The 138885-nt window shown below is 40.7% G+C and overlaps 17 protein-coding genes, 3 long non-coding RNA genes, 1 other non-coding gene and 1 pseudogene across 24 annotated transcripts in view; 16 read left to right on the plus strand and 6 right to left on the minus strand.

Moving 5' to 3' along the window:
- Window positions 1-4814: 4814 nt before the first annotated feature.
- On the plus strand, window positions 4815-25549 carry emilin1a (elastin microfibril interfacer 1a). Its single transcript, XM_076037854.1, has 12 exons — window positions 4815-5206; window positions 15637-15753; window positions 17938-18134; window positions 18367-18466; window positions 18858-18966; window positions 19054-19218; window positions 19799-21076; window positions 22198-22612; window positions 22933-23058; window positions 23221-23238; window positions 23339-23473; window positions 23965-25549. Exons 1-12 carry the CDS (start codon window positions 5091-5093, stop codon window positions 24282-24284), a joined length of 3096 nt encoding a protein of 1031 aa, XP_075893969.1. The 5' UTR covers window positions 4815-5090; the 3' UTR covers window positions 24285-25549.
- Window positions 25550-25699: 150 nt separating this feature from the next.
- Window positions 25700-35404, plus strand: ankef1a (ankyrin repeat and EF-hand domain containing 1a). 4 transcript variants are annotated; one of them, XM_076037855.1, is made up of 10 exons: window positions 25700-26907; window positions 27579-27788; window positions 28006-28167; window positions 29709-29908; window positions 30189-30338; window positions 30466-30589; window positions 30849-31665; window positions 33671-33897; window positions 34010-34772; window positions 34925-35404. In XM_076037855.1, the coding sequence occupies exons 2-9, from the start codon at window positions 27599-27601 to the stop codon at window positions 34204-34206; spliced, it is 2067 nt and encodes a 688-aa protein (XP_075893970.1). In that variant the 5' UTR covers window positions 25700-26907; window positions 27579-27598; the 3' UTR covers window positions 34207-34772; window positions 34925-35404. The 4 variants fall into 4 exon arrangements, with proteins under 4 accessions (XP_075893970.1, XP_075893971.1, XP_075893973.1 ...); XM_076037856.1 differs by having other exon boundaries at window positions 28006-28095; XM_076037858.1 differs by lacking the exon at window positions 25700-26907 and having other exon boundaries at window positions 27730-27788; window positions 29762-29908.
- Window positions 33608-36666, minus strand: LOC142896269 (uncharacterized). Its single transcript, XR_012928321.1, has 2 exons — window positions 36578-36666; window positions 33608-33879 (listed from the first exon to the last, which is right to left on the minus strand). It is a non-coding gene; the product is annotated as an uncharacterized LOC142896269 (long non-coding RNA).
- trnal-cag (transfer RNA leucine (anticodon CAG)) lies at window positions 35968-36050 on the minus strand. Its single transcript has one exon. It is a non-coding gene; the product is annotated as a tRNA-Leu (tRNA).
- On the plus strand, window positions 36603-38825 carry LOC142896268 (protein FAM177A1). The gene is made up of 5 exons (XM_076037860.1): window positions 36603-36756; window positions 36998-37153; window positions 37238-37292; window positions 37409-37503; window positions 37636-38825. Exons 1-5 carry the CDS (start codon window positions 36736-36738, stop codon window positions 37846-37848), a joined length of 540 nt encoding a protein of 179 aa, XP_075893975.1. The 5' UTR covers window positions 36603-36735; the 3' UTR covers window positions 37849-38825.
- Window positions 38826-39123: 298 nt separating this feature from the next.
- LOC142896267 (meprin A subunit alpha-like) lies at window positions 39124-43049 on the plus strand. The gene is made up of 14 exons (XM_076037859.1): window positions 39124-39262; window positions 39357-39381; window positions 39471-39515; window positions 39660-39700; window positions 39820-39895; window positions 39989-40106; window positions 40470-40645; window positions 40764-40985; window positions 41123-41269; window positions 41368-41583; window positions 41930-42394; window positions 42479-42649; window positions 42726-42806; window positions 42899-43049. The coding sequence occupies exons 1-13, from the start codon at window positions 39209-39211 to the stop codon at window positions 42773-42775; spliced, it is 1806 nt and encodes a 601-aa protein (XP_075893974.1). The 5' UTR covers window positions 39124-39208; the 3' UTR covers window positions 42776-42806; window positions 42899-43049.
- A 1801-nt stretch (window positions 43050-44850) lies between these two features.
- mep1a.2 (meprin A, alpha (PABA peptide hydrolase), tandem duplicate 2) lies at window positions 44851-49821 on the plus strand. The gene is made up of 14 exons (XM_076037723.1): window positions 44851-44979; window positions 45064-45091; window positions 45177-45230; window positions 45324-45361; window positions 45488-45563; window positions 45654-45771; window positions 45929-46104; window positions 46612-46833; window positions 47146-47292; window positions 47617-47832; window positions 47928-48374; window positions 49032-49205; window positions 49336-49467; window positions 49678-49821. Exons 1-13 carry the CDS (start codon window positions 44941-44943, stop codon window positions 49455-49457), a joined length of 1857 nt encoding a protein of 618 aa, XP_075893838.1. The 5' UTR covers window positions 44851-44940; the 3' UTR covers window positions 49458-49467; window positions 49678-49821.
- A 7-nt stretch (window positions 49822-49828) lies between these two features.
- On the minus strand, window positions 49829-60712 carry adgrf3b (adhesion G protein-coupled receptor F3b). Its single transcript, XM_076037722.1, has 17 exons — window positions 60349-60712; window positions 58463-58523; window positions 58273-58285; window positions 57939-58091; window positions 57499-57651; window positions 57317-57378; window positions 57171-57229; window positions 56520-56644; window positions 55946-56176; window positions 54410-54646; window positions 54133-54273; window positions 53834-54033; window positions 53249-53434; window positions 51697-53007; window positions 51427-51468; window positions 50357-50386; window positions 49829-50279 (listed from the first exon to the last, which is right to left on the minus strand). Exons 1-17 carry the CDS (start codon window positions 60414-60416, stop codon window positions 50211-50213), a joined length of 3141 nt encoding a protein of 1046 aa, XP_075893837.1. The 5' UTR covers window positions 60417-60712; the 3' UTR covers window positions 49829-50210.
- Window positions 60713-62962: 2250 nt separating this feature from the next.
- On the minus strand, window positions 62963-72481 carry LOC142896160 (adhesion G protein-coupled receptor F5-like). Its single transcript, XM_076037680.1, has 19 exons — window positions 71891-72481; window positions 71706-71757; window positions 71427-71552; window positions 71140-71301; window positions 70295-70441; window positions 70017-70187; window positions 69338-69837; window positions 69167-69228; window positions 68483-68604; window positions 68160-68384; window positions 67238-67444; window positions 66975-67100; window positions 66690-66871; window positions 66006-66182; window positions 64539-65909; window positions 64399-64440; window positions 64193-64243; window positions 64029-64092; window positions 62963-63915 (listed from the first exon to the last, which is right to left on the minus strand). The coding sequence occupies exons 1-19, from the start codon at window positions 71990-71992 to the stop codon at window positions 63857-63859; spliced, it is 3948 nt and encodes a 1315-aa protein (XP_075893795.1). The 5' UTR covers window positions 71993-72481; the 3' UTR covers window positions 62963-63856.
- A 6571-nt stretch (window positions 72482-79052) lies between these two features.
- On the plus strand, window positions 79053-80024 carry LOC142896215 (trace amine-associated receptor 1-like). The gene has a single exon (XM_076037756.1). The coding sequence runs from the start codon at window positions 79053-79055 to the stop codon at window positions 80022-80024; it is 972 nt and encodes a 323-aa protein (XP_075893871.1).
- A 2328-nt stretch (window positions 80025-82352) lies between these two features.
- LOC142896247 (trace amine-associated receptor 1-like) lies at window positions 82353-83336 on the plus strand. The gene has a single exon (XM_076037822.1). It carries the CDS (start codon window positions 82353-82355, stop codon window positions 83334-83336), a length of 984 nt encoding a protein of 327 aa, XP_075893937.1.
- Window positions 83337-84168: 832 nt separating this feature from the next.
- Window positions 84169-85149, plus strand: LOC142896214 (trace amine-associated receptor 1-like). The gene has a single exon (XM_076037755.1). The coding sequence runs from the start codon at window positions 84169-84171 to the stop codon at window positions 85147-85149; it is 981 nt and encodes a 326-aa protein (XP_075893870.1).
- A 2689-nt stretch (window positions 85150-87838) lies between these two features.
- Window positions 87839-89366, plus strand: LOC142896213 (uncharacterized). Its single transcript, XR_012928311.1, has 3 exons — window positions 87839-88195; window positions 88304-88456; window positions 89158-89366. It is a non-coding gene; the product is annotated as an uncharacterized LOC142896213 (long non-coding RNA).
- Window positions 89367-90917: 1551 nt separating this feature from the next.
- On the plus strand, window positions 90918-91898 carry LOC142896242 (trace amine-associated receptor 1-like). Its single transcript, XM_076037795.1, has one exon. It carries the CDS (start codon window positions 90918-90920, stop codon window positions 91896-91898), a length of 981 nt encoding a protein of 326 aa, XP_075893910.1.
- Window positions 91899-92814: 916 nt separating this feature from the next.
- Window positions 92815-93795, plus strand: LOC142896207 (trace amine-associated receptor 1-like). Its single transcript, XM_076037745.1, has one exon. The coding sequence runs from the start codon at window positions 92815-92817 to the stop codon at window positions 93793-93795; it is 981 nt and encodes a 326-aa protein (XP_075893860.1).
- Window positions 93796-95760: 1965 nt separating this feature from the next.
- On the plus strand, window positions 95761-98513 carry LOC142896031 (trace amine-associated receptor 1-like). The gene is made up of 3 exons (XM_076037470.1): window positions 95761-95901; window positions 96325-96331; window positions 97681-98513. The coding sequence occupies exons 1-3, from the start codon at window positions 95761-95763 to the stop codon at window positions 98511-98513; spliced, it is 981 nt and encodes a 326-aa protein (XP_075893585.1).
- An 854-nt stretch (window positions 98514-99367) lies between these two features.
- LOC142896162 (trace amine-associated receptor 1-like) lies at window positions 99368-100371 on the plus strand. The gene has a single exon (XM_076037682.1). It carries the CDS (start codon window positions 99388-99390, stop codon window positions 100369-100371), a length of 984 nt encoding a protein of 327 aa, XP_075893797.1. The 5' UTR covers window positions 99368-99387.
- A 911-nt stretch (window positions 100372-101282) lies between these two features.
- On the plus strand, window positions 101283-102262 carry LOC142896032 (trace amine-associated receptor 1-like; annotated as a pseudogene).
- Window positions 102263-107729: 5467 nt separating this feature from the next.
- Window positions 107730-108712, plus strand: LOC142896216 (trace amine-associated receptor 1-like). The gene has a single exon (XM_076037757.1). The coding sequence runs from the start codon at window positions 107730-107732 to the stop codon at window positions 108705-108707; it is 978 nt and encodes a 325-aa protein (XP_075893872.1). The 3' UTR covers window positions 108708-108712.
- A 2090-nt stretch (window positions 108713-110802) lies between these two features.
- LOC142896033 (trace amine-associated receptor 4-like) lies at window positions 110803-111759 on the plus strand. Its single transcript, XM_076037472.1, has one exon. The coding sequence runs from the start codon at window positions 110803-110805 to the stop codon at window positions 111757-111759; it is 957 nt and encodes a 318-aa protein (XP_075893587.1).
- A 3403-nt stretch (window positions 111760-115162) lies between these two features.
- Window positions 115163-138885, minus strand: part of LOC142896034 (uncharacterized) — a 26202-nt gene continuing 2479 nt past the window's right edge. Inside the window, exons 6-44 of the mRNA XM_076037473.1 lie at window positions 138853-138885; window positions 137965-138117; window positions 137311-137478; window positions 134224-134373; window positions 133553-133723; window positions 133441-133470; window positions 132838-132900; window positions 132691-132744; window positions 131701-131850; window positions 131039-131209; window positions 130927-130956; window positions 130324-130386; window positions 130165-130230; window positions 129166-129315; window positions 128501-128671; window positions 128389-128418; window positions 128080-128142; window positions 127933-127986; window positions 127385-127441; window positions 127128-127190; window positions 126884-126955; window positions 126280-126336; window positions 125625-125687; window positions 125169-125225; window positions 121363-121482; window positions 121056-121186; window positions 120763-120951; window positions 120615-120673; window positions 120386-120525; window positions 120081-120290; window positions 119750-119959; window positions 119508-119657; window positions 119242-119420; window positions 117636-117800; window positions 116105-117466; window positions 115968-116009; window positions 115605-115664; window positions 115427-115493; window positions 115163-115338 (exon numbers count right to left, since the gene is read on the minus strand). The exon at window positions 138853-138885 is cut by the window's right edge and continues 132 nt beyond it. Coding sequence (XP_075893588.1) covers window positions 115268-115338; window positions 115427-115493; window positions 115605-115664; window positions 115968-116009; window positions 116105-117466; window positions 117636-117800; window positions 119242-119420; window positions 119508-119657; window positions 119750-119959; window positions 120081-120290; window positions 120386-120525; window positions 120615-120673; window positions 120763-120951; window positions 121056-121186; window positions 121363-121482; window positions 125169-125225; window positions 125625-125687; window positions 126280-126336; window positions 126884-126955; window positions 127128-127190; window positions 127385-127441; window positions 127933-127986; window positions 128080-128142; window positions 128389-128418; window positions 128501-128671; window positions 129166-129315; window positions 130165-130230; window positions 130324-130386; window positions 130927-130956; window positions 131039-131209; window positions 131701-131850; window positions 132691-132744; window positions 132838-132900; window positions 133441-133470; window positions 133553-133723; window positions 134224-134373; window positions 137311-137478; window positions 137965-138117; window positions 138853-138885 — 5294 coding nt within the window. The 3' untranslated portion in view covers window positions 115163-115267. The remainder of the gene's footprint in view (window positions 115339-115426; window positions 115494-115604; window positions 115665-115967; window positions 116010-116104; window positions 117467-117635; window positions 117801-119241; window positions 119421-119507; window positions 119658-119749; window positions 119960-120080; window positions 120291-120385; window positions 120526-120614; window positions 120674-120762; window positions 120952-121055; window positions 121187-121362; window positions 121483-125168; window positions 125226-125624; window positions 125688-126279; window positions 126337-126883; window positions 126956-127127; window positions 127191-127384; window positions 127442-127932; window positions 127987-128079; window positions 128143-128388; window positions 128419-128500; window positions 128672-129165; window positions 129316-130164; window positions 130231-130323; window positions 130387-130926; window positions 130957-131038; window positions 131210-131700; window positions 131851-132690; window positions 132745-132837; window positions 132901-133440; window positions 133471-133552; window positions 133724-134223; window positions 134374-137310; window positions 137479-137964; window positions 138118-138852) is intronic.
- On the minus strand, window positions 134918-135952 carry LOC142896128 (uncharacterized). Its single transcript, XR_012928303.1, has 5 exons — window positions 135886-135952; window positions 135739-135792; window positions 135534-135596; window positions 135191-135247; window positions 134918-134996 (listed from the first exon to the last, which is right to left on the minus strand). It is a non-coding gene; the product is annotated as an uncharacterized LOC142896128 (long non-coding RNA).

Genomic DNA, 138885 nt, shown 5'->3' on the forward strand with positions numbered 1-138885 from the left:
GCTCTAATTTCCAATAGGCGATATCATTCATACAACTGCTCGGAGGAATAATGTGCTCGTCACGTGTTGCCTTGTCAACCTGTTGTTTGTTTGGTTGCGCGGCTTAATCCTGCTGCCTATTTAGCATGGAAGAAGAAAATAGTCGTCCCTCCCTCCCCGCAGGAATGCTAATCTTCCAGAGGACTTTGGTCAAGAGGCTAGTAGCCTTGCCGGCATACTTAGCCAAGTCAGTGGGGTCGATCTGTGAATGTCCATCCGTCGCAAACAATCTGATGGATAAATGAAATAACTGTAACTTGGCCTGGATTATTTATGATATTTGCAAAAGCTTAATATACTGCCCTTAAATATATTGTTAAAAGTGTACACAGTACAATGAAAGTAATTTGGTTTTCCTACCCAGATTTTAGTTATATAGCAGAATACACATAGAGCAATGGCCTTGCTCCCACTTAGCTGCCATCTTGTGTCCGCGATATTTCTAAGGAAGCTTGGAAGGGACAATCCAGCCCGCCTGACAGCGCGTTGTATTAAGGGTCCCCAAAAAAAACAAGGAAGCAGAACGTGGATGAGGGGTCCAGGTTTGTGTGCGCAGGCCATCGTAGTTTATTGGCAAACTTGGGAGAGGGAGGGTGAGTGAATGAGCGCTGAAATCTATATTGTGACCACTAGGTGGAACACTTTCACACAGTGTACCTTTAAATAAAAGGCACAGCAAAGGGGAGCCAGACATTGCAACCACATAACTTGATAACATCACTGGAAGAGCTGCAGTCCAAAGGCCAGACTGTGTGGACGACAAGCAGAAACAGGGTCGCTGGCAGGAGCAGGAGCATCTGTACAAGACCACGATGTTGACAGCGCATAAACTGAAATGAACAGCCTGTCACACAGTCAGAGCGTTATATAGCTCCCACTGGACGTGGGCACGGGGGCTTTCTTCACGTGAGCATCAACACAGTCTTTGGGACCAAAACACGGTCAGGATGTGCTGATCCTTAAAACACACAATGTAAGAAAACCGAGACAAACTGTGCAATGCTTGAAAAAAGGAGAAAATGAGCAAATGTATTATCGCTTTTTTAAGTTTTCTCTAGTCTGCCACACACTGCAGCATATTTTAGCCAAACAGAAGAAGAACTATGCATGTTGTTGAGGATAAAACTGTCAAATCTCGTAGCTGCAGAACTTCAAGTGCCCAACTGTTCCCTTTTTATAGTTTCTTTTCTCGCTTAATCTGTAATTTTTGTGTGCAAAATTGAAAGTTGTTCAATTCATCCGTTCCAATACTTGCCATTTGCACCAAAAGCGTCTATGTCAATTGAAGCAAGTCAGTAAGTGGAACAATTTGTTTGAAATACAAGTGTGCCTTTTCACTGATCTGCTATCAGAGATGGATTCAGACGGCATCAGATGAACATGTACATGGCTTTCACAAAACCATCTTGTTTATTCGATGGTGCTCTAGATTTGTTTGTCAATTTTGTTTCACTGACTTCACAGAGCTACCTTTTCGATATTTGCTTTCCCGCACGGTAATTGCACTGTGTGGACTTCTGTTTTTCTTTCGAGAGACTTAATGACTGATTACCAATTTGATGGTAATAAAGTTTGCAAAATCTCACTTATCGCTAACAGTTGTTTTGAGTGAACAAGGGGGTAATTGAGAAGTGGGCTTATTTGCTCTGGCTCAACAGCACAGGTTTTGGTTTTGGAGAATAGCAAGCATGTGCAGTATGCGGTAGACTATTTTTGTTCATTTTTTTTTTAATGATGGATGATTGTGGGAAATGCTTCAGATTAATTTGGGCATGCTTTGGCAGCAGAGAAAGAAGCGCTGAAGAAAGGAATTCAGCTGCTTTGCGACGGGATGCAACCTGAGGAATGTTTGTAACCGTTTGGAAAGATTCATCAGCAACAAAATGTGCAGTGAAAATGAGAGATAATGTTTTAGTAAGATAAACCTTCTGCCTCTTCACTCCCTCAACCCGCTCATTCAAAACAGCCCTATTGTCGTTCCTCTCGCTCTCGAATCTGGTTTGTGTCACTGACCACGTGGTTGTTGAGGTCCCTCATTTACGTCTTGTCTTATCTCTGCTTCCGGCGGCCTGGGCCAACTTCTCACAGCAGAAACAGTTTATGTGAAAGGTGCAGTAGCCAAGTTGCAGACTGTGGCTGCAGTTAATGAGCTGTAAGCCTTTTGGACAAAGCGCAGGAGGCCTCTCATCACCAAACAGAAGTCGCCACTTCCAAGTCTGCTTGGGTCTGGCTAGTATTTCCATGTGTTGTTTGACAAAAATCCTCTGAGTCAGACATCCGTGCTGGAAAAACTACTTTACATGAGCTCCACTGAATCATGAGTCATTGTGCCCGGATGCCAGATACTTTGATCTGTTCCAGTTACACATGACCAACTAATGTGCATCGATTAAGGTGACTTATGTAACCCTCATTAATCAAATATACAACAATTTGACTTCTGAACCCTTGTACTATCTCGTGGAGTTTTTTTTTTTTGTGAATTCATATCTCAATAAATCAGATTAATGAATGCTTGTATTGGACCCGAACATAAAACCGGAACTGTTGTGTTTTCTCTTGAAGGACTTTTTGGATGAAGGATCTTCTACTCTCTAGGACAAATAAACAGCAATTGACAGAACATTCCTGTGTCAAACCTAGCACTAATGGCGTCATTCCATTCACACTCCCTTCATTCAGAAGCGCTGCATTGTTTTGCAAAGTACTGTATATGCTTTTTATAATTATCCTATTTGTTATCCTTCAAGTCTTTTGACAACAGAGCTAAAGTGTTAAACTTTAATTATACATTTATGCAAACAAGTTAAATATTTTACAGACGTTCTTTGTGACAGTGCTGCAGATTCGGTGTTGATTTACATGTTTTTTTTTTATGTTAATCACACATAATCTGTACATGGTAAATTTATGCACCTGCAGTGAGTCCTCATCAAGCCAGGCTCTCAGTACTGGGAGTCGCTGAGTCTGTGGCCGAACAGCTGTGAGAGTTGATCTCATTAGTGGGCTGATGGGAGGATTGCTGACCTGGGCATTCCACAGTGGCGACAGGAGGAGACGATGGCTTTCATTCAGGAAAAAAATAGACAAACTATGGAGGAAGAGGGGCAACAAGGAAGACAATCGGGCTCTTATAAAAAGTTAGCCGTGAGCAAAAAAGAAGACTCCTAAACCAATGCAACTGAATAACTCCCATAAAAAGTCACTTATATTTGTTGAGTTTTTAAACGTGTCACAATATACCCCACCACCGTTCCGAAGAAAAATTAAAGGAGTGGATCTAAGAGTCGCTTTTGGCTTCTGTATATTGGAGAGCAGGGTTACTGAGATTGTCAAAGTCTATTTTTAACTTTTTTTTTTTTTTTTTTTGGCATTCTTGCTAAACTCGGCTGGAGATAATGACAGGAAAAGGGTGGAAGGGAAAATGAGGAACTAAGCAAATCATGGCCGGGAGTCAAACTATCTCCTGGCGATGGGTGTGCAACAGCGTAAACCAAGCCCCAAGATCAGTCTCGCTATCTCTCGACGATAAGGAGTCGTCGCTGCTACGTGTTGAGTGTGTTTCCCTCTGACATCTTACAGCATTTTATTCTCCCCTTCTGCCACTACTGAGAACACTCTGTTTTTAACACTCTCTTTTGGTTTGGGATAGTTCTTTTTTTTTTCCCTCTCTCTTCCAAACCATAATTACAAAATCAGTTTTTTGACATTGCTGTGGTGTTGACTGAAATTATTTAGTCGGCCACATGAGCATCCAAGCTGCAGAAAGTTCATGTCTTCAAAACCTTTAGTGTGAGTAAAAGGGGGTTATAAACATGAATATATATTACAGGAGGGATAAAGCAATTTATTTCATGTCTATTTTGCTTAGTCTAGATTTTGGCTGCAATGTATTCTTCTATTTCATACATTTAAGTTTGCCAACGTGTGGAGTTAAACAAACAGAGAGGAAAATACACGCACAGTATTTACTCTGGCCCGATTCCCCAAAAGTATCTTTGGCTTTAATAAAAACAGACGTGAGTTATGTTTCCATCATCAGCAGGGCAATGAACACAAATGTTAATAGAAGAAGAAACTTGAACAAAAAGACAAATGATGACAGGATAGTTTAAAAATAATGCACACGACCCTGCATTTACATGTGCATGCCTGTGTCTGTTATATGCTTATGATTAGTGTTTCTTTTTGTCTCTGTGATTTTTCCATGTATAATGTATTTTAAATGCTCCTCTCTTGAATGACCTTTTAATTCGGCTATAATGTTTTATTTCTATCACTTTTCTATTGAAATTGAACGTTTGTGAACGCAACATCAAACAGTGCAGAAGAATGAAACGTACCATTGCATAGCAAAGATGCTAATCATAAACAAACTTTGAGCAGGTCTTGTTAACTTTGTGTAAGTAAGTAAATAAGAAAAATAAGTTGGACGTGTTTCTGGACGGTAGCGGGCTTGCGTTCATTTGGGATTTTATTTTTTTTTATTTTTATTTTTTTTATCACGGGCCGCTATTTATTAGAGACTGAGCCCCAGCGATAAGACCCGCTCAGAGCATTTCTTATTGTTTCAGTGTGAAATCTGGTTGCCAGGTCTGGAGCAGAGGCGAACAGCGCCGGCGGGGGAACAGTTTCAAATCGCTTTGAGTTTTTTTTTTTTTCCTCCCCCTTTTCCCTTCTCTCTCTTTTTGAGAGAAACAGAAGTGGAGGGAGGAGGAGGAGGAGGAGGAGAAGGAGGCAGGGCAGGAGCAAAAACACCCCGAGAGGCGCAGAACTGCTCCTGGATCTCTGACAGGAAACTTCTCCCTCCCTCCCTCCCTCCCTGCTTCTCTCCTCCGCTGCTGCTCCGTCGCTCAGTTCACCTCCTGAAATGCAGCCGACGGGACTCCTCTCTGCCCGCCACCCTGGCATGGAGCTCCGCCGTGTGTTCCCGACACTGCTCCTTTAACTAACTACAGTAGCGCTCGGAATTTTATTATTATTTTTTCTTCCCACGCGGGGTGGACTGAAGGAACTAAATGACTTTTATTTGCTCCCAATAAACGCCGGCGATGAGGATGGAGACAGTGCTGTACCTGGTGGTGGTCGTGTTGGCCCGGGTTAGTTGGGGTCTGGGCTACTCGGAGTCCAGCGTTCAGGCGGGCCAGAGAGCGGCCAGCAGACACAGGTAGGAACCCAAAGTTTCACTTTTGTATTCATTTATTCATTTTACGTGTCACGTCACCGAGGGGGACTGCAAGCGAAGTCGCCTGTTACTTGAGACAATTGAGCAATTGATTCATTCACAGGTACACGTTTTTGGGTACGTTGGTTCAACTCAAACATGAATACTAGCCTATAATTTATCATTCGAACAGCTAATCTTAATTCAGCTAGCAAAACTGTAAATTCTGGGTTGAAACAATCCATTAATGAAAAACAAACGTCAGTGTAGGTTTCAACAACAACAACAACAACAACAACAACAACAACAACAACAACTATTTTGGAGTTTCCAGCACATGATAAAATTACATTCAGATGTCTGTGGTTTTGTGTGTTGGTTATTATCATGAAACCCTCACTCACATTCAAGATGGTGAAGTGCCAGCCAGCCTTATGTTTGCTGGCAGTTATGTGCCCACTTTTTATGCCGTTCTCAGAAAGTTTTATGTGTCGACTCGTGACACAAAATATTTGCCATACCTCTGGAAACACTGGTATAGATGTCTGTGTGTGTTTTAAACGTACTTGTTGTGTTGTTATGTATATCTGTTTTTTTTGTACTTATTTATTTTTTTCTATATGGACCTGAGTCTGGAATAAAGTTTAACGATCACATGGCAATATCTTCTCCAAGATAACGTCTCACGCGGGCTTCCTCCATGGGGGCTCCTCGCTGAGGGTGTGACTGGGTGGGTAAGAGCCTGGTAGTGATGCATTAGAGAGGCCCAGAGCTGGAGACTTTAGTGGGATTATTGATATTTACTTTTTTGGGCCCCAAGTGAAACGCTTTGGTGGGTCCAGGCGCGCAAAACACCTCCACCTCCATCTCACCTTCCCCCACCATCCCCTGTGTTTGACCTCATCCTCATCATCTGAGCAGAAACTGTTCTCCTTACTGCATGTTGCTGTCAAGTAAAGGTTGACCAACAACTGTAGGGCAAGTCACCCGCTGAAAATTTGGCTTGATTTATGATTTTTATATTGGCAAAAGCTTAATATACAGCCCATAAATACATGGCTAAAAGCACAGTACAACAAAAGCAATTTCATTTTCCTACCCTTTGATATATCCAAATATACATCGAGCAATCAGGGTCTTGTTCCCAGTTAGCTACCATCTTACACTGCCATTTTATTTTTTTAAGGAAGCCAGCCTGACAGAGCCCTAAATACCAAACGCAGTCAGGCGGGCGTCCTTCAAAATTTTACACACTGGACCTTTAAATCAAGAGTTGCCGTCAGAGCTCCCGCTCATTTGCACCGCCACTGAGCCAGAACGTGTACAGTTTCATTGCGCCACTGACTGCATCACCCAAGTGTGTGATTAGCATCTAATGCGTATCCTTGCCCCGGGGGGGGCCCCCAATGTGTGGACAACTACTTCACATCCACGGACGTTTGCTTTTTCGTAAGGACCCTGTTTGTGTTCCTCGCGTATGAACGAAGCAGGAAGTTGGGTTCAAATGATTGACTGACAGTGCGTTTGTTGTGAACGCCACACGCAAAAAAAAGGAGCCATTACCTAATGACAGCCACAACACATGTGGTCTCTGTCGTCCCGCATGTGGTTGCACTTAGCGTGAGCGTGCACGTGTGTGTTTATGCAAGGCAGGCCAGCCTTGCTGGAATCGAGCCGCAGCAGTTATGAGATTTTATCAGGTTTCTCTTCACGTCGAGAGCCAAGTGTGCTGCCACCGCCACCGGAGCGGCTTCCTAGTCACAACCTGCGGCTGGCTGGCCTCCCGAGAGCGTATAAGGGCTCTGAAATTTCAGGCTGGGGGGGGGGGGGGGGGGGGAGTGAGTGATAAGAAGTCGATGGAGGAAGAGATAAAACAGCTGATCAAAAGTGGGCTAGTCAATGGTGAGGAAAAAAACGGTGATAAGCTGAAAAGAGAACAAACATGTGAGGAAGCCGGCCAGACGGTCAAAGAAAATGCTACTTTATCTTTCCCTAAGAAAGAGGGAAAAAAAAGAATGTAGTAGGAGTGTGCACAGAACCAGTGGAGTATGAAAGAGTCGACACACACACACGTTCAAAACCGCACACTTTGGCGACGCGTCAGAGAAAAGAATGCACCGGTCCGCGGCCGTGCAGCTTTGCCCCCTCTCCTCTGACATCTGTTTGAACTCAATTGATCTGTTGTGACAGATGTGTGAAGTATTCCACATGTAGCGAAGGCTGCTGAATGAACGGAGAACATCCAGGGGCCTTATTGTGTCCCAGGAGGAGTTCTCTCCTGCCAGAGGATCAGAGCTGTTCCCATCTGCCACGGGAACGAGGGTTAGACGGGCCAAGGGCCAAGATCCACTCTTTGCGTCGTCCATAGATAGTCCTTGTTCATGTTACCTGTGATCATGTGACCTTTCGTGCGACTTATCCCGTTGACGGAGCGGGACGGCCAACGATCGGTCATACTGAGTCGATGACATTGGTGAAGCACCTTCTGAATCGACTCCAGTTTCGGTTAGAGATTACAAATGTAATGCTGGAAATTCAACCATCAAGAGTCATGAGGATTTATTTTCCAAATGATTGAAAGTCCATGAAATAAAAACACATCAGGTGGCCATTTAAGCCGCGCTAATTAGATTTTCTTCAATGAAAACCACGTTAAATTGCTGAGGCCAAAGGTGGAGCGGCACTCTGAAGAGAACTCTGTGACTTCTCATTCAATTCTTTGCCCCAGCTTCACCAATTCCCTTAATTACCCCCTCGCCTGTTTGCTAAGGGTGTCAAGCAATAAGAGCCAGAGACACTGAAAGGGAAAATACTTTCCTTAATTAACCTTCTTATAATAATTGTTCTGGAGCGAGCTGTTTGACCCCCCGTGGATCCATTGTCACCAAACAAAGCTTTGCCTCAAATCTGATGTTGTGGTAACACGCGATTCAGGCTCCAGTGCATGGAGAGACCTTCACTTGCGATACTTCAGATGATTTATTAGCCCCAGTCATCTTGGTTGACAATCCCACATTTGAACTTGGATTCCCACCTGATGTGTTTGAGTATTGACAGAGGTAAACACATACCCCATGTCCCCCAAAATTCACTACAGACTGCCCCACTGCTCACCACCAGGAAATGAAAGCTTGACAACCACCGTGCTCTGTTGACTGATCCTTGGAAAATATTCCAATCTCTCTCATCAGTGGGATTTTCTGCTTTTCTGCAAGTTCGGTCAGCAAACAAACCTCAGCACATGCAAATGTACTTTCCAACTGCACATTCTCTCCTGATCCAAATAGCTCCCGGCACGCATTTGTTTTCTATTCCATCAAAAAATACTCTATCGCTTTGAATTCTTTTCCGACATTTATCTCACTCTGCGACATGTGCAATAGGAGCGTAAACATCCTTTCAAAGGACAGCTAATGAAGTGTAAGCTGGCTATTCTGGGCGAACGCTATGGTGAGACTTTGAGGGGACGAGTGCCTCAAATGCACTTGTCACCATACATGGTTATATCTCAAAGGAGTACCAAAAAAACGCCATTGAGCTCGGACTCCGGCTTCAATGCTAGAGCAAATGACAGTATCGGTGACATTCCCCGTTTATCTTCATGACCGCGGGGCTAAACAATCAGAGAGGAGTTTACACAGCCACTCTGCCCCCCCCCCCCCCCCCCAATGTTGGAAGGCGTTCAGAGGAGGTGGAAAAAACGGAACGCGCACGTGCGCGAGTTAAAGGACGTTTTTAAGGCAGGACGGAAGAATGCGCGGCCCCTTTTTGTGTGTTTGCCCGTCAACTCGCGAGCGCTTCGCGCACGAGTGAGCGCACGTCAGTGTGTATGTTGTCGCCTGTCACAGTCTGTGTATGTTCAGGGGGTATACCTTTACAAGGACATTGTAGGGGTGCTTGACCTTTGGGGGTCGCAGTTCAAACGGCGAGAGCCCTCCCCCCCCCCTTTTTTTCCACCCCGTCATTCACGTCGCTGTCGGGGCCTTTTCCTTGAAACTAAATAAAAGGGCCCTCGACAATGGGAGCCGCCAAAGTGGTCCCTTTGTTTGTGCGTTAAACCTCAGCTCCACTTTTCTCCCATTCACTCCCTCTTTCTTCCACTTATGTCACTTTTTGTCACCAAGTGGTCCAGTCCCGGTCCACCCCACAAAATTCCTCCTGACCGCCCCGCCCTCCAGGACTTACGCACAGAGTCTTTGACTTAACTTGAGCCCGCTGTGTTGAGATGTCTGATTCCTTCCTGCTCGGCCGTTAAGTGTTTGTCAGCTATTGTGTGCATAGGTGAAATTTACTGGCATATAAAGTGCCTCTCGGACAGGTGCAAGAATTCCACTCGTGCTGAGTTATGGCCCAGTAAATAAAATAAGTCATGCCTATTAGTTTCACTGTCTGATGCCGAGGCAATGAAGACGTTTGTATGCGTGTGTCAGTCGACAGACTATAGTCATGTTGATGAACATGCATCTGAGGGCATAAAGGTTTTTTTTTTTTGTCTTTTCCGGTCAAATGATTCACTTACAACAGAGATTTATATGCTGAAATAAAATTTGAAACTGTTTTGCTCAGATGTCTCTGCATAACTACAGAAGACGAGGGTGCGTGGACCTATACGCATCTCTGTACATATCTAAGTTATAGTCTTTCCTTCAATCCCTATTCATCGTCTATGGTGTAACAGGAAATGTTGTTTTCAACTATATATTGGCAGTCTGACAGAAGGGTGGACTCAGAAGCTTACTACCTACAACCACTTTTGTTTGTTTGTTTGCTGTCTTGCTCATTAACGTAGTTTGTACTGCAAGTTGCGAGTCTGTTTTGTCATAACCCTGACATTTTGTTCAAACCAAGTAACCAGCTTATAATTGCCTTATTTGTTATTTCCTGTCTGCTCCATTTGCTTACATTTACACTATAAATAGACAGTTCTGAATGATGTGCAACATTTTGTAACCCACCCTGCACTCTCCACTAGAATGTCCAATGAAGTTCTGCAGGATTCAAGTGAGTTTAAATACATTTAGGTTTTGAAAGTACGAGTTTGCATTCCAAAAAGTATTTTCCATTGAAGTAGAATATTTACCCGCGACTGCCTCATAGTTGTGGAACGTTGACTGTTTACCTGTGAAGAAATTACAGAAGTCAAGAGTTTGGCTAAAAAGAACAAAGAGGTGTGTAAAATGCATTCCTGTGTTAAAAATACAGTTGAGTTTTTTGTTAGCCCAGTTTCTTTCTCACAAGGACTGTATTGGATTACTGTTTGTAAGGCTTAACTTCATGCTGATTAGAGGTGGGGACAGAGGTGAGAAGGTTCAAAAATATTGGGGAGGGAGGTGTGGCAAATATAGTATTATAGTCTTTTGCAAAGTACGCACACACACACACACACGCACACACACAAAGTACAAAGTACAAAAGTAGCACACACGTTTTCTTCACAAATATAAGACTGCTTTTTGTGTTTGATTTGACGAGGGCTCTCATTATGGAAAGATGAAAAAAAGAGCCCATAGGGAGGGAGCTTTGTGCCGTTGGTGTGCACGTTGGGAACCTGCAAAGATGGAGGAGGGTGTTGGGCATTTGTAAATGCATGTATATGCGCGTTCATATTTATGTGTATATAATATATGTATATATATATATACATACACACACATATACACACACATATACACACACACACACACATCTGGGTATGCTCAGCAGTGATGGGTAGGTTATTTGTGTAAGACAGGCTGCCTGTTCTCCATCCAGTGAGGACAAGGCGCTAACGTTGCCAAGTTGCTTTATCTGCCACGAGATACGTGAGAGTCAGTAAATCAGGTTGTGCTGAATACCAGGTGTGACATGGCACACAAACAGAACATACACAGTGCCCTGATCTGGCCCTTAGACTGCGTTCAGACTGCAAGGCGAAAACTGATTCAAATCAGATTCCTTCTCAAATCCTCCTCCTGTTTTTTAGCAAGCGTCCAAATGGGATCTGGCTGTGTTCAGACTGGGCCACATTGTTGACCGATCTGACAGGTGGCTGTAGCAACGATGTCGGAGTGGAGGCTGTTCAGACTACAAAAGAGCCATCCGGTTTCAATCTGGATGGGCTAAAAATCGGATTTTGGCTGGCAATCTCAACGCACCCTTAGTTTTGGTGAGTCTGCCCCCTGCTCCGTGGCAATATGTCCAGACGGAGATATTGGATCTTCTGCTCCTCAATTTTTACGGCTGCATCTCTTTGTAGAAGGCAATTTTCTCCTCATGTCTGTGAATCACTGGGTCGGGTGGATAGTTTGAGAAGCCACGTAAGCTAACGTAGCAAGAATTGGACTTCACCGTCATGACTTTGTGTGAATTTTGTGTTTTTGTCCTATGGTTCACTAGACTGCAGTTGTTGCTGCAGTTGTACTACCAACTTACCACAATATATGGTTGTTACGAGAAGTTTTAGTTCCCTGCTTAGTTAATTTGCACATAAGAAAATAAGCAATACAAACAATAATAATGAAACATTTCAAAATAAAAAAAACAAATAATGACAGCAAGAAAGAAAAATGTGCATTCGTCGTCAGTAAAACCCACCGGGGCTTGAAAAATGATTTTTAAATACATGGTAACTCTGTTTTGCAGCATAAGCATGGACTAAGCTCTGACGTCTCTGATGGAAGAGTTCAGCTGAGAACACTCCAACCTCTAATAGAAACATTCAATTCAGATCAACAAACCACAACATACCACAGCAAAGTGTAACAAGAGTCGATGCACGAGGACCACAGAGAATCTGCAGGGGGGGGGCAACAGTTTGACGCATGCTTCATCTACGCCAAAGGTCCATCACATTATGCTTGTTTTTTTGGGTTTTTTTTGACGTTATATAATGTAAATGAAAATGTCTTGGCAACTCTTTCACGTTTTTCCACCCTGAAACAGTGGGGAGAGTTGATGACGCTGATGATGAACTCAAAAAATACCAAAATAATCCCCCAAAACCAAACCCATACAAATCAAATAGGTTTCTTCAATGTCAGTGATGTTCGAAATTGACTTTATGTATATATATTTATCCATGCATTGTCCTATCACCGCTCTTCCTTCCGTCAGTGCTGCGACACAGACCCCGGACGGGTTGCCAGTTTTTTTTTGCCAGGGCCATTATAAAGACAGACGAACCGCTGCTCAGGCTCACATTCAAGCTTACAGACCATTTCGAGTTGTGTCATGGTGGGTGGTTCTTTAAGTCGTTTTTGGCCTGTGAAAAAAAAGGAAGGAACTTAAACTCACAAAAAAAAAAGAACAGTCAGTGTTTTGTGCGGTACGCCGGTCAGTAAAACTCTGCAAACTAAACTGTGAACCTTGATTCTTGTAACTTGACTTTTTTGATTACACAGTAAAGTTGGTTGACTGTAATTGGTTGATTTTTCTTTTTTTTTTTTTGTTGTTTTGGTATCACTAGTACAGTGGGAGCGGGAAGAGAAGGGCCGTTAGGAGGAGCTGGCCTCGCAAGGGCGCAGGGGAGGTTTGATAAACTCCTTCAGTCAGATAAGTTCTGAAGTGAAGGGGAGGATCACAGACTTGGGAAAAGGGTGTGGTCGTGGAGGGAGAAGTGAGGAGTTGGTAAACACGGGGAGGGGCAGTGGAGGAAAAGGGAAACACAGTTGAAAGGGAAATAAACTGAATGAGGCAGACGCAGAGGATTTAAAGGTGGAGGTCCGACGCCAACAGTTAAAGTGATATTTCACTTTCAAACCATTTTTTTTTTTTTTGCCTATTTTTCGAGTCTCCTTTGACTCATGTGAACACCTCAATGCTTCAAATTGCTTCCTTTAGTACATATTAAGTGCCCCCAATCCTCATAGACACCCACCCGTCCAACTTCACACATTAGACTCACTTTTTTTTTTTTTGGAACACGTCCGTCCATGGCTCGATAAATAAACACCTTCTGATGCCTGAGGGGCCCGACGTTTTTCGAGGAAGTTTTTTCATTGTCAGCTTATTTACTATGCAAACAAAGAACTACTTCCTATAGCGCTAGTCAGTGCCGTGGAATGGTTTCCGGTTTCAACAGAGGCTCAAGTCAGAGCTAAAGCCTCCATTTGCTAACGTATTTGGTTTCGCTAGCTAGCGCTGAAGAGGTGCAGTCACACATGACTGCCTGGGACTACTTGCTGTATAAAATATATTTAAAAAAACTATTGAATTGTTTTACATAACTACTACTATACAATAAAACTTATTGGATGACTACGATGTATTAAAGTCTCTTATTAAAAAAATTAAGCATTCGAAGGACTTTATCAAGTGATGGATGGACGTATTTTTTAAAGGGAGTCTCACTTTAAATTTGAAGTTGAATGGTTTTCTATGGGATGGAGCAAAGGAAGCTGCTGAATGACTTGGCAGGATAATGGGGCTCCTTGTCCAATTCCAACTTTTATCTTTAAACCTTTAATTTCTTTTACCCCAGATGAGTCCTGGAAAGACACTAATTGTCTGTAATGACCGCAGGGGAATTCTGGGTATTACAAGATGATGATTGAATGCAACTGAAGGAAGCCTTCAGTCTTGTGCTTATGATAAGATATCACAGGGTCAAAGGTCAAAGGATCAGAGCCGCAGCCAGTAGAGGAACACAGCGTGGCGAATTTCTTATTTTTTTTGTCTTATTCTCTTTATTTTAGGGCTCCATGGGACACTTTAGATCCTACAATAGAATATATTTATAGCTGTGTGTTTATAGTTGTATATCACATCATTATTCATCTAGAGTGGTGTTGTCCAACTCAAATACACCAGTGGGCCAAAATTTAAAACTTGGACCAAATTGCGTCCAATGTTGATATTTGTTGAAAAAGTCCTCCTCCAGATATAGAAGTGAACTTTTCAAAAGGATCCAAACAAGTCGACTGCTGTCAACAGAGGAGAGGGTATTTATGGGTTCTGTCCTGATTGATGTGGCAAAATACAAGCATTCTGGGATATGTAGTATTGGCTGGATGTGCTGGATAATACTGACACTATTATCAGCTCTAGCGTCATTGGGTATAGCCTTGTGGACCAAATATGATTATACTGTGGGCCAAATTTGGCCTGCGGGACCATAGTTTGACACCTATGATCTACGAGTATTTGGTTCTGTACTTACAATAGTAATAGTAAGTTAAATAGCTCGGAATAAGTGAGTAAGCAAATGAAAGAAAAATGAATTTTGAGCGGCAATATTTCTTTTTCGAGAAAAATCTGCTTAATCCAGTAACCTTGTGAGAACATCACCACATAGTAAGAAGTTCTGGTCGTTGTCATAGTAAAGATATAGACCTTTATGTCTGCATCAGTAGCAAAGTACAGCCACTTAGCTTAACATTTGGTTTTGTTTTTTTTACAAAGACATTCAATTTTATTTTATTTTTTATCTTGAAAGCATAATTAGTTCCAGTTCAACGCAGGACAAACCTTCACATAGTGATTTATGGCGACAATTTGCCCCGTATTTAAGGTTTTCAAAGCAGCAAGACTACGGTGGACAGGGAAGTCAGGAAAGTGCTGTGAAATTACAGTGAAACATCCTGCAGTATGTGGCTGCAGTGACGCGAGACGCTGTTTCCATCAGGAGTTGAAAAGGGAAAAAGAAAATTGGTATGGGGCTTGAAAAATACCTAATGGGGGTTGAATGTTCCAGTGAGATGTGCCAAGTGTTCAGAGGCGCAGCTCCAAATCTTTCTCTCTGTGTGGCAGCTGTGCAAAAAGAAGTGAAAATGTATAAGTATTTAAGTATTTATCGTACGTAAAAATTAAAAAAAACAAAAAATAAAAAAGTTCTAGATGGGGCACCAGAACAACTCAGACTATTTTGTATTGAGAATTGCATCTGACTGGGGGATGAATAAAGTTTCCTCAATCTGAACGTAATTGGTGCATTGTGGGATGTGTTGCAATCCCACTTAGACTATAAAGGCCAAAGCACTTTTTTGTTCCCACTCAATGATTTAGTAAACACGACGCATTTTAAGTGCTAAATCTTGGGCAATACCGATATCCAATACCCTCCTTATGACCAATATTCAGTGTCTGGCCTGTGGTCAGTTCAACAAGTGCCTGGTTTCTCCTCCCAGTCGTGCAGGAAAAACGCAGCAAGGTCGTGTGTTCTTTCTCTGAGTTGGGTGTGGACCCTTGGAAACGTTCAACAGCTGCCATTGTTGCAATCGAGCTCTTATCCCGGCCACATCGGACATTTCTGTATAGCGTGGCACAGGACAATAATAATCGCTCAATGCCCCCCCCTGCTTTACTGCTTTAAACCAAGGAAAGGAATATTTATCCCGGATGCGGTGGCGCTTCCGTGTTTGTGCCTACGCCTGAATATGCGCGCCGCCCGTTTTTTGGTTATTTATTTCCAACTTCTCACGAGCTGTTTTTTTTTTTTGTGTTTGGCGTCCCAACAGGAACTGGTGCGCTTACGTGGTGACGCGCACCGTCAGCTGCGTGATGGAGGACGGGGTGGAGACGTACATCAAGCCCGACTACCAGCGCTGCACCTGGGGCCAGTGTCCTCGAGTGGCGTGAGTATTGCCTTGCCCATTCGTTTTTTTTTTCTTCATTTGGGGAAGGGTCACCGAAGGGTGATCTGCATCCGGTGCCACTCCCACGGTTTCTTTCCCCTCACTTCAGCAGACTTCCAAGTCATCATTCCATCCATGTTCTCCCCCCCCCCCCTTTTTTTTTTCCCCCTGCCGCTGATTCCGCAGAACTCCTCTCTTTTTCTGTACCCGGGGGAGAGTCGCTGCCGGATAGTGTTTGGTTATGTCTAGACGTGCATGTTGCCAGAACATCACCGAAGACGTAATTATAGCCGAGTGTTCCGATTAATCCCCGCAAGTGACGTACCGAGAAACTCACAAAGAGCTTCTGTAAAGCCTGGATTTAAGCCTTAAACCGGGTTTGGAAAATATCAAATACATGTAGCAAGTGTATCAAAGATTATTTATCGATTTTTTTTTTTTTTTTTTTTTTGTAAATGTGGGTTTACCGCTTGTGAGAAAACAGCAATCACGCTGCCCTAATGCTTTCCCTCATCTGAAGCCGTCGGGCTGCCTGATCCCTGTGGCTGCCGAGATCTCTGGCTTAAGCCCAGGCTATGCTAAGAATGAAGCTCACAGTGGTTCCAGGTACCACAGTCTGGTCTTCTGCCCTGTAAAAACAATATCTTCTTCTTAGTCTGTCTTCTTTCCCCCCCTCCCTTTCATGTCTCCCCTTCTTGCTTTTGTCTAACGAGAGCGGCTCCTCCTCCTCCTGTCATCTCTCCAAGCCCCTGTTTTTTTTTGTTTTTTCCGCTGAGAGTACGTCGGATCCCTTTTTCTCACGCTCTCGTCGCAGGGAGCTTTTCTGTGGCACTAAAATGTTTTACCATACGTACAGTGTTGTGTGTGGATTTGGCAAAAAAAAAAGAGGGAGAGAGAGAGAGAGAGAGGGAGAGGAACATGCTGAACTTTCACAGTCAGGCCTCGTTAATGCGCTTGTGACGCTGCCATGAGTTTTTATGAGAGACTTCCGGCCAATTCTGCCCAGTTCATGTTGCCGTTACTGTAACGTCTTTGTAGTTGTAGAACCGAACAACACATTAATAATGCAAGAACAAAAGGACTTTTCAAACAAAACGTTTTCTTTTCGTTCAAAGGACACGGTCTACGTGAAGGAGTTCGCTGTTATTGGCGGCTTAATTGAGTTGTTTTAATGTGGAAAATGGGACTAGAACAATGTTGACTTTTACAAAGCCGTTTTTTCCATCACCACCAAACCAACGCCTGCCTGCCTGCCTGCCTGCCTGCAGCTATTTAAAGACCCACATCGACTTTGAACACATTATTATCAACCTTGTACTGCAGCGGCGTTTAAAGGAGTTTACTGTGATGTCTTGAAACTGCAGTACGAGGGCCGCAACATGTGTGATCCTTGTTAAATTACCACTGAGCCATTATGCTAGTGGGTGGTTACACTGGCTGAGGCCTAAATGCCTTAACACTGGCTGCCATCGCGCTAAATCCAATGCTGTGACCAAAAGAAATAACACATTTAATCATCTTGGTTTAGTTTAGTTGTCAACTCACAATACTGTGTTTTAACACAGTTGTCTGATACCGATGTACCACAGCTAGTCACTGGAATATACGATACACTATTGTAGTTAATTATGTGACCTGCATGATTGGCACACCACCCTTGATTTTTGTCAAAGCCATGTATTTTGTATGAAGGCAGCCTAAAAAGAATGAGAGAAAGGGTGTTTCACAAATGGCTTTTCCAAAGCCGGTCACAAGTAAAGCAAAGATATTTATGCCTATGGAGAGAAAGCCCCAGCGGTGTCTTCTGGAAGACTTAAATTAGACAATGCCACCACATTTTGATGAATCTGCTGTTACTGTTGTTCATGTTGGAGCGGCCCGGTTGCTAAAGAAAACACTTCCTGTATTTGTTAACTGTCTTCTTCTGTGGCTTCGTAGGGGCAACTTGCCACACTTGCTTCCTGGTTTTCTCTGCTAAAATGGAGCTGATCTAATGCAATGTAGTTAATATGCTTTTTATTAGCAAGAATGACAGAGTTGAAATCTGAGCAATCCACCCACCCACAGCGTAAGGTTGAAACAAGTCAAATATTGCAACAAGTCCATTGTGTGTTTGTCTTTTAATCTGCTTGACAGGGGTCATATTAGCTGACTTTTTAAAAAAAAAATGTTTTTTATCTGCAGCTACCGAACATACAGGAGGCCGCGGTATAAGGTAGCCTACAAGATGGTGACGGAGATGGAATGGAAATGTTGCCATGGCTACTCGGGCGAGGACTGCCACGACGGGCCAAAAGTAACCCCGAACACCCGAGTCAATGAAGGGCGACCGCGGGTCACCCAGACTGGCTTCAACACAGGCGGTGGACAGAGAGGAGAAGGTAAGGACGGCAAGAAGACTCCAAATATCCATTTCAGGAAATGTTGCCAAACAGATCTGAAATATTCCCATGGGACTACGGTCACTTTTAAATGTTACTTTCTAACAGTATTTCTGCTGTTAACACTGGAAGAGAAATCCTGTTGGGAAGAGTTGTGCTTTTTTTCTTGGTTTTTAATGAGTAACCAGCACTTATAAATTTTATTTTTCCCATATTTCCGCACTTTGCACAGGTGATTCTGAGAGGATCAGGCAGCTGGAAGACACGATTCGTGGTCTGACCAAAGAACTCCACAACGTGCAGACCACAATGCACAGCATAAACCAGAGACTGTGCGTGAATGTTGTCTCTAGCCTGTAATGTGTGTTATCTGGAGTGCATTCATCTAGGTTCCAAAATCCTGTTTACGTTGGGGATTTGAGATTTACTTTTGTGTTATAAACAGTACTACTGCTAATACCAATACTGGACGGCTGGCTGTGTATATTATTTCATGCATAGTGTTGGCATAGTGGGTCAGTTTATTGAGAGAGGGTGTTTATTAACAGAGGTATGAATATGAGAATACAAACAAGTGACTGCCAGTAAAAACAAATGCTACTGAAATACACAGAATCAGTCATTTGACTTTTCCCTGCACACGAAGAATCAGCTCAATGCAGATGGACTTTATGAATGGGGAAAAATGGGAATGCAATGGGTTTTTGCTGTTTTCCGTTGCAGGCCTGGTCTAAATGGAGCCGTTGTTCCCGCTGACGCGGCTCAGCCGCTCATGAAGGAAACCATCAGCAGCATCCAGAACAAAATCGACCATCTTTACAACAGGACACAGGTGAGCGGCCTGCACCCTTTATGTGAAATGACATCCGCTGCAGCCACGCCTTTTTACATCTTGTATATGGGTATTTGCACGCTCAAGGTCCACGACCAGACCCTGCTCAACATAAACAACCACCTAGTGAACGGAGGAGGAAACGAACTGGACGGAGGGCCACGGGGAGGAGGGAATCAGATGACCACTCTCAAAGAGGAGATACTCACTGAGCTGGAGAGAAGGGTGTCCCTGTCCTGCTCAGCCTGCCAGGTGAGGAACACACTGGCAGATGTGCCACACCAGAAAGAAACGCCACTTGTTCCTTTTGTCGAAGCCACTGTTCGGTATTGCTTTGTGTTGTCCATGACACACAATTACAGGCAAAGTTTTTACCTTGCTCTTTGTTTTACCAAAGCCAGTCTTTCAGAAGGGCGAAAGACCCATTGTTTTTTAAATGTTCACCGAAATGGTCCAAAAATCCAATTTCTTTAAAATCGTCTCGAAAAAAAATCTGCAAATGATAGTGGTCTGAACATTGAGTATGAGACAACCAAGACTGTGATGATCAAATCTATTGCTTGATTATTTGATTTGGAAATCAAGGCCTCAAATTGTTTTACCGCCAATCACTCTATGTTCCTTTCTCGGATCGCGGGCTCAGCCCCACCAACCCTGCTTGCAGGTTTAATTATTAAGGTACGAACCAAGGCCTCAAGTCACGCTTCTGTTTGCCATATAGCAAACATTGCAACCACGGGAGAAAAAGGTTCTACAAACACTTGAATGTACTTCAGCCACTGCATGATTTAAAAAAAAACCAAGAACTTAAATTAGACTCTTTCCATCCAAGGTTGGCGTGGAGGACCTGAGGCGTCAGCAGCAGGAGGACCGAGAGCGAATCCAAGCCTTGGAAAAGTTGGTCAGCTCCTTGGACCAACACCTCAGGCAGAGTCTCGACATCTCTCGCAGCGAAACGCAACGCTCCCAGGCTTGCTGCAACACCGTGACCGAGCTGGAGAGGAGGTTGTCCGACCTCGAGGTCCGCGTCACCTCCACAAGCAACAAGTGCGACGCCGTCAAAGGGCGCCTGGATAAGGAGCTCGCGGGGGCGGGAGGAGGAAGGGGACGAGTCACAGAGGACAGGCTGAATGGCCGACTGAGAGAGGTGGAGAAGAGGTTCAATAACACTGTGAGGAAGACAGAGCAGAGGTGCACCAACATCGGGAGCAACATGAAGGACACCGTTCAGAGAGACGTGACACAGCTGCGCAACATGGTCTTCAATCGGCTGGACGACCACGGGTACAAGATTGGCAAGATCGAGCTGGATTTGGCTGTTCTCGGAGACACGGTCAGGGACCACACCCGCCGCCTGAATCAGGCGGAGAACGTCACGGCCGTCCTCGACAGGAGGCTGACCTCCATCTCGCGCCTTTGCAACGAGACCTGCGGACGTCACGGGGGAGATCAGAATACCGAGGACACGGTGAAAACCATCCAGTGGAGAGTCGTGGCCAACCGTGACGAGATCCAGAAGTTCAACACCAGGTTGAAAGACTTGTCCGTGTCCGGCGACTCGCTGACGGACAGGGTGATCAACTTGACGGACGACGTCAGGAAGATCGTGGAATTGACCGGGAGGGACGGCGAGAACTTCAACCGGATCGTCACGGAGGTGGAAACCTTGGGCCGGGACCTGGACGACTGCTCCGTGTGCAGCAGCGTCCAGGACGACCTGCGCGCGCTCGCAAACTCCACCACCACCGGCTTTGGCGTGTGCCAGACAGAGCTGCGAGATCTGAGGAGGAAAGTTGAGTCGGGAGAATCCGCGTGCTCTCAGGTGTGCTCCGACCTCCAGGAGGAGGTTGGACGGCTCAAGGAGGAAGTGGCGGAGTGCACCGGGCAGTGCAGGAACAACCTCGACGACGTAAAAAAACGCCTGGACGGCCACAGCGTCCACAGCGGACGGCTAGGAGGTGATCTAAGGTCTGTCCAGGGGGAGATGGCCAAAGTCATGTTCGCATTTAATTCTATCAACAACACGTTGAAAGGCCTGGGAAGGACGGTGCAGACGCATGGGAATGCATTGACTGACCTAACCACGAGCAAGGACAACATTCTCTCTGAGGTAAAATGATTTAGGCAATGATAAATCAAATTAATGTGACTTGTTGGCTGTATCCTTCATTAAAGGTTAAGTATGTGATATTTGGAGATTTCAACAAGAAAACAGCAACAGTGGTCACATTTCACTCACCCTCCCTCTCCCGAGTTTGCCAGTGAGCTACGGTGGCTTGCGTCCACCTTCATCTCGTTGTTTTAGGATGCAAGCGCTCAACCTAATTATAACATAATTATAAAATACACTGTCTCTGTTTGTGCCTTAGAAATATGGCGGCGCAAGATGGCAGCTAACTGGGAGCAAGACCCTTGCTCTATGTCTATTCTTAAACATATAAATAAGCACCGTCCTATGTGTAGAAACCCAAATTAGTTTCATTGGACTGCAAGTATACGCTGTATACACAACAGTGTTTGCGAGTAATCTATTACTCAGTAATCCACTACTGTAATTAAACTACTTTTTTCAGTAACAGAGTAATGTAATGAGATTACGCTGGCAAAAATGGTAATTATATCAGAATTGCTTTATCAAGTAACAATTCCATTAAACAAGACGCTCTCAACTGTTACTTTGTCTTTTTTAAACTAAAGCAATTGATTATTTACTTAATTACTTATGAAACAAAGTAGTTAAAGAAGTAATTAGATTACTTATTTAAGGAGTAATCATTAATCAGTAGTTGGATTACTTTCATGGAGTAATCCCAACAACACTGATACACAATGTATTTTTGGGCAGTATATTGAGTTTTTTTTTGGTCAATTGCAATGCACATCATATAAATTCCTACAGATTTTCTGTACCATCTTCGAGGATTTTGAGGCAGTGGTGATAAGTAGTACATCTTTTCAATGGAGTTCCCCTATAAGTCAAACAATCTTCTTGGGCAACAGTGTTTTTGTTCAATATTATTCCAGGTAGAAAAATATTTGAACATATCACAAACATACGATTCTTCATGTCTTACATGACTCCAATAATATGCTTTCATTTTTGTGTATATAGGATATCATAGGAAAATAAATTAGAGCAGAGATGACAGGAAGTCTATTTATACTGGAACTTTGTGCAAAGAAACTCTACCAAAATACAGACGTTAACACATATCAACGTTCTTTCACAAGGTGGACAATTTGCACAAGGAGCTGACCGACCATCTCGATGACTCGAAGAGTCATTTTGGAAATGTTGCCAATGAGATCCAGATCATCAGGAGCAACTACATGACAGAAGTTGGGGAGTGCCGTCGGTCCAGCGATGGCCTGGACCAACGCCTGTCCAAGCTGGAGGGAGTATGTGGACGGTTTGACTCCTTCTCAGACAGCCTGGAAAGGATTAGAGAGGGCCTGAACCGCCATGTGTCTGGGCTGTGGAGCTGCGTTAATGGACTTAATGTCACAGTAAGGACTCATGGAGATCAAATCGACACTATCCAGAATTTTCATCTGGAGAACGTCCACTCCGGCATGCGGAGGCTCAACTCTTCAGTGACAGAGTTGGCTAAAGAATTTTACAGCTTCATACAGCAGGACTTTATGGGTAAGTCATGGAGGAGAAGTTGTCAAGTGCTTTGCTTTTGGACAAGAAATATCATTCACTTAGGTAGGCGAGGTCGGTGGAAGGAAAAAAAAAATAGAGCACTGTAAGTATCCAGACTGCCATCAGAGAAGCAGTCCACTTGAAGGGCTTGTAAAAGCCTGCAAAGTCTGAGAGAGGAGTTCTGGTAAACACGGGGGTTAAAGACACATCTCCAGTCCCACCAAGTCAAAGGTCAAGACTGAAGGAAGCCATTTGTGCAGAAAGGCGCAGACGAATGTTTAAAATGATTTTCAGGGGCTCTCTATATCTGTCTTATCCAGGGCCACCTGGTCTACCAGGACCCCGTGGTGAGAAGGGTGAGCCTGGACCTCAGGGGCGCGCAGGACCCCTAGGTAGGGTGGGACTTCCAGGCAGAGAAGGAAAGCAGGGACCAGCTGGACCTCCAGGTAAAGACAACCACCTCTTTGACGAATGTGTTTTGCTTTGTAGCAGATTTACAATTGGTAGTGCAGATTTTTTACTGCCCGTATACGTTCGCAAGGTCAGGAAATAAACTTTAATGTCACTGATGATTAACTCACGTTTTTTTTTATCTTTTGTGTCCCCAGGTCTCAGAGGTGAACAGGGTACGTGCAGTCCTCTGCCCTCCATTGTAGTTACAAGCCCCTCTTCTTCTTTGATCTCTCCTCGGTGCTAAACCCCATCCTCTGTCTTCCCACATATCAGGCCCCGCAGGAGCCGACGCTCACGTGCCACGGCTGTCCTTCTCTGCTGCACTGACATGGCCCATGAGAAAGACCGGAACCATCCTCTTCAATGAAGTCTTTGTCAATGAAAATAACGTGTATAATCCACAGACAGGTGAGATCTTAGACATTGGTTGAGCTTTAGTGGGAAAATTAACTGTTTTATGAGAGTTTGAAGGCTCAGTGGCCTCAAATCTTGAACGAAAAAGGATAAAATTTACGCCACTGTCGCTTCATGCTTGCTCTGGGGGATCAGCTGGTTTCTGTTTGACTGTGTGAAGGACTTTGATGCTTATGGATGTGATTTACTGTGTTAAAAAAAAGTTGACTGAAAGGTGGAGAGAAGACATGTTTAAGTATATTTGCTAAACTTGTATTGAAATGATGTGCTTTGCTGTTATCCTTGGCCCCTGATCACTCTTTAACCTTAACGAGATCTTTACAGATTTTCCGGAATAAAAACTCTCTTTGCATTAGGATACAGCGTCTAATAAACCCAAGAACATGCTTTTTCAGGATTTTATATAATGTAACTGTTGTTTTTGTTTGTTTGTTTTTAAGTTTCCGTCAATGAGTCTTCTTTGCTTTTTTGTCTCCGTCCTCCAGGTCAGTTCACAGCTCCAGTGAAAGGAAAGTACTTCTTCAGCGGCATCCTCACCGGCCATAAAAACATGAAGATTGAGGCTGTGCTTTCAAGGTCCAACACAGGCATCGCCCGAGTGGATTCAGCAGGGTATCAGCCCGAAGGCCTGGAGAAGCCCATGTCAGAGGCCAAACACATCCCTGGTGCTGTGGCTGTCTTCAACATCATCCTGCCGCTGGAGGCAGGGGAAACCATCTGCATTGACCTGGTCACGGGCAAACTAGCCTACTCCTCGGAACCGTTTACCATGTTCAGTGGTATGTTGTTGTATGAGGCGGTCTGATGAAGTGCAGTTCCACCTTGATAAACCCCGACCACCAGTGCATCGACTTGGGACCTGTCGGCTGGACTCTAAGAGACAGTTCTTGACAGCAGATTCGCGCGAAGAGCCTGAAGTCACAGACAAGGAAGAAAATATTTGACATGAAAGAAAACGGTCTTCATTAATTCAACTCAGTGTAATGTTCTTGACTTCTATCATGAAAACTAAATGAGTGAAGAGCCATTGTACTTTTATAATTATAAAATGTTATATGTAGAAAAAAAAAAAAGCCACTCTGGTGATATTTTATACTTTTGTGTTTTATGCTGTGCAAACTTGAAGTCTTTATTGTTAAGCCAGGGCAGGCTTTAGGTCTGAGCTGTATTATCAAACAGAAATTTATTAAGATGAAAAAAATTTAAGAGTATTGTTTGTGTATGCATGTGATATGCCCACAGCACCTCATACATTCATTGTTTATTTATATATTTTTTGTCTATCAAGCTTACAGTTTCTATTTGAGCACTAGCAAATTACCAGAAACTCTGAGTCAAATGCCAATTGTTTTAGAGGAAAGTGATGTAAGGGGGTGGAGGACACAGTCCGAACCACTATTCTCTCGAAGGAAATGCTTAAATGAAGTCACTGACAGGTCAAGTCAAAAACCCCAGGCCTTTATAACTCACGCAGCAGAAACAACAATAACCATTTTTGGACAAAGCACTAAAGGGAGGTGGGGGATGGCCAAGTGGATGAATAGGGATTACTTCTCTTTCCTAAAAGCGAGAGTCTACAGTTTGTGGAGGATTGAGGTGTTACTGCCGCCTTTTTTTTTGTGTGTGTGTCTTTCTCAGAAGAGCTAATAATAGCGTTGAGGCCTGCCCCTTTCCATCTCTTCCGTGAACACACGTCAACCTCTTGTGATAAAGCTACAACTCTAAAAACTGAAACGCATGTGATTGAGTTTGCAGATATTTCTAAATGGATTATAAAAGGAACATTGCACTTTCTGTAGATTGGTCCACGTGTTGATTTATTCCAAATTCATCATGAGCGAGCAAGGTCTGCTTACAAAAGCTATTTGTTGTTCACATATTTCAGAGTTCAGTGTGGAGATGTAGTTTTGTATTAGACTGATGCATTATATTACTTTAAGAGGAGATTGTAAAATATTTTAAGTTTTGCTGTTTAAAATTGTTATGAGTTACCACTTTACCCTGCTGGGTACTATGTATGTTTTTATTTTCTCATGTGTGCCTGAATTACAGAGCCAACTGTCCAAAGCCTGTCAGCAGTCTTGATTGGGTTCCATTATTCAGTCTTCAAAAGTTCGGGTTTTTGTCAGAAACTTTTCAAACACTGGCACTTCTCCGGTTTCCTGAAGAAAACATTGCGCCTTCACTTGCTTCTCTGTCTCAAGTCCACCCATCACTTTCTGATATTCCGCTGAGAAGTGCATGGACAGCAAGGTTATTTTTTTTATTTTTTATTTTTTTTGCTGTCCTTTGCTGCCCTCTTGTGTTCAGCTTTGTTATCTTCGTGTGATGGAAAAGAAATGTGAAAGCGATAACAAAAAAAGAAAAGAAAGTCGCATGTGGGTCTGGTTTCAGGGGTTTCGTGTTATGCCGTGGGCGCGGTTTCATTTATTCTTTGTCCTGACCTTGGCTGACCTTCCGGTGCGGGGCACCGGAGTTTGTTGTGCCTTCCTAGGACTGCATACATTGTATAACTGATATTACGTCATTGTTACTGTACTTACGATTCCTTGGAACCCATAGTTAAAAGTCAAAACCATGACTTTTGTCTCAGTGTTCTGAGATTGAAGGAACCCAGTGAGACACGTTGGAACCAATTCCACCGGATTGAAATTACCTTTCCTGTGTCCTGTTGTCGCTGAAGAAGATATTTGGTTAGCTTGACGTCAGAAGCAGAGAGCTAAAACCCCGTCGTACCCCCGATACTCTGTCATTTAACACACACACACACACACACACACACACACACACACACACACACACACACACACACACACACACACACACACATATATTTTAGACACATCAGACTTTCTAAGATTTTCCATTAATAGAAGCCAATATCGTTTAAAACACTAATTGTACATCCTTAACCGTGTAGTCCCCACGTTATCTACTCGCTGTCACGTAAAAATCACGAGACTACCGAGATACACCTGATACAACTTCCCAGATTGTTGAAAAGTTTATAAAATGGAACGTATATTGATTAGCAATGGCAAAGCTAGTAGAACGTGAAGGTGAAGTCATGGCTTGTCATCAGCTGCCCAATAATTGGGCTACAATTTGTGCTCTCTTCTATTCTGTTTTTAAATTTAATGTATAAAGTATGTCATTCATTAAAAAATTACCAAATAATATATAATGACCTCCTTATACAGTAGTTTTAGTTCCGTCTAAATTTCGCGCGTTTATCAGAAGCAATTGAATGCACTTGAATGCAACACCAGTCGTCGCTGTGGTCCCTAAAGTAGTAGCCGAGAAAAAGGGATTTTCTCGAGCCCCGTTGCTATGACACGCGATTTGTTTTTCCACCGCGGACTCAAACAAAGTGAAGTGAAGTGGTTCTGCTTTAAGAAAGTTGAACCCAAAGACCGTTCGACAGCACGGTGAGTTCAAAGAGCGCAAGCGTTCTGCAGCAGACGATGAAATAATGTGCGATTTTTTTAAAAACATTTTAAATTGTCAAAATGTAGATAACCAATTACAAAGGATAAACTGAATTTTCCCTCGTGCAAGTGTGTGGCAGTTGCTTGAAGCATCATGTGGACTATAGAGTCTATATGCATCATCAGTCATAGACAAAACATATAGACCAATTTCCAACCAATTGTATTTATCAGGGATTCACCGACGGCGATACCAGTAATCGGGTATCGGTGAGGTTAAGTACTATTTGTATAAAATATGTGCCGATAGCACAACACCAATACCGGTTGTATATGTATGTTTGTACATGGACATTTTGTTACATTTGTATTTGTACTGCGGTAAAACTTGAAACAGAGAAAAACATACTGATCAATGCTGTTCTAATAACATCTGTGGGGGGGAAAAAAAAAATCAAAAGTAATTCATATTCTTGTCTGAAGTTTACATTTTACAAACTTGATACTTTACACAGTTAAGTTGTGTAAACTTGATAGGAGGCTTAACCATTGAAACACTATGAAATTACAAGAAAACCCCGTTTGTTTGGAGATTGTGAAGAATAAACTCGAATTTCTTCTTCCTGCCCTTGATTCAGCGCCACACTCTAAACATAATCCTTTTCGAGCAGGTGACACTTGTCCCGCCACAATGATCAGCAGGGTAGCAAAGGGTCGCCTTCAGATCCGTCAGATCTACCGACTGCTGCAGTGGATCCACATAGGGGATAAGGTTCAGATCAGGAAGATGTTGAAGCTTGGAGTTCAAAACCTCATCAATCTCACCGAGCCACGTGACGGCACCGGGGTGCTTCATGTGGCAGTCTCAGCCAACAATGAAGGTATGACATCATTATTACTATAACTAGGTCACATTTTCATGTATCTCAATCCTGATCTCATTCATTTGAAGTTTTTTTTTTTCTATCTTGACCCCTCAATTTTAAATTGTCGTTGGCTGCATTGATATTTTGCTTTACATAATGAAGAAAACGCTTGTTAAAATGGACAACAACAACAAAAAAAAGTCTTGGGAAATGATCCTCCTTTGCCTTCCAGACATGACCAGATTCCTTTTGTCCCTTGGAGCAAACCCTGACATCCAGAATAAGAGGGGCTGCACTGCGGTCATGATAGCCGCTGAGCTGGGTAATTATGCCATTGTTTCGCTACTATCCCGGAACAACGCAGACCTTCAGATCCAGGATGATGAGGGTAAAGGTAAGCAGATGCTAAAGCACTGTTTCAAATAACATCATTTGGCCTTTATCATTGCCAGCTATATGATTTGCTTTAATTGTATTAATTTTGTATATCTAAGTTATCATTATATCGGTTAAAGGCTTAACATATTGTCCATCAATACATAAATACAAAATGTGCATAATCCAAGCACAATATAAAAGTAATTTGGTTTTCCTACCCTTCGAACAGTTCTCATATACACAAGAATATACAAAGAGCAAGGATCTTGCTTCTAGTTAGCTGCCATCTTACACCACTATTTTTTAAGGTCCCTGTCAGGCGGGCTTGCTCAAAATTTTTTCTACCTCCACTTGTGCTAATAAAGTATCGGCAACCTCCACTGTCCCTTAGGTTACAAAACAGTTTCCATTTCATTAATGTGCAGCTCGTGTTGACTAGATACTAGATACTAAGATACGACTGAGCTCAGATGAGATTACAGAGATGTTGCTTAGGCTTTGTGTTACGACTCACGAGATGATATTCACGAGGAGGTGCCATTTTAGGAAACTCTAGGTGATTAGAATCAAATTGGTCTTAATCAATCAATCAATCAATCAATCAACTTTTATTTGTAAAGCACTAAAACACAACCAATTCTTAGAGCGCTTTGCGTAATCAGGAGAAAACCAGCTCAACCTTCCAGAGCAAGACAGGTCAGAGTAGGTTGCAGCCAAGATGAACATCCAAATACTTGTAAATAAATAGATTATAGTATGTAAATAAATAATTGAAATATAGATAGACACGCATACGTACATATAAATATGTCTTTTCAAACTAATCTCAATAATGACTCTGTAGTGTTTGTAGAGCATCAGTCACCTTAAAGAGCAATCTCTTAAGAATGAATAATTGATAGAAGAAGGACAATGGGGAAGGCCAGTCGCGAGACAGACAAAACACAACACCTGTCACGTTGTGTGTGTGAGTGCAGGCTTGTCTGCATTTGTGTGCCAGCTGTAAACAGATCAACCGCTAATGGCGATCTTCTCCCGTGGAGCAAGCTGGGTAACCGAATATCCCCCCTTCACTCACCAGCTACAGGTGTAGTGTAATTACAGCTCTCAAGGCAAACCCCTGGCCTAAATAGGCTGAGCGCTAACGTTTTGACACGGGATAAGTATCTAATCCTCAAAAACAAATTCCAATTAGCAATGTTAAAATTCAGGGTGATTCAGGGTGGAAAGTGTGTTTTGAAAAAGACTTAACGGTGGTTCTGCTCCGTGACTGACCATACACAAACTAGGCCATGTTTTTACAGCTTAACTTTAGGACTTAGCACACTTAGCACAATGACATCACAAACAATGCAACAGGCAGCTCCGACCAAATATTAGGACCAGGCCCTCATTTACCTGATAGCGCTCCAAAATCAAGCTATTGTCAAAGAGGGTGAAGAGTACAAAAATAATACTAGCTATTTTGGCTCCTTTAGCCTAACCTGGCTTTGGAAGTTGGCTTTTCAAACTAGTAGCCAAAATGATTCCCTTTGCTTTGTTTCGTTCCCCATCCAGGTGTGCTGTTTTACTGCATGTACCCCACCCAAAACCATGCCCACTGCCTGCAGGTGGCGCTGAACTACCACGCAGACGTCAACAACGTGTCCCAGGAGGGGAACCACGTCTTCCAGATGATGTGCGAAAGAGCCCATGAGTGCACCCCAACGTGTCTCACCATGTTAGATGAGGGGGCAAACCCTGATGCAACAAATGAGGTAATGATGAATCAGTCAATCAGTTTATTGACAGAGAAACATCACAAGCCCTGTCTGTTAACGTCATTAATTATCAAAAGCAAATTTAGCTCCACAGTGAAGAGCCTGGTGGTTTTGGGCCCTTAAGCTGCACTTTGTTAAAGAAAATAAAACACGGGGAGGCAATTTTAGAGGACTTCATTGCTTTTTGATAATTGAAAAAAAAATGTATAATCAGGAGAAATTTGCAGGTAATGTGCATGTTAAGTAGTTTTCTCACCAAAGTCCGACTCTTCTCTAGCAAACCAAAGTCACAGCACTGATGGAAGCAGCCAAGGCCGGCTCCGTTCAGCTCGTCAGAGCCATTCTACGCAAAGGGGGAAACCCTAATGCCCTTGATATGAATCGCCTCTCAGCAGCGCACTACGCCGCCATGGGCAGCTTTTTAGAGGTGTGCTCGATGCTTCCTAAGTATCACAAAAAACAGTGAAAAGGGATGTTGCTTAAGACATTTCCAGTCATTTCGATCTACTGCTCAGGCTTCATTTGAAGACCATGCGATCTTCCGTTTCCTGCAGGTTATGCTACTGCTGTCTGCGTTCTCAGCCAACATGGGTGTGATGGACATGGAGGACTGCACGCCCCTCCATTTCGCTGCTGTCACAGGGGACCTGAACTGTTGCAAATTCCTAGCGCAGAGAGGTGCAGTGTTCAAGATAGTCTAAAGATCTCAGGCATCCTCTTTAATCTTCGTAAATGTAGCTCTTTCTAACTTAGCTAACGTTTAAGAACATTTGCAAATTTTGCTAGTACTGTTGTTACTTTGATGCTGTAGTGAATTGAAATGCAGCAAATTCAAAGTAATTCGTTTTTTTCGGACTCAGAAAAAGCATAGCTGCAAAGAACTTGCAAAAACTGCATTGCATTGTGAAGAAGAATAATGGCGGACTCTTTGGTTTAGGTTGTAACCCTAAGATAAGGAACCAGGAGGGACTGCTGCCACGTCAGATAACCAAAAATATGGGTCACAAAGCAGCAGCCAAGGAACTGAAGAAAGCAGAAAGGCGACAGGGCAAAACGTGCAACGTTGACAAGCTAATGTCAGACGTCTGGGCCCTGACCCTCCACGACTGGTCTTACGAGTTCAGAGACGAAATCCTGGAAGCTTTCGAAGACTCGCTGGACGAAGTTGAACCCGAGACGTTCCTGTCAGTGTTGCAAGAGCTGAACGCTCCCGTCACTGAGAAACAACTCAACGTGGTGACGTCGACCCATTCAACTAGAAGAGAGCCTCTTATCAACATTAATGACTTCATCAAAGGTGTCAAGTACATCAGGAAGCAGTTCCTCATTTCCTTATTCCTACCCAAGAAGAAGAAGACGCAGAAGGAACGAAAGGTTGCAAAACGTAGGAATAACTTTGTGCTCACCTTGCCGGTTTGCACCCTTTCACCGGAGGTCATGCCCCGGAGGCCCGACGGAGGTCCACCGCAGTTCATGATCGAGGCCATCTTCAGGTTCTTAGACAGACGGGGGTTCACTAGCGACAATCCGCCGCAGCACCCTCTCATGATTGACTCAGAATGGTACATAGAGAGGCCGAATAAAGTCTTCATCAGCATCAACTACTGTGTGAAAAGTGGAGACCAGGAGTCTCTGGACTTTGCCTTCAGCCATGGGGTTCCGGTGGACGTGAAGGATCCGTTTTACAAGACCCCTCTGATGGTGGCCTGCTCGAGTGGAAACTACGAGGTGGCCGAGTACCTCCTCAGCAAGCGGTGAGTTATTGACTTTGCTAGGAATTACAGTTCCATCGTTTACAATTGAGGGTCTATTTTACACTCAGTCATTTGTAATGATTACCAGTTGCTAAAAAGTATACACTTAAAATCTGGCCTTATTTATGATTTTTGTATAGATAAAAGCTTAATATACTGGCCATAAATACAATATAAATATATCAATACATTATAATACAATACAATAAAAGTCACTTTGTTTTCCGACCCATATAACGGTAGTTATTTATATATAAGAACATACAAAGATCAGGGGTCTTGCTGGCTTCCATCTTGCACCACCATGTTTCTAAGGAAGCCTGGTGTGGACAATTCAGCTCACCTGACAACGCGTTTTGTAATTAGGGTGAACGATGGTGTCCTCAAATGAAGCAACAAAGAAGTGATTAGGGTACCCAAGTTTGTGTGTGCAGTTCACCGTAGCTCACAGGAGAGGGAGTGGGAGTGCAAGAATGCTGCACTCTAAAATGTAACAACTTGATGCTGTTGCTTCTTCTCAGTATCTCCACATATTACGTTCTTAACCTTTCACCGGTTGTGTATGAATAATAACAAGACAAAAATAATGGATTAAAAAAATACTACAGTTAGGTTTCTGCATACGTCTGCTATCGTCTTTACTCCTGACAATCATTGTTACTTGTAGCATTGTAATTGATATCAAAGTCTGAGCCATATCGTACCTAGAGTGTCACACCAAGTCTTTTTAATCGTTTCATTCCGGTCGTAGCCTCAGTTTCACTCATGTCAGTTCACAAGATTGTATGTGAACCAGTCAGCATCTTCATTATACACATGCTCATTGTCGACCTTGAACCCCTAAGACATGCATTTTAAGAGCAGGGGTATTTACTTTATGCAGGTGCAATAAAAAAGATAAAAAAAATAAAATCTGTCTGTGTCAGGTGTATGCAGTGCCAGCGGCGTCACAAGCCCAATCTTCATGGTTATGAAGCTAGTGAGGTACAAACAAAACATTTTTTGAGCACTTATTTATGAATAAAAAGTCAAGTAAATAGTTTTTCAAAGTGTACAATCATACAAGTACACAATCACATAATGTTATGGACTGGATCTTTGTTGCGTAGGCAGATTTTAAAACCCTGAATGCTTTATTGTAAAGTATGTAGCCATAATATTTCTCCCACGCACAACGTAACGTTACATTTTTTATAACACAATATTTTAAATGCAAAGCAAGTTCTTCAGAAACTGGCTGCAAATAAATTGTCTCGTGGCTTTTTACATTTTTAAAAAGCAGTTTTAGCGGGTGGATATAAAAGAAAGACGTGTAGTGTAGTAACATTACATCTGACTAGCTAACAACGTTAGCTAGCGAGATGAGATGAAATACAAGATATTAACTTTTTCAATAAACGCAACTTGTTTAATTAATTAATTAATTTTAAATAAAAACACAACTCCTGATTGTCGCCTGTAAAATCTATGTTTTTATAATAAATAAAAACAAAAAGAATCCCTGCAAATAGTAACCAAGGTATTTACCTCGGGTACCCTTCAAGCAGTCTTTATTACGAAACCAGAATAATGAACAATCTTGACTACACCTTTCTGCACGAGTCACGCGTTCTCGCGTTGTATTTTAACCAGGTTGTGTTTGGTTTTGAATTTATCTCTGCACATCACAGGAAAATGCACACTTAAACATTTGCGTCTTATTACTGCAGAGGCTCTCTGTCCTTGTGTGTGTGTCTTGAGTCAGCACTGAGTCAGCACTGAGTCAGCACAGTCCCATGCAGGACCGAATGGCAGAGCAGTAAAGCAAAACAAATTTTTGCTTTATTGCTCTGTTTAATCTGTACGCAGGTGACAATGTCGACTTGTTTTTGGAATGGAATCTCCTGACTGATCTTTATGGTTTTATTTTTGGTTTATAGACAAAACTCATGCGCACGCTGCGTATCCACAAATAAAATCATGTCTAATGAGCTATGCTCTGCCCATACACATCTGTTTCTGGCAGGGCTGATGTGACCCAGCGCGACCAGTTCCTGTGGACGCCTCTCCACCACGCGGCCTTCGCTGGTCAGGTCGAACTTGTTAAACTTCTGGTGAAGGCCGGCGCCTCCATAAACGCCCTGTCCCTCAATCGCGGCACGCCCCTCATGAATGCCGTCCTGAGCTCTCGGCCTTCCTGCGTGGACGCCCTCATCCATGCGGGGGCCAACGTAGCTGCGGAGAATAAGAGAGGTGCGTCGAGGGAAACTGTATTCCCCAGATACTTAACGATACACATTAAGCGTTCATGTTCCTTCACATTCCCGTTGAGATATTGTTTGATTTGTTTCATTTTCCCTTCAAGGCCACAGCGCTCTTGACATCGCTCACGCCTCGGGAGACTCCACAATAATCGACTTAGTCAAGGAAAAGATGAATTCTCTGCCAAAACCAAATGAGACAAAGGGGAAAAAAAAGCCTAAGCAGGTAAACTCACCCAAGAAAAGCCTTGATGATAAATTAGTTTTTTACGCCTTTTTTTTTTTAACATTCAAATGTTGACACCGTGCCATCTGCGTTACATGAAAAGCTGTTTCAAAAGGTGTTTTAACACAGTCCAATTGGGCGGCAGAAAACCTGCGTACTTTACTGACGCAGATGTAACGCGCAACGTTGCAATGAGGATACCAAGCACACACGTATCGTAATGTGTAAACCACGGCCAGGTCACCAAACCGCAATGTGCAGCCCCGACTCAGGTGCTGAATTTGTGGCTGGTTGCATGTCATTAGGGCAACAAAAAAAACCCAACAACTTTGTAATACTGTTAGTTGCTCCATTCTTTGTGGATCTGGCCCTAAAACTGTATTTTTTGGAAGCGCTAACCAGATTTTTGAAGTTACCAAATGACCTTTCTTTCTTTGAAAGAGCCGAGCCCTTCACTTTCAGTACCCAAATGGATTTTGCTCCAAAAGTTAAGCTTTTGTTTCTTCCCAATAAGGGTTCCTCTCAAGGCGCAGCACAAGCAGACACCTCCGCTGGCACAGCAGGGAAGGCCTCCCTTCAAGGGGATCCAAAGAGCCTTCATGCGCAAACCAACACTGTGGATCAAACACTGGTGCCAAATGGTATGTTTTCATCAATATCTGCCTGTTCACCGATGTGTGTACATATACGTTCACTTGGCCTCTGCGAAGTCCTCAAGGAGAATTCACTGTTCCGTAGCAACTGTTTATTTGGCTATAGATGTATTTTTACATGTCTGTAATTCTGATTTTAGGTTTTGGGAAAACTACTCACTACCAACAAGGCGATGCCAATGGAGACGTTGCCCTTGGAGCTGAAATGCGACAACTTGCTGACACCTACCCTATTGACTGTCTAGAGTGAAATATGTTGGCCACTGAGAACCACTGAATAATCTGTACAATAATCTGTCTAGGCAGCCACTGATAAAATAATAGAAATTTAATTTGGCATTCGAATTAACATCTGCACTAGATATTGATTTGATCCCATACCCACATCTGTCTCTGATATTAGTGTTTAAAACTCATACAGTTCTACTGACATTTGTTTCTTCCAATATGTATGTGTCAAAACACACAAAAATGCTAATGTTTTGTCCTTCTCCTAAATCTACTAAAGCTACCGTACATGGTTTTACTGGAGAATTTTTGATTTGATTAATAAGATTTATCTTATACAGCTCAAGCTTGTCAGCTCATTAAAAACTAGAAGCAAAATGTTTAAAGTTGAATATTTGAATGTGGTGTACCATTCAAATCCTCACTTAATATTGCATCTTTTTCTTTTTTTTCTTTTCTTAAGATGTTAACATGGCATTTATTGTTCAATGAATACATTGGCATGCTGGCAAAACGAGTCTACCCACGCTGAGTGGATCATCTCAGGCTAGGAGTCAATGAAAGGATGCATGGGGATATGTTTTTTTTATCTAGCAACAGCGTCTATGTTCAGCTTACTGTCGTACAACATCATGGCTGCTTCTTTCTTTTTATGGATACACATTTTGCTGTTTTTATTAGTTGGTTTTCTACACTTTTAGTAAGTTCAGTGACTTTATTTGGTAAAAACGCTTTGCTGCAGGGTCACATTTTTGTACCTCTTGAGTTCCCGTAGCTGTGTGGGGTTTTCCGTACCCGCGCTAACTTTCCCTCACTATGCCGAGTAAAGTGATTGGAAAAACATTCTCTGCATGATAACTGCCTAAGCTGGAGTCAAACTCGTAGCGATTAGTTACCGCAAAATTACCTCGAAGTCTTAGCAGAATAGGAAACATTTAGGTTAACAAAAAGAATTTGTCAGAAGTGGGATTCGAACCCACGCCTCCAGGGGAGACTGCGACCTGAACGCAGCGCCTTAGACCGCTCGGCCATCCTGACATATAGGTTGGAGGGACCCGTTGTCATATTATCTCTACTGCAGACTACTGACGCTTGCGGGCTTGAAAGATTTCATACGATAAAATTATTTTCCCTCCCCACATTAGAACAAAACAAAACCCAACAACGTACAGATTAGCGTGCACATTGGCGTGTTTTTGTGAAAGTGCACGAGCATTCGACGAATAATGCTGCCGACTTTTTTCCCCATACGACCGTAACCCCCTCGCCTAGTCAGTGGAAAAAAAGGGGGGGAAAAACAAACAGCGCCAGTTGTTTGCGACCACTGAGCGTGTTATTCAGTAGTATTCCTGTACATCTGTAGATGTACAACAGTGTATAAATATTCTTAAATGTGCCCAAGCAAAACACGTATGCTAACTTTACCGATACATTAATGGACAGCTTTAAAACCATAAAAGATTGTAAGGATATAAAACAAAAAACCGACATGCTACACAGTACGGAGCTGTGTTAGGCATGAAATACCACCACTCGTTTACTTCCGCACTGACGCAAATCTGTGCCTTTAAAAGATCAGCCTCGTTTGCACACCAACGGTAACAGCTCCGTCTCAGGTTTCAACACAACCTGTATCCGGTTGTGTCCACGTATGTGACACCGTAACCTTTGAGACATAGCTTAAGTTAAAAAGAAAAAAAACAACAACAATCATTTGTCAAGGATGAATGACAACCACCAGCACGTAAGTGTTGTAACAATTGCAAATATTTCTTGTATCTTGTATCTTACAGCTGAAAATTAAAATGTAACAAATTATTTCAAGCTTTCTATTTACTACTTATCAGTCTGGCCACATGCAGCTGCTGTAGAGGAAATTAGCATGCGCAATTTGCACATTACACTAAATATCAGGTGGTCTTGAGAAGAGTCAGAGTGATGAATGGCAGTTTAAGCAAAGGTTTATGTGAAAATGTGTGTGCTAGACACCGCTGGACGTCCAGGAGACAGAGTTTGGAAGCAGCACTGAGCCCAAACAGAGGAAAATCTACTTCACCAGCGGTGAAACACTGGAGGAGGAAGACAGTGAGGAGGAGGAGGAGGAGAAGGAGCAGCAACAGCAGCCATTTGATATGCATCCAGTCAGAAAACCGTTGTCACAGTTACAGAGGAATATTACGTCTGACGTGGCATAGTAATTTTTCCTTGTGTCTCTGTCATCTTAGCAAAGATACACATTCAAGAGAATTGCCCTCCTAATTGGGAGAATGTCACTGCTCAGTATGTACCACAGTCACACAACACATTCATCCAAAGAGTGAGATATAAACAGAGGGCATACATGAGAATTTAGTCAAAATGTTGCTAAGTTAATATGTTATTGCCTCCAAACTTAGCTTGTGATTTCCTTGGAAAGAAGCTAGCTGGTGTGCTGGGACTAGATGCAGCCAAATACCAGTACGCCATAGACCAATATCATCAGAACCACCAGGTAAACATTCACTGCAATAAAACCTACTGCCAATCTACTTTGCCTGAGGTCAATCAACAACTTGTTTCACGCCGATGAATGGAAGTCGCATCTTTGCCGTTGACTTTGCATTTCACTTTCTGTACCATAAAGGGAACAAATGACCAGGCGACTGCAGCCAGTGTGAGTGATGGAAAGACACCGATGGGCAACCTGACTGCAGAGTTTGAGAGGCATCGATATGGAACTTTTGGACGTTCGAGCTGCGAAACGGAACCCCAGAAGTGCTGCGACGAGAAACAAACGCACAGAAATGAAGGCTGCTCCAATAGTGCCTATCAACCAAATGAGGACGGTGTGAATTAGAATCATGTAGGAATGGCAGTATGTGAAAGTTTATATCAGTTTATATCAGTCTGCAGTTTAAAAAGATGCATCATGCCTCAAGACAATGGGGAGAATGGCAAATCAGCCAAATGTTAGTGATTTCTTAACAGAGGTATTCAACAAAAAATATTTAATGTGACAAATGAGCCTTTGCCTTGTTGTTGACAGTTTGAAGTGTAAATAATACTGCTGAGCAAACATGGCCTGGGGTGCACCTACATTGGTAATGTGGTTCTCAAATTTCACGACACACGCTACATGTGTTCACGCGCTACATGTGACATTTCTCTCGCTAAAACTAATCTGTGAACGTGAACTAATCTGTGAATGAGGCCAATACAGATAGCTCAACTAATTGAGCTGATCGAACTCATCGGCGACCAATCAGCCAATCAGGAAATAGTAATTGTTGTTTCCGGATGACAATCGTGCGTTCTTATAATACATCCACGTGTGACAGTGGCGGCCCTGTCACTATTCCTCCAAATGATCACGCGCCCTCTGGCTACTTGGTCAAAGGGATAATATCCACACAGCACATTCCATGAATGCGTACGAGTGATGGTCAATCCCACCGTTTGTCTTTCCGATCCGATATTGAGAGAAAATCCAGTCTGTTATCGGCGAAACTGATCCGACACCGATACTTTGTGCAGATTCCTAATGTGTGTGAAATCACAGGGACAAACAAATGATGGGGCTACTACTGTGCACTGAATGCTTGATCTTATTTACATCCAACTATGTATAGTCTCCACTGTGGTGATACAAAAACTTGCTGTTTTAGACAATTGCCTGCAAAATATTTAATCAAATAAATAATTGCAATGATAGCTGTGCACGTCTGTTAATACCTACATTTAAGAGTTAAAGCACATTAGACTGTTCTTTTCTCGGTATTTGTTTCCATCCCCATCCATTAGTGACTTAACTGCTTGATTAAAGTTTTATATAAAACGTTCTGCTTTCTCCCACTCAAAACAGTTTTAAAAACTTGCATGTACATCTGAAAAAATACAATATTGAAAAGCATTATGTTTTGTTTTTTTTCCCCTCACATTTGGTTGCCCGACCCCACCCTCCCTCCACCCTCAGTTATTGGGTCCGTAAACAACAGTAAAAACACGATCAGATAAATCATATGATATGATCAGATGATCCCCTGTTCAAGCCACAGCTTTGCTGTTAAGAGCATGCGTAAAACCCTTTATAGATCACAAATCAGTAACACCCTTTGAGTCAAAGTCCTTAAGTCACCCATGTGAGAGTCCATAACTGTCACTGACTTAATCTGGGGCTTTATCACTGTCTCTCAACGCACTTGTTTGTACACTCAATCATGGACAGCCTGCTGGTACTGTGTGGGCTTCTGGCTTTGGCCACGTCATATGCTGTAAGTATCAAGTTATTGTTTGGTATTCATGATGTGATGTGATGTTGACTCTCTCTCTCTTTCTCTCTCTCTCTCTCTCTTTTTTTTTAAAAAGAAACCTGCTCTCCCTGTGGTGCACGGTAAGTGGAACAATAACATTCATAACAATCGCGAACAACTGTACATATCCTTCAGAATGCCCTGAGCTTTGTCTGTATTTTGGTTGCAGAGGTATTTGAGAACGGTGAGGATGAAAACCCCATCCTTAATCCTGGTGAGTCCTTTAAACATCACTTCCCCATAATTGTCGTTAGTTACATTTCTAACAATAAGAAACATGATATTGAGGGTTTTTTTCCCCAAGACATTTAAATGATAACATAATTTGTATTTATTCATTATTGTTACTCATTTTTAGGTTCAGATGCCAACCTTTTTGAAGGAGACATCTTACTTCCGGTAAGTTAAATCACTGATGGCTGTTGTAGATGCTTGTGTTTCGTTGCAGTCGTGTGTCAGAAGGGTCTGCATTTTACTGTTTAACTCTTAGCACTTCTAACATCGGCTTTATGATACAGAAAGGAAGGAATGCTCTCCGCAACGAAACAAAGAGATGGAAATTTCCTATTCCTTACATTCTGGGTGATGATTTGGGTGAGTTTGTCCTAACAATAAGCATATTTGAAGAGTTATCTCATCCGGTTATGTCCGACGCTCTTTAATACAACTGTTCCATTTGCCAAACAGATTTGAATGCTAAAGGGTGCATCTACCAGGCATTTGAAATGTATCGGCTCAAGTCCTGTGTGGACTTTAAGCCATATGAGGGAGAGGAGACCTATATCAAGTTTGAAAAACGCAATGGGTACGTAACAGGCTGCAAAGACGTGTTAACATTTTTTAAGCTGGCCACCATACATTAGTTGACACAGCAGAAAACGATCACACTTAGCACTTGGCTTTTGAAAAGTTTTCGATGCGATCACATCTTATCACTTAAGCTTCAGCAAGCTTTTCATCCCACCAGAACACAAAGATAAGTTGTGATGACGAAAATGCTCCATCGTAAATGTCCTTTTATGACACCGAATGACATTTAAAAGAAAGAGATATACCACACCATTGCAAAAGCTGCAATACATTAAAATGACTGAAAATCATGTTATTTTTTTTATGTATCTAAATACAAATAAACTGCACTTTTAATCAAAGACCTCTGCTTTAATAGGTGTTTTTCCAGTGTTGGTGACCAGAAACATGGCCAGATCCTATCTCTTGGATCAGGCTGCGACCACAAGGCAGTGATTGAACATGAACTCCTCCATGCCGTTGGATTTTACCATGAGCAGTCCCGTACAGACAGAGATGACTACGTCGACATCTGGCTGGATGAGGTTATATCAGGTATGCACATGTGTAACACTACTACTACTACTACTACTACTACTACCACTACTACTAATAATAATAATTATAATGATAATGATACACTCGCTGCTCTTCTGTGCTTCTTCCAATTCAGGGATGGAACACAACTTTAATAAATACAATGATGACTTCATCACCGATCAGAACACTCCCTATGACTACGAGTCCGTCATGCACTACAGGCCATTTTCCTTCAACAAGAATGATTCCGTTCCAACCATCACAACCAAAATCCCAGAGTTCATCAACATCATTGGACAGTACCTTGACTTCAGTGAGATGGATGTCCTCAGACTCAACCGCATGTACAACTGCTGTACGTTTCGCAAGAGCCCCTTTCCGTCGTTGTAGAAAAAAAAAATGTCTTTACTGAGGCTATAGTCTGTACTGAGTCTGTATATAAAAAATAAGTAAGTCAACCAAGCGTAAACTTTACTCCATATTATTCCTCAGCTGCTCCACTGACCCTACTGGACAAGTGCTCTTTTGAGTACACCAACGTTTGTGGAATGATCCAAGGCACCACTGATGATGGCAACTGGGTCCATGCCAAGAGCAGCGTGGGTGCCGAAGATCACACACTCCTGGGGAGATGCAGAGGTCAGGGTTGACACCTTGTGGCGTTAAATTTGAGCTATGTGGAATTTCTGTTCCAGCACTTCAAGACATCTTCTTGTCTCCCTTCCCCGACTTTCCAGATGCTGGCTATTCCATGCACTTTGACACCAAGGCTGGGAAGAAGCAGGAATCTGCTCTCCTGGAATCGCGCATCCTTTACCCCACGAGGAATACGCAGTGTCTACAGTTCTTCTACAAGATGTCAGGAAGCCTGAAGGACAAGCTGGTGATCTGGGTCAAGACGGATGATGGCACAGGCACTGTTCGTAAAATGAAGAAGATACACACCTTCTTAGGTAGACTCAATAGCATCTCACTAAGTTCTCTCCTCAACAATGTTACATATCGTTAGCCTAATAGCATAGTTGCCTCAGTCATATTTGAGTGTTTTTGGAAAACAAGAAAAAACACATTTTTTTTTAGCAAGCACACTGTTTTTTTGTTGCTTTTTTCCAGATATCCCAATTTGGCCAAAAAAAGACTTAGGCAATTGTGCTATTAGGCTAATGATATAAATGCAATTTATAGAAGACAATATGAAAAATAACATTGATAAATGTTTGGCGGTGCCTGCTCATGCGTCTTTACTGTGAACATCAGCAAGGTGGACATTCAGGAGTTGCATCTCATTTCCTTTTGCAGCTGATTCTGACAACACATGGAAAATTGCTCACGTTCCGCTGGAAGTCGATGCAAAATTCCGCTACGCTTTCCAAGCGGTGCGAGGTGATCCCGCCACATCTACCGGTGGCATCTACATCGACGACATCAGTCTTACGGAAACCCGCTGCCCCAATGCTGTGTGGAGAATCCAGAACTTCTCCAAGATAATGGAGACGGCCGATACAACCACAGTGATTGACAGCCCTCGGTTCTACAGTCCTGAGGGCTACGCTTATGGGGTTCGCATTATGCCTCTGTCTGCCTACACTGATTTCACGGGGAATTACGCAGGCCTGTACTTCCATCTGTATAGTGGGGAAAATGATGCGGTGATGCAGTGGCCTGTTGTCAACAGACAGGCAACCATAGTGGTAATGGACCAAGATCCAGATATAACGCACAGGATGTCCACAGCTCGCAGCTTGACTACTGATTTGAGGACAGGTAAGTGTACGTTCAAGCACTTTTACCCAATGAACGTGATTTTCTGTTTGATTTGACACAACTGGACTGTCTGTCTTTCTCCAGACAGTGGTAATCTGATTTGGGACAATCCATCCAAAGTTGGCACATATGACAGCTCCTGTGACTGCTACAGAGGGTTGTCATGGGGCTGGAGGAACTTTGTCAAGCATTTTGATCTCAGACGGCGTAATTACCTGAAAAACGATGACCTCATCATCTTCGTCGACTTTGAGGGTAAGTGTTGTGTGTTTGAGAGTGATCCTTTGTGAGGCTTGATAGAGAACAGGTGCATGTTTTCTTGTGTTGGCAGATCTAACACCATTGATAAAAACAGAAGTTCCCATTCAACCAAAAAACTAAGGGCAGATTTTCAAGTGATGATTTTCTGAAGGTAAGGAAGAGCACGTGAGACATCTTTACTCGCCACACCAGTGGTTGAGCAAAATCAAGCTTTTGTTTATCATTTTCATTTTAAACGACCAGGTGCACCACCCAGGACAAGAACCAAAGAACGAGAAGACAAATTCTGCAAATAACAACAATATTGTAAAATTATTATATTGCAAAGAATACACCCGAAATATGTACAAATGAACTTTGCCATTGTATTAATAAAAGCTTAATGACAACAAGACACGTTTATTTAGTTGTGTATCTGTTTTAGGTGGTAAATGAGCTCATAAAAAGGATACTCGAATATCCTTTTATGAGACTTTTATGCTGATAAAGCGTAATCATGTGATTAATCAGATCTTAGCTCAGATTCTGTACTTTCATGCATACAGTATCTCAACAACATCATTCTGAGGGAATGGAAGATAATTTTATACTTGTAAGGTATCAAACTGAAACATGTCATTAACCAAAACACACATTGTAACAAACAATACGTTCATAACCATATAAAAAGAAAAAGCGTGATAACGAATTAGTTTTCACCCTCCAACTTATCATATTATGTGTGATAAATTATTTGTCCATGTGTTGTCTGTGTGGGCTTAAACTTTTCAAAAAGTTCATTTGAAACCGGTAATTATCGCCGGTTTCAAAGACAGTAAAGAGCAAGAACGGAAAATTTAAGTAGGCCTAATAGGTATAAAGCACACACCTATGTACTTGTACGTGTTCTCACTCTTTGTAAGTATTTTACAAATATTCTATTTTCAGATTTTGAAACGCATTGGCCATTCACTCGACCTCCCAAGCATGTCAGTGAACTACTGTAGTCTTTGTGCATCTAAAAAGACGTCATAACAACAAGCATGTTGAGTTAGTTAGTAATAATAATAATAATAGTAATAATAATAATAACTTTATTTATATAGCACTTACTGCATGTGGAACAAGAGAATCATACAGACAACCCCATTAACCGAGAAACAACATTAAAGCAATAAAACCAAGGCATAGGTCATCTAATTATGAGGTTACTGTAATTACACCCATTTAGAGTATTTGTTTAAATGTATGACAAGTCATCGTCACACAAGACAGCCAGTATTGTGAGGGTTTTTGTTTTTTTCCGGCCGCCAGCAATACTATATTGTATCGTATTGCATAACACTTCAAACACGCTTATCCGTACTTGCCACTATTTTTAAAAAATATATATTTTTAAGTTATGTTTTTGTAAAAGTTACATCTAACTGCGCTTGCAGTTTTTAAATTCACACTTTTTTATTTATTTTTTTCCCCCACTTTCTGTATTCCTTGCATGCACAATCGCTTTGGGTTCTGCCGCACCAACATTTCACGACCATGTAATCGTCGATCTTGAATCTATTGCAGTCAATTCTGTCTAGTTTGATAATCAAGGGTTGAGTAATCATTGGGGACGGAACGTCGCCAAAGGTGAATTGTGATTTGTTGAAATGCCGATTATATAATTTCAGTCAGTACGGTATTTAAAAAAGAAAAAAGAAAACCAAACTACCTTTATTTTACAGCATTTGCACACTGACATATTTACTGATTTGACTGTAAGGTGTAGCTAAAAGGTAATAGCTTCACTGTTGACTTGCAATAGGACCTACTCTGACTTAGTGAGTGGAAAAGTGTAAAGATTTAATACCCTGTTTTTTCTGTTTACACCCTTAAAGTCAGGTCCACACTTTTGAAATAATTCCTTGGTAATAGTAATGACAAGAAAGAATGCTAATTACTTGCGAACTGTATCATCATCGTCATCATCATCATCATCATCATCATCTGTTGCATTTACACCGTCTCGGGCCTGACTACGGTGACCCAGCGTTCCCTGGTGGAATATGTGAAGCGCATGGAACAACAATATAAAAGATGTTATGTCAGCTGAACGCTATCTACAGGTCATTACTGGGCTTGTTTTTTTCAGCCCTCATCACAACCGTGCAGCAAGGACATGTGCTTGGATGCTTGTTACTGATTGAACGCTATAATCAAAGGTCCCCTCAAGCTTTTGCCTTGACGGACACATTCCTATACTGGCAATCGGAGCAACAGGTTGGAGTTTGGTAGTCGGCATCGCTGCAGGAGACACCGCGAAGATGATCGCTGCACTGATTGGAGTCTTCTTGGTTTTAAGGGTAGGGTTTTTTTTTTTTTTTTAAATAAAGCATTTTAAAGGTGGCATTGGGAATGTGGATTAAGACGTGTCTTTTGTTTGCCAGGTACAAGCTGTGCCTGTTCATCACACCGGTTGGTTCTCCTTAAATTTTCTCGTCAAGTGCAGTTAAGTTAAGAATCCATTTCTCATCACAATAATAACCAATTCATCCTTTAGGTGATATTGCAGATGCTGGGGAGCTGAGAGATGACATACCCGAGATCAACAGAGGTATACTTCAGTACATATTTATTTTGGTTTGCCTGATTGAATATTGATGTGTCTACGTTGTTGGTAAGTTCTGCCTCCATTTTTCACGTCTAGGGTTGGACCACCTGTTTGAGGGAGACATTGCTGTAAAAGTAAGACGAAATTATGGATCTGATTTTTTTTTTAATTATTCTTATTTAAATCCAAATCAAAAGCACATATTCATTACACACACACACATATACATTCATATTCATTACTTTAAATGTGTTGCCTAGCCTGGACGAAACGCAATCCTGGACGAAGCGAGAAAATGGAAGTTTCCAATTCCGTATATCCTGACTGACTCTTTAGGTACACAGTTTAATCTATTTCTACCAAATTTGGGGGAGGGAGGGATTTGTTGCGCAAGCAAGTCACGTTCTGTTCTCTCTGTTATTACAGATCTGAATGCGAAAGGTGTGATTCTTCAGTCTTTTGAGGAATTTCGTCTGAGGTCATGCGTGGACTTCAAGCCCTACGAGGGGGAGAGCAGTTTCATCTCCTTTGCCAAGATGAGCGGGTGAGGAGTGTTGCGTAACGTTGTCTCAGCCGTCATGGGAAACTTTTATTCCTGCTGTTAAGTCATAATGTCCAGAGATAAATAATGCTGATGGAATGATTTTTTTTTTTTTTTTTTCCTAAGCCTGAGTCCATGTTTGGATTTGTTTTGAATGCAGGTGCTGGTCATATGTTGGAGATGATGGAGTGGGCCAGAATTTATCCATTGGTGCTGGGTGTGACACAAAAGCCGTAGTTCAACATGAAATCCTCCACGCTCTGGGCTTTTACCACGAACAATCTCGCTCCGATCGAGATGACTACGTCAAAATCTGGTGGGACGAGATCGAAGCCGGTAAGTTTTAATTTCTTTTTTTGTTATCTAGTGACTGAACTATCAGCGACACAAAAATGGCAACTTTTGTTTGCTTGCTAGCCATTCCAGATATCTCAAATATCTCTGATATCTTCTTTCTTGGTCTAACAAATAAAAGATTTGGCAAGTTAAATAGATGAAATTGTTCTCTTTTATTTATTTCGTAAGCATAATGCAATCACTATATTAGACACAATAATGTTATCAATTAAAATGTTGATAAACAATATTACAATATAAGTAACACAATTTTGATAATGTCACATTAACATGAAAAGTCTTCAAAGTTGACAAAATTATTACTATCTTCACAATGTTGTTCACTGCCCTGTTACTGTACATAAACTTTGCATGACTGAATTAAATCAACATGGTTTGAAAGAAAGAAGAGGTTTCACACCTTCTAGACGTCCATATCTGCATGAAAGGTGTCTTGTGGAGATTCCTCTTCAACTTTCACCTGGTCACTCTGTCCTGTCTTCGCAGGGAAGGAGCACAATTTCGCAAAATATGAAGACGACTTCATCACTGATCTGAACACGCCGTATGATTATGAGTCTGTCATGCACTACAGACCACTGTCCTTCAACAAGAATGACACGGTCCCCACCATCACCACCACCATTCCGTATTTTAATGAGATCATTGGGCAGAGGTTTGACTTCAGTGCTGTGGACCTCGTCAGGCTCAACCGCATGTATGACTGTGGTGGGTATTCTGATCTTATTTTGGAACAGTACATCTTGTTCATACCTGAACCATACCTACCATTTTGAACAGTGAAGAGTTGAAATAACTACTATATTTAAAAATGTGAAAATTTTGGGGCCAGGACTAACAACATCATTAGTGACGTCAGACATGTTTTGTTAAAGTAAGGAGTAGAAAGTACATATATTTGTGTACAAATATACACCACTAAAAAAACATTATTCAGATAGAAAGGTTTTTTTTCCCCCCTAAGATTATATAGTGTATTTATTCTGACTTCTTCTTCTTCTTCTTCTTCTTCTTCCTTAGCAAACACACACACTCTACTGGACCAGTGCTCCTTCGAGCTGATCAACATCTGCGGTATGATCCAGAATGAGGCAGACGGAGCAGACTGGGTCCACATGCTGAGCAGTTCAACTGAGACAGATCACACCCTTGTCGGGCGCTGCAGAGGTATGAAGAGTTCTGTACAAAATATTACGCATGAACAGTTCACTCTTGTGCTAACATACAGTGTCAGCTTGGGTTCTAATACCACCGCAGTACTGCTGGGTTCATAACATATGGGTTGTTGGCATGAGAAATGGAGGATAGTAGATGATAAATAAATTAATTAACAAATTAATCTAAGCTTATCAAATCTAGACACGCATTCGTTAAGAAAGTGCTATTAAACATCATTTTTGGACAGTGACTGTTATCAGAAACACCTCATTCGTAAGCCATTGCTTCAAGAAATAAAATCTTGAATGTACGGATTTCATCGACTTGTTACAGATACTGGCTATTACATGAAGTTTGATACATCCTCCGGACCAGTTGGAAACAGTGCACTGCTGGAATCACGTATCCTCTACCCGAAGAGAGGGGAGCAGTGCTTGCAGTTCTTCTACAAGATGACTGGAGCTGCTGGGGACAAACTGGTGATCTGGGTCAGGACCGATGATGGAACGGGGACCATACGCTATACCAAAAAGATCGCTACCTTTATTGGTAATTCATAAAATTATATCTCACATTATCTGTCTATCTATCTATCCATCTATCTATCTATCTATCTATGTAACTTTTGCCATTTTCTACCACAGGCGATGAGGATCCTTCCTGGAAAGTAGCCCACGTAACTTTAAAGGAGGAAGACAAGTTCCGTTACTTCTTCCAGGGTATCAGAGGATCGGCTAGTTCCTCAGGCGCCATCTCAATCGATGACATCACTCTGTCGGAAAGCGCTTGCCCCAGCGCTGTCTGGCAGATCTCAAACTTCACAAATGTTCTTGACACCACTGCACGGAACAGCGCAATCAAAAGTGGATGCTTCCTCAACCCAGAGGGCTACTCTTTCGGCATCAGTGTATATCCAAATGGAAGAGGCGATGACGACCCAAACTATGTTGGCGTTACAATGCACCTCTGCAGCGGTGAAAATGACGCTGTGATGGAGTGGCCAGCTAAAAACAGGCAGTTTACCATTGTTGCCATGGACCAGGACCCTGATGCAAAACTGAGAATGTCCTCTACAAGAAGTTTCACCACAGGTGAGCCTAAGTAACTGTGTAAATGTAGACCTGTTGTTGCTAATTTCGACCGGATTGCATGCAGCCATGTAGAAAGTTCCAGATGTCTTCAGAAAACACAAATGTTAAATATCCTTTTTCGACCAGATTACAAAAATATCACATGGAAGCGACACACTTTAAAACACCATTAAAGGTTAAGTGTGTAATTTGTTTTTAGAGATTTTGAAGAAAAAAACAGCAGCATCAAGTGGTTGGTTACATGTTTGCAGCATCTTTCACTTTCCCACCCTCTCCTGAGTTTGCCAGTGAGCTACGGTGGCCTGCGCACAAAAATCTAGATACCTGGTCCACCGTCTTATTCTTTGGTTTATATATAATGGATTAAACCCCACAAACCCAAATTTATGGGCAGTACATTAAGCTTTTACCAATATAGAAATCATAAATTAAGGAAAATATTACACACTGCACCTTTACGTAATGGTAGCACTACAGGGTAAACCACAGTATTTAACCTGTCGATAAATAGTCCAGAAATGGTACTTTGTAAACAAACAAAAATATGATTATGTAGTTACTCACCACAGTTATCAATTCAACGCCAGTATCAACAATGTCCATATTAATTTATAACATTCAATCTTCATATTTTCAATTTTTCCAAAATTCTCTTAGCTGCAACCGATACCTGGAACAGACCATCAGCTACTTCGGGAGCAATATGGGACAAGGGGTGCCAATGCTACCGCAGTACAGACTTTGGCTGGAGCACGTTTATATCCCATAAACACCTAGAGAGGAGGAGCTTCCTTAAGAACAACGATCTCATCATTACTGCTGACTTCAATGGTGAGAATTTGTTTTTAAACCATTCTGCACATTGTTCATCTGAACTGCACTGACACGTTGTTTATCAGACATACTGGAAGGCACCATTGCAAATGTCCCCCCCCCCGTTCATAATCTGTTACTTTGTTAGATTTGACACACCTGATCAAGACGGAGGTACCTATCCAACCGGCTAAGCCAAGCAATGACACGCTACTACACGCAGTTGCAATGAGTGAGAGGAACCTGAGAGAGGAGCATCCCAAACACTGAGAGCTGAGAGGCACGTGCATGAATTTACACAGATGTTGATTTTTTTGTTTGTTTGTTTGTTTTATGTCGGAGGCTACTTGTAAGTGTTTGAGAGTCGTTTTTGTCCAACAAATATTCTTATTTTATTCTTTTTGCACTTTAGAATATTAAATCTCAAAGTTAACATTTATTTTATTGTACTGTATGCATTTCATAACGTATTCTACCTTGTGCAATTCAGATGGACATGGAGCCAGGGAACATACTACACTGGTACAAGGTGTGAAGAGGTGAACATAAACAAAAGGATTCTCCGACTAACTGCATTTTACTCTCTCTTGTAATATCTTGACAATGGACATCATGGGAGGCTTTCTCTTGAAATTTACTCGACTAAACTTTTATTTGTAATGTGGAGTTAATCTCCTCTAAATACAGTATATCTTATAATTCTGTTGTTTAGATCGAAATCTCTCAACTATGGACAATGCAAAACACACACAAAAAAAACCCACACAAAATGTGTTTTAAGCAATTACATATTTAATGTTGAAGTTAAGATGAATATAGTTGCGTCATGTGATTTTTAATTTAACGGTATCCAACCAAGAAAACTACATTTCTTTCTGTACACATTCAAAACTCCTCAGTGGAAAGAATGCACCTATCGGTTTGATTCAGGCATGTTCTAATAAATATGTATTCAAGCATGGAGCAAGTACACAAAAGTAAAATAAACAAACAAAAACTCATAACAAAAACTGAACTGTGTTTTCACTTCTCCTTGGTGGGTGAGATCAACGTAGAATGGCTAATGCTGGTTTCATTCCTGTTCATTTTAAGCTGAGGAGAGAGGCAAAACTATTACAAGGAGCATTTTTCATCACTTTGTGATACTGCAATTACGTAGAAATACTCACCATTATGATCTTTTTCAGCTCCTCTCTCACCTAATTACGTCACATAAAAAAGACAGAAAACTTTATTACGTTATTGTAAATAACAACAACAACAACAAAAACATCTAATCTGATTTGCATTACATAGATCAGGGACCTATTTCAAAGGAGGTTGCTAAGGTGAATTGTTGCCAAGTGTTTCTCTCTCACTGCTGGTTTTAGCGTGGTGAACATGCCAGACCCTTTTGTTGGTGATCCTGTGGCGATGTTACTGCGCTACTTCCGGGAGGGAGTTAGATATATATGAAATGATGACTGTTGTGGCTGATTTCATGTCATAGCTGGTGAATGGAAGATGATTGGTCACCAGCTCCACTGGGATCACTTTCTGAATTACTTTACAAACTGTGAGATTGGGCAGGTTTAGCATCAGGATAAAGGACATTTTATCAGATAGTCCCAAAAGCCATGGATTCCCTAACCTTTCCGCACCACGGCCCCCCTAAACAGCATGAGAATCTGGCCGAGGCCCCCTTTTGCAAACCAACAAAAAATGTTCTAAAAAATGCACAGAAATACGGCCTGGCGTGCCAAAGATTCACTGGTTGGCAGCAAAGACTACAGCAAGCAACTCTTTTTCAATTTCAGCAAAACCTCATTGATGCTCACAATGTGTAGCAGAGACTGACTTGGGAGGGGGTCTGAGGAAGTGGTGTGTTGAAGGTGCACAATTCTGACGATGGCTCATCTTGCCTGATCTGCCAATAACCATCTTCTTCATCTAGAATGGCGAAGATTGATTTTCTAGTGTGGAGTGGTGCTCGTGCTTTGACTTAATGAATCAAACAGTGGGTAACTTATGTTGAATGAAATAACATAGATGGCAGCACAGCTCTGTCGAGTTCACTTTCATTTAATAGCAACTCATCTCAACCCTCAATCAAAAACCCAAAGCTATCCATCATTTCTGACTTCCAGGAATAGTGGTCCAACATCGGGGAACACTGATTTCTCTTTTAAATACACTACAATGACTATTTCATTGAGTGATAGGCCACACTTTATTATTTCCAGTTGATAAGATGACTCACCTTCTTCTCAGTAAAAAATGCCGCAAGCAAAATAAACAGGCCCTGCAAGAAAAACAACAAGAAAATTCCAAAAAAGGCAAAACAGATACACAGAATGATTACAGATATTTGTCCGACTGCGAGCAATATTTTTTTTTCTTGTGACACTGACTTTATTACTGGCATTGGACTGTGTTGTTCTGTGGAAATATCTGAACGAACTATTGACAAAACAAACAAATTACAGTCCCCCCCGCCCCTTGATTTCAAATACGGTAAATACAAACTTACCTGAAAAGAATTGAGGATGGTGAAGAGGTAGTTAGCAGCTGTAAAGAGTGGGCTGCTTTCTTCTAGCATGAGCAGTCCAAAGCCAATAATCCAAGTTATTCCAAACACGGGTGTCAGAAAACAAACCACTTTAAGGATGCTCCTTGCTGTTTCTCTGTCATCTGCCATACTACTGTCTGGGACAGAGGCCTTCATCAGAGTAAGAATAACCACTGTCATGGAGAAAATATTTGTCAACATAATAGTTCCCACTGGTAGAATGAAAGCATGTATGGAGCCATCCAAGAGTTTTTCAAAAACAAGCCAGCAAGTTTTGGAATTGTGGTAGGGCTTGTTAGTGTACTTGCTATACACATAGCTACTCCCCACTATGAGTATGGGGCAGACGTAGCCTACAATGCTGGACAGGAACATGAAGACTCGTTTCCGCAGTGTCTCAAAGACAAAGATGAGCTGGTGAACAAGCATGACACTCATGCACAGCATCCAGCTGAACATGGCTAAATAAAAGAGGTGCTTGCACGCTGTCAAAACCAGGCAAGAGTCACTGCTAAGACGTTCAGGAGCAGTGGAAGCCAAGAAACACAAGTCGGCCAACAAGCGGAACGTGGCAATGTTCACCAGGGACGTGTGGCGGAAATGTGAAAGACTGGTTTTCACCACGGCTGACCACACCAGGAACTCAACAGTGAGGAAGATCAGAAGCGAGCAGATGGACGTGGCAAGGCCCACGTAAGTGATGAGGTTCAGATCCGGGGTGGAAATATCCGACTTGGCCATGAGCACAGAGAATGAAGTCAGGTGGTTGCACCTGCAGACGGTGCGGTGATTATCGCTAGTTTTAACTGTGCATCCTGCATCGGACCAGTCCCTGTATTTGGTATTCCAGAAGACACAAAGGGGTTTCCATCCAGGCAATCTGTCTTTGGGAAAGTCCAGACTGATTTCTTGCTGCGAACCGTTGATGCCCTCAAGTGTGGCTGACACCACCATTGTAGTCTCCACCGTTTGGTCAAAATTGTTTCTCAACTTGTCCGTCAGATTTTTCACTGCCACTGTTTTCAAAATGCCTTTGTTTCCAGCCTTGCTCAGGCTCACAGCCACATCGTAGACAGTAACGTTACAGGCGGTATCTTGGCAGAATTTCAGCTGTAAGTTTTGACTGTCAAATCCATTGCTTTTGTTAACATGGATGTTCTTCACCAGGTCCTCCACAGACTGGAGGTAGTTTGATGACATATGGTAAACAGTTGAATCATTGACCCCATCCCATGTATTATTCAAAATGTTACTTGAGGCATAAAGAAAATCCTGAAAGAGAAGCACAAATAAATTACAAATAAAGTCTAATATTGAAAGATATGACTGTAGGTTTAGGTTAAAATCTGTATGATAGTCTTTCTTTCCATGTGTTCTGTGCATAGGGCACAATGTTTTTTGTCTTATTTACATAGGGTCTTTCTGCCTGTAAAAGCACTGCCATCCCTTTGTAGTTGTGGCCCTAAATAGTACTAAAAACTGACATTGATGACGCTAAAAGCGTGAGTCTTACGGGAAAGAGGTCCTCCTCCAATTTGACATTTCCCGATGCCCTTGCCATCACATCCAGAACATTGATAGACTCATCGATATCTGCCATAGTTTCACTGGGGTCATCATCGGACGTAGAGCTGTTCCTAAGCCCTTGAAATATAGCAATCGCCATTGACTGGGTAGCATTAAGTCCCATCAGAAAGTTCTGGAGAGAAAGAAGGACATTTACATTTTGAAGACATTCATACACAGCAATCAATCCATCAACTTTAATTTGTAGAGCACTGAAATCACATATCGAGGTGCCTCAGGACCGTACTTGGGCTCAAATAAGTACAGAGGTTTCTTGTCTTTAAAATGGTAGGAGGTGAAAACCATAAAACGAACTGAGAGACCCGCTAAAAGCCAGAACAACTTTAAACTCACATATTTTCCAATGGTGAAAAGTGAAATCAATGTTTCCTTTTGTATCTACAAGGAACTGATCATTGTATTCCTGATTTTAGCTATAGGAACAACTCCTAACCATATATTACCGCGCTGAAGCCCCTGAAGCTGACCCAGAAACCAAAGACCCTTTGACTTTCATAACACGTATACTCACGTCGGCATTATTTGCAACTTCGCTCAGTTCTTGGTTGACACATTTGGAAAACACTGGTTGCCATGTAGAACCTTCACACGTGCGTGACTTGTAGCCAACCCGGCCATGGGGACATGTTCTGTTAATGACTGTATCTCCAGCTGGGGCCTTCGGCCAAAGCTCTCCATTTAGATCCTCCTCACTGCAAAACTTTTCACCGACTTGAAAACACCAAGGAGTCAGATTAGTTTACTAATGTCACAGAAGTGACCGAAGGCAAGTGAAATTCCAAAATATTTGACAGAACCACAACGTCATACCATATATCACTGGGATATCCACTCTCGCACTTTTTTTCTGTTTCGCGTTGTTTTGAAATGTGACGTCGATTGATTGCGCTTGATTGGTTTTCTTACAGCTGACAGGAGCAGTGAAGGCATAGACAAGGCCCATTTCTTCAGCTGTGAAAGCAGATTAATGTTACAATGTGAGCGAGTCATGTGGTGGAACTTTGTGAATTTCTATTCGCACTGGTGCTACAGGGTGAGGCAGAACATAATGCATCTGGAAACAGATTCTGTTTTGTTTTTTTCTTACATGTGTTGAGTACATTTGACATCCGTACGTCCATGTAACTCCACCAGACAGTGAAACTTTCTGTGCTGTTTAAAATGGTGGCAGTGACATCGACGTCCACAGTTTCATCACCCTGGGAACAGTCTGCAGTCAGGGGCTTGATCTTCAATGTAATTGTGTCAGGAAGCAGTGCCACCTTCAGTTGTGCCTTTGCTGTGTGCATGACGGCTCCGTTAGTGAAGCCACACACATAGACACCTGCAATTAACATGAACGTAACAGCTTTAAATTACATACAAAGAAAAGTGAGTGAGGAAAGTTGCATCACTAACTCACTCTGCCGTTATGTTTGGGGTCACTGAAGCATTTCTGCATTGAACTCCATAATGAGCAGCCAGTGTTGGCGAGTAATCGATTACAAAGTAATCCACTACTGTAGTTGAACTACTTTTTGAGTAACAGAGTAAAGTAACGGGATTACTGTGGAAAAACTGGTAATTATATCCGAATTACTTTATCAAGTAATGATTCCATTACTTTACTGAAATATTTTGCAAGCCAAAAATGTGTTATTATAAAAAAATAGAAAAACATCCAAAAACAACAATGTCACAGACCGAGATCGAACCTCATAAATTGTTGAAAGCCATATTTACAAATAAGTCAGAAGTACTCTGCACAGGAGAGCTCTTTTATCTTTTGATTTGCTTTTTAATAAAGTTCATTCCAAAACACTGAGTTATTTTATATTTAAAGTACTGAAGTACTTAGTAATTGATTACTTATGAAACAAAGTCGTTAAAGAAGTAATCAGATTACTTTCTAAAGGAGTAGTCAGTAGTTGGATTACTTTTATGGAGTAATCCCAACAACATTGTAAACAATTTAATGAAATAATCGACTGGAATGCTCTGAGAACATTACTAGTGCAGGTAAATTTGTAAGAATGTGCAGAACACATGATGGGATGGCTTTGACAGTTGTTTGCCTTCAATGATATAAAATTTTAGAGAATGAATATCAAGTTTGCGATATGCGACCATCACTACAGAAGTTGAATGCTTTAAAGTTGCTAAAAAAAAAAGTGAATATTTCTAAAACAAAAGTTTGTTTTATAATCACACTTAGTTGTGTGCACTTTGGCATAAAAGAGAAAACAAAGCATCATGATTTATATTTTAGGCTCTTTCAAACAGAATTTCAAGCAGATTTTTGCACTCTTGGAATTCTCTCAATCACTTTCAATCACTTGCCAAAATGTTCCCCATACTTGTTAAGCCCATCTTAACTGCTTTCCGTGCACTCATAATGACCGCAGAGTATTCAAGATCATTATTTCTTATTTCGTCAATCTGGTTACACTGGAGTTCAATGCAGAAATGAGTCAGTGAGCCCAAAAGTTTGAACGGTAGCGTACATCTAAAACAAATCTATGGAGTAACCCTGGAAATTATCCCAAAAACTACTTCAAGAGCATTTATATGAATCTAACAAGGAGAGTTTTAAATCACTACTGATTGGAGTGACATATCAAAACAATGTGTGCTCGACATTTACCTGCCCAGCTGCCCGTCACGTTATGGAGCGTCACTGCAAGACATGACTTGTACTTGTCTGTGGAGCAGCTGCTGTTGAGTCGCACCACGCTGCCCTTGTTTAACTCAAAATTTCGGAACCCTGTGCTCAGGTTCCAGTTGGCGCCGTCGGACTCCTCCTCAAGTGTGCACTTGAGCACCGGGGAGGACTGGTAGCACACTGTGGTCTGAGGAGACTCAATGGTGACCATTCCTGCGGAAGATGCACCCTCAGTGTAATGAGAAGAATGTAAATAGCAGTTTTTCATAGGAGCATTTTTAGTCAGAGCTGAACCATAAACAGGTTAATGCCAGTCAATCATATATTGATACAACTGACTTGCCCAAAATGCATACATTGCTTGGACAGGTTGCATGGAGATGCAGCACAATAGGACTGCTAAAAAAAAAAAGAGTCTTGAATGATAAAAAACTGCTGTAAAAAAAAAATAAAAAAATTAAATAGTAAAGTTTAATTTCAAGGCATTAAAAAGATTTCTGTTTTTTGAGAATGGCCTTGTCTGAGAATCAATGAACAGCCACGTTCTCTGACTGACCTTCAGTTTTGACTTTGACCTTAGCATCCAGTTTGGTTTCAAGCTCCTTCAGGATGTCCAGAAGTCTTGAAGTTGCAAACTTGACAGCAACCGCGGCCTCAAAGTCCACAACGTTTCCGCTTGGCCTTTTAGGATTAAGGAACACATCACAAGTTAATTTTGAAAAAAAAAAAAAAAAAAAAAATACATTGAAATGAAATGTGTTTTGGAATCATTTTAGAGCCCCGCAAAATAGAATTGTCAGTAAAAGGCAGAAACTGGGAGCTCCAGAAATAGCATCCCGAATCCTTCACGATTACCTCTGGTGACTTTAACTGTCTGTGATCTACTTTTGTGCAACAAATTCAGCAAATTCTTCACTTGTTTTGGATCAGATTATTTTTACATTTTATTTTATAATGCATATAATGCATCCCTCTGTCAACGTTCTTCATTCACAACAATTACAAATAGATTCAAATCAGTCGGCTTCCTGCCTCCCTGCACCTCGTTGCATTTCGTGCCGCTTGTTACCTTTGTGTGTCTTCTGATAGGAATCAATACGTTGTTTGAGGACAGAATGTGAACATTTATTTTTGAGACTGAAAGCACCTCAGACACATGAACCATCTTGACACGTTTATTTGAACTTCATGAGACAGAGCACAATACCTCAGGCCTGTTACATTCAGGGACTCAAATCCATTTAGGATTTCGAGGGAACTGGAAAGCTTTGAAAACCGAAATTGGTCAAACATTAATGTAGAAGAATGCATTATTTTGAGGAAATTGCTCATTTTGGTGAGGTGTTTGCCTACTGATGTTGTTTCGATGGAACTCCAGGAGCTGTCCTTCAGCGTTATGGACCCTATAATGGAAACTGCATTGAAGACAAATGTGACGTCAGACTTTTTGTAGTTGAAAAAGAAATGTATTTTGTATAACGTCAAAATGCAGGTATGGTAGTTGAAAACAAAATGTGGATTTGGCTGGTTATTACCATTGACTTTGGCGACGCAGAGTGGTTGAATTTGAGAAATGTTCTTGTTGCACGGAGTGTCACGGCAGCATTGGTACTTATAGCAAACTTCGTCACTCCAGACGTAGCCGAGAGAACAGTTGCACTGTGTCTTTATCCCAACAATCAAACACTCTAGAGGTCAAGAAATTGCTTTGAAAAAATGGTACATCATCTTTTCTTTTCTTTTCAAGGTTCTTAGTCATCCCCAATGCCCTCAATGGGCCAAGTCAAAGCAGCCTCAAAACAAAAAATATATGGGTTGGTGATTGAATGAGTGAGTAGAAAAATAATATTAATCTTAACAATAATGATGATAACTCATCAGAATTTTAATTATAATGATGTGAATTAACTTGATATGAACAGTGCTAAACATCAGTTCTGTACGAAAGAGAAATGTAAATGTAGGGGCATGGTACCTGCTACCAGTCCACTGTCCATTACAGTTACGATGTTGGAAACTCCATTGCTGTCAGTCACTTGGAGATCAGTGATTAATTTCAACGCTAAAAGGACAGTGTTGGAAGGCACACTGTCATTGCTCTCCACCACCAACTCAGCAACGTAGACATCTGTCATATAAAAAAAAGAAGATAATGGTACACACACACACAGACACGCACGCGCGCACACACACACACACACACACACTGCAGAATGTCGCTGCAAAACTTGCTCCAAACTTCCTTCCTCAATGAAAATCAATTTTGAGGGTTTGATCACCATAATAAATATCCGTGTCGGATAACTTACCCTCTCCAATGACCTGCAATGGAAAAATCAAGAATACGCTTTTTAAATTGTAAATTTATGTTTCTTATGATGGCTAGTATTTTAAAACAGATAATAGTATGAACAGGTCATGAAATAACACTTTTTTTTTTTTTTTTTTTTTTTTTATCAAATCTAAAACACACAGATTAGAGTGAAAAAACGTTTTTACCTGGCTGTAGATATTAAGAGCTCCAATCAGGATTAGAAATAGCTTGGACCACATTAGTACTCTAGCCGTGATTAAAAACAAATCATGTTTAAATCAATTACAAATAAAGAAAAACAATGACAATCTCCATAGTTCCACTTGATTCTATAACATGCTATTTGGCAACAGTGTTTGTGTGAAAGTCATGGCTCTTGTTGGTAAGACATTCTTAATGTTTTGCATGGATCAATTAACAACCAAGTAAAACAAAAACAAAACAAAACAAAAAAGGTAAGGAACTTATCACAGATGATGGAGTCCACATCTAATCTAAATGTTGTTGCTTTTCACTTTGCACTGCAACTAAATCATGAAGATTTGGAATTTCGAGAATACTGACGACTATCATGCTAACAGATGCTAATATTTTTTTTGGTCCCCGCAGTCGTGACACACACAGAAGGATCACAGAAATACAACAATGTAGCAGTTTCATAAGTATTGCATCTAATGACAGAGGTGTTCGCAAAAACCTTTGTGGAAGGCCTCGGTTGACATTTGATGAATGACTGTTCTGTTACTTGACAGACTAATTTCCCTTCCTGTGTTATACAGCAGCTCATAAATATATTTTTACACCCCATCCTTGGAGTTAGCTCAGTGGCGGCCCCCTCGCATCATTATATTGAGCTGTTTTGCCTTTCAAAGTGAGTGGAGCCCTTGCTCTTTGCATGACTTTGAAGTAGGGCATCATAAAACTGGCAGATTGCCGTTTCTCATAACAATGGTCATTGTGCGTAGGTGAACTCATTTTTTTATTTTTGTCCTTTGGTTTCCAGCTTGGTCAGTTGTCATAGTTTGGTCACACTTCATTTAACTAGTGGTTTTGACATTAGCTTGTATAACAGTAAAGCAGCAGAATGGTGGTGAGCCTCCTGAAACAGGCAAATGCTTTTGTGCAGCTAAGAGAAACAGCCAGAAGAAGGCAAATACGCTACTATAAATGACAAATATAATGATGAATATACATTACATTTTACATTTAGAGCCATGCTAATGTTGCCATGTAAAAGCCAAGACTGAGCACTACTGACTCTAAATGAACGCCAAAAATGCTAAAAGTTAGTGCTATTGTGTTGCAAATCTCTGTATGGAAACCATGTGTAATAATATCACAACACCCAGATTGCATGGTTAGCGGTTAAGGGTAAAAAAAAAAAAAAAATGAAAGAAAGGCTTTTGGGTCAACACTGTGTATTGTAAATTGTGAAGGATTTACCTTGCAAGACTCTTCTATCTCAACAAATGCACGTGTTAAACACGAAACACTAAGCTATACCATTCATAACTAAAGCTATAAATAGCTATACAATGGCAGCAGCAACAAACTAGTTCAGTTTTCTTTAGCTTTTTTTTTTTTTTTTTTTTTTATCTAAGGGCATGTTGTATCTGTCATGAATGCAGAGCCCTTTAAGTCAAATTGCATTTGCAAACTTGGGCCATACAAATACAATTTGATTGATTGATCGTTATTGGCAGAAGAGCAAAGTGCTGGATCTCTTCATTTAACTACATTAAATCGTTGACCCAACTGCCTTCAACTTAGAAAATTGTATTAGTATTAATGTTATTTGGGTTCAACGGTGTGTAGGCAAGACTATGATGGAGAGAGTCCATTACCCTCTGGCAACCTGTGGAAATGCCTGAACATGCCTACATTAAAGTAATATAAATGAACTGCATTTAGATGATGTTGCAGCAAAATATGTGTGTTCGGAAAAAAATTGTTTGATTTGGAAGTGAGCGGTAAACCTCAAACATCATCATCTAATATTTAAGTGGCATATATAATATGTAACTTCAGCTAACCTTTCTCCCAATAGGAGTAATGAAAGTAAAATGCTTACCTTGGTTTTACAATGGTTGTGTGATGCAGATGATTGGCCCAGTCACCCATGTGGCATTTATGAAGCATAAATGTAATTGTATTCCATTACTATAAATTCTATCACAAAAGAGAAAGTAAGCTACACTGCCAGACAGCTCGATCAGGCTCGACAGAATTAGGTTGTGGAACTACCAATGTCCTGACTTTGTGGAGACCGACTATTTGCATGAATGGCATGTCTTTATTTGGATTGACTTGTTGGGACATTTACAGCACCTTCTGGCTTTCCATAGGATTTGTCTACCAAATGAAACACTGTCCCTCAAAAGGTCACACTGTTCAGTGTCGAAGATCCCAGTTTTTTCCTTGAGGTTTCAGGAGCAAGGGACCCTTTTCTTTTCTCTCTCTCTCTCTCTCTTTTTAACAAGTCATACATTTGTTGTGAGGTAAATTAAATTTGGACGGTAAAAAAAATACTGTAGGTGAGATTCCCGATATTGACTCATGGACAACTGTATACAAGACAATGAAAGGATGACCTTTTTGTATGAAATTCTAGTCATAGCAACTTTTTCAAAATCTTTATCTCTGCAAAATGTAGTTCATCTAATCTCGAATAAAAAGGAAAATTTTTATTTTCCAATCGTGCATGCCAACGTGGTCCATACACTCTTTTGTGCAGTTGCTCGAATTAAGAAAATTAAAAGGCACAAGAAAAAGCTTGTCAATCTAAAATAAAGAAAATTCACCTATATAATAGGGGAAATGTAAAAGGGAAACATTACGGAATACTGCAAATACACATGGCATACCAGACTCTCCAAAAGGAAACACACGGTCCATTATTATTACTTTTTTGCCAAGAGTTGTGTGGCAGACAAAGCTGTTTCTGTGTGTCATGGTGCTGTCTGTGGTTCAACCATCATTTCATTGAGGATGTGTCTTTGTTAGAGCCAGCGACTGAAAATCCACTTCCACGCTTTCTGTCTGATCTAAACATGATCATGGTGTTGGGGGTCTTGATAAAGCGTCAATAACCCCAGACACCATGCAACATGTAGAGTGTGCCAACCCCTGGTTGAATATTTGAATTTAGACCTTGCGCCACCAGAGATCCATATCTGTTTATTGGAAATATCTACTGCCTCGCCCTGTGGCACCAGCAACATGGTGGGAAAGCAACGATGTGGGTTATATTGGCTCTGTTGTCAGTAAGTTTTATTTCCTATAGGGTGTAATTATCCCTTTTGAATGCTGATGTACAGTTGTGATTCATTTTAAAACTCCAGTAGCATTTTGAAGAAATATTTGTTTGAAGAACATATATTAATTTTTAATTATCTTGGTTCGATGTAAAAATAGATGCAGTTGATATTTAAATGAATGTGAGCTTGAAAATAGTAGCAGGATATGTTTGTGAACAATAGCGTCAGATCTGTGCAGTCTAACACATTTGTATTGGTATATGAGAAGGTGCATCTGAAGAAATGGTGGTAGGATTTTCTTTTCCTGTTTATGCTGAAAGGTCCCCAAAAAAATTCTCTCCATTTTCTTTTGTCTGGAAGGTAAAATTTGACTGAGAGTGCTGCCCGGACAGTTTGTCACGGTGATGTTGTAGTTTACTGATGTGTGTCCGAGCCTGGGCTAACTGATTTGATTAGCAAAGTAAACTGAAATGAGAGACATTTTGCATCTACTTTGGTGATATTCAATTGTTGAGGATCACTGACTAAATACTTGGATATTGTGGGAAGAAGAGGCCGAAAGTTAGACCGACAAATCCCAAACAACAAACCTCCAAATATGCTCTTATGGTACGTTCTCATTGTTTGTTCTATTTAATGCAGGCCATATATGGATGTCCTGGACTCAACAAAAACATAAGCTAAACAGATCAACTAGATAAACTGGAGGCTTGCTTAAATGACATGAAAACTTGGATGCAAGTTGCAAGATACAGTCTTGGTCTTATGCTGTGTCTCAATTCAGGGTCTGCATCCTTGAAGTACGCATTTTGAAAGGAGGTTGCGTCATCGCACTGCGCGAAGGCTTGTCCCAATTCCCAAGGGTGCTTAGGACGCTCAAAATGCGTACTCGGAAATACGCACTTGTTTTAGCCGATTCCAAGGACGCACCGCTACTATCCTTTGCGTACTTGTGTGTCCCATGATGCTTTGCGTGCTGCTGCAAAGCATCGTAGGATCCTGGAAAGTCAGCTGAAATTAGCGGCATGTACTGGCAAAGACACGACATATAAATCTAAATATTGAACTTTCACATAAAGTATCCAGTTTTTAACGTAGGGTTTTACTTATTTGATCATCCAACGGCATCGTTAGATGGCGAACCAATGGTTAGCGTGATACTATAAAAACGTCACTTCCGGGGTTGGCCAGCCGGAGGGAACGGCGGTGACGAAACGAGGAAATACGCCGAAGGCTAGACCGTCCCGAGTGGTTACCGGGGAGGCGGGATTTGGTCCGTCCTTCTAGGCTGGGTCCTCGAAGAACGCTTCCTTCAGACGGAGGACACTCGGTCTGAAGGGTGCAGACCCTGAATTGAGACACAGCATTAGTGTGTCCGATCAGGATGGAGGAGGGGTTTGATGACCGCAACACCAGGAATCAGAGAAGTCTGATTTAATATCTCCTTTATTTTGTGTTATACAATTATTTGTGTATTTTGTTATTTATTTATTTATTTATTTTTTATCGATGCTGCTTCTGCGATTGGTGCAATTTCTGTTACACAGAGGGGTCAATTGTCCACGTTAGGTGTCAGCTACTTATTAGGGATTATGCCACACAAAAAGGAACAGTGGTATTCTGTGCCAATTTTATTGAGCAACACAAGTGCGTAGAACACAAACCCTCAGAAAAATAAGGGTCCGTCTTTAATGAATTAAATAATACCAAGTATACATACATACATTTAGCAGTGGCAGGCCGTGCATTTCATGCCGAGGCCTTCAGTGACGTCATACTTAGTTCAATGTAAATGATAACACCTCATAATACCTCCAGTTGCACGACTCGAGAATCCATACTGAATCCCACTTGCACATTGCATCGCCTTAACATACTAGAATCAACATGGCCTGCTCTGTTGACTCGGAAGGCCTCAGGCAGATTTCATAGCAACTGATAACAGAAGCCATATATGAAAAGCCTTGGATAAAAATAACTCTACCACAATACACAACAATGAAGGCAGCACAACCAAGTGGACATAATCTGACACGGACAGAATAGAGTAAGTAGGACAATTCTATTTACTATTTACTTTTTTCCAAAAAGTATACATTTTTTATAAAGTTGTTTTCTCAGTATTTTTTTAGGCCAACAGAGAAGGCCTTGCTTGCCCTGATGGCACACCACTGACATTTAGAGACCATACTACATAGAGTAATAAATACATCCTGTTATAGTGCCATCTAACAATAAGTAAAACACAGTTAACTATGTAAACACTGAGCAAAACAGCATTGGTAGGGCAGAGTTGTGACAGTAACTTTTATCATCAAGTCATCAAGCGTTGTCAAAGGAGTTGTTTGCACCTGAGTTGTTGGATGAAACATTGTAACCATCTGGAAGAAGAATAAATAACAAAAAAAAAATAGTAGGTACGTTAACACACACACACACACACACACACACAATGTTGATTTCAGTGTTTACTTTTCTTTGACTGATCCCTTACCTCTTCGTTGTCTCCGGTTCTGAAAGAAGCTCAATATACCTGACGAGTTCCCAGCACTGGTGCTCTGAAAGAAATAAAAAGTAAAAAAATTTAAAACATTCAAACTGTATTTGGAAATGAAAAAAAAAGAAAAGAAAAGAAAGTAGTGTTTTGAAAATTCTCACTCCTGTGCCATTTGTAGAGGTTGTTGATTTTGTGCCAAGCTCAGACCGCACCTGAAAAGACCAGTAAGCGTGCTGTTATTTGCCAAATAAAAAATGGGCTGTGGGTTTCAAAAAAAAGTTTTGAAAGATGACGACTTTTCAAGAGCATCAGTTTACAATTTCCATACTTGACGTGTTGTTAAGGCAGATTAAAAGAGTAGACATACCCTCTTGTCTAAGAGCGTTCCAAACAACAGTATGAAGAATCCCTTTCAAAAAAAGACAGACAACATTCAGTATATACAGGTACTTTGAAAAAAAGGAATTTGAAAACAAGCATCAATTATCAGTATGTGTGCAAATGTACCTGCACTGAATTGAAGAGTGCGAATGTGATATGGATCCCTCTATTTGATGAGTCGACAATGGTTCCAACCCCGAGACCCCAAGTTACTCCAAAAAAGGGTGTGAGGACCGCCAATGCCCGAACAATCACCACCGTGACATTCTTCTCCAGTGCATTTGCGGAGCCTCTCATCGTCGGACTCCTCAGGATTTTGTATATCACCACAGGCAGGATCAACAGGTTTATTGCCACTATCAGCAGTGCAGGGATCACAAAGGCCAGAAGAGCTTTGGACTCATCCCAGTTGAGCCAACACACAACATTTTCTCTTATATACTGATTTTTAGGTGCAGTGACCGCTATGGTTATGACGGCGATGATGAGCGGTGGCCCGTAGCCTAGAGAGAAGCCGACCGCCAAAATGGTCTTTTTGCTGCCGCCCTGGTCGAAGACGTTGACTATGCGGTAGAGCAACAGCAGAGCTGACGCTAACATCCAGAAGAACAGAGCCAGGTAAAAAAAATGGATGAAAAATGTCGCCGCGGAGCAAGCGGCCTCATTTTTGACCTCGGCGTCTGAAATGGCGGCGCCGATGATGAACCAGATGTCTGCAGCCAGGAGAGACACGGCGATGTTGACGATGGATATGTGACGTAGGTAGAACGTGGGATTCTTCTTGACTTTCCTCAACACAATGACTTCAATGATGAGGCATATCACCAAGCAGGCTATAGATATCCCAACTCCAATGTAGGTAATTAAACTTAAAGTTTCGTCATTGGGAGTGTTAGGCGACATTAGGATGGAGAAGGATGTCAGGTGGTCGCAGTTGCAGGTGACGGTGTCGTTTACGCCAACCAATTGGCAGCCCTCATCGTCCCACCCCCCGAGCCCCTCGAAGAGGGTGAAGTTCCAGAAGACACACTGAGGTCGGCCCAGGGTGTCGTTCCGAATGTCAAACGTGAAGGTGACGTTGTTGACGGCTCCGTCAGCGCGAACGAGGACGACGTTCCCGTTTATAACGGTGGTTGTTGAGTTGGCCTCATCTCTTGCTGGGAGAACATTGTCCAATGACGCAAATGTGATGACAGTGATTGATTGTGTTTCGCCATTGGACTCTGTGATGTTTATCCCCACAGAGGAATTGAAGTCTGCATCGAAAGCGTTTGTGAAGGTTGTTTTGTTCAAGAGGATGAACTCTGTGTCAATGTTGAAAGACTCATTGGTAAGGCCACCTGTTATAGTCTCAAGAGACAATAAGAATCTTCCACTGACACTTGTAACATTGGGCGTGTTTCGTGTGTCTCCAAAAGTCGTGGTATCATTGGAATTAATGATATTCCATATCTCCTTCGAATCATTTGAAAGGACTCCTGTGGTTATTAGGACACTCTAAAAAAAGCAAAAACAAAAAGGTTACATCGCCTTTTTTAAAATTAATTTAAATGTTTGTTTTTTTTAGGACACACATAAACCTAATCCAAATACCTCCATTGATGTTTGAGTCACTTCGATGTTTAAGGATGATGTTGCGTTGGCTACATTGGCGAGAATGTTGACAATGGCAGTGACGGTTGCAGGGGACTCGGTCACCTCCCGAGAAAAATTGACAGTGACACTGCTGAGTTCAGCCAAGAAGCCCGGTAGTGAGTTGTTGTTCAAATTCTGTTGAATGCAAACAAATCAAATTGATTAGCTTCAGGCTACAGAGGGACTTCTGTCGATTGCTGGATTTTTACCTAATTCTGATTTATATAAGTCATGCAAGTCAAAATGTGTTTTCTGGTGGTCTGCATAGGCCGAGCTTATCTCGACCAACTTGCTAATGGGTTGCAAAACAACATACACCTATAACCAGTAGAGTCACCAATGAACCTAACCACGCTGTCCTTAGATTTGAGGAGGGGGGAGATGATATTGCAATGATTGGGAGTTCATTAACACACTTGCTGTTATTTTTGTCTTTGGGTTTTTGCCGCAATTATTTTAAATCAGGCAATATGTAGAAATCCTTCTGGTCGTAGTTTTGGTTGCACTCATGTGCTTATAGAAGTTAATACTTGCACTAGTGTTTGATTGTGAATGGCTAAAAGCACGTTCCGAAATCCAAACCGACAATTCCCATCATTCTGCGCCACCTTCAGTCGTCACATAACATGAAACCAAGGTTACCTCAGACTGCTGAAGTAGTTCATGAATAGGTAGTAGGATACAGCCATTTTGTATGGTTTCCCAGGTGCCATTTTCCCTGCAAATCGCTGTGATCTCCCCCACTTCGTTCTCCTCACAGGGACCCGCTGCCTCATCATTCAGGACTCCGTCTCCAAAGACCTCATCGTCTAAGCAGACAAATTCTGCGGAAAGGGGTGAGAAAAACGTATGACGCAACAAACACGTGAACTCAAAAAAATGTTTATAAATTTTTAAATGTTTACTATTTTGGAGAATATTGCTTACGCTCTCTGGATAAGGTGAGTGTTATTTGCTTGCTGAAGTCAGAACCCGTTTCCTTGCAAGTGAACTGTTGGGTTTCTATTTCACAGTTAGGAATCAAAAAAGTATGCCTAATGGAAGCACCTTCACCTAAACACACAAAACAAAACCCTTTAATTAGATTAGAAATTAATATATACATTTTGTCAGAGAATGATGATGTTACAGAAACTTTGTGTGTGTGCGCCCGAAAGAGAGAGTGTCAGACATGTTTAAATGTCACCTACCTGCTACTGGTATGTCTATAAATTCAACTATATACGGCTCCTGAACACTGCAGGTCAGAATCACTTCCTTTTCAACTTCACAGGCCACTTTCCTCGTCACGGGTGTCACTATGATCAAGGGTGTGTCTCTGGGACTCAGCTGTTTGTTGAATTTCTGTCTGACAGCTATGTTTGAGTTGTCATCTCTCATCCTACATTCATATTGACCTGAAAATCCCAAAAAGAAAAGTGCAAGAGAAACCCATAAAACTGATGCTGGTCTGTACTGGCTGAACACCACATTAGTGGTAGAACTTTCTTAGCATTAATTAAGATCAGTCATCAATGAGATTTAAAGGTCCAGTGTGTAATATTGGGCTTTATTTATGATTTTTATATTGATAAAAGCTTAAAAGACTGCCCATAAATGTATTATTAAAAAAAAATGTGTACAATCGCAGTACAACAAAAGTCATTTGGTTTCCCTACACATGAAACTCCCCCTGTTAGCTGCCATTTTGCACCGCTATGTTTGTAAAGAAGTCCAGGGTGGACAATCCAGCCCGCCTGACAGCACGTCTCATATTTAGGGTGAACGCTTGTGTCCTGAAATCAACCAACTACCAAAAAAATGGGCGAGGTATCCAGGTTTGGGTGCACAGGCCATCGTAGCTCACTGGCAAGCTCAGGAGGGGGAGGGAGAGTGATAGACGCTGCGATCTGAAATGTAACCACTTGATACCTGTTCCTTCTTCAAAATCTCCAAATATTACACACTTAACCTTTAAGCTCATTACACAAATAAAAGACATAAAGAGGAAGGATCGGCCAATTGTTCTCTGTCTTTTTTGGGGAGGGGGTGGATGCAGGGAATAAATCATTCCCTGAACAACAAACAAAAAAGGTCATTGATGACTGCATTATGCTGCATTTATTTCCTTACCGGTGTCTGTGTTAAAAAAACTGGACACTGTTAGCAACGCAACGTTGTCTTCTGGTAATTTTGTAAAACTGTGTTGACTATCAGCGGGGATAAGCATGTTGTCACGTCTCCATTCGGCATTCCAATCGCTTCCAAAGTTAACACTCTCTGGCGGAGGGCCACATGTGAATATGACTTGATTCCCCAAAAATACTTCAGCTGGTTCAACCCTTAAAGTTGTCTTGCCTTCAATGGAGAAACAGAACAGAAAAATGACATGCATTAAAGTATGACAAATTGGTGAATGCACATAGTACCAAAAAGGCAAAATGGAATGATCTTACTGTCAGTAATCATGGGGTACGTATCAGACAGTTCTTTTAATATTCCTGATTCTGCTGCTGCAATTTCCGAGTCTTGAAAAGAAGTTGCTCTTACTAAATAGTCAACAACAGTGCTTCCACTCCTGTAAAATAGAATTAAAGTGAAGTCAAAATCTTGAAATGTACTTCTTCTCAGATAATGCATCTTCACACAAACATAAGACACATTTGACATGGGTAAGTAAAAAAAATAAAAATAAACAAACAAACAAAAAAATAGATAGAAAGATAAAAAATAACAGCTTCTAAATGAAACTGTTTGATTATATTTTTGATCATATTTATTTCATATTTAAATAATTATACTTATGTTATATATTATTTTATTATACTTTCAGTGTAATGGGTGAAATCTGAGGTGGCTATATCTAAAAGGGCCTTTGCTCCTTGCTGACATTGTCTGCTGTCACCATCAAATTCAAATGGTACAGACTCAAGAGATTATGATAAAGTCGCTTTATTACCGTCTATGTATTTATTTCCTTCCTTTTGAAAAAAAGTCCAAGTTTTCTATGTGAATATAAACTGAAACATGGCACAGAATAAGGTCCCCGCCCTGTCACAATGCTCATATTGCACAGTATTTATGTAAAAGAAAAAAATCCACCTGAAAGAAATCCCATTTAAAAGACGAGTGTGACTTACCGGACCACTACTATTGCTACTGAGACTAGGTTTGAGATGTGTGTCCGGCACTGGGTCTGAATCTGTTTGAAACACAATAAAATATGATATTTTTTTCCCCCCATGTCTGGAACTCATTAGTGTTCAATTTTCGATCACTGCGGTGAAACAAAATACCGCATGGGGACTCACAGAATTATTTGAATTTTGGTAAACTTCACTAGATGGGTCGTTGTACGAAAGGTCAAAATCGATATCAATAATAAAAGACAGTAGTCTTTCAAGAAGATCTGCTGATGTTGGAGTTGTTTCTGGAGTTGTCACTGTTGAGACTGTTGTGGATGTTGGAGTTGTCTCAGGTGTTGTTGTCTCAGGCGTTGTCACTGTTGTGGCCGTAGTTGATGGTGTTGTGTCTGGAGTTGTCACTGTTGTGGCCGTAGTGGATGGTGTTGGGTCTGGAGTTGTCACTGTTGTGGCCGTAGTTGATGGTGTTGTGTCTGTAGTTGTCACTGTTGTGGCCGTAGTGGATGGTGTTGTCTCAGGCGTTGTCACTGTTGTGGCCGTAGTTGATGGTGTTGTGTCTGGAGTTGTCACTGTTGTGGCCGTAGTTGATGGTGTTGTGTCTGGAGTTGTCACTGTTGTGGCTGGTGTAGATGTCATAGGTGTTGTTGGTATTGAACACTGGCTAGCACCTACGGAGGAACATTTTACATGTAATGTATCACACCATAAATCTTAATTTGTGAAAAAAAAAATATATACAGGTATATAGAAAATAATAAAAAAAAAATACAACTTTAATCAAATTCAAAACTGTGCGGCTTCTACATTCTAATTTTGATGCCGCGTCTGTATATAAAGCCAAACTCACTTGTGATTGGTTCACAGAATCCAGATTCAGGAAGCATGTTTATGCAGTCGCACGTTTGTCCAGTTGAGTTGTTGCATGCACCGTAGATGCTGCACGTGTCACATGACCAGGAAAACATCTGCTCACATTGACACTGTAGTTCATTTGGAACACGTTCATTTGGAGAGCACGCTTTAAGGGGAAACATGCATTGGAGTCTTAGTTCACGAGCCATTAGTCATTTATTAGACGTGCATTCAATCAGTTAAACAAACAAACAGAAAAAAAAACATTCTAACCTGTGGTGAAATTAACATCCGATATTTCTAAGTTGCTATTGAAGTTGAATGGGAAGCTCAATCTTGCCAGATGCTGCCTGACAATGTTGAATAATTCTGGTGTTGAGGCGAAGATATTCACGCCAATGACATAGTCAATGCCAAGGTCTGTGGAGAATAACAAAAGACAGGTCATCATGGGATCCCACTGCAAACACATGGAATATTGTACTCCTGCATGCATTTCTAATTAGACGTGCAGGTTTTCATACCGAACAAGACTGTCATGGAGACTGCGATGTTGGAACATGTTTTTTTTGTTTTGTTTTGTTTTTTTAAATGGTATAGTTGTCAACCTGTCCAGATGTAAACCTGCCTTCACCCTATGACAACTGATCTACACTGGAGTGCAGGGTAAAGTGGGTATAGAAGGTGGATGGGTGGATGGATGCGATAGTTGATACGATATCGAATATCGACAATAGCAACCGCGGATGTTTCGTCGACCGGGGGTGGGGTGGAGGGCATGGGGGGGAATGGAGAGCGCAGCGCTACCGATATATTGATATAGCGATACTATGTAAAAGTCATATTGCATCGTTTTTAGCTCTCAATATCGATATTTAATCGATACATCAATATTTTTGACAACACTACAATCAAGTAAGTTGGTTGAAAAATCAATAGGATCTCCGAGTCGGTGGCACCACATTGATGCGTTGTCACCAACCACACGCAAGTGTCAAGACAGGTCGATTTCACCTTCCATCTCGAATTTTGCCTGTCAATAACGTTTTACTCGTGAAATCAGATCCCCCCCCCCCCCATTCATAAGCATTCATGGTTTGTGTGCGAGCTGGGCCTACCCTCCCTCTGGCACTGCTCGTCATTCGCTGGAATGCCACGAATGCAACTGCAAGCGTCTCCCGTGATGCTGTCGCAGACCTCACTGCTGTCGCAGATTTCGCGCGGCCAAGCAAAGCGTGGCTGACATTGACAGAGGTATTCACCAATGGAAGGACTGCACACTATACAGATGACATAGATAGATAGATAGATAGATACATACATACATAGATATCAGTTCAAAACACCTATCTTACTTCCAAACATGTCTGACTTGTGTAATGAAAGGACAAAGGGCAGTTGGTACCTGTTGTGACTTCAAAATCTGTGATTTCAAAGTCGTTGTTGAAAACGTCATTGAAATTTCTAACAAGCTGGGGATCAGGGACTGTGATCTTGATTTCGAGGAAATAGGTTGAGGGCATGATAGCGCCTGCCAAGAAATAAAAGCAATGCAAGAAAATCAGACTTGTTCCCCTGAGCAAACCTAATGTTATTTTTTTTCATTTCGGTCTTTTTAACATCTAGATGTTGTAAACGTTTGAAAGTAAGGCAGATCATTTTGAAAGATGGAACAGTGACTTACCCTCTCCTAATTCCCTGAATAAAAAAGGTGATTCATTTGCATCTGCATCTTCCTGGAGAGATTTCATTTTCAGTAGATTACCCACTTGAAACACTACTTGTACTGCATATGACCTCATCTTTTTGAGAACAAGTTTACAGAAGGCCTGGCATTGAATCCAAACCTTCCGTGACATTTATGTTTACCTGATTGGTTATATTCAGCAACTCAGAGGTCTGTCCCTTCATTTCCGTCACGCACACAATCAAGATCACAGCCGCACACAGTAATGCCTTGGGGAATGCCATGTCTACCAGGGAGAGAATGAATGAACAATAGTGCCTTGTCCCTTGAACGAACACACACACACTCACAGTAACTAAAAGGGAACCCGGACTGTGCGTTTTAAATTGCTACAAACATTTAAAGAAATTATTTTTTTTTAGTTAATCGGATATTTCAAGTGACAATGAATCAGGATGTGTGAGTTTTATTTGACAATGGCGTGCAATAACGTTTTTGTTCTTCTTACATCCCTTCTGCGAGCACAACAGGCTTAACTTCATTTCTTCTGTCAGGTATATAGCTGCTAAAACTACTAGCTAGCTATCTAGGTCTACCTAGCTCTTGTGGCTACGTTGGCTCTTCTTCTCAAACTGAGGACTCAGACTCAAAACTAAATCCTCACTGTCATTCTTCTTCTTCTATGGGGTTTTGCGGCAGTGGTTTGCAGCTGAGATGTTGCACTGCTACAAAATTTCCCTTGCCAACCCAGTTGTTGTTAAAAAAAAACAAAACAACAACAACAAACCTATCATTAGCCAACTATTACAGCCACTGTCTTGGGTTCCTGGCATGGATCAAATCAAATATTTGTCTTGGGTGCTTCCCTTTTACTTATTGTGCACTGTTAAGTCATGCAAGTCCAATTCTTGTTATCCCTGCCTCCTCTTTTTACTTCCTCCTCCAAACCTCACTTTAATTTGAAAATCAAATCACGGCCTAGCTTTTATTTCTTGGTACCATTGGTGTTGCCACTTTTTCGGAAGTGTTGAATAAAAGTTACATTAGAAGAAACCACAGAAGAGTTTCTGTTTTCATTCTGCAGTACAGGTGAAGGAAGTGACAGAATGAAACAGTAATTGAGCGGAATTGACAGCAAATTAGTGAATTAGCCAAACAACATAAAATGTAGCTACATTAAGAATAAAACAGACAGAGGAATTAGAAATTTGTCATTTAAGCAAGTCATAATTATTATTCCGCTAGGTTAGCTAGCATTGTCCATGGAAAGTTGTTCTTTGTGTTACATAAGCTAATAACAAAAAAAAATTGTCATGCAAACTACTAAACTAAATTATGAGAGGCACAAGTCAGTTTACAGAAAGCCTAAGTGAACACTATTGTGCTAGTCCGTCATGGTTTGTTGTTGGGGTACGCAAACATGTCACGAATGCTTTTGGGAGTTGCCTTGATTTGCTTGTGATGTGTCTTATGCAACACAAAAGTAATTGTCAACCTTACCTGCTCTTAAAATCTTAAAATTAGATTTAATCACTGACATTCCCTGATTCCACTTACTCTCCTGCTTTCACGTGTTTAAGTGACACCCAAACTGAAAACCTGGACAGTTAAATAGAAGTAACTTCTAGCTACTCTAACTTGTTTTATATATATATACAGTACATGTGTGTGTGTGTGTGTGTGTACACACATACATTAGAGAGTTTTATGAGGTTGGATGAGACTGAATTAAAGAAGTTAGAGTAGCTAGAAGTTACTGTTAATTTTATTTACTGCACAGAGTTTTGGTTTGTGTGTCATATTTGTACATTTATATATATATAAATATATATATATATATATATATATATATATATATATATATATATATATATATATATATATATATGTATATGTTTATGTGTGTGTTAATGATGTGTTTTTTTTTTACAGTAATTATTATATATGCTTTATACACTTTACATTTGCCCTCAAAAAAGTTTTGCTGACAAAGCAGGAAGTTAAACGCTGTTAAATCTCTGTTCTAAGAGCGATGTTCAAGTACGCGAATAGCATTACTGTGAGTGAATATCTATGAATTTTTTTTTAAAGCTGTACAATATTTTTTCTTTAATACTATACACCCCCATTAATAACAAGATCCCCCGTATCTTTTAGAGAACAGGTTAAGGGTACAGGGAAGTTGCTCGTTAATGTGAGTAAAGTTTTCAAACTAAAGCTATGTTCTGCCTGTAACATTTCTCCTTATCCATCAAAAGTATTGCAATTAACAAAGTCATTAACATGAAATAGAAATTCTTTTTTTTTTTTTACCTGTTGACTTGCTTTCACGCTTCCAGGGAAGAGTTCGAGTCACAAGGGAACAAACTTGTTGCTGTACAGATGCAGAATCAGAAAGCAGTTAGTAAACAGTAAGCGTGAGCCGTCAGAATACTTCCGGGAATATTTTGTCTGAGTCACGTACCTGTTCAGCAAGTTCAGTGACCTAATCCGTCACAGTTTGGCTCATTGGCTTGCGCTGTAAAGAAATGATTGATTCCAACGTGATTAAAAATGACTGACAGGTGGTAAATCCTTATGCCTTAGGATGATTATGTGTTATGCCATTAAAATAATTTGTTCCTTTCCACAAACATGCAAATGTAAATTTTAATGTAAACCCATCGCCGCGTTCTTAATCTTTTCTATACTGAAGATGCGGTGGGTTGAACATGCTGCAAGCAGCTTCACTTCTACCCTGCATTCAGTTCGACTCATTGCTGTCACAGATAAAATCTACCACCGTTGCATCCCCAGCAACTTTGATTGTGGAATTCAGGATTGAAACCAGGCAGAAACCTGTCTCTGGGACAGAGCAGTGCAATGCAATCATTTTATCAACGAGTCAGAGGTCTATTTACTGTGGTGCGTCAACACAAAATGTCCTTTGCATTCAAACAAGGACCAAAGTATGAACTAAAATAAAAAAGTCAGTTATGTTGAATCAAAAGTCAGCGAGCAGTCGGAAATCACTGACTATCGGAATGCCGGCAGTTCTGAGTGGATCGGAATAAGAAAACGACAGGTTGTATGGTTAAAACGTTGTATCAAGAAGATCAGAGGAAAGTAGTCGATGACCCTGATAAAAAAAAAAAAAAGGACTTGTTTGACGGGTCGAGGGTGGAGACGCAGAAAGAGCTGAAGAGAATGAGGAAGTCAAAAAAAAAAAAAAAATAGCGTCAGATAGGCACAATTATGGCATGAGTGAATCAGAGTGGACTGATAACTGGAACGACAGTGGAAGTGGAATTATGGAGACAAACTTTCCGGTGAGAAGGAGGACAGAGGCCATAAATCTATCTAAATGATGATAATTCTATATTTGTATTTGTATTCCTTGTGTGGCGGAAGGAGCGGTTACATGTGGTGAGAAAAAGTAATTTAGGCCTCATTAACGTAATTCCGTCTAATATTAATTGCCTACAGCTATGAATATCAGACGCTAAAATATGAATGTGAACAGTATTTGAATTTGGAAATGGCCCATAAATATTTCAATATGAAAACAGTGTCTGTCGGATGCTTTTACTGGATTTCTCCATTAGCCTAAAACAAAATGACCACAAGTAATTCTACTTACAAAGTAGACAACAAACCACAACAAAGTATCGCAACAAAGAGGGTACATATGTCCTTTGCTTGTGGTGGCCTCTCTAGACTGATGAACATGTTGTAGAACACAGCCAGATCTTTCTCAGCTCCTTCAGTGTAATAAAGGTTCTGTACGTCTCAACAAAGCAAAAAAAACAAAAAACAAAAAACGAAAAACCATGTGATGAACCTAAAAAATAAAGATGATGCTTTTGCTTACTGGTCCAGGGTCCTCGCTAATCTTCCACTTACAAAGAAGTCTGCAGTTGACTGGACAAGGGAATCCTGCTTCTCCAGGCAGGACACGCACAGTATCTAAAGGCGCCTATAATGCTGAGACTACTGAGGTCTGCTGTCTGTTTAATGGCACTGTTCACCTCTTGAACTGTTGTTGCTTCCTGCATCTAAAACATAAAGTAAAAGAGAATCAAAGAGAAAGACAGACATAAAAAGAGAACAAAGGCAGAAGCAAAAAAAGAAAGAGTAACGAGAAGAAGCAGTGCTTTCGTACTATATTTAATAATTAAAAATAATCCCTCGAGAAAAAAAAAACTGGAAAATGATTATAATGTTGAGTGTTTTGAGTGACACTTGCAGAAAGTATTTTTCAAATGTTAAAAGGGAATGGCAAGTCAGGTAATAATATCCTCATGAGACATGGTTTCCCATCAATGTGCAAAAACTGTTGAGGTGTGGCGCTCGATAAACACGTCTTGCAACTTTCAGGCTCCATCTCCTTGCAGCAGCAGTAGGATTTACCCGTACCAACGTCTCATGCGCCCTGCACCGTGTAACAAACACACTAGAAAAGGAAAAAAAAAGATATGACAATCTGAACAAATGCAAGTGATTCTCCACATGAACCCTTCTGAACCATCGTGGGGTAAACATTCTGCAAACATAGCAGATCTACAAGCTTTTATTGAAAAGGGTGAAAAGGAGTGTTCAAGCGACATGAGGACTGTTTATTATTACTTTCACGAATACAGATTATGAGAGCATTCTAAAATTCCTTTCTAAACAAACAAACAAACAAACAAACAAACACTGATTTGATTGGTTTCAACATCATGCAACCAGGAAAGACTTTGTATTTATATTAGTTCCTGTAGCCAAAATACCCACGAGTTCCAAAAAGCATTTTTCACTTTTCTTGAATCGAGAATCCATTTTGAATCAAATCGTGATCTCAAGAACCAGCATCGAATTGAATTGCGAGACACCCAAAATCTTGTTTCTTTCTGTTTTGTCTACCATAAAGGAAAGGGGCATTTTTGACATTTTTGGAACACAGAAAAGCACAGAATACACCACTGCTTGACTGTTCAGTCGGCTTAATGTTTATGAGTCAAAGTTTATGAGTCACTCCTTTCACATGGAAGAAAACACTGTCATTTCCAATGTAAAAACAAAATAGCCCCAAGGGATAAATGCAATATCATTCTCACGTGGTAGTTGGTCTGTAAATTGGACTCTGTGGTGTGATAAGTCATTATACAGGTCATTAACTGGTTAGAAATAGTTTGTTTTGAAATTGCTAAGGGTTAGGAGGGCCGAAACACACACACGCACACACACACACACACGCACACACGCACACACACACACACACACACACACACGCACACACAGAGTCAGTGTGCCTGCGTTGTAGCGTTGGGATTCTGAACAAGAACAACAAATGTTCACACCTTTAATTGGCCTCCCTCACTACCATTACTTTTAACCTGAGGCATAATTATGAACCCCCCTAAGTATTTGAACCACAGACAAAACATGTTTATTTATTTATTTATTTAGTGGAGGGAAGCATATGTGCTAATGGAATTTAAACACACTCAAAACAAAAGCAAAAAAACAAACAAACAGGGACTTACTGTTGCTCAGTTTTAACAGACTTTAAATTGTTAACATTAAGGGGGAGGCCTTTTAATTTCTATGCTTTGTTCGAGTGGGCTAAATCTCAGCCAGTTGACTCTGTTTTAAATGAATGCCCTTGTTGGCATCTGTCAAATGCCCTTGTTGGCATATTCATGTCTTTACTAATTGTATGAACATTGTAGGTTCATTTCTTTTAGAGTATCATCTGGTGCTTTTTATCTTTTTGGCATTGTTTTATCTGGCCAAAGATAACAAAACAAATTAAGTACCAACTTTGTTGGGAAGTGTCGGGATTTGACAACTTGTTTCCAAATCAAGGAAGCTCAACTATCCTCTCATAGCCCTCTGGCGTGTGTTGGATCTTCCTTTAGACTTCTCTCCAGTTGGAGAAGCCCAAAACACTTGTCCAGGGAGGCGTCCAGGAGGCCTCCTGACCATATCCCCGAGCCTCATCAGCTGGTTTCTTTTGACGCCACAGGGAAGCAGCTCTACCTCGGACTCTTCCAAACGATTGAGCTTCTCAACGTGTCTCTCATGCCGCTCTCCCAATAAAATTAGACATGACCTGGAGTGAGCAACCACCCTTTTCTGGCTATGGACCATAGCATCAGACTTGGAGGCGATAATCCTCATGCCAGATGAGAGCTGCAGGCCCAAGCACCATGAGGCCATTGTCCGCAAAGAACAGAGATCAGATCCTTGGGTAATTGAAATTAACTCTTAAATCCCCCTAAACTGTATCAATAAAATGATAAACACAACAGGTGACAAATTGCAGCCCGGCAAAGACCTTGTCCAAATTACTGCAAGACACTCTGAGCAAACCAGACCGACGAGCACCTTAAAACAAGCAGAAAAAAAATACTGATCCCTCCAGAGCAAACATGACACGACTAGTGGCAAGCAAAAAATCTGCAGTGGGAAGAAACCTTGAGCAGATGTCCAGTAGGTCAACCTCCTGACTCTAACCTATGGCCGTGAGCTTTGGGTCGCGGCCAAAATTATAAGGTTGCGGATAAAAGTGGCCAAAATGAGTTTCCTTTGCAGGGTGGTCGGGCTCTTCCTTGGGGATCGTGACCTACGTTCGGTCATCCACGAGGACCTTTGAGGTGGCTCAGGCATCTGTTCAGGAGGCCTCCTTAGTGCCTCCCTGGAGAGATCCCGGGGCAGACCTACGCTGGAGAGACTATGTCTCTTGGCTGAAGGGAACACCTTCAGATGCCCCCGGAAGACTTGGTGGAAATGGCTGGGGAGAGGGCGGTTTGGGTTTCCCTGTTAAGGACACTGTCCCGTTGACCCGAACCCAGATAAGCGGTAGACCACAGGGCACGAGGTACGGGGTAGTGAGTGAAGAAAAGCACAGACAGCAGCTTCACATGTGTTTTTGCAGGTGGTCTTTGAAGACAGTTTGGATGACTGACGAAACACTGTTGGATGGTAATTTGACAGAGTTCCATATGCAATCACGATACTAACAAAGTGATGGCTTAATACTGTTGAATTCCAGCTGTACATTTACAGCATTTTATTTGTTTACTGTGAGAGGTTGTAGTTGTGAGGCTGGTATTTCCCTTGTTTTTAGTTTTTGTGAATAATGTTATTACTATCTGTCTGCCTGTTAAAGTTTCCTAAATTCTTCAAAGATATTTAAATATTGCTACCAATGCTTACTCCAAATCTCTGCCTCTTTTCTGTACATGCATAAAAAAAATGACTTGAAAATACCACAAATTGAAATTGAAAAATTAAAAAATATTTGCTAAATGCATGTAATTGTACATAGATTTTCTCACTATATCTCATGATAATTCAACTGTAGAGAAAGACATAGGAATGAGTCTTAATCGTAGTAACATTCTTGCTCAGATACATCCCTGCTATAAACTTGATGTCTCTAATGTGCAGATAAGCACCCTCTCTGTAACATGTGGATTATTTTATGTTTTTCTGGGATCAGTGGCTGTCCTTACAGTATGCGGGAACCTTCTTGTGATCCTCGCTATTATTTACTTTAGACAACTTCATACTCCTACAAACTTTCTTGTCCTCTCTTTGGCTGTTGCTGACCTGCTGGTTGGTGCTTTAGTTTTACCTCTGACAATGGAATTCTCTGTAACGTCATGTCTCTTCTACAATGTCTTTTTTTGCAAAATACGGGGCACCTTTGATGTATCGCTGTGCACAGCCTCCATTCTGAACTTGTGCTGTATTTCGATCGACAGGTATTATGCAGTATGTCATCCCCTGAAATACCGAACTAAAATAAATGACCGTGTCGTTGTGGTCATGATCTTGTTGAGTTGGGCATTGTCTGTCCTAACTGGGATTGGCTACATCAGTGCTGGATTGACGAGTGGAAACTGTGACACAAAATGTTTTGCATATTTTGTAATTGCAAACATCTTAGGACTGGTTTTCTCATTTTATCTGCCCGTGATCGTAATGCTCTGCATTTATGTAAAGATTTTCCTTGTTGCTCAGAGACAGGTGAAGAGCATACAGAACACAAAGTCTGTAGCAGCAGTCAGTAAGAAGGAAAGGAAGGCCACCAAAACTCTGGCCATTGTGATGGGAGTCTTTTTGCTATGCTGGCTGCCTTTCTTTCTTTGTACAACCATTCTTTCTTTTAGTCATTTTAATGTGTCCCTTGTGCTAATAGAGATACTTAACTATCTTGCACTGTCAAATTCAATGATCAACCCCTTTATATATGCATTTTTTTACAGCCGGTATAGATCTGCTTTCCGATTGCTCATTTCTGGAAAAGTTATTGAAGGTAGTTTTAGCAACTCAGAGCTTACTTGAGCCACTGTTTCTTGTGCTTAAATGTGTCCTCAGATCTACATTTACAGATTGTACTGATGAATTTCAGAAATGGCAATTACCTTGACTTAAAGTTGGAAATTGTTATCCTAATCTTTAAATGTATCCCTCAAGCATGTTTTTTTCAGTTGCACATTATAATATTGTATTTGTATTTTATCTCCAGGTGCTCCAGCTTTCTCCCATATCCCAAAAACATTAAAGTGAGGCAAACTGGGAACTCTGAATTGTACCTTGGTGTGTGCGTGTGCGTGTGTGCATGGTTGCATGCTTATGACCCCTAATTTTCTGGCTAACCGGTATTGCCAGGAAATCGCTGGAATCTCTCAGGCTGAGCGTGACTCTGCACGTCACCAATTTGTACTCCTCCACGACTGATATGAGGGTGAGTTGCAGCTGCCTGGACTTGATTTAAAGGCCCACCAAAGAGAAGCTTGGGGTAATGCCAAGTCATTTTCTTAGCTGTTTGTTAGTCTACCTCTCAATAACCTCTACGGCAGTTATGGGGAACTAATAGATAGGGAAGAGTCAAAGAAGCCTGAGCAAGAGGCCATGTTAGTACCACCAGATCTCATAATTGAACCCAGAAGTAGAGATTTATCGATCTTCTTTAGGCACTCCTCAGTCTACTTCGCAGACTCTGCAATGTTGGTGCCATCTGTGAGCGACGCATTGAACCACTTCCCCAGGCTCTTTATTAGGTTGTCCACGATGGACGGAATGACGTCATCTTGAACCTAGAGACCAAACTTGCTGGTACTCTACCATTTCTCAATAACCAAGCACCTGGACTTCCTGGTTTTGAACGTCATCCCTGTCTACAGGGCCACACTACCCAGAGTTTCCAATACCCATCTTGCTTGGACATTGGTCAAGTTGTTAGAGTATTGTCGTCTATGAACGCTCGCAACACTGGCTGGACAATGCCTGACTCCAATTCAGGGCCCCGGACAATGCCCTCTGCTGAGGATATCAGCAAGTTTATTCCCATAATGAACGAGATGGGGGAAATTATGCACCCTGTTTGAATTCGAGGTCCAGCCAGTTGACGACATAAAAGGCTGATATGGATCAAAATTTTAACCCAACAAGGTGATCATGTATTGAATCCCCGCTGGGATGTAATAGTCTTCGAGTCCTTCTTGGATGAGGATGTGTGAGATTGACCAGTAAGCATTGGCAAGACCTAGCCATACAACTGTTAGGTCGCCGCTCCTCGGTTTTGCTTCTCGAATCAAACAATTCATTCAATCAATTGGCTGATCGTCGTTTTGTGTTCCAGACAGCCAGAAAAGCCTGGAATGCTGCCTTTCTGGATGGATGTATTGATGTTGTGGTCTTGCATTAGGTACAAAATGATCCGTCTTGCCAGCACTGAGAAGAAGATCTTGCACTCTACATTCAGATGGAGATTGTGGAGCACCCCTTCTCTTTTGGGACAGAACGACCTTCTGCCAAGCTTTGCTACTCCATCACCTTCATATGTCCTCCCCCTTCAAACTGTAGACTCTTTGAAGTAAATTGTACCTGGGGATGAATTCAGTATTAAGGATCTGATTCTACTACTACAATATTCGTAACTGCATTTTTTTTAGCGTAACTTGTACTCAATATTTTCCAATTTTAGAGTGACACTGTTACAGATTATGCTTAATATAAGGACTTTGCTGTTTTCAACACTCCTCTACCATCCCTCTCTTTTTCTCTCTTTTGTAGAGTAAGAATGTAGGCGTAATCTTAAATGTTTTCAGTGCATTTTTGCCTTTCACAGATATAAACAAATAAAGTCCATGATCAGATATATGATTTATTTGCATTTGTTTCAAACTTTATTTTGGCGAGGTTTAATTAATCTAAAATTTATTTATTATGCCAACACCTATCGCTGATCTAATTATACTATTTCAACACACACACACACACACACACACACACACACACACACACACACACACACACACTCACACACACACACATACGTAAGCAGGCTGGATGAATGTTATTATGGAAATGAGAGAGTTATATATTTGTTAAAAATTAAAGCACGTGCCTGTAGCTCTGATCATTCAGCGCTCAGAGATACATGTATATGCAAGTGCAGAGATGATCTGTATGTTATTCTTATTCATTCAGTAACTTTGCTTCTGAAATAATAGTGTGGTCCTGGCACACTTGAGATGCTAATTCTTTTGGTCAAATTTGGGAAAATTGTAACTATAAAGTAATATGATTTTAACCTTGGTTTGAAGCCAAACATTTTCTTGACTAAACGAATTCCTTTTGTTTTTGCTTTTTTCCGAAGTCTTAAAGATGAGAACACAAACTGTTAACAGCACTGTAGCTGTGACGGATATACATCCCTGCTATGAAATAGACGGTTTTACTTATGTACTAAGTAACAGCCCTTCTGTGATATGCACATTGTTATATATGTTTCTTGTTTTCTTGTCTGTCATCACAGTATGTGGAAACCTTCTCGTCACTATCTCTGTAATTTACTTTAAACAGCTTCACACTCCAACTAATTACCTCATCCTCTCGCTGGCCATTGCTGACCTTCTTGTTGGAATTATTGTATTTCCTTTTAGCATGGTGTTCTCTGTCAGCTCATGTCTGTATCACGAAACTTTATTCTGCAGGGTGCGAGGAAGTTTTGATATTTCGCTGAGCACTTGCTCTATTCTTAACCTTTGCTGTATTTCTATTGACCGATATTACGCCGTGTGTCAGCCTCTGATGTACAGAGCAAAGATCAGTCAAAATGTCGTTGTCCGCATGATCCTGGTGAGCTGGGTGGTGTCTGCTTCAATCGGCATTGCTGTTATAGTTGGTGGGCTTGATAATGAAGGGTGTGGGGAAAGGTGTTTAATAGATATGGTCATTGAAAACACTGTCGGACCTATACTCTCATTTTACCTCCCGGTGATCATTATGCTCTGCATCTATCTCAAAATTTACCTTGTCGCTCGTAAACAGGCACGCAACATCCAGATCTTGAAATCTGGAGCCACCCTCAGCAAGACAGAAAGGAAAGCTACCAAAACTCTGTCCATTGTGCTGGGTGTTTTTCTGTTGTGTTGGACTCCTTTCTTCCTTTGCATTACATTTCTGCCTCTCAACAAATTTTCTGCACCAGTTTCTGTTATCGAAGCTCTTAACTGGTTAACACTTTCAAATTCAATGCTCAATCCATTTATATATGCATTCTTTTACAGTTGGTTTAGAGCAGCCTTTAGAATGATTATCACTGGCAAACTATTTCAAGGAGACTTTGCGAACATCAAGTTGAATTAACTTCCTTGTTATATTGGTAATCTTTTATTTTTTGAATATTTAATAAATATATATATATATATATATATATATATATATATATATATATATATATACATAACAAAACAGGCTTTTTTTTTTTTTTTTTAGAAAGCCACACAATTCTGTTTTAACATTATGCAGGTACACAGGTAGAGTGAGAGAGAGACAGAGAGAGTGAGAGAAAGAGCAAGAGGGGGAGGGAGAGAGAGAGAGACACAGAGAGAGAGAGAGCAAGAGATGGAAGGAAAGAAAGAATTCAAGGGTGGACATTGTGGAATTTAGGAAGACAGTGCTATATATTGGTGACACGGTGTTGCAGTGGCTAGCACTGTCTCCTCCCAGCAAGAAGGGTGTGGGTTCGATCCCCAGGCCTGGGGCTTTGCCGTGTGTAGTTTGCGGTCTCCCTGTGTCTTTGTGTCTGTGTGGGTTCTGTGCAGGTACTCTGTCTGTCAGTCTGAAAAACATGTATGAGAGACAAGCTGGAAACTCTAATTTGGCTGTAGGTGGAAGTGCAACTGGTAATTTGTCTTTTCTGGGCCCAGTGATAAACTGGTGACTTGTCCAGGGATAGGGTTCAGAGATACTGTATCTGTATATGTGACTGCAGAATTGATTTGTATGTTATTCTTATCTTCATTCAGTGACCTTGTTTTGGAACTTTTGTGAGGATAAAGCAATAGTCTGATATGATTTTATTCTTTGTTTAAAAATGTGTTTAATATCATCCAAACATTTGGAAATTGTCACTTTTGAACTGCAAATTTATTTTGTTGCTTTGGTTTTTGCATTTTCAATTCTAAAACTCTTCAACATGAGAACACAAACTGTTAACAGCACTGTAGCTGTGACTGATATACATCCCTGCTATGAAATGGACAATTTAAATCACGTACTAACTTACAGCCCTTCTGTGATATGCACATTGTTCTATATTTTTCTTGTTTTCTTGTCTGTCATCACAGTAGGTGGAAACCTTCTCGTCACTATCTCTGTAATTTACTTTAAACAGCTTCACACTCCAACTAATTACCTCATCCTCTCGCTGGCCATTGCTGACCTTCTTGTTGGAATTGTTGTATTTCCTTTTAGCATGGTGTTCTCTGTCAGCTCATGTCTTTATAACGAAACCATATTTTGCAGGGTACGGGGAAGTTTTGATATATGGCTGAGCACTTGCTCTATTCTGAACCTTTGTGGTATTTCCATTGACCGATATTACGCAGTGTGTCAGCCTCTGATGTACAGAGCAAAGATCACTCACAATGTTATTGTCTGCATGATCCTGGTGAGCTGGGTGGTGTCTGCTTTAATCGGCATCGGTGTTATAGTTGGTGGGATTGATAATGAAGGGTGTGAAGAAGGGTGTTTAATAGATATTCTTACTAGCACCATAGGAAGTGCATTATCGTTTTACCTACCGGTGATCATTATGCTCTGCATCTACATGAAAATTTACCTTGTCGCTCGTAAACAGGCACGCAACATCCAGATCTTGAAATCTGGAGCCACTCTCAGCAAGATAGAAATGAAAGCTACCAAAACTCTGTCCATTGTGCTGGGTGTTTTTCTGTTGTGCTGGACTCCTTTCTTCCTTTGTATAACGTTATCAGCCGTCAATGATTTGTCCGTCCCAGTTTCTGTCACGGAAACTCTTAAAGCGTTAGCACTTTCAAATTCCACACTAAATCCATTTATATATGCATTCTTTTACAGTTGGTTTAGAGCCACTTTTCGAATAATTATCATTGGAAAAATATTTCAAGGTGACTGTTCTAACTTAAAGTTGCATTAATTTACTCGTTACATTGATCATCTAATTTTTTGGTTAATTTTCAGTAACTATCAACACAAATATCAAAAATGATGGATTCAACTGAATGCCTTTATTGTCACTGCACATTTAATTTTTTATTGATTATCGCTGGAAAATATTTTAAGAACTTTGCTAACTTAGGGTTTCATTCATTTGCTCATTTTTCATTGTTTTAAAAAAGTGATTTTAATGTAGTCTCAGCACATCAAAGTTTAGTATGCCATGTATGCAATAGTACTACAATTGCATATGAAGGTGTCCCACAAAAATGTACAGTCTGAAAATCTACGGTACTGCTTTTTTCCAAAAGAAAAATTCAGATTTTCTTTGTGTTCATAAATGTCTGTTGTCATTAATATGTATTATATCTAATCTCATTAATGTGTAACATAATGTATTTATGATTAAAAATATTAAAATCAGAGAAAATATTTTCTTAAGCTTGTGTATAACCATTCACCCTGACCAGAAAGCCTGGTTGAATGGAGAGGTGTGGTCTCTCTTGTGTCCTGCGCCCTCTGCTGTGTCTGCTCCTCACTTCTGACTCTTCTACACGATACTCAAGGAATCCCTTATACATCTAAAGGCTACCTCGGGTGGATCACCAAAACAGTTAGCCTCATAAAGAAGGTCCACCAACATTTAAACTCATTGGACTGACTCAATGACCAAGACTCAGCTTGCTTTCTTTTCCTTCTTTTTATTTTTGGAAGTCATCAAGGCCATTAACAGGTGAAAAACTTTTGAATACAAATACAAATAGAAGTTTGAGAAGAATGTAATGAAAAGGCCTCCATGGCCTAGAGCAGGGGTGTCAAACATACGGCCCGCGGGCCGGATCAGGCCCGCAAACTGTTTTTTTCCGGCCCGCGAGATGATTTTGCAAAATATAAAAACTGCAATTTACCAATGAAAGGAAGTGCTGTTCTAAATGTGTCCACTTGGTGTCGCAGTATCGTTTCTGCTTCGCAAACATACTGAGGCTGAGCAAATCGGCACAAGTACAGCCACTCATGTCTCCTATTGGCTACCCTCAGGGCCCCAGAATGTCTCCTATTGGCTACCCTCATTGCCCCAGAACGTCTCCTATTGGCTACCTTCATTGCCCCAAAATGTCTCTGTCGAAACAGACAAAGCTGATGCAGAGCAGTGTTGCCAACTTTGGCAACTTTCTGTAACCAAAACAGTCGCTGTTCTCCCAATAGCGACTTTTTTTTGGTCAAAAGCAACTAGCGACAACTCCAGCGACTTTTCCTGCTGTTATTACGTTGCGATCAAGTGCAAACTGTCAATTATGCAAGTTAGACGATGATGTCATTTGGCGACTTCTAGCGACTTTCAGGACAGCCAAGGGCGACTTTCCTTACTGAGGAGTTGGCAATGCTGATGCAGACTGCAGAGTCCTCAAAGAACACGAACAAAGTAAAACAAGGAAAACAACTGGAAGTTGTTGTTATTTTTACGTTATTATTCCCATACCATGATTTTAACGGTCCGGCCCGCTTGGGAATAGATTTTCCTCCATGTGGCCCGTGAACCAAAGTGAGTTTGACACCCCTGGCCTAGAGGTTCCTGCAACAGCCAGTACTGGGACTTGTGCAGAATCTTCTGTCTCCTTAGTAACTTCCACACACTTAGAAGTCCACGGTAAAACAAGGGAAGGGAGGAAACAGTCACAGAGTTAAAAACCAATAAAAACGCTGACTCCTCTAGACCAAGACCTCCAACACTGTGCAAAACCAGCCGAGCAAGAGGCTTTCACACCAGGTCTTGTGGTCCGTACAGCAGCCTCTGAATGAATTGCAGGCGAAAAGCTGCAGCCCTACTGGCCAGGTGCACCAACCCTTGCCCCCCCTGTTTTGAGAAACAGCACCGCCTGTGGCAGCCAGTGGAGACAATCCCAAACACAATTGACCAGTTGAGCTCTGATCCGTGACAGCAGACCAGAGGGAGGGTCCACCACTGCCAGTCTGTGCCATAAAGAAGAGGACACCAGATTATTAATAATTAGGGTCCTTCCCCTAAAAGACATGGAGGGTAACAACCACTTCCACTTATGCAGTCTTCCCTGAATTGACTCCAGGACACCATCCCAGTTTTTCTTTAAAACATCATCACTTAAAAACACCCCAAGATACTTCAGCCCACCTGTGTTCCACATCAGCCCCCCTGGTAAAACCAGCTCGGTAAAAGAGCCTCTACTGCTAGCAAAGGCTTCACTCTTGTTCCTGTTGACTTTTGATGAAGACAGTTTGTTGAAAAGGTCCATGTTATTGTCTAAAATCCTAATGTCCTCCCGAGTGTCATTAAATCATCAGCATAGGCTGACAGTGTTATGGGTGCGGGGCAATCAGGAAAACAAACACCTGACAGTTCTTTCCTTAACTTGTGCAGCAGGGGCTCAATGGCTAAAGAGTGTAACATGCTAAAAAGTGAGCAACCCTGCCGCAAACCCCTCTGTACAACAAAAGGCGCAGCCAGACCGCCGTTGACTTTCAGTATACTCGCAACATCACGGTACAAAACCTGGATCCAGGCTATAAAACCTGGGCTGAAGCCGAAAGCTGCAAGCATCTTCCACAGATATTGGTGTTCAACCCGATCAAAAGCCTTTTCCTGATCTATGGAAATAAGACCACCCGCTATGTCCCTGGTCAGGGTGAACAATCTCAGCCATGACCTCTTTGAGTCTCAGGGCCAGAGCCTTTGAAAGAACTTTATCATCCACGCAGAGCAAATAAACTGGCATCCAGTTTTTCAAGTCCTGGAGGTCTCCCTTCTTTGGAAGCAAGGTGATAATTGCCCTCCTGCAGCTCTGGGGTAAAAGTCCACTGCTGAAGTTCTCCTTGAAAACCTCCAACATGTCCTCACCCACCAATATCCAAAAAGTCTTCTAAAAATCCACTGGGATCCCGTCAATGCCAGGAGCCCTGCCATTGGCCAGGCTCATGAGGGCCACATGAAGCTCCTCCAGAGTGAGTTCTGCAGACTGTGGATTAACGGCTGACTCTCCAATCTGAGGTAAGTCAGACAGAAAGGCAGATTCCAGTCCTGAAACCTCCATCCACTCAGATTTAAAAAGGTTCATATAAAACTGTGTGGCGTACCTCCGAATCTCAGTATTCTCCGTGAGCGACGACCCCTCACCTGAGCGCAGACAGTGGATAGTCTTCCTCTGGCCGTTCCTTCTCTCCAGGCCAAAGGAGAACTTCAATGGGGCATCCATCATGGTGACGTCCATGAAACGGGAGCGAACCAGTGCTCCTTGTGCAGTGATGCCCAACAGGTTAGCTAAAGCAGCTTTTTTACTCTTAAGGGCTTTAACCTGCCCTTGATCTCCTGTACAGTCCAGTAGGTTCTGTACCTCAGTCTCCAGGTCCTTAAGAGATCTGGTAATGTACTTAGTGACGTTGCGATTATATTGCTGACAAAATTGCTGTACAACCGTTTTGCCAAAATCCCACCACCTCGACAATGATGAGAACGAGGACTTTTTTTTCCCTATGTGAGAGCCACACAAACTTAAAGGCCTCTCTCAACGACCGATCGGCTAAAAGCGCTGTATTAAAATGCCAATAGGCACTGGATATTTTTACATCCTAAATGAAAACAGCACAGTGAATCAAGGAGTGATCAGAAACACCTATTGGGACAATATGACAACTTTTAAAAGCACTAAAATGATGTTTAAAACAATAAAAAATGATCTAGTCTGGCCAGAGATAAGGTGTTATTTCTACAGTGAGACCAGGTGTACTGCCTGGACCTGCTGTTAAAACCCCCTCCATACGTCCCTTAAGTCGTGGGTCTCGATAAGACGCTTGAGCCGAACAGACGAGGCGGGATGAGGCTCCAGGTGGTTCCTGTCCACTGCTGCCTCAGCAGTACAGTTAAAATCACCCCCCAGAAATAAAAACTCATCAGCAACCCCACCAATGACATCACATAGAGCATTTAAAAAAGTCATTCTATTGACAGCGGAGACAGGGGCATAGACACACAGGAAGACCAGTCTTTTTCCTATGAAGAGCGCCTTCACCATGATGGCGTGTCCAGCCTTGATGTCGGGTGTCTCCACTGACTGAGGACTGAAGGCTCTGGAGAAGAGGATCGCCACCCCAGCACTTGTGGACAACTTGTGGCTGAGGCAAAGCTGCCCTGGCCACTCCTTCCTCCAGTCAACCTCATTGTTAGTGTCACTATTGCTGTGTCTCAATTCAGGGTCTGCTCCCTTCAAACCGAGTGTCCTCCGTCTGAAGGAAGCGTTCTTCGAGGACCCAGCCTAGAAGGACGGACCAAACCCCGCCTCCCCGTAACCACACGGGACAGTCTAGCCTTCGGCGTATTTCCTCGTTGCATCACCGCCGTTCCCTCCTGCTGGCCAACCCCGGAAGTGACATTTTTATAGCATCAAGCTTACCATTGGTTCGCCATCTAAAGATGAAAGTTCGATATTCAAATAAATAAAAACCCAATGTTAAAACTGCATATTTTATGTGAAATTTCAATACTTTAATTTATATGTCGTGTCTTTGCCAGTACATGCCGCTAATTTCAGCTGACTTCCCAGGATCTCACGATGCTTTGCAACAGCACGCAAAGCATCATGGGATACATAAGTACGCGAAGGATAGTAGCGGTGCATTCTTGGAATCGGCTAAAACGACTCCTCAGATAGGTTTTGCAGTGCTTTATTTATTTTACCCCAACCTTGCCCCTTATCAAAAGATTTTTTTCCTTTTACTGACATTAATCTTAAAATCACGTTCCGCCAAAACGTCACCCATAAAAACGTCATTCACAGAACTATTTTCAGTTTCAATTCTTTCATCGATGTCACTGTTTATTGACACAGATTTTTGACACTTGAGGCACCTGGTTCCTCCGCTGGAATCTCAACAACGCTAGCATCTGTGGCCCCGACCGCCGCGGCGCTATCGGCGGAGCCAACTCCGTCTCCAACTACAGTGGCATCGCTGACACCAGCGGCGGTTCCGACAGCAACGGCAACACCGATACCGATGGCGGTTCCGACCACCGTGGCATCGCCGACATCAGCTGGTGTCGGCGAGAAAAACACAGCAAAGAAAAGTACGAGAAAGCACACTCGCACACTCATCACACTCCCGTCGCACTTACCACACTCACGCATGCGGAGAGAGAGAGAGAGAGAGAGAGAGACAGAGAGAGAGAGAGAGAGAGAGAGAGAGAGAGAGAGAGAGAGAGAGAGAGAGATTGGTGACACGGTGTTGCAGTGGCTAGCACTGTCGCCTTCCAGCGAGAAGGGTGTGGGTTCGATCCCCAGGCCTGGGGCTTTGCCGTGTGTAGTTTGCGGTCTCCCTGTGTGTGGGTTCTGTGAAGGTACTCTGTCTGTCAGTCTGAAAAACATGTATGAGAGACAAGCTGGAAACTCTAATTTGGCTGTAGGTGGAAGTGCAACTGGTAATTTGTCTTTTCTGGGCCCAGTGATAAACTGGTGACTTGTCCAGGGATAGGGTTCAGAGATACTGTATCTGTATATGTGACTGCAGAATTGATTTGTTATATGTTATATGTTAGTCTTATCTTCATTCAGTGACCTTGTTTTGGAATTTTTGTGAGGATACAGAACTATAGCCTGATATGATTTTAATCTGGGTTTAGAAATGTTTTTAATATCATCCAAACATTTGGAAATTGTCACTTTTGAATTGCAAATTTATTTTGTTGCTTTGGTTTTTGCATTTTCAATTCTAAAACTCTTCAACATGAGAACACAAACTGTTAACAGCACTGTAGCTGTGACGGATATACATCCCTGCTATGAAATGGACAATTTAAATCACGTACTAACTTACAGCCCTTCTGTGATATGCACATTGTTCTATATTTTTCTTGTTTTCTTGTCTGTCATCACAGTATGTGGAAACCTTCTCGTCACTATCTCTGTAATTTACTTTAAACAGCTTCACACTCCAACTAATTACCTCATCCTCTCGCTGGCCATTGCTGACCTTCTTGTTGGAATTGTTGTATTTCCTTTTAACATGGTCTTCTCTTTCAGCTCATGCCTGTATCGCGAAACTTTAATTTGCAGGGTGCGAGAAAGTTTTGATGTTTCACTGAGCGCTTGCTCTATTCTGAACCTTTGCTGTATTTCCATTGACCGATATTACGCAGTGTGTCAGCCTCTGATGTACAGAGCAAAGATCACTCACAATGTTATTGTCTGCATGATCCTGGTGAGCTGGGTGGTGTCTACTTCAATCGGCATTGCTGTTATAGTTGGTGGGCTTGATAATGAAGGGTGTGGGGAAGGGTGTTTAATAGATATCCTTATTAACACCATAGGAAGTGCATTATCATTTTACCTCCCGGTGATCATAATGCTCTGCATCTACATGAAAATTTACCTTGTCGCTCGTAAACAGGCACGCAACATCCATATCTTGAAATCTGGAGCCACCCTCAGCAAGACCGAAAGGAAAGCTACCAAAACTCTGTCCATTGTGCTGGGTGTTTTTCTGTTGTGCTGGACTCCTTTCTTCCTTTATATAACATTTCTGCCTCTCAACAAATTTTCTGTATCAGGTTCTGTTATTGAAGCGCTTAACTGGTTAACACTTTCAAATTCAATGCTCAATCCATTTATATATGCATTCTTTTACAGTTGGTTTAGAGCAGCCTTTAGAGTGATTATCACTGGCAAACTATTTCAAGGTGACTTTGCGAACATCAAGTTGAATTAACTTCCTTGTTATATTGGTAATCTTTTATTTTTTGAATATTTAATATTATTTAATATTTATTTGTTTAAAAAACAGGCACCTTTTTTTTTAAACAAAAAATGCCGTTTGTCACACAATCATTAAAAATGCCCTTTAAAAAGTCAAAAAGCCTGTTTTAATGTTGTGCATGTGCAAAACAATAGAAAATGTACTTTCCCCTGTCTCATTTTTTTCTTTACACACACGCACACACACACACACACAGAAACACACAGGTGGAGCGAGAGAGAGAGAGAGAGAGAGAGAGAAAGAGAGAGTGAGAGAAAGAGGGGGAGGGAGAGAGAGAGCGAGAGAGAAAGAGAGATAGAAGGAAAGAAAGAATTCAAGGGTGGACATTGTGGAATTTAGGAAGACAGTGCTATATATTGGTGACACGGTGTTGCAGTGGCTAGCACTGTCTCCTCCCAGCAAGAAGGGTGTGGGTTCGATCCCCAGGCCTGGGGCTTTGCCGTGTGTAGTTTGCGGTCTCCCTGTGTCTTTGTGTCTGTGTGGGTTCTGTGAAGGTACTCTGTCTGTCAGTCTGAAAAAACATGTATGAGAGACAAGCTGGAAACTCTAATTTGGCTGTAGGTGGAAGTGCAACTGGTAATTTGTCTTTTCTGGGCCCAGTGATAAACTGGTGACTTGTCCAGGGATAGGGTTCAGAGATACTGTATCTGTATATGTGACTGCAGAATTGATTTGTACGTTATTCTTATCTTCATTCAGTGACCTTGTTTTGGAACTTTTGTGAGGATAAACTATAGCCTGATATGATTTTAATCTGGGTTTAGAAATGTTTTTAATATCATCCAAACATTTGGAAATTTTCACTTTTGAACTGCAAATTTATTTTGTTGCTTTGGTTTTTGCATTTTCAATTCTAAAACTCTTCAACATGAGAACACAAACTGTTAACAGCACTGTAGCTGTGACTGATATACATCCCTGCTATGAAATAGACAATTTAAATCACGTACTAACTTACAGCCCTTCTGTGATATGCACATTGTTCTATATTTTTCTTGTTTTCTTGTCTGTCATCACAGTATGTGGAAACCTTCTCGTCACTATCTCTGTAATTTACTTTAAACAGCTTCACACTCCAACTAATTACCTCATCCTCTCGCTGGCCATTGCTGACCTTCATGTTGGAATTGTTGTATTTCCTATTAGCATGGTCTTCTCTTTCAGCTCATGTCTGTATCACAAAACCTTATTTTGCAGGGTACGAGAAAGTTTTGATGTTTCACTGAGCACTTGCTCTATTCTGAACCTTTGCTGTATTTCTATTGACCGATATTACGCAGTGTGTCAGCCTCTGATGTACAGAGCAAAGATCACTCACAATGTTATTGTCTGCATGATCCTGGTGAGCTGGGTGGTGTCTGCTTCAATTGGCATCGGTGTTATAGTTGGTGGGCTTGATAATGAAGGGTGTGGGGAAGGGTGTTTAATAGATATCCTTATTAACACCATAGGAAGTGCATTATCGTTTTACCTCCCGGTGATCATTATGCTCTGCATCTACATGAAAATTTACCTTGTCGCTCGTAAACAGGCACGCAACATCCAGATCTTGAAATCTGGAGCCACTCTCAGCAAGATAGAAATGAAAGCTACCAAAACTCTGTCCATTGTGCTGGGTGTTTTTCTATTGTGCTGGACTCCTTTCTTCCTTTGTATAACGTTATCAGATGTCAATGATTTGTCCGTCCCAGTTTCTGTCATGGAAACTCTTAACTGGTTAACACTTTCAAATTCCACACTAAATCCATTTATATATGCATTCTTTTACAGTTGGTTTAGAGCCGCTTTTCGAATAATTATCACTGGAAAAATATTTCAAGGTGACTTAGCTAACATCAAGTTGAATTGACTTCCTTATTATATTGGTAATCACAAATCACAAATATCAAAAATGATGGATTCAACTGAATACCTTTATTGTCACTGCACATTTAATTTTTATTGATTATCGCTGGAAAATATTTTAAGAACTTTGCTAACTTCGGGTTTCATTCATTTGGTCATTTTTCATTGTTTTAAAAAAGTGATTTTAATGTAGTCTCAGCACATCAAAGTTGAGTATGCCATGCATGCAATAGTACTACAATTGCATATGAAGGTGTCCCACAAAAATGTACAGTCTGAAAATTTACAGTACTGCTTTCTTCCAAAAGAAAAATTCAGATTTTCTTTGTGTCCATAAATGTCTGTTGTCATTAATATGTATTATATTTAATCTCATTCATATGTAACATAATGTATTTATGATTAAAAATATTAAAATCACAGAGAAAACTATTTTCTGCTCCTCACTTCTGACTCCTCTACATGATACTCAAGCAATCGCATGGTGAAATGTCAGGACGACACAGTTATAGTTAGACTGATCTCCAACAATAATGAGTCTGCAAATACCTGGGCTTATACATCTAAAGGCTACCTCGGGTGGACCACCAAAACAGTTAGCATCATAGGAAGGTCCACCAACATCTGAACTGATTGGACTGACTCAATGACCAAGACTCCGCTTGCTTTCTTTTCCTTCTTTATATTTTTGAATGTCATTAAGGCCATTATCAGATGAAAAACCTTTGAATACAAACACAAATAGAAGTTTGAGAAAAATGTAACCCAAGAAACTATAATCAAACATAACCCATCAAATAAAGATCAAATATTTCCTTATTAAACAACAATACATTACATTTTAACCTGAATTTGAATTTGAATGTGTGTGCAGTCAGTGGCTCCAATTGCAATTGGAAATCTGTCTCTCACTTCTTATTGAGCTTTAAGGTCAGCCAGATCAACTCTATTATATGGTAATTTGATCTACCTGGTAGGCATATGGATGATTCCATCCCACACAGCTAGCATGGTTCATCTCAAGGTGGACTGGCACGGCCTTGTTTGGTCTGCCAGCTCTTGTTGGAAGGTCCTTGTTGCCAGGAATGCTAGCGTGGTCAGCACCAGTATGTGTATAGCTAATGCATGGCTCCTTTTTGTATTGCGCTCTAATAAGGGCTGCAGCTCAGCGGACATTTCCAACAGAACCGGCCTTGGGAATCTGAAATGGCTTAGGAGCCAGTAATCATCATGGGCCAGTGGATCCTGACAATCTCTCATGGTTCATTCCCTTTGATTTGCTCCATTAGCCACGTCTTGGCTCTTGTGACTCAAGTGTTTTGATACAAGTCAACAGTATGAAACAAAATCATTATTAGCCCTATTAAAATGTCTCGAAAAAATACAAAACAAAAACACAGTCAGTGCACAAAGTAAAATATATTTCTGGAGACACGGAAGGCACAAAAAACGTCCAGGGACCTTAGGTTCGCCTTTCGGCCGTAACAAAGGCCGCGCTGGGTCCGTACGAAGCTGGAGTAGCTGGTATACAGCTGCTAAAGAGTGAAGCCTTCGCGACGGTAAGTGTTTAAATTGTGCCTGTTTCGTAAAGTTTGCCGTTTACTCTTCACTCCCGCACCGGCACACTGAGGAAGTGAGGCTCAGCAGCGACGAAGAGTGTGACCAATCACAGCGGAGTGGGCTGGGCGGGAGACGTACACGGAGGAGGCCGGGGGTGGAGTGAAGTAAAACAGACCGTCTTCGCGGGATGCAGGAAATACGAGGAAACGAGCAGCGAGATACACAGATCTACAAAGCTTTCAGTGCGGGGAATCGTATGTTGCTGCTCTGGAGGGGCCAGATATCAAATACAAAGGCCCGAAAATGAGTATAATAGGTCACCTTTAAGGCAAAGTAGGGCAGGGTAAACCTCATAGAAAAATCTTTCGACTAATTAAGCTCATTTCCACACCTCAAGTAGAGCAGATACATGGAAACAAAGGTACAAGTGAATAACTCTTTCTCTGACACGCATCCATGCTATGAATCAGACAATGCAACGTGTGTATTCACAAGTAACCCTTCTGTGCTTTGTGTCATGGTATATGCTTTCCTCGGCTTATTGTCTGTGGTCACGATGGACGGAATGACGTCATCCTGAACCTAGAGACCAAACTTGCTGGTACTCTACCATTTCTCAATAACCAAGCACCTGGACTTTCTGGCCTTTAACGTAATCCCTGTCTACAGGGCCACACTACCCAGAGTTTCCAATACCCATCTTGCTTGGACATTGGTCAAGTTGTTAGAGTATTGTCGTCTATGAACCCTCGCAACACTGGCTGGACAATGCCTGACTCCAATTCAGGGCCCCGGACAATGCCCTCTGCTGAGGATATCAGCAAGTTTATTCCCATAATGAACGAGATGGGGGAAATTATGCACCCTGTTTGAATTCGAGGTCGAGCCAGTTGACGACATAAAAGGCTGATATGGATCAAAATTTTAACCCAACAAGGTGATCATGTATTGAATCCCCGCTGGGATGTAATAGTCTTCGAGTCCTTCTTGGATGAGGATGTGTGGGATTGACCAGTAAGCATTGGCAAGACCTAGCCATACAACTGTTAGGTCGCCGCTCCTCGGTTTTGCTTCTCGAATCAAACAATTCATTCAATCAATTGGCTGATCGTCGTTTTGTGTTCCAGACAGCCAGAAAAGCCTGGAATGCTGCCTTTCTGGATGGATGTATTGATGTTGTGGTCTTGCATTAGGTACAAAATGATCCGTCTTGCCAGCACTGAGAAGAAGATCTTGCACTCTATATTCAGATGGAGATTGTGGAGCACCCCTTCTCTTTTGGGACAGAACGACCTTCTGCCAAGCTTTGCTACTCCATCACCTTCATATGTCCTCCCCCTTCAAACTGTAGACTCTTTGAAGTAAATAGTATCCGGGGATGAATTCAGTATCAAGGATCTGATTCTACTACTACAATATTCGTAACTGCATTTTTTTTAGCGTAACTTGTACTCAATATTTTCCAATTTTAGAGTGACACTGTTACAGATTATGCTTAATATAAGGACTTTGCTGTTTTCAACACTCCTCTACCATCCCTCTCTTTTTCTCTCTTTTGTAGAGTAAGAATGTAGGCGTAATCTTAAATGTTTTCAGTGCATTTTTGCCTTTCACAGATATAAACAAATAAAGTCCATGATCAGATATATGATTTATTTGCATTTCTTTCAAACTTTATTTTGGCTAGGTCTAATTAATCTAAAATGTATTTATTATGCCTACACCTATCGATGATCTAATAATACTATTTTAATGCACACACACACACACACACACACACACACACACACACACACACACACACACACACACTCACACACACACACATACGTAAGCAGGCTGGATGAATGTTATTATGGAAATGAGAGAGTTATATATTTGTTCAAAATTAAAGCACGTGCCTGTAGCTCTGATCATTCAGCGCTCAGAGATACATGTATATGCAAGTGCAGGGATGATCTGTATGTTATTCTTATCCATTCAGTAACTTTGCTTCTGAAATAATAGTGTGGTCCTGGCACACTTGAGATGCTAATTTTTTTGGTCAAATTTGGGAAAATTGTAACTATAAAGTAATATTATGATTTTAACCTTGGTTTGAAGCCAAACATTTTCTTGACTAAACAAATTCCTTTTGTTTTTGGTAAAAACAGTTTGCTTTTTTCCGAAGTCTTAAAGATGAGAACACAAACTGTTAACAGCACTGTAGCTGTGACGGATATACATCCCTGCTATGAAATAGACAATTTAAATTATGTACCAAGTTACAGCCCTTCTGTGATGTGCACATTGTTATATATGTTTCTTGTTTTCTTGTCTGTCATCACAGTATGTGGAAACCTTCTCGTCACTATCTCTGTAATTTACTTTAAACAGCTTCACACTCCAACTAATTACCTCATCCTCTCGCTGGCCATTGCTGACCTTCTTGTTGGAATTGTTGTATTTCCTTTTAGCATGGTGTTCTCTGTCAGCTCATGCCTGTATCACGAAACTTTATTCTGCAGGGTGCGAGAAAGTTTTGATATATGGCTGAGCACTTGCTCTATTCTGAACCTTTGCTGTATTTCTATTGACCGATATTACGCCGTGTGTCAGCCTCTGATGTACAGAGCAAAGATCAGTCAAAATGTCGTTGTCCGCATGATCCTGGTGAGCTGGGTGGTGTCTGCTTTAATCGGCATTGCTGTTATAGTTGGTGGGCTTGATAATGAAGGGTGTGGTGAAAGGTGTTTAATAGATATGGTCATTGAAAACACTGTCGGACCTATTCTCTCGTTTTACCTCCCGGTGATCATATTGCTCTGCATCTATCTCAAAATTTACCTTGTCGCTCGTAAACAGGCACGCAACATCCAGATCTTGAAATCTGGAGCCACTCTCAGCAAGACAGAAAGGAAAGCTACCAAAACTCTGTCCATTGTGCTGGGTGTTTTTCTGTTGTGCTGGACTCCTTTCTTCCTTTATATAACATTTCTGCCTCTCAACAAATTTTCTGTACCAGTTTCTGTTATTGAAGCTCTTAACTGGTTAGCACTTTCAAATTCAATGCTCAATCCATTTATATATGCATTCTTTTACAGTTGGTTTAGAGCAGCCTTTCGAGTGATTATCACTGGAAAACTATTTCAAGGTGACTTTGCGAACATCAAGTTGAATTAACTTCCTTGTTATATTGGTAATCTTTTATTTTTTGAATATTTAATATTATTTAATATTTATTTGTTTAAAAAACAGGCACCTTTTTTTTTAAACCAAAAATGCCGTTTGTCACACAATCATTAAAAATGCCCTTTAAAAAGTCAAAAAGCCTGTTTTAATGTTGTGCATGTGCAAAACAATAGAAAATGTACTTTCCCCTGTCTTATTTTTTTCTTTACACACACGCACACACACACACACAGAAACACACAGGTGGAGCGAGAGAGAGAGAGAGAGAAAGAGGGGGAGGGAGAGAGAGAGCGAGAGAGAAAGAGAGATAGAAGGAAAGAAAGAATTCAAGGGTGGACATTGTGGAATTTAGGAAGACAGTGCTATATATTGGTGACACGGTGTTGCAGTGGCTAGCACTGTCTCCTCCCAGCAAGAAGGGTGTGGGTTCGATCCCCAGGCCTGGGGCTTTGCCGTATGTAGTTTGCGGTCTCCCTGTGTCTGTGGGGGTTCTGTGAAGGTACTCTGTCTGTCAGTCTGAAAAACATGTATGAGAGACAAGCTGGAAACTCTAATTTGGCTGTAGGTGGAAGTGCAACTGGTAATTTGTCTTTTCTGGGCCCAGTGATAAACTGGTGACTTGTCCAGGGATAGGGTTCAGAGATCTGTATATGTGACTGCAGAATTGATTTGTATGTTATTCTTATCTTCATTCAGTGACCTTGTTTTGGAATTTTTGTGAGGATAAACTATAGCCTGATATGATTTTAATCTGGGTTTAGAAATGTTTTTAATATCATCCAAACATTTGGAAATTGTCACTTTTGAATTGCAAATTTATTTTGTTGCTTTGGTTTTTGCATTTTCAATTCTAAAACTCTTCAACATGAGAACACAAACTGTTAACAGCACTGTAGCTGTGACGGATATACATCCCTGCTATGAAATAGACAATTTAAATCACGTACTAACTTACAGCCCTTCTGTGATATGCACATTGTTCTATATTTTTCTTGTTTTCTTGTCTGTCATCACAGTATGTGGAAACCTTCTCGTCACTATCTCTGTAATTTACTTTAAACAGCTTCACACTCCAACTAATTACCTCATCCTCTCGCTGGCCATTGCTGACCTTCTTGTTGGAATTGTTGTATTTCCTTTTAGCATGGTGTTCTCTTTCAGCTCATGTCTGTATCACGAAACTTTATTCTGCAGGGTGCAAGAAAGTTTTGATATATGGCTGAGCACTTGCTCTATTCTGAACCTTTGCTGTATTTCTATTGACCGATATTACGCCGTGTGTCAGCCTCTGATGTACAGAGCAAAGATCAGTCAAAATGTTATTGTCTGCATGATCCTGGTGAGCTGGGTGGTGTCTGCTTCAATCGGCATTGCTGTTATAGTTGGTGGGCTTGATAATGAAGGGTGTGGTGAAAGGTGTTTAATAGATATGGTCATTGAAAACACTGTCGGACCTATTCTCTCGTTTTACCTCCCGGTGATCATATTGCTCTGCATCTATCTCAAAATTTACCTTGTCGCTCGTAAACAGGCACGCAACATCCATATCTTGAAATCTGGAGCCACCCTCAGCAAGACAGAAAGGAAAGCTACCAAAACTCTGTCCATTGTGCTGGGTGTTTTTCTGTTGTGCTGGACTCCTTTCTTCCTTTATATAACATTTCTGCCTCTCAACAAATTTTCTGTACCAGTTTCTGTTATTGAAGCTCTTAACTGGTTAGCACTTTCAAATTCAATGCTCAATCCATTTATATATGCATTCTTTTACAGTTGGTTTAGAGCAGCCTTTCGAGTGATTATCACTGGAAAACTATTTCAAGGTGACTTTGCGAACATCAAGTTGAATTAACTTCCTTGTTATATTGGTAATCTTTTATTTTTTGAATATTTAATATTATTTAATATTTATTTGTTTAAAAAACAGGCACCTTTTTTTTTAAACCAAAAATGCCGTTTGTCACACAATCATTAAAAATGCCCTTTAAAAAGTCAAAAAGCCTGTTTTAATGTTGTGCATGTGCAAAACAATAGAAAATGTACTTTCCCCTGTCTTATTTTTTTCTTTACACACACGCACACACACACACACAGAAACACACAGGTGGAGCGAGAGAGAGAGAGAGAGAGAGAGAAAGAGAGAGTGAGAGAAAGAGGGGGAGGGAGAGAGAGAGCGAGAGAGAAAGAGAGATAGAAGGAAAGAAAGAATTCAAGGGTGGACATTGTGGAATTTAGGAAGACAGTGCTATATATTGGTGACACGGTGTTGCAGTGGCTAGCACTGTCACCTCCCAGCAAGAAGGGTGTGGGTTCGATCCCCAGGCCTGGGGCTTTGCCGTGTGTAGTTTGCGGTCTCCCTGTGTCTTTGTGTCTGTGTGGGTTCTGTGAAGGTACTCTGTCTGTCAGTCTGAAAAACATGTATGAGAGACAAGCTGGAAACTCTAATTTGGCTGTAGGTGGAAGTGCAACTGGTAATTTGTCTTTTCTGGGCCCAGTGATAAACTGGTGACTTGTCCAGGGATAGGGTTCAGAGATACTGTATCTGTATATGTGACTGCAGAATTGATTTGTACGTTATTCTTATCTTCATTCAGTGACCTTGTTTTGGAACTTTTGTGAGGATAAATTATAGTCTGATATGATTTTAATCTGGGTTTAGAAATGTTTTTAATATCATCCAAACATTTGGAAATTGTCACTTTTGAACTGCAAATTTATTTTGTTGCTTTGGTTTTTGCATTTTCAATTCTAAAACTCTTAAAGATGAGAACACAAACTGTTAACAGCACTGTAGCTGTGACGGATATACATCCCTGCTATGAAATAGACAATTTAAATCATGTACTAACTTACAGCACTTCTGTGATATGCACATTGTTCTATATTTTTCTTGTTTTCTTGTCTGTCATCACAGTAGGTGGAAACCTTCTCGTCACTATCTCTGTAATTTACTTTAAACAGCTTCACACTCCAACTAATTACCTTATCCTCTCGCTGGCCATTGCTGACCTTCTTGTTGGAATTGTTGTATTTCCTTTTAACGTTGTCTTCTCTTTCAGCTCATGTCTGTATCACGAAACCATATTTTGCAGGGTACGGGGAAGTTTTGATATATGTCTGAGCACTTGCTCTATTCTGAACCTTTGCTGTATTTCTATTGACCGATATTACGCAGTGTGTCAGCCTCTGATGTACAGAGCAAAGATCACTCACAATGTTTTGTCTGCATGATCCTGGTGAGCTGGGTGGTGTCTGCTTCAATCGGCATTGCTGTTATAGTTGGTGGGCTTGATAATGAAGGGTGTGGGGAAGGGTGTTTAATAGATATTCTTACTAGCACCACAGGAAGTGCATTATCGTTTTACCTACCGGTGATCATATTGCTCTGCATCTACATGAAAATTTACCTTGTCGCTCGTAAACAGGCACGCAACATCCAGATCTTGAAATCTGGAGCCACTCTCAGCAAGATAGAAAGGAAAGCTACCAAAACTCTGTCCATTGTGCTGGGTGTTTTTCTATTGTGCTGGACTCCTATCTTCCTTTGTATAACGTTATCAGATGTCAGTGATTTGTCCGTCCCAGTTTCTGTTATCGAAGCTCTTAACTGGTTAGCACTTTCAAATTCAATGCTCAATCCATTTATATATGCATTCTTTTACAGTTGGTTTAGAGCCACTTTTCGAATAATTATCACTGGAAAAATATTTCAAGGTGACTGTTCTAACTTGAAGTTGCATTAATTTACTCGCTACATTGATCATCTCATTTTTTTTATTAATTTTCTTTAACTGTCAACACAAATATCAAAAAATGATGGATTCAACTGAATACCTTTATTGTCACTGCACATTTAATTTTTATTGATTATCGCTGGAAAATATTTTAAGAACTTTGCTAACTTCGGGTTTCATTCATTTGCTCATATTTCATTGTTTAAAAAAAAAGTGATTTTAATGTAGTCTCAGCACATCAAAGTTGAGTATGCCATGTATGCAATAGTACTACAGTCTGAAAATTTACAGTACTGCTTTCTTCCAAAAGAAAAATACTGATTTTCTTTGTGTCCATAAATGTCTGTTGTCATTAATATGTATTATATTTAATCTCATTAATATGTAACATAATGTATTCATGATTAAAAATATTAAAATCACAGAGAATACTATTTTCTTAAGCTTGTGTATAACCATTCACCCTGACCAGAAAGCCTGGTTGAATGGAGAGGTGTGGTCTCTCTTGTGTCCTGCGCCCTCTGCTGGATCTGCTCCTCACTTCTGACTCCTCTACATGATACTCAAGCAATCGCATGGTGAAATGTCAGGACGACACAGTTGTAGTTAGACTGATCTCCAACAATAATGAGTCTGCAAATACCTGGGCTTATACATCTAAAGGCTACCTCGGGTGGACCACCAAAACAGTTAGCATCATAGGAAGGTCCACCAACATCTGAACTGATTGGACTGACTCAATGACCAAGACTCAGCTTGCTTTCTTTTCCTTCTTTATATTTTTGAATGTCATTAAGGCCATTATCAGATGAAAAACCTTTGAATACAAACACAAATAGAAGTTTGAGAAAAAATGTAACCCAAGAAACTATAATCAAACATAACCCATCAAATAAAGATCAAATATTTAATTTTTAAACAACAATACATGACATTTTAACCTGAATTTGAATTTGAATACATGTGCAGTCAGTGGCTCCAATTGCAATTGGAAATCTGGCTCTCACTTCTAATTGAGCTTTAATGTCGGCCAGATCAACTCTATTATATGGTAATTTGATCTACCTGGTAGGCATATGGATGATTCCATCCCACACAGCTAGCATGGTTCATCTCAAGGTGGACTGGCACGGCCTTGTTTGGTCTGCCAGCTCTTGTTGGAAGGTCCTTGTTGCCAGGAATGCTAGCGTGGTCAGCACCAGTATGTGTATAGCTAATGCATGGCTCCTTTTTGTATTGCGCTCTAATAAGGGCTGCAGCTCAGCGGACATTTCCAACAGAACCGGCCTTGGGAATCTGAAATGGCTTAGGAGCCAGTAATCATCATGGGCCAGTGGATCCTGACAATCTCTCATGGTTCATTCCCTTTGATTTGCTCCATTAGCCACGTCTTGGCTCTTGTGACTCGAGCACAAGTGAGGGCTTGGCTGGTCGGATGTATACCAGCTGGCGGCAGGGACGCACTGGAGGAGGCCAAGGTATCCGGGACACCTGAGGAATCACCAGTATCTACAGAAACATAAGAAATTAACGGAACAATAATGAGTCAACCTGCATAACCATGCCGAACAGTTCCAGTAATCACCAGCTAAGCCACCTCAGCTGGTTCCTCTTGACGCGTATCTGACCTCCATCAGGGTACAGAACTGTTGTGGGCTACGGCAATTCGCTACACCGCCAGCGGGTGGCGCGTGCGCTGTTAGGAAGATTCAAGCGTTCTTCTTCACTCTTTTTTCTTGATCGAGCCATGCTCCCGCCGATAGCACATGGACATCCTACCGGGAACCCGGTTGAAAGTAGAGAGAGAGGGAGAGAGAGAGAGAGAGAGAGAGCGAGAGAGAGCCGCATGAGTCTGCGAACTCCTCAAGATACCTCCGGTAAGAATTGCTGTCATGAAACACCCTCCTTAAAAAAAAAAAAAAAAAAAAACAATCGAAGTTGTGACCTGAAAAAGCGTTCATCGTGGTAGCGGCGAGCTAATGGCGTTAGCAGCATGCTAATCTCTAGCATTCAGAAGTGAACTTGTTTTAGCTCAGTTGCTAGCTCAGCTAAGATGGTTACCACTGTAGCAAACCACCAATAGTTTCACACTGTTGAAGGTACTAATCCTTCGTTGTTGAGTTAATAAAATATTTCATTAAACTAGCACTTGCCCCGTTTACTGATCGGATATGATTGAAAATGTCAAAACTATAAATATCTGTTTTCAGATAGGTCATGATTTTATTTTATCTCTATGCCCTGAAATTGAAGTACGTGATTGATTGATTTTTCCGTGGAATTTATCTATTTTATGTGGTGTGGTGTGTATCTATTCATTTGCATAATGATTATAGATTATATCCTCACAATTGGTTATACTTGAGTTGACATTTGAATGGAGATAAAGTGATTAGAAATAAACTGAAATTAGACAACACTAGTTAATGCATTCTGTACTGTATGCATAGGTTGTTTATATGAGAGAGAGAGAGAGAGAGAGAGAGAGAGAGAGAGAGAGAGAGAGAGAGAGAGAGATCATCTGAATCTGACCCTGGCGGTCAGTGGCAAGCCAACCGCAGAAGTGGACAGAGAACGGACCAAGAGGCTGGTGTGGCCAGCCATGGCGTCGTTGGAATCATCATCATCATCATCATCATTGTCCTTCATTTGAGACACAGGTAAGATGTCAGGTAAATCTACTCGGGTAGTAGAATAACATACTTTAAAGCAGCTCTAGGTAACTTTTCAACTATAAAATTATGATTCCAAACTCAGTAGAGCGGTAGATAAGCGATTAATAGGATCAATGGTGCCGCCTCGGCAGCGAGAGGGGGGTTGTGCCGGCTGTAACTCCACAGCGTAACTTTCAAGCACGAGCCGACACGTCGACCACTTTACGGCAACGTTGCATGTTTATTTAGAGCCAGTTCTTACATACTACTATTTCAAATACATAAGATTGTAAAATGACGGAATGGAACCCAATAAGTAACCTCAATGAAAGACGAAGTAATAAAAGTGTTGAACGTTTGCTACGGTAGCAAACTCGTAGCAAGCTCAAGTTACGTAGAACTGCTTTAAGAAACACACACACACACCAAAAAGAGACATTGAACCAACTTTATTTCCCATAGTTCCGAGAAAAATCTCACATCTCACTTTCTTTATTCTTTTATTTTGAAATTTATTTTGCTATCCCTTTCAAGTGTGCCTGTGCACTCAGGAAGCCGACTTAGACAGGCAGGAAATGTGAATGTCTGTTTACAATTTTTGTATAATACATTTTTCCAAACTTAACTGTTTTGTGTCATCTGTTTCCTGCTGACCTTTCGTCACTTTAGGCTCCATAGTCGTATTTAGAGTTTCTGACATTGGCCCAGTTTTAATGTATAACCAGTAAAGTTGGGTGTCAGTTGTACCTACCTGGAGACACCCTGTTACCCGTAGGAAACACAGTTCTACCTTGAGCACCCCCCAAGCTTCTCACCTTATCTATAATGGGGTAGTCCATCCACCCATCCCTAATTTCATCCTCTTGGATTCGCAACTTTTTCATTCAGTCATGACCACACCCGTTACTACAGGTGGAAGAGCATAGTGGTGATTGACCTGTGAATTGAGACCCTTGCCTTGCGGTGGACCGTTGGCAGTGTAGCCAACTCGTCCCAATGTACTGCCATCAGAAAACCAACTGCCGTCACTGAACAAACTGTGCTGGCTGAATGTGAGCTTTCTGGAAAAAACAAAAAAAAACAAAAAAACAAAAAAAAACCTGCCTACATCATGCACATTAAGTCGTGAACATACTTCGCCTATTGATTCTTCATACCAACTCCACCAATGTAGATAAACTAGGGATGGGCGATTGTGGAGGGGCAAAGTGGCCTCCCTACGGAAAAGGGGATCTGGGCCGACCGGATTGAGGTGGTGGAGTCGAAGGAGGAGGCCGGCAGCGTCAACAGCGTCTCCTGCAGGAGGGAAAAAAAAAACTTTATTCTTCTGTCCAAAAAAAAACAAACATAAATGAAGCAGCGGGAAATAGTTTCCAGGTGTTCTAGTCTCGCATCAGACTAGCCAGCTCACCTCCCCATACCAAAATGAGCCCCCCTTATAGCCGACCGCAGCCTGTGGCCAATTGGGCCACCCCACTAACGGTGGGCGACCTTGAAAATACAGAACATTCCCACAAAACCAATCACACAAAGAAATACACACTTCAATAAACAGAACGCAAATCCCCCCTAAACATACAAACCCTTAAATACAAATAAACCCTGCATTTTCCTCTTAATTACCTATAAAAAAAAAAATAAAAAAAAACACCACCAGCAGCAGCACCAAAGCACGGCAGGGCACAAGAACAGTATCAAATACAATAAAAAAAAAATCCGCCGCCGTGTCCTCCTGGGGGAGACAGTGAGAAGGGGAGGGGGAGCTCGCTCACCTAATCACAGCGATATATCGGCGTTTGCGATATATCGTCAAAAAAATTCACTGCGGTAAGAATAGGTCATCTCACAGTAATAGCGATAAACTCCTGTTGATGACGTAATGGCGTGCGCAACGCACTTGCTCATGTGCAGCACACTAACAAGCACAGGGCTGATAGCGTACCCACTGTGGATCGTGTGCGAAGTGAAAAGAAACACCACAAAAATGATTTGCAAACATCCTGTTTTACTTTTTTTTTTATTTTCTTTTGGGTCGGCGGACTGGGATGTTGAGGCAGGAAACGCAGCAAAGTAAGCAAAATTTTACGAACACCACTCCGAGTCAATCTTAGCATGTACCTTTTCAGGCTTTGTGTTCTAAAGTAACTCGAAGCAGACGTTCAACTCGTCGTTTATCCACACCGTCTTTTCTCTAGCCATCTCTCTTTCTGTACTCTGTGGCGCTTGTTTTTAGCGAGCTCCTGCTTCTTTAAAGATGGCGTGCTTCAGGCGTTCTTCCTCTCCAACCTCCAGGGAGTAAACTTGTGGCGTCACACCAGGCCGGGCATAGGTACTACATTGTTTTCAGTCGTTTCCAGCGTATCCGTGTAAACGGGATATTTATTTATCTATTTATTTTAAATACAGCTTCATGTGAACGCGTTTTTTTCCGAGTGCGGTTTCAAAAAATCCCGAAAGATGGAGTTGAATTGTTTCATATTTTTTATCGTCACTTTTATTGTTATCACAATAAATGCCAGAAAATATCGTGATGAAATTTTTAGTCCATATCGCCCATGCCTAAGATATACACACACACACGCCTGCGTGCTTACGCACACAAACTTACTTGAACTAAACTTAGTTCAAGTTCCGTGTTTATGCCAGACTATACCCGATAGGTTCAGCAAGTTTCTCCTCATTTAAATATTAAGAGGTGAGGGAGGTAGGTTAACTACATATCCAAACAAAAATGATTTAAAGCAAGGTAGGGTAGGGTAAGCCTCATAGAAAAATCTTCCGACTAATTAAGCTCATTTCCACACCTCAAGTAGAGCAGATACATGGAAACAAAGGTACAAGCAAATAACTCTTTCTCTGACATGCATCCATGCTATGAATCAGACAATGCAACCTATGTCTTCACAAGTAACCCTTCTGTGCTTTGTGTCTTGGTATATGCTTTCCTCGGCTTATTGTCTGTGGTCACTATATGTGGAAATATACTTGTAATAATGTCCGTCACCTATTTCAAACAGCTCCACACGCCCACTAACTACCTCATACTGTCTCTGGCAGTTGCTGACCTGCTGGTTGGGGTTTTTGTTTTTCCGTTCAGCATGGCATTCACTGTCACCTCTTGTCTCTATCATGAGGACTTCCTGTGTAGAATACGTGACTGCTTTGACGTTACTCTCTGTACGTCTTCCATCCTGAACCTGTGCTGCATTTCTATCGATAGATATTATGCAGTCTGTCAGCCTCTGGCATACACAACTAAAGTAAATGTTCAAGTGACTGTGGTTATGATCCTGGTAAGCTGGGGTGTTTCAACAGCAATTGGAATCGGCATCACAATGACAGGATTCAGCCAAGGAACATGTGAAGACTGCTCAGTTGACATTGTAATGACAAACACGATGGGACCCATTTTTTCCTTTTTTGTACCAGCAATTACAATGCTTTGCATATATCTGAAGATTTTTATTGTGGCACAAAGACAGGCAAACAGTATCCAAAGCACAAAATGTGTAGGAACTGTTAGTAAAATGGAGAGGAAAGCCACCAAAACGTTGGCTACTGTGATGGGAATATTTCTTTTATGTCTGAGCCCATACTTTCTTTGTGTCGTGTTTCAGCCATTATCCTCTGACGCTCCACCACTTTCTTTGATTGAAACCCTCAACTGGTTTACATTGTCAAATTCAATGCTGAATCCCTTTATATACGCTTTCTTTTACAGCTGGTTCCGATCGGCATTCAAAATGATTGTATGTGGAAAAATATTCCAAAGAGAATTTTCTAACTCAAAATTGTTTTGAACGAGTGGTTTTTCCCGTTTTCATCTCTCTCAATATTATTGGTGAGACAGTGGCCAAATGTCTTGTCTTGGACTGGGGTCCAGGGTTTGACCCACGGCCAGATATTACACAAAAAGGTTTCTCTCTTGATCTAGTCCCAAGCCTGAATAAATGCTCAGACTCTGTGATGAGAAAAGCTATTGCAGACTAGACATTCAAATGATGTTGCTGTAGTGACCCCTGAAGGGAAGAGGTGGAAGGTTTTCCTTTGCAATCTCATCATGCAACATTTACAAAATGAAAGTAAAATTCACAGTTAATTTAACAATTTTGAGAACATGATTTTACGTCAAAGGATGTTTGATAAAATGATTTGAATTTTCATAAATTTACAATAAAATGTACACTTTAACTTTTTACTTATTATCCACCATTTAGTGTGTGTGTGTGTGTGTGTAAATACAAACAGAGCTGTCGTGCTTAACAGAATTATCATTGGAGCCGTTGTGTGTAAAATAGTTTTTAAACGGCTGGGGGAAAAAAAACCCAGCTGGATGTCTTACAACATATGGAGACCTCAAAGAGTTAAAAAAAAAAAAAAAGAAGAAAGAAAATTGCCAGTTGTTGTGACCATCAGTGAGATGATCCTTTGGTGTTTTACTGTCAAATGGCTTCGCAATAACCCTCAAATAAAAATGTTCACTTGTGTTTCTGTAGGCATAGTGTTGTCTTGCATCTGTAAATGTTTTCTTTTCATGCACTCCTTTTTGTACACAGCACAAACTCAATTAAATTGCTGTAATACTGTAAAAATAAAAAATAAATAAAAAATACTTGTCTCTGTTCTTTTGTAGCATCAACCTGCCAGGGACTACATATGTAAAAAATAACCTGTTGGCTAAATCTGGTGATTTTCATGCTGAGGATGTGAGCAATGTACAGTGTCCCTTTTTAAAATAAATAAATAAGCAAAAGCAACTCATGTCAAAGTGCAGTGTAGTTAAAAAGAGAAACACTGATCTTTTATTTTGTCATTGGTGAAGGGACATGATGATATGTCAAGTATGATTATATAAAACATACTTTATTACTATAGCAGCAGTCATTCCCCTTTTATATCTTTCTTCCCTCTCGTTTTCTGATGGTTATCCTTACTCTCCCTTTATAGGAGCTATAGTCAATGCACACTGCATTGCGTTTTCCAGACAGCCACTGCATTCAGGCATGGCATACCTTTATTTTTAGGGGTAATCTCCTTTGGGTATAAATTTTTCATTCCTCTAGATCAGCGGTTTTCGAATTGTGAGGCGCGCCTCCTCTGGGCGGCGCCAGGAAACTTCAGGGGAGGCAGGGCAGGAGAAAATATACACCTGAAAAAAAGAACAAAAAAGTGTGGTCTAAAATCTGGTTGGCGAACTATAGGGGCAAAATGGATCGATTATTCGTATCTATAGTAAAAGTGAGATATGACACCAAGTCTGGGGCGAGCAGGAAATGGAGGAAGTATCACCCTGATTAAAATTAAACTTTAGCCTTTCATCTGTTGGGCCTGGTGATCCACATAAACCTCCTAAAGCCCTAGTATAGGCATGTGGATGATGTAGCCTCCAGTCAGGGTTCGGATTGACGGGGGTGGTGTGTTGCATTTTGTTTTGTTTTGACAGTGAGGAGTTTACAGAACTAGCCTATTAGATTGACAAAACAATGTTTGCTCAATATGCCAATAAGAAATGTAGTTGATGCAGCAGTTTCTTTGCTACTGTCATTTTTTTTTATTTGTATGTGGGGTGGATGGTGTGGGAAGGTGGAGAGTGTGATGGCTATAGTATCTAGTATAGTATTTGTTATGTGATGTCAGTAAAAAATAAAAACTCAACGACCCTCCAATCCCTTTTACCCACCCACTTCCTCATTTAAATACTAAAATATCCTATAAAGGCTATCAATATGCTCTTCAAAGCAAGGGAAAGAAATTAATCCAGTTTTTACCTAATTCCTACAAGTGGTTCGCACCTGCATTTATTTTTTTTTAAAACATTTTCACAGCCACGAATGTAATTGATCAAGACGTATTGATATACAGGTATATGCCAAAGCCACTTACTCACTCTCCAACATGCATCCCTGCTATGAATCCCAAAATGCAACCTATGTCTTCACAAGTAACCCTTCTGTGCTTTGTGTCTTGGTATATGCTTTCCTTGGCTTATTGTCTGTGGTCACCACATGTGGAAATATGCTTGTAATAATGTCTGTCATCTATTTCAAACAGCTCCACACGCCCACTAACTACCTCATACTGTCTCTGGCAGTTGCTGACCTGCTGGTTGGGGTTTTTGTTTTTCCGTTCAGCATGGCATTCACTGTCACCTCTTGTCTCTATCATGAAGACTTCCTGTGTAAAATACGTGACTGCTTTGATGTTATTCTCTGTACGTCTTCCATCCTGAACCTGTGCTGTATTTCAGTCGATAGATATTATGCAGTCTGTCAGCCTCTGGCATACAGGACTAAAGTAAATGTTCAAGTGACTGTGGTAATGATCCTGGTAAGCTGGGGCGTTTCGACCTTAATTGGAATCGGCCTCACGGTGACGGGATTCAGCCAAGGAACATGTGAAGACTGCTCAGTTGACATTGTAATGACAAACACTTTGGGACCTGTTTTTGGATTTTTCCTTCCAGCCATTACAATGCTCTGTATATATCTGAAGATTTTTATTGTGGCACAAAGACAGGCAAAAAGCATCCAAAGCACAAAGTGTGTAGGAACTGTTAGTAAAATGGAGAGGAAAGCCACCAAAACGTTGGCTACTGTGATGGGAATTTTTCTTTTATCCATGACCCCATACTTTCTTTGTGTCGTGTTTCAGCCATTATCCTCTGACACTCCATCAGTTTCTTTGATTGAAACACTGAACTGGCTTACTCTGTCAAATTCAATGCTGAATCCCTTTATATACGCTTTCTTCTACAGCTGGTTTCGATCGGCTTTTAAAATGATTGTTTGTGGAAAAATACATCGAGGTGAGTTTTCAAACACGAGGTGTTTGAATATAATCACTCACGCTTGACTGATAAAATATCAAAAGACATCATAGCCAAAGTGTTGCCTTACAGTGTAATGAATTCCTAAAAAAAAAATCTTTTAGAATAAAATAAAACCCTTTAAACTGCTTGCGGATACGTGATAAGATGTAATGTTATGAAATTGCTTTGACAACGTTTGCTAATTGCTTGGTTATACATGCTTTGTTACATTAATTAGTCAAGCTGTGAACAGAAGTCCCACTGAAAGTCTCAATAAAAAGAGGCTGCAGGTGAAAAGGAAAAAGAAAATTTGACAGGTGCTGTGATCCACAAGGGGTTCAGCCTTCTGGCATTGTACTCTTAAAGAACTACTCAGTAATTTCAGAGAAAAACTGCAGTCTGAGTTTTATTTGTCCAGAAAATTACATTACATTTAATCGACTCTCACGTTCACCCTCTAATTTCTTTCTTTTTACTCTGAGTGTGTACTCTTGCTGAGTGTGCGTTATATGGAATGTAAGTGGGATATGTGATATGGAAGTCTGGGATTGAGTTACAATAAATGGTGGAAATAAATGCCAAAACTGTGTCATAAGAATTTGCTGAACTTTTGAGGAAGACATTCTGAAGAAGAGTGATGCTTCACAGAGAAGCATCACTTTAACACCTTTCAGACGCAGCGTGTTGAAAAGACACGATGGTCGTAACAAAAATACTGTTGTACAGACTTGACCACGAACCAATCTTAATGTGTCCTGTCCAACTACAATGCTTGTTATGTGCAAGAGTAACTCTTCAATGTTGTTTTGATGTGTCTATCCTGAATACTATCCCGATAGCCATTGCCAAGCGGAAAAAATAGAAGTCTATGAACTGAACATTTAGGCTCTTCCACTAACACAAACTGAGTCTTTAGATAGATGCGTGATGTCTAGCCTTGCCTGGGCACATGATGGTAGTTTTTCAAACTAAAACATTTAAAAGTGAATCTATATCGTCCCAAATAATTTGATCAACAGATGATCTTTTCTCATACACTCAGATAATTAGGAAATTAATATTCATTTCACTTGATCAACAGGCATATTCTTTTGTCATGCCGATTACAATTGGCAGCTCTGGAGGCGAACATTTAACAAAGAATGTAATTGTGGCATACAAACCCATTTGATGTCTTGTGGGCTTACTGGATAACTTCTATTTTTGGTGCAAGACACCATTGTGCCATAAAGCACAAATTGAACAATACATAACACTATCGCAGTGATTTTTACACTGGGGCTGGTGAAGCACTACATCAAGAGGTCGGAGGTCATGGCCCACTGGCCGACGGGACGAGTTCATTTGCCATGTGTATGAGCAAATCCTGAAGCCACCAAACCAGAACCCCGAAGCATCTTATCTGTGGCTTAAAATTCTGTCCATTTAAGTTATAAATAGTCCAACCCTCACTGGAAATTCCGATTATTTCCAAGACGGACGGCCCATAAGGCGCCTCATGCTCTCCGAGCACTCCCCGCAGGACACACGCCTTCCCCTGGTCAACAAATGTATGACAGTTGTAGGGAAACCTCTTCTGATGCATGGCTAGGGCCCATCGCAGTGATGCCATCTGAGGTTATAGGGTCTTTCGAGCATCAGGCACCTTCCCCCAGGCAACCCAGCTGAGGTTGATCAGGATGTCAACCACGGATATCCTCTCTTTATCCAGAGCCACCTAGAGGCTTTCTCTGCCGCATCTGTGCTGAGCCACTCACCTCTTATATTTAGTTTGCTTTTTGCTTTATAGTACTTGCTCCTAAAGTGGCATTGTATGTTCAAACTTCCTGTTTTCAGAGTGTCTGAAAAAAAAAAAAGAAAAAAAGAAATCAACTTCACTCCTAACTTTGGATTCTTTTGTTGTTGTGTAATCGTCGTGCCGTTGTTGTTGTTGCTCAACTTTTGTTGTATTCCTCCGTCTTGGGGCCTGCATGGCGAGCTCGTTAAATAAGTTTTCCGTACAAACTTTGCGTAAGTCCCAGCAGACAAATTGCACGGTATGTGTTAAAATTGCACCTTGGAGACACACAGAACCCTGTGGACCTGCCCTGAGTAAAGAAGGAGGGGACCACAATCTTTCACACATGGTTCACACCTTTAATAAGACACGTGTCCGCTTGCGTCATTTTATTGCATCAGGCTGTGAAGTGGAAAATAAGATGTACTCCATGAGGCCGGTGAAATCAGAAAAGTTGGGGTTGTATCGCTTAACTGGCAACTTTTAAACAAAACAATTTGAGTGGCGCGTGCTTTTTGGTTTGTCATTCGCTAAATGCAACAAACGAACATAATATGGGGAAACCTGCAGATGATCAATTCATCCATTTATTTGCCATATCTGCTTTCTCCTGTACTCAGTGTGGCCCATGGATCAAACCCATAACCTTCCTGCTCACTGCACCACCCTGTTGCCTTCAGATAAGTCATGTTAAAGACATATTTTCCATCATAGTTTGGTGGTGTGACCATTACTTTTGTACATATACTGAATAAAATTAAAAGAGCTGAAGCTTTGAACAAAATCTAAAAAGTAACATTTTTGTTTAGAATGTGGTTTCGGACATTTATTGATTTCTCAGCTGATTACAGTGATGATTACGCTGAACCTCACACTTCCTGCAATCATTTTGTTCAGTTTCGGATGTATTTCACACTTTTGGAATGGCTGTGTTTCGGGCCTTTAAATCGGGAATCAGGCGAGACAGGCTGGTCAAAGGCAGGCAAGGTCGAACAGGAAGTCAGTTCGGAATTAATGCTGGAGAGTCTTGCGTGCACGGTGGCGCAGTGGTTAGCGCTGCCGCCTCACAGCAAGAAGGTCGTGGGTTCGATTCCGGGGCCCGGACCTGGGACCTTTCTGTGTGGAGTTTGCATGTTCTTCTTCCTGTGTCTGCGTGGGGTTCTCTCCGGGTTCTCCGGCTTCCTCCCACACTCCAAAAACATGCATGTGAGGTCAATTGAACGTTCTAAATTGTCCGTAGGTGTGCATGTGAGTGTGAATGGTTGTCTGTCTCTATGTGGCCCTGCGATGAACTGGCGACTTGTCCAGGGTGTCCCCTGCCTTCGCCCTAAGACAGCTGGGATAGGCTCCAGCAGACCCTGAGCTCGGGACTAAGCGGGTATGGAAAATGAATGAATGAATGAATGAGTCTTGCGTGCATAGAGGCAAAGAGCAACCTGGCAGTGAAACGTGTGGCGAGCAGGGGTCTTCAAGGTCTTGACTCACAGCCAGTCAGATGAAAGCAGGTGAGCAGAGTGGAGTCACTTTTTGATGAGATCGGTTGGAAAATAACGGAGTGGTGAGCAGGACGTCCCAACTTTGCTGGAATAATTACTTGAAAAAAAAGGTAATGAATAATAATTTAAAAAAAAAAAAAAAAAAAAAAAAAAGACATGTCTTTTTCATTGATTCAGGAATGAGTTTTATTTACAAGCATACAGCTGGGGTCAGATTCAAGCACAAGAAAACAAAAGAAAAAAATCTGAAAACAAATGCATTAAAAAACAAACAAATTGTCAAATACTAGAGTATGACTCATATGCACCACTGCTGGATGTGTTCGCTGCCTCTGACAAACGGTAGACATCTTAAAAACGATGACAAAAAAATATATATACACGTGAATACATATCAATACGTCAAATTAGAACGAGCTAAAATTTTAAACAACTTACATCTTCTTCCACGGAGTCCACTTAACCAGTTCAGACTTTTTTGTGAGGAAATGCCACCACTAGTACTCTATTAGGTATAAAAATGAAATTAAAGAGAAGGAAAAAAATATTAAATAAATTAAAGAAGGCAGTTTAAAGAAATAGACTTTTAAACATATGTGAAAAAATAACGACTCACTCTTGTCGGGTTAGAGCCTGTACTTGATGTAGGAACCTTCTTTGCCAGGACTGAACGTATCTGCAAAACCAATTACATTGATAACGTAAAGGCCTGCTTCCCTATAATCATGGTTAAATAATATGATAGATAATTTGAAGATAAGACTGTTTTCATGAAAGGGTCTGACTTAACAGAAAAACTATGTTGAAAACATTTTTTTTTTTTTTTTTAAGGGATCAGCTGTAAACCAATGCATTGTTATCATACTTACACCAATAAATGCACTCTCCTCAAACCTTTTGTCATTTGGGTATTTCAAATAAAATATAATCGTGACAATCATGATAGATAATCAAAGATACTGGTGTTCAGTCAACATACCTTGGAATCTAGTAGCGTCCCAAACACTAAAATGAAGAAACCCTGGGGGAAAGCAGGCAGTATGTTAAACATCACATCACAAAAAATGTTGATAAGTAACCATTTCACAGCATCCTATTGCAACCCATTTGAAATACCTGCAGTGAATTGAAGAATGCAAAGGCAATGTGGAGTCCTTCATTCTCTGAGTTTAGCATGGTTCCAATTCCCAGGGCCCAGGTTAGTCCAAACAACGGGGTCAAAATGATCACACACCGTGCGATGACAGCTAGTGTATGTTTTTCATCCGTGGGAGCAGAATTCCCAATTCCTCTTCTTAGCATCTTAAAAATGACTACAAGTAAAATCAAAATGTTGATGGAAACAATGGCAAGAGCGGGGATCACCAAGGCCAAGAGGGCTTTCGTCTTATACCAGTTTAGCCAGCAAAAGCTATATTCTTTGACATATCCATTTGCAGGTGCGGTAACTGCAACTGTCACCACTGCTATAATCCCCGGGCAGCCGTAACCTAAGCTAAAGCCAATGGCCAGCATGGTTGACTTGGCCATGTGAGATAGGACCATGACTGTCCTGTAAAAGAGGAAGAGCCCAGATACGAGCATCCAAAAGAACATAGAAAGGTAAAATAAGTGCATGAAAAATGTTGTTGCGCTACACGGTCCGATTGGGACCCCTTGGTCCTCCTCAACAAGCGAGGCAGCGACAATGAAGCAGATGTCGGCGATCAACAGAGACAGGGCGGTATTAACGATGGTAACGTGGCGCATGAAGGCAGTACTGTTTCGTGTCACAGCCTTCCAAACAAACCCCTCAATAATTAGACAAATAACCAAGCTTGCCAACGATATCCCGACTCCAACATAGGTGATTATTTGTAACGGGACTTTTAGATGTTCAGGGACGTCTGTTGCCATGAGGAATGAGAAGGAGGTGAGGTGGTTGCAAGTGCAAGTTACCGTGTTGTTAATGTCAGAAACAAAGAAGCAGCCGCTCTCATCCCAAGCACCCAGTTCATCGAAGAGTGTAAAATTCCAGAAAACACACTGTGGATCCAGTGTCAAGGAACTGTTAAGCTTGTTGAAACTCAGAGAGACATTTTGAATTTTTTCCGTCACTGTGATCACCACCACAGCGGCATTTATGGCATTTTCATCCTCGCCGTCATTGTTGGTGTCGTTCGTGGAGTCCCGCGCTGGCAAAACAATATTAAAGGTCGGGAGTGTGATTGTGGTTATAGAGACATTGTTAAGGCCGGTGCTCGGTATGTCAATAACAATGACAGAGTTTATCTCTGTGTTGAAGGTGTCGCTAAAAGTGGTTCTATTTAAGATGATCCGCTCGGTTTCGATGGAAAACTCCCCGACCAACGCGTTCGATAGCGATTCCAGTGATCCCAGCAACAACGAGCTTGAACTGCTGCTGTCGTTTGCATTTAGAAATTCCCAGGACTCGCCTGAATCAGGACTAATGATGGCATCGACTATTTCAAGTAGATGCTGCAGACAACAAAAAACAAACAAACAAAAATACATTATTTGCAAGGAATAAAATGAATCAAATGTTTTAAAATATAAAAGTATATTTGAATTGTGTATACTTGACTACTAAATAGGTTAGTTTGTTTTTTAATACAATAAGTGGGGGGCAAATGCAAAGACAACCTACCTGTGCTACAGATTCGCTAACAGCCGTGGAAATGTTTGCCACAGTGTTTAAGATTTCAACAATTGCAGCAATAGTGGCAGTTGAATTTGTAATTTCTGCTGCCTCCTCCAGGACAACTGTATTAAGTGCTGCTACAAACGTGGGCACTTCTTCTTCAACCAAGTCCTGAAAAGGTTAAACAGAAACACAAGACTGGATTTGAAGAGTTTTGACACTTCTTTTCATTGCTTTGTGACGTTAAAAAGCATTGCCCTTTTTTGTAGTGCTCTTTTGCTTGAAAGGCTTTATAAAAACGTGTTATGAATAATCACAAAGGCATGCAACAACTTACAGCAAGTAATATAATATGTCCATATATTCTAAAATCATCATAATGTAGGAACTTTTGGTTGTAACAATGAATTATAATACAATTCTGATAGCTTTAAATGTCAGCACTGTCAAACATCAGTAATATGATATGGCATGCCATTGTGAGCTCTAATTAAAGTGACTTCACTGTATTGTTATTATTATTATTATTATTATTATTATTATTATTATTATTATTATTATTATTATTATTATTATTATTATTATTATCATCATCATCATCATGGACCCTCGGGATACTTGCTCTTAGATCACACTAAGACAAACTTCTCGGGAGCATCTTTGTTTTCATTTGCTTGCTGTGCTCAACTGCACCCTCTAGCGGTGAAAGAAATCCATATACAGTATTGCCAAAAATAAATAAATAAATACATAATATTCTTAAACTTGCCCTGAACACTAATTTAGTCAGGCTAACTGACCAAAACTGGTAATGCTCTATTTTTTCTATACTTATTTTCTTGTAAAGCTGGATCTGCTGAGATAAGCTACGATTTAGCTTTCTGAACCGGCAATTTGACTAACACTACCATACAGTACATAATATACAATAAGATAATTTATTGAAACTTAGAGCTGCTAAACTGTTCCCTTCCTTCTTGCTTTCACAGATTTTGGAGAACACAGGAGTCCAGTCATAACAAAAAAAAAAAAATGCTCCCGCTCCAGTCACTCTCGTTCCAAACTAGCCTATAGTCTAGCACAGTGTTTTTCAACCTTTTTTTTGAGCCACAGCACATTTTTTTACATTGAAAAAAATCCCATGGCAAACCACCCACCAAAAATATTATATAAAATAATAACGAGTTCTAGCCTAATAATGACAATATTGTCTCTCAATTTATTTGGACTCACTCATTGTGAAACCTAAGCCTGTTTACATGCACACAAAGCTGGCATCCAGAGTGAAATTGAGGAAGAAAAGTAGGCTTACATTCCTTTTAAAGCACAGTCACTTGACGGATGTCGTTGTTTGTTGGACCAATTAGCCAAAATTGGATGATTTTTTTCACGGCACGCCTGACATTATCTCACAACGCGATGGTTGAAAAACACTGGTCTAGCAAACTACTGTATTACCGGACGTTCTCCAATTGTGATTACGTTCCATGAAAGCCCTAAAACGACTGCAAAAGCATTGATATCAAATAACATGCCACCTCGCCACCTCCCATATAGCCTTCAGATCAAAAAAAAAAAAAAAAAAAAAAACGACAACAAGTGAATCACCTACCGCAGACTCAGTTAAGTGTTCCTTGATTCTAATACTGATGCAGCTGTTCTCTCGGAGTTTCCACTCCCCTGTTTCCTGACAGGTCGCAATCTTGACCCCTTCTTGTCCCACTTCACATTCTGCACGAGATGTGTCCCCAGCTTGGCCAGAACCGTACTCGGCATTGTCACATGTAGTTTCTTCATCGTCAAATAATTGGCACAGGGTTAGACCGATTAAAATTGACCCAAAATGCAGCATCATAAAAATCCAAACGCAGGCCTCACCTCCTGTAAAGATATTTAATGTCGTCACCCTTTCATAATCCTCTGGGTCATTGACCCTGCATGTAAAACGTATTGGATTTTGTTGGTCATCACAGCTTCCGAGCTGGTAAACATGCGTAATGCAATAGTTTTGTGTGGAATCAGTCACACCTGTAAACATTTAACAATCAATTATTATTGAGATGTGTAGTTAAACTTTTTTTTGTTGTTGTATTATTTTAAATGCACATTTTAGGACTCACGTGCTGGTAAAACATTTGTGCCTTGATACCAAGTGACTCGGTACGATGACTGCACACAACATTCAAGTTCTTGTGTTTGTCCATCTTCACACTTGACATTAATTTCATTCTGAAGACGCACATTGGGAGCTCGCCGAATTGCGTCTCCTGGTAATGTAACACTTTGTTGAAAATTAATTAAACTGCCTGTCAAAGTGCATTCATAAAGTCCTGTGAATTCCAATTGAAAATACAAGACGATTGAAAGATTAGAGACTGCGCGCAAGAGAGAGAGAGAGAGATCATATGATTATGTAGCAGACCAATTAAAGTTTTGAATGTTTTCACTTACCTACGTCAGCCAGAATAACATCCTTTATTGTAACGTTAGAATCACTGATTGAAGAAATTATACCAATCCTGCCACTATCTTCAATTTCTCGTCCATTGATTTTCCACATGGAACCTGAAATTTCTCCGATGTTAATGTCAGGAGGGCCACAGGTCAGTGTCATGGATTTGCCAGTAAAAGTACGGGCAGGGAACCTCATCAGTTTGTTACCTTTGGAGAGTGAGAGTGAATTTGATAACGTTTGATAATATTTAATAACCATAAATCAAGAAAAACTAGCAGTATAATTTTGTATTCTTGCTTACTTTTGTAAGTTGAACTGACTTTGCCAAGGACGGGGGCAATGGAGCTCATTCCTGAAGGCAGGTTTTCGTTAACCCCGGCAATTTCGGCGGGGTTTAACTCTTGAACAACAACATCAAAGTCTGCTGCTACACTGCCTCGTCTGCGAGAGCAAACGGAGGAAAACGTTACGGTGGGAAATGTGCAAAGACACCTCCCTCCGGATGTTTCCCTACAGTGAAATAACCATACCTGAATCCCGTTACAAAAGCGTCTATGAAACCTGTGATTTCACCATAGCCCCTGCGCACCTGGGGAGAACAGTAGGTAATGGCCAGGACATTAGAACACCGTTTCCAACAGAAGTTGGAAAGAGACACCCCGTTGACATTGTGCTCACCGCTTCGTTGACACTCGATTCCAGGTCCTCAAATGCAGGACTATTTGGATCATTTAAATCTTCTGTGAATTCCTTGTCAAATGTGATTGTTGTGAGCACATTAATTCCTGAAGCAAAAACAAGAACGTAGCGAGAGGCATGTTTCTTTGGCGTGATCGTAAAATCAAAATTAAAATGAATACATACATGTACATATTACATGTGTGTGTGTGCAAATTTTTTTATATCATCGTCAAATCACACAAATATATCACACACACATGGACACATTTGCTTGTAAACAATAGCAAAACAATACCCATAGTAGCAGACGTTGTAGAAGGAAATACGTCGGTTGTCGGCGCTGTGGACACTTCGGGAATGGCTGTGTCGGGATTTGTTTTATAATTGGTTGTGCTTTTTATCGTTGTTTTCAGGACTGGATCTGTAGTGGATTAAGCGGTATGAAAAAAAAAACCCCTGCAAATTAGCAACGACAAAAGTTTTAAACGGGGGCACACACACACACACACACACACACGCACACACACACACACACACACACACACACACACACACACACACACACGCCTGCTTCTTGACAAACGATACCCTTCAAACCTGTTGTAGAAGAAATTTCTCCCGGTGCCGGAGCCTCGGACACTTTGGAAGTAGTTGTGCTGGGATTCGTTTTAGAAGAAGTTGTGCTTTTTGTTGTTGTTGTTGTTGTCGGGGCTGTAGCTGTAGTGGATTGAGTAATATGTGAAAAAAAAAAAAAAAAAAAAAATGTAATTAGCAACAACAAAGCTTTGAAAAGGCACATGTACGTTAAGAATATTCAACATATTAAGCACAAGATTCTTTGTAACATATTGGCCAGATCCACAAAGTATTTGTCAGGCAAAACCCATGAAAAAGAACAAAAAAAAAAGAACAAAAAAAGAGACAACTGTGAATTTTAAGCAATACATTACAACAAGAAGGTCATCTTGGTCAGGTCAGGAGTTTGCACTTAGAATTGTCTGTAGGTGTGTCCTGTATCTAGGGCGCAAATTGTGACCAGGTTACCACAATGCTAGCCATCAACCGCTGCCGAGGCCCTACCCTTAGCCGTTTTATGGTACCCCAGAACCGAAGCTTCCTGAAGCTTTCCACCACTGATGGCGGTGGGGAGTCTTCCAATCTGAAACTGGCCCTCTGCATTCCGCTTGGTCCATATCCCCAGCCGATCGACAAACACGAATATCAAGTTCTACTGGAGCACCTCAAGTTACATTCAGTCATTCATTCATCTTCTACACCCGCTCATTCCTATTCAGGGTCACGGGGGTCTGCTGGAGCCTGTCCCAGCTGTCTTAGGGCGAAGGCAGGGTGACACCCTGGACAAGTCGCCAGTTCATCGCAGGGCCACACAGAGACAAACAACCATTCACACTCACATGCACACCTACGGACAATTTAGAGTGTTCAATTGACCTCACATGCATGTTTTTGGACTGTGGGAGGAAGCCGGAGAACCCGGAGAGAACCCACGCAGACACAGGGAGAACATGCAAACTCCACACAGAAAGGTCCCAGTCCCCGGAATTGAACCCACAACCTTCTGAGGTTGGTGGCACCTGAGGGACAACTTTACTGAGCACCTGCAACTCGAAGGCAAACTAGACTCAGTCAGCCTCAAGCCTTAAAACTTCCAAGACTTCCTAGTTGCCTTCGAAGTCCAGAGCAACGCCTCCTTCAAGATCCTGGGAACGTTCTAAGAGAATGTTTTTCTGCGTGCCTTTCCGCAGAGGACCCCCCTGAAAAATTCATCTCTGTTATGCATTCAGCTCCTCTGGGGGTGGCTGTTGTAAATTCCTCGGCTTTCCTCTGCTCTCACTGTCGTCCCCATGACCCGGAGAAGTCAAAGTTCACTTTGAACAGCCAGCTCACCTTGCAGACTGTTACCAAAATGGCAAAATGTTAACTACAAGTCATTGTCATATGCTGGGTACCTTTGTTTGGCCAATAGCTACTTGATTTCATTACCTTATTTCAATTTAGCCTGATATTGTTATTCTGTCTATTCACTCTTTAGAACCATGCCTTAGGGAGAATACTAAAGTATTCAAAGCATCCTGATGCTCTGGCTCCAAGCCAGTGTACATTTTCTTTTTGTTACAAAGGCCATAATTCATTTGGTTAATTTTTAATCAAGTCCCACCACTATTTTTTTGTCATTTTATTAGTTGTTAGTGAATTTACTTGTAAGGGCTGTGACTGGGGTTGTAAAATGTTTGTTGTAAAAAAAATGTCTATGGCTACAATTACAGTTCTGACTTGGCTGTGTGATTTTGTGTTTGTTGTTCGAGTACTTACTTGCAAAAGTTGTGAATGGGGTTGTAACCGTTGTACTAGTCGTATCAAAGATAGGTGTTGAATCTGAAAGAGAAAAAAGTACTGATTTGCCACGACAAACTCACATCCATAACATAGTGTTTGAAGTCATGTAGGCGTTCCCATCTAGGTTAACATGTAGGTGAAACGTCTATTAAAACAGAAGGTCTCAGAGAGGTGTGGTTTACCTACACTACTGTTCTAACATGCCGTGTCACAATGCATATTTGTGTCCGCCGTCCCTATCACCGTGATAGCGGACACCATGGCATGCTATGCCCTTACAAGGTAGTCTGAGATCCAGGTTCCAAACAAAGAAGAGGAGAGAAAAGGAGCCAAAAAACATGTCCAACAATATTGCAACTATAGATCATCACTCTTCCAATAAAAAATCACAGCAGTTTGTTCTGTAACTTATAATATCTTAGGATGACTTAAAACTACGCAATGACACAGCACCTACAGAGTGAAAAAAAAATATGTATGGCTACAAATCCAACTCTTTTTATATAAATTATTTTAAGTTGCTCAAGTACTTACTTGTATAGGTTGTGATCGGGGTTGTAACTGTTGTACTGGCCACGTTCAGTGTTGTTGTTGAATCTAAAAGGGGGAAAATCCTTTTTTTACGACGCTTTTGCATCCATTATAGGGGGTTTATGAGAAGTTTGAATGTTTTGCCACCTCATCTCGGCACTTTTGTCCTAAGATTGATTCATTGAAGGTTTTGTCCTTCATCAAATTGTATTTATCACAGTAAGCCCTAACAAGACCTTACTTGTTGGTGTTGGAGCTTTTGCTGTGTAAAAATATATACACCTAATTCTTACATACAATTAAATACTTCAGGAAATATATGTCAAAATGGAACTAAACTGACAGTGAAAAAAATATTCCAAACTATTCCAAAAACTCGTGATCACTGCTGTTAGTGCGATGGTTGTTGGAGTCTTCATAGGTGTTGCAGTTGAATTGGTAAGTCACAACTACAACAACTACACACAACCTACAAAACAATATTGCACAAGGTATATATAACAACTGACGACAGTCATGTGAGCTGCTTGTTCTGGAACTTTATGTGTTAAATCACCACTTGGCAGTGACAAAGATTGATTTGTGTTTGTTGTTCAAGTGCTTACCTGTAAAGGTTGTGACTGGGGCCGGAACAGTCGTACTAGTCGCATTAAATGTAGGAGTTGAATCTGAAAGGGGAAAATCCTTATTTACTACAAGGAACTGACATTTGGAAGAGTTTGCAATGATTTAGGTGCAGCTTTGCATCTATGGCAGGAGAAGCTCTAAGAGAAGCTTGAAAATGTTGCCACTTTAACTGCAACATGGCAACTAAGGTTTTGTCCTTCATTAAGCTCACGTAAATTATAGTCAAACTAAGGAGGACTTACTTGGTGGTGTTGGAGCTGTTGTTGTGTTCATGCTTGCTGACATAAAAGGAGTTGAATCTGATTTAAAAAATTAAAAAAAATAAATAGATGAAAATGTGGATGAGTAATTCTTACATATAAGGCCGTTAAATTGAGAGTATATTATAATTTGGAAAATTTCTTGCCCCCCAAAAAAACGTACTTGTGACCACTGCGGTTGGTGCGATAGTTGTTGATGAATAATTCATGTACGTCGTCGCATCTGTGAAATACATTCAACATTTTGGTATAAAACATAAAAAAACAAAACACAACCACGCAATGAAACCTCAGCTGTAAAATAAAAACATAAGCAAGAATACAAATCCAACTCAGACGTGTTGTTTCAGGCACTTACTTGTTGTGACTGGGGTCGGAACAGTCGTACTAGTTGAGTTAAATGTAGGTGTCGAATCTAAAAGGGGAAAATCCTTATTTACTACAAGCCACTCACATTCGGAAGAGTTTGCAATGATTTAGGTGTAGCTTTGCATCTATTGCAGGAGAAGGTTTAAGAGCAGCTTGAAAATATTGCCACTTTAACTGCACTATTGTTGCAACATGGCAACAGAGGTTTTGCCCTTCATTAAGCTCACAACAATTATAGTCAAACCAAGGAGGACTTACTTGTTGGTGTTGGAGCTGTTGTTGTGTTCATGCTTGCTGACGTAAAAGGAGTTGAATCTGGTGAAAAATGAAAATGTGGAGGAGTATTTCTTACATGTATGGCCGTTAATTACGGAATATTTTTGGAAATTAAATTGAGAGTATATTATGAATTGTACAATTATGCGGCACATAAAAACATACCTGTGACCACTGCGGTTGGTGTGACAGTTGTTGATGGATAATTCATGGGCGTTGTAGTTGCATCTGCATAATACATTTACACGTCAGACTTAAAATGATTTAAGAAGTGCAGTTAATCACTTTTACTATTGAAATGTTAGCAGTTTATTCTGTAATTTAACATTTTTGCATAAAACATAAAAACACAACCACGCATTGACACCACAGCTGTAAAATAAAAAAAAATATTCAAAAGTGAAACTCCAACTCTGACTTGTTGTTTCAGGCACTTACTTGTAAAGGCTGTGGTTGGCGTTGGAACAGTCGTACCAGTCGCATTAAATGTAGGTGTTGAATCTAAAAGGGGAAAATCTTTTACTACAAGCAACTTGCATTCAGATAGGTTTGCAATGATGAAGGTGTAGTAAACTACGGAGGACTTACTTGTTGGTGTTGGAGCTGTTGTTGTGTTCATGCTTGCTGAAGTAAAAGGAGTTGAATCTGGTGAAAAATGAAAATGTGGAGGAGTATTTCTTACATGTATGGCCGTTAATTACGGAATATTTTTGGAAATTAAATTGAGAGTATATTATGAATTGTACAATTATGCGGCACATAAAAACATACCTGTGACTACTGCGGTTGGTGTGACAGTTGTTGATGGATAATTCATGGGCGTTGTAGTTGCATCTGCATAATACATTTACACGTCAGACTTAAAATGATTTAAGAAGTGCAGTTAATCACTTTTACCATTGAAATGTTAGAAGTTTATTCTGTAATTTAACATGTTTGCATAAAAGGTGTAGTTTTGCGTCTATTACAGGAAAAGCTTTAAGAGAAGAAGAACATTTTGCCCCTTTAACGGCACAACGGTTCTAACATGTCAACTGAGGCGTTATCCTTCATTAAGCTCACAGTAATTCTAATCAAACTAAGGGGGACTTACCTGTTGGTGTTGGAGCTGTTGTTGTGTTCATGCCTGCTGAAGTAGAGGGAGTTGAATCTGGGGAAAAAATGAAAATGTGGATGAGTAATTTTTTTCTCTTATTTTTCCTTCTTTTTTTGACGCCACTTGTGTCAGTGCTGTGCAGGTTTTTTTTTTTTATTTGTGGGACATTTTCCTCTGCCAATATCTGTGTCTGTCACGTTCTACAATTGGGTCCTAAACATACCCGTTTCAAAAAGGGAAAAATTCTTATGTTCTCTTTACCTTTATTGAACTCTTACTCAGATAAGTTTGTAAAGATGTGACTTTAATGATTACAAAAGATGAACATCTAATACTTTTTGAGATTTGGAAAGCTTTGACTTTACCATTTTTCCCAACGTGCCAACTATGGGTTTGTCCTTCATTAGGTTCACATTACTTATTGGAGAACTAAGGAAGACTTACCCGTTGGTGTTGGGGCTGTTGTTGTGTTCAAGCCCACTGAAGTAGAGGGAGTTGAATCTGGTGAAAACAAAAAACAATAATCAATGAGGGAATATTTTTGGAAAATAAATTCGGAGTTACCGCTTGAAAAAAATCAACAAAAAAAAAAAAAACATACTTGTGACCACCACAGTTGGCGTGATAGTTGGTGTTGACGAATTCATGGGCGTTGTAGTTGCATCTTTATAATCTATTGACACATGTCATACTTATGCTTTAAGAATTGTAGTTAATAACTCTTACTATTGAAACGTTAGCAGTTTATAAAGACAACCACACAATGACACCTCAGCTGTAAAATAAAAAAAAAAACATATGCAAGAGTAAAAATCCAACTCTGACTTTTTGTTTCATGCACTTACTTGTAAAGGTCGTGACTGGGGTCGGAACAGTTGTACTCGTCGCATTAAACGTAGGTGTTGAATCTAAGAGGGGGGAAAATCCTTTACTACAACAAACTTGCATCAAGGTCAGGTTTGCAGTGATTTAGGTGTAGTTTGCATCTATCACAGGAGAAGGTTTGAGAGGAGTTTGACCGTTTTGCCACATTATCTGCACTTATTGGTTTGGTCCTTCATCAAATAATATTCATCACAGTAACTCCTAACAAGAACATTACTTGTTGGTGTTGGAGCTGTTGCTGTGTACGTTCCTGACGGAGTGTACGGTGCTGAATCTGGCAAAGAAAAAAAAATGGTCTGAATAATAGTTGATTTAAAATCAATTAAAATTTATTTGAAATTAAAATAATAACGTAAAGAAATCTATATATTTTTTAATAATTGTGTTAGTTGACACTTGTGAAGGCTGTGACTGGAGTTCTGCGACTGTGCTACTTAAATCAAATATAGGAGTTGAATCTAAACAGGGGGCTTACATTCTTCAACATCTGTTTCAGGAGAAGGTCAATAGACATTCGACACTCAGGCCACTTTTACAACAACATTGTTCTAAAAACTTACCGGTGGCAACTGCTGTTGGTGTGGTAGTTGGTGTTGACGTATCCATGGGTGTTGTAGTTGAATCTGTGTAAAACACTTCATACACACCGTATATATGATGTTTTTTTGGGGGGGAAAAAAGTTAATCACTCTTAATATTTGCCACAACAGACTCTGATTCACCCGTTTTATCTCAACTTAGCTTAGACTCCTCACAAAGACTTACCCGTCGGTGTCTGAGCCGTTGTTGTGGTCATGCCAGCTGAAGTGTACGTCGAATCTGGTAAAGAATACAACGTAGACACTTGATTGATTCTTGCATGTGAAAAGACATACATTGGGAAATATTAGTGGAAAGTGGAAGAAAACATACTTGTTACCGCTACTGTTGGTGCGGCGGTTGGTGTTGACGTGTTCACAAGTGTTGTTGTTGCATCTGTGAAATGAGTTCCATATACGCCATAATTACAACATTGCAAAAAGCAGTTAGTTGTTCTTACTCTATGTATGTGAGCTGTTTGTTCTGCAACTTTAAGCACCGCATTATATAAAAAAAAGACTTTGTATTAACAGAGTAATTATACAAGACACACATATTTCACAATGTACATTTAAATGTAAAAGATTAAAATGGGTTCATGTAAATCAATAATTCCTTTTCTGCTTGGTTGTGTTCTCGTACCTGTCGTAGATGGAACAGGTGTAGAGCAGTCTAGAAAACGAGAGCGGAGGACGGTCAGTGTTTTCAAGTACTACTGTCCGTATGTTGATACATCGACTTCACTATAACTTACTGTGCTGATAAACAGGCACGCAGAACTGTCCATCGGGAGGAATGGCACTGATGCAGTCACATGTTTGACCAGTAAAGTTATCACATGACCCATACGTTTGACACTGGTCACATGGCCAAAGGTACTGGTCCTCGCATCTGCACTGGTAACTGTCACCGATTGGAGAGCACACTGAGGACACAGAAAATGATTTATATTTGGACTGTCGGTCGATTCAAATTTTTAATGGCGATTAATCGCATTAGCGTCCAGAGTAAAGTCGGGCTCAGTTCCGACTCCGGTGTGAACCAGTCGTAAAAAAAAAATTGTGTCGTTAAAAGGAGTTTGAGTTAACGTGTTCAACAGCCTGAATGAATGTGTATATATATATATATGTATAGATGGGAATCTTTATTTTGAGCTTTAAAATAAAACAAAATAACCCACTAAAGCCACAGTGTATGAAACAAAAAACAATAATAACAAAAAAATGCAACCATTGATCCTCTCAAAAGCGTTAAAAAAAGGAGTAGGAAGAAGTAAATACGTATTTACTCCTATGCCCCTTAATTATATAATAATCATACTCCACCTAAACAGTTTCAGTTATCAATGTATCCTCTTCCACCATTGCTCCATGGTATTTTAGACTAGAAGTACTACTGCTATAATGCATTCATTCTTACCTGTTGTAATGTTGATGTCGGAGATTTGGACATAGTCGTTGATGGTAACAGGATGAGTCATGCTGCTCAGGACAGCCCTCAGTTGATTTAGCACAACAGCGTCGGAGATGTTCAGCTCAACAGAAATGTCATAAATTGAAACTGGAAGAGCTGCAGAAGAAGTTAAAAAAAAAAAAAAAAAAAAGGATTTCAAATGTATCAGTCCAGCATTTGTTTACTGCCATGTTCAATATATTCACATGCAATACCACACAACAGTCTTTGTATGCTGAATGGTAATGATATTAGAGCTTTTAAATCTGAGCACCAGTAAATATTGATTCATTCTCAAACTCTTCCTTTTTCTTATTAGTCACTGATTTGCTCTCTTTAAAAAAAAATGTTTTTAATAGCTTGTTGTTTTTTTGTTGTTGTTTTTTTTTTTCAAACGAACACGAGAACAGACTGCTGATCCATCTATCTGGGATTCAGTGGCCAAAATCCTGTGACACAGCAGAGTGTATTGACACATGTCACACTTAAGTTTTAAGAATTGTAGTTAATAACTCTTACTATCGAAAATTTAGCAGTTTATTCTCCGAGTTAACATTTTGGTGTACAACATATTAAAAAAATGGTCTGAATAATAATTGATTTAAAGTCAATTAAAATTGATTTGCAATTAAAATAATAACAAAGAAATCTATATTTTTTCATAATTGTGTTAGTTGTTAAGACACTTGTGAAGGCTGTGTTTTTTTTGGGGGGGAACTTAATCACTCTTAATATATAAATGTATAAATGTTTGTTGTTTTTTTTTTAAAGTTTTGTTATAAACCATAACCATGCAATGACACATTAAGTATCAAGAAAAAGAGCGCGGCACTTTTGTTTTATTTTTGTTCTTTATGTCTGTTGTTGCATTAAATATTGGGGTTGAATCTAAAAAGGGAATAAATCATTATTTGCCACAACAGACTCTGATTCACCCGTTTTATCTCAACTTAGCTTAGACTCCTCACAAAGACTTACCCGTCGGTGTCTGAGCCGTTGTTGTGGTCATGCCAGCTGAAGTGTACGTCGAATCTGGTAAAGAATACAACGTAGACACTTGATTGATTCTTGCATGTGAAGTGACGTACATTGGGAAATATCAGTGGAAAGTGGAAGAAAACTTACTTGTTACCGCTACTGTTGGTGCGGCGGTTGGTGTTGACGTGTTCACAAGTGTTGTCGTTGCATCTGTGAAATGAGTTTCATATAGGCCATAATTACAACATTGCAAAAAGCAGTTAGTTGTTCTTACTCTATGTATGTGAGCTGTTTGTTCTGCAACTTTAAGCACCGCATTATATAAAAAAAAATACTTTGTATTAACAGAGTAATTATACAAGAAAGAAGATAATGATCCAAAATTAGGGTCACATTTATTACAGTAACTTCCAACAAAAACTTACATGTTGTTGTTGGAGCCGTTGTTGTGTTCATTCCTGCTGAAGTGAGGGGCACTGAGTCTGGTACAAAAAGTACAAAATAAATGTTAACCCGAATATAAACATGACATGATATACATACATAAATCAAGCTTAAGATGTCGATTGATTTATTGACTGTAACTATCATTGATATTATAGGAGTCTGAGTGTTCAGACTTATTGTGCTCAATATCAAATCTGAAAATTATATGCACACATTTCACAATGTACATTTTAGAAATGTAAAAGATTAAAATGGGTTCATGTAAATCAATAATTCCTTTTCTGCTTGGTTGTGTTCTCGTACCTGTCGTAGATGGAACAGGTGTAGAGCAGTCTAGAAAACGAGAGCGGAGGACGGTCAGTGTTTTCAAGTACTACTGTCCGTATGTTGATACATCGACTTCACTATAACTTACTGTGCTGATAAACAGGCACGCAGAACTGTCCATCGGGAGGAATGGCACTGATGCAGTCACATGTTTGACCAGTAAAGTTATCACATGACCCATACGTTTGACACTGGTCACATGGCCAAAGGTACTGGTCCTCGCATCTGCACTGGTAACTGTCACCGATTGGAGAGCACACTGAGGACACAGAAAATGATTTATATTTGGACTGTCGGTCGATTCGAATTCTTAATGGCGATTAATCGCATTAGCGTCCAGAGTAAAGTCGGGCTCAGTTCCGACTCCGGTGTGAACCAGTCGTAAAAAAAAAAAATTGTGTCGTTAAAAGGAGTTTGAGTTAACGTGTTCAACAGCCTGAATGAATGTGTATATGTATGTATAGATGGGAATCTTTATTTTGAGCTTTAAAATAAAACAAAATAACCCACTAAAGCCACAGTGTATGAAACAAAAAACAATAATAACAAAAAAATGCAACCATTGATCCTCTCAAAAGCGTTAAAAAAAAGGAGTAGGAAGAAGTAAATACATATTTACTCCTATGCCCCTTAATTATATAATAATCATACTCCACCTAAACAGTTTCAGTTATCAATGTATCCTCTTCCACCATTGCTCCATGGTATTTTAGACTAGAAGTACTACTGCTATAATGCATTCATTCTTACCTGTTGTAATGTTGATGTCGGAGATTTGGACATAGTCGTTGATGGTAACAGGATGAGTCATGCTGCTCAGGACCGCCCTCAGTTGATTTAGCACAACAGCGTCGGAGATGTTCAGCTCAACAGAAATGTCATAAATTGAAACTGGACGAGCTGCAGAAGAAGTTAAAAAAAAAAAAAAGGATTTCAAATGTATCAGTCCAGCATTTGTTTACTGCCATGTTCAATATATTCACATGCAATACCACACAACAGTCTTTGTATGCTGAATGGTAATGATATTAGAGCTTTTAAATCTGAGCACCAGTAAATATTGATTCATTCTCAAACTCTTCCTTTTTCTTATTAGTCACTGATTTGCTCTCTTTAAAAAAAAATGTTTTTAATAGCTTGTTGTTTTTTTTTTCAAACGAACACGAGAACAGACTGCTGATCCATCTATCCGGGATTCAGTGTCCAAAATCCTGTGACACAGCAGAGTGTATTGACACATGTCACACTTAAGTTTTAAGAATTGTAGTTAATAACTCTTACTATCGAAAATTTAGCAGTTTATTCTCCGAGTTAACATTTTGGTGTACAACATATTAAAAAAATGGTCTGAATAATAATTGATTTAAAGTCAATTAAAATTGATTTGGAATTAAAATAATAACATAAAGAAATCTATATATTTTTTTAATAATTGTGTTAGTTGTTAAGACACTTGTGAAGGCTGTGTTTTTTTGGGGGGGAAACTTAATCACTCTTAATATATAAATGTATAAATGTTTTGTTTTTTTTAAGTTTTGTTATAAACCATAACCATGCAATGACACATTAAGTATCAAGAAAAAGAGCGCGGCACTTTTATTTTATTTTTGTTCTTTATGTCTGTTGTTGCATTAAATATTGGGGTGGAATCTAAAAAGGGAATAAATCATTATTTGCCACAACAGACTCTGATTCACCCGTTTTATCTCAATTTAACTTAGACTCCTCACAAAGACTTACCCGTCGGTGTCTGAGCCGTTGTTGTGGTCATGCCAGCTGAAGTGTACGTCGAATCTGGTAAAGAATACAACGTAGACACTTGATTGATTCTTGCGTGTGAAAAGACGTACATTGGGAAATATTAGTGGAAAGTGGAAGAAAACATACTTGTTACCGCTACTGTTGGTGCGGCGGTTGGTGTTGACGTGTTCACAAGTGTTGTCGTTGCATCTGTGAAATGAGTTTCATATAGGCCATAATTACAACATTGCAAAAAGCAGTTAGTTGTTCTTACTCTATGTATGTGAGCTGTTTGTTCTGCAACTTTAAGCACCGCATTATATAAAAAAAAATACTTTGTATTAACAGAGTAATTATACAAGAAAGAAGATAATGATCCAAAATTAGGGTCACATTTATTACAGTAACTTCCAACAAAAACTTACATGTTGTTGTTGGAGCCGTTGTTGTGTTCATTCCTGCTGAAGTGAGGGGCACTGAGTCTGGTACAAAAAGTACAAAATAAATGTTAACCCGAATATAAACATGACATGATATACATACATAAATCAAGCTTAAGATGTCGATTGATTTATTGACTGTAACTATCATTGATATTATAGGAGTCTGAGTGTTCAGACTTATTGTGCTCAATATCAAATCTGAAAATTATATGCACACATTTCACAATGTACATTTTAGAAATGTAAAAGATTAAAATGGGTTCATGTAAATCAATCATTCCTTTTCTGCTTGGTTGTGTTCTCGTACCTGTCGTAGATGGAACAGGTGTAGAGCAGTCTAGAAAACGAGAGCGGAGGACGGTCAGTGTTTTCAAGTACTACTGTCCGTATGTTGATACATCGACTTCACTATAACTTACTGTGCTGATAAACAGGCACGCAGAACTGTCCATCGGGAGGAATGGCACTGATGCAGTCACATGTTTGACCAGTAAAGTTATCACATGACCCATACGTTTGACACTGGTCACACGGCCAAAGGTACTGGTCCTCGCATCTGCACTGGTAACTGTCACCGATTGGAGAGCACACTGAGGACACAGAAAATGATTTATATTTGGACTGTCGGTCGATTCGAATTCTTAATGGCGATTAATCGCATTAGCGTCCAGAGTAAAGTCGGGCTCAGTTCCGACTCCGGTGTGAACCAGTCGTAAAAAAAAAAATTGTGTCGTTAAAAGGAGTTTGAGTTAACATGTTCAACAGCCTGAATGAATGTGTATATGTATATATGTATGTATAGATGGGAATCTTTATTTTGAGCTTTAAAATAAAACAAAATAACCCACTAAAGCCACAGTGTATGAAACAAAAAACAATAATAACAAAAAAATGCAACCATTGATCCTCTCAAAAGCGTTAAAAAAAAAAGGAGTAGGAAGAAGTAAATACGTATTTACTCCTATGCCCCTTAATTATATAATAATCATACTCCACCTAATCAGTTTCAGTTATCAATGTATCCTCTTCCACCATTGCTCCATGGTATTTTAGACTAGAAGTACTACTGCTATAATGCATTCATTCTTACCTGTTGTAATGTTGATGTCGGAGATTTGGACATAGTCGTTGATGGTAACAGGATGAGTCATGCTGCTCAGGACAGCCCTCAGTTGATTTAGCACAACAGCGTCGGAGATGTTCAGCTCAACAGAAATGTCATAAATTGAAACTGGACGAGCTGCAGAAGAAGTTAAAAAAAAAAAAAAAAGGATTTCAAATGTATCAGTCCAGCATTTGTTTACTGCCATGTTCAATATATTCACATGCAATACCACACAACAGTCTTTGTATGCTAAATGGTAATGATATTAGAGCTTTTAAATCTGAGCACCAGTAAATATTGATTCATTCTCAAACTCTTCCTTTTTCTTATTAGTCACTGATTTGCTCTCTTTAAAAAAAAAATGTTTTTAATAGCTTGTTGTTTTTTTGTTGTTGTTTTTTTTTTTTCAAACGAACACGAGAACAGACTGCTGATCCATCTATCTGGGATTCAGTGGCCAAAATCCTGTGACACAGCAGAGTGTATTGACACATGTCACACTTAAGTTTTAAGAATTGTCGTTAATAACTCTTACTATCGAAAATTTAGCAGTTTATTCTCCGAGTTAACATTTTGGTGTACAACATATTAAAAAAAAACAGCACAACCACACAATGACACCTCAGCTGTAAAATAAAAAAAAAACATATGCAAGAGTAAAAATCCAACTCTGACTTTTTGTTTCATGCACTTACTTGTAAAGGTCGTGACTGGGGTCGGAACAGTTGTACTCGTCGCATTAAACGTAGGTGTTGAATCTAAGAGGGGGGAAAATCCTTTACTACAACAAACTTGCATCAAGGTCAGGTTTGCAGTGATTTAGGTGTAGTTTGCATCTATCACAGGAGCAGGTTTGAGAGGAGTTTGACCGTTTTGCCACATTATCTGCACTTATTGGTTTGGTCCTTCATCAAATAATATTCATCACAGTAACTCCTAACAAGAACATTACTTGTTGGTGTTGGAGCTGTTGCTGTGTACGTTCCTGACGGAGTGTACGGTGCTGAATCTGGCAAAGAAAAAAAAATGGTCTGAATAATAGTTGATTTAAAATCAATTAAAATTTATTTGAAATTAAAATAATAACATAAAGAAATCTATATATTTTTTAATAATTGTGTTAGTTGACACTTGTGAAGGCTGTGACTGGAGTTCTGCGACTGTGCTACTTAAATCAAATATAGGAGTTGAATCTAAACAGGGGGCTTACATTCTTCAACATCTGTTTCAGGAGAAGGTCACTAGACATTCGACACTCAGGCCACTTTTACAACAACATTGTTCTAAAAACTTACCGGTGGCAACTGCTGTTGGTGTGGTAGTTGGTGTTGACGTATCCATGGGTGTTGTGGTTGTATCTGTGTAAAACACTTCATACACACCGTATATATGATGTTTTTTTGGGGGGGAAAAAAGTTAATCACTCTTAATATTTGCCACAACAGACTCTGATTCACCCGTTTTATCTCAACTTAGCTTAGATTCCTCACAAAGACTTACCCGTCGGTGTCTGAGCCGTTGTTGTGGTCATGCCAGCTGAAGTGTACGTCGAATCTGGTAAAGAATACAACGTAGACACTTGATTGATTCTTGCATGTGAAAAGACATACATTGGGAAATATTAGTGGAAAGTGGAAGAAAACATACTTGTTACCGCTACTGTTGGTGTGGCGGTTGGTGTTGACGTGTTCACAAGTGTTGTCGTTGCATCTGTGAAATGAGTTCCATATACGCCATAATTACAACATTGCAAAAAGCAGTTAGTTGCGCTCACTCTATATATGTGAGCTGTTTGTTCTGCAACTTAAAGCACCGCATTATGTAAAAAGTATGCTAATGGTAATGGTATTGGTGCTTTTAACTTTGAACACCAGTAAACATTGATTCATTCTCAAACTCTTCCTTTTTCTTATTAGTCACTGGTTTGCTGTCTTAAAAATGTCATTTGTTTTCAATAGTTTGTATTTTATTTTCAAATTGACACGATAACAGACTGCTGATTCATCTATCTGGGATTGAGTAGCTAAAATCCTCCGACACGACTGAGTGGAGAATTCTTGACAAACACATGTGCAATTTGATCCCAGAACATTGCTTGGCTCAGCGGAAGCCAAGTTAAACCTGTTTGGAGGGGTTCTATGCACCCAGAGTAGAATCAGGCAAGGCGAGACAAAGGAGGAGAACAGACAAAGAAATCCGCGTGTTGGTGGCAGACAGAAGGAAGCTATGGAAGTGCTGCGGAGTGTGATAGTTGGAGAAGGAGTGCCTTAAAGTCCTCTGGGGTGAGGTTTCTTTTTAAGGCACAACCACACAACAACAACTTTAACTTGGCCCCAAGTAAAAAAAACAAAACAAAAAAACAACTAAATCATTTTTTTTTTTCATTTTTATAAATCCAAATAAAGTCTTATTCAAAAATCCGAAGCCTAACATGAGCTAGCAGCAGTGTCGCTAACATCACTTGCAGAAGCAGTCTTTTGCTTTTTCATCGGCTTATTACTTGTTGCACTTTGAGATGAATTGATAATGCATGAAAAGCGCTATATAAATAAAGTTTTGATTTGATGTCTACAGAAACTTTTGGATCATTTCAATGTACTCGGACCAAATCAACTCGAGCTTCACTAAACCCAATATTTAACCAATTACGAAATACAGTCACAGTCTTCTCTTCTGTTGCTTTTCTGCAAACAATAATATGTTCAACGTATTATTACTGGGGCATGTGTGTTACAATAGGCGTGCATGGTTAAAGAAACCTTGAACCTTAAGTGTTTGCCAACACAGCTTAATGTTTAATCCTTTTTGTGTGTGTGAATAATTGGCATCTTGCTTTAACAGCTCCGAGCTAAGTCAGGCATAAAAGGTTTGTTTTCCACTCCCATTTTCCTGGAAGACAAATCTTACCAAACAATATTTCTTTCATTACTGTGGTTAAAGGATAACCAATTATTTGAACATCTATTTGTACGCATACAAATACACTGGTGACCAGGGCAACAAAAAAAAAAATCCCACTTTGAATACTGTTATTACTTACTTACTTAAATGCTGCCTTTGAGGGTCTCTTACCTGTCTTTGGCTGGCAGTACAACCCGGTAGATGGTATACCAGTAATGCATGCGCATGTACCATTAGTGGCCTCATCATTACAGGCTCCGTGTGTAATGCAGTCATCATACGTCCAAGTATAACGATCCTCACATCTGCACTGGAAGTCATTTCCACTTGGGTAACAAACTAAATACAAATACAGGGACAGAGAGTTTAACATAGTCCCACGTTTATGGTGTTAAATATACATTTAGCTTTTAGAGGACATTTGATATAGATGAACAAATGATTGTGTAAAAAATTAAGTTAAGATTAAAACAACGTCCTCCAAATATTTATTTAAAGTAACATAGTGTGCTTTTTTGAGTTTTTATACTGTATATCCGCCACAGACTCAGTTATTACTATTTTCATATTTTTTTTTTTTTAAAGATTACATGTATCTGTTGTTTATACAAAATGATTTATAATTTAAAAATAAAAACATGGAATGGAAGGAATGGGAACAACTGTATCCAAAATGCTTAGCAAAATCTATGAAAGACAACTTTGACTGTGTCATGGTCAGGAGGGCTTCTGTGCGTAGCTTGAGCTGTTGTCCGGGCAACACATAGATTAATCAGGCATTAAATACTCTGGGTATTGGATCGCACCAGAATTAAATCCACTGACCTGTGGTGATATTAATTTGTGTGACATTCACAGTATCACTCAAAGCCATGGAAAAATTGCCACTGCTAAGGATGTCCCTTAGGTTGTCCAATGTCATGACATCTGTAACATTCAGTTCCACATCCAGTACATACTCAACTTCAGTCAGCAACTCTGTAGGGGAAACACATATTTCACTGCAGAAGAAGTAACCAACTAGTATTTCATGTGTATAACTACTTGTTGAAGTACTTTACATCAAAGTATACGTTCTTTTAAAGGTCTAGTGTGTAATATTTGGGCTTATTTATGATTTTTATATTGGTAAAAGCTTAATGTGCTGCTGTAAATACATTGAGACCAGTGCAATAGATGTAATTTGGTTTTCCTACCCATAGAACTGTTCTTATATGTATGTAAGAACATACATAGATCAAGGGTCTTGATTCCAGTTATCTGCCACTGTACACCGCCACGTTTCTAAGGAAGCCCGGTGTGGACAAACCAGCCGGCCTGACAGCGTGTTTCGTTATTAGGGTGACTGCTGTCATCCTCAAATAAACCAACGAAGAAGAAGGTGGACAAGGTATCCAGGTTTCAGTGAACAAGCCACTGTAGTTCACTGGCAAGCTCAGGGGAGGGAGGGTGAGCGAAAGAGTGCTGCCATCTAAAGTGTAACCGCTTGATGTTGCCGTTTCTTTTCAAAATGTCCAAATAATACACACTTTCCCTTTAAATTCTCTTCACGTTTCTCTTCACTTCACTCTCTTTCACTGTGCAGGGCAGTACATTGCTGTAGTGGCTAGCACTGTCACCTCAAAATGAAAGTGTTGTGTTTTCGGATCCAACTCGTTGGCCTACCACCCCCAAAAGGTAGTGATAGAAAGTGGATGGATGGACTGTTCTTACCTGATATTGGCTGACAGGACTGGCCACTGGTGG

The sequence above is a fragment of the Nelusetta ayraudi genome, unplaced genomic scaffold (assembly GCF_046127955.1).
Source record: "Nelusetta ayraudi isolate G7.1 ecotype Tasmania unplaced genomic scaffold, CSIRO-AGI_Nayr_v1 ptg000052l, whole genome shotgun sequence".
Lineage (NCBI taxonomy): Eukaryota > Metazoa > Chordata > Actinopteri > Tetraodontiformes > Monacanthidae > Nelusetta > Nelusetta ayraudi.

What these genes read in the sequence shown, in the direction of transcription:
- ankef1a (XM_076037855.1), top strand. Translation starts at nt 27,599, where the DNA reads ATGATCAGCAGGGTAGCAAAGGGTCGCCTTCAGATCCGTCAGATCTAC. An exon ending in CCAGGATGATGAGGGTAAAG is followed by an intron (nt 28,168 to 29,708) that starts GTAAGCAGATGC and finishes TTCCCCATCCAG; the next exon opens with GTGTGCTGTTTTACTGCATG. An exon ending in ACCCTGATGCAACAAATGAG is followed by an intron (nt 29,909 to 30,188) that starts GTAATGATGAAT and finishes ACTCTTCTCTAG; the next exon opens with CAAACCAAAGTCACAGCACT.
- LOC142896242 (XM_076037795.1), top strand. Translation starts at nt 90,918, where the DNA reads ATGAGAACACAAACTGTTAACAGCACTGTAGCTGTGACGGATATACAT.
- LOC142896162 (XM_076037682.1), top strand. Translation starts at nt 99,388, where the DNA reads ATGAGAACACAAACTGTTAACAGCACTGTAGCTGTGACGGATATACAT.
- LOC142896214 (XM_076037755.1), top strand. Translation starts at nt 84,169, where the DNA reads ATGAGAACACAAACTGTTAACAGCACTGTAGCTGTGACTGATATACAT.
- LOC142896207 (XM_076037745.1), top strand. Translation starts at nt 92,815, where the DNA reads ATGAGAACACAAACTGTTAACAGCACTGTAGCTGTGACTGATATACAT.
- mep1a.2 (XM_076037723.1), top strand. Translation starts at nt 44,941, where the DNA reads ATGATCGCTGCACTGATTGGAGTCTTCTTGGTTTTAAGG. An exon ending in CATACCCGAGATCAACAGAG is followed by an intron (nt 45,231 to 45,323) that starts GTATACTTCAGT and finishes TTTCACGTCTAG; the next exon opens with GGTTGGACCACCTGTTTGAG. An exon ending in AAAGATCGCTACCTTTATTG is followed by an intron (nt 47,833 to 47,927) that starts GTAATTCATAAA and finishes TTTCTACCACAG; the next exon opens with GCGATGAGGATCCTTCCTGG.
- LOC142896247 (XM_076037822.1), top strand. Translation starts at nt 82,353, where the DNA reads ATGAGAACACAAACTGTTAACAGCACTGTAGCTGTGACGGATATACAT.
- LOC142896160 (XM_076037680.1), bottom strand. Translation starts at nt 71,992, where the DNA reads ATGGCATTCCCCAAGGCATTACTGTGTGCGGCTGTGATCTTGATTGTG. An exon ending in ACCAAAATTCAAATAATTCT is followed by an intron (nt 69,229 to 69,337) that starts GTGAGTCCCCAT and finishes TGTTTCAAACAG; the next exon opens with ATTCAGACCCAGTGCCGGAC. An exon ending in AACTACTTCAGCAGTCTGAG is followed by an intron (nt 66,183 to 66,689) that starts GTAACCTTGGTT and finishes TGCATTCAACAG; the next exon opens with AATTTGAACAACAACTCACT.
- LOC142896216 (XM_076037757.1), top strand. Translation starts at nt 107,730, where the DNA reads ATGGAAACAAAGGTACAAGCAAATAACTCTTTCTCTGACATGCATCCA.
- adgrf3b (XM_076037722.1), bottom strand. Translation starts at nt 60,416, where the DNA reads ATGCTTCATAAATGCCACATGGGTGACTGGGCCAATCATCTGCATCAC. An exon ending in CTGCGTCGCCAAAGTCAATG is followed by an intron (nt 57,379 to 57,498) that starts GTAATAACCAGC and finishes TCTTCAATGCAG; the next exon opens with TTTCCATTATAGGGTCCATA. An exon ending in CATTTTTTACTGAGAAGAAG is followed by an intron (nt 50,387 to 51,426) that starts GTGAGTCATCTT and finishes TGACGTAATTAG; the next exon opens with GTGAGAGAGGAGCTGAAAAA.
- LOC142896031 (XM_076037470.1), top strand. Translation starts at nt 95,761, where the DNA reads ATGGAAACAAAGGTACAAGTGAATAACTCTTTCTCTGACACGCATCCA.
- LOC142896033 (XM_076037472.1), top strand. Translation starts at nt 110,803, where the DNA reads ATGCATCCCTGCTATGAATCCCAAAATGCAACCTATGTCTTCACAAGT.
- LOC142896215 (XM_076037756.1), top strand. Translation starts at nt 79,053, where the DNA reads ATGAGTCTTAATCGTAGTAACATTCTTGCTCAGATACATCCCTGCTAT.
- emilin1a (XM_076037854.1), top strand. Translation starts at nt 5,091, where the DNA reads ATGAGGATGGAGACAGTGCTGTACCTGGTGGTGGTCGTGTTGGCCCGG. An exon ending in AGAGCGGCCAGCAGACACAG is followed by an intron (nt 5,207 to 15,636) that starts GTAGGAACCCAA and finishes GCGTCCCAACAG; the next exon opens with GAACTGGTGCGCTTACGTGG. An exon ending in TGTCCTGCTCAGCCTGCCAG is followed by an intron (nt 19,219 to 19,798) that starts GTGAGGAACACA and finishes TTTCCATCCAAG; the next exon opens with GTTGGCGTGGAGGACCTGAG.
- LOC142896268 (XM_076037860.1), top strand. Translation starts at nt 36,736, where the DNA reads ATGAATGACAACCACCAGCAC. An exon ending in TGAATGACAACCACCAGCAC is followed by an intron (nt 36,757 to 36,997) that starts GTAAGTGTTGTA and finishes TGTGTGTGCTAG; the next exon opens with ACACCGCTGGACGTCCAGGA. An exon ending in AATATCATCAGAACCACCAG is followed by an intron (nt 37,504 to 37,635) that starts GTAAACATTCAC and finishes TGTACCATAAAG; the next exon opens with GGAACAAATGACCAGGCGAC.
- LOC142896267 (XM_076037859.1), top strand. Translation starts at nt 39,209, where the DNA reads ATGGACAGCCTGCTGGTACTGTGTGGGCTTCTGGCTTTGGCCACGTCA. An exon ending in AAGTTTGAAAAACGCAATGG is followed by an intron (nt 40,107 to 40,469) that starts GTACGTAACAGG and finishes CTGCTTTAATAG; the next exon opens with GTGTTTTTCCAGTGTTGGTG. An exon ending in GAAGATACACACCTTCTTAG is followed by an intron (nt 41,584 to 41,929) that starts GTAGACTCAATA and finishes TTCCTTTTGCAG; the next exon opens with CTGATTCTGACAACACATGG.